At 29.0% G+C, this 144,179-nt stretch overlaps 2 protein-coding genes, 1 non-coding gene and 1 pseudogene across 5 annotated transcripts; 2 read left to right on the top strand and 2 right to left on the bottom strand.

Moving 5' to 3' along the window:
- Window positions 1-39,436: 39,436 nt before the first annotated feature.
- On the top strand, window positions 39,437-39,509 carry Trnam-cau. Its single transcript has one exon. It is a non-coding gene; the product is annotated as a tRNA-Met (tRNA).
- Window positions 39,510-60,798: 21,289 nt separating this feature from the next.
- On the top strand, window positions 60,799-137,523 carry LOC113384545 (uncharacterized protein DDB_G0284459-like). 3 transcript variants are annotated; one of them, XM_026622280.1, is made up of 15 exons: window positions 60,799-60,952; window positions 61,040-61,233; window positions 61,428-61,566; window positions 62,520-62,670; window positions 62,734-62,873; window positions 64,986-67,125; window positions 67,859-68,807; window positions 68,941-69,103; window positions 69,489-69,680; window positions 69,847-70,116; window positions 71,961-72,015; window positions 72,706-72,806; window positions 75,334-75,549; window positions 108,677-108,710; window positions 137,409-137,523. In XM_026622280.1, the coding sequence occupies exons 3-13, from the start codon at window positions 61,501-61,503 to the stop codon at window positions 75,496-75,498; spliced, it is 4,392 nt and encodes a 1,463-aa protein (XP_026478065.1). In that variant the 5' UTR covers window positions 60,799-60,952; window positions 61,040-61,233; window positions 61,428-61,500; the 3' UTR covers window positions 75,499-75,549; window positions 108,677-108,710; window positions 137,409-137,523. The 3 variants fall into 3 exon arrangements, with proteins under 3 accessions (XP_026478065.1, XP_026478064.1, XP_026478066.1); XM_026622279.1 differs by having other exon boundaries at window positions 71,952-72,015; XM_026622281.1 differs by lacking the exons at window positions 71,961-72,015; window positions 108,677-108,710; window positions 137,409-137,523 and having other exon boundaries at window positions 75,334-75,487.
- Window positions 84,232-90,402, bottom strand: LOC113384547 (annotated as a pseudogene).
- LOC113385706 (transmembrane channel-like protein 3) lies at window positions 126,525-142,933 on the bottom strand. Its single transcript, XM_026623544.1, has 17 exons — window positions 142,896-142,933; window positions 142,059-142,287; window positions 141,318-141,462; window positions 141,140-141,244; window positions 140,374-140,562; window positions 140,070-140,311; window positions 139,772-139,963; window positions 137,395-137,643; window positions 134,924-135,821; window positions 134,665-134,769; window positions 134,421-134,602; window positions 134,179-134,355; window positions 133,977-134,109; window positions 131,941-132,151; window positions 130,159-130,308; window positions 128,580-128,898; window positions 126,525-126,828 (listed from the first exon to the last, which is right to left on the bottom strand). The coding sequence occupies exons 1-17, from the start codon at window positions 142,921-142,923 to the stop codon at window positions 126,525-126,527; spliced, it is 3,858 nt and encodes a 1,285-aa protein (XP_026479329.1). The 5' UTR covers window positions 142,924-142,933.
- Between the last annotated feature and the right edge of the window lie 1,246 nt (window positions 142,934-144,179).

The raw sequence follows: 144,179 nt of genomic DNA, 5'->3' as shown, positions 1-144,179 counted from the left end.
ACTAGGGCCTATTTTTACCAGCGGTAACTAAGTAACAGGCGTTTTTAAATAAGATCTCCTCTATATGTAATTATGCTTTTATAATACAAAAAGTAAAACTTAGTAATCAAATATTTTTGAATTTTGAAAATTGAATCCTTAATTTTTATTTTTATTAATTTTTATCTGACCAGTGCAATTTACCTTGTGATTGACTCGCTATGAATTCAATTTGGACGACACAAAACTGCACACTGTTCGATTTGAGTGCCAAAATTAACTATTTAAATAATATTTAAATTTGTGGGGTGCATGGCATCGTGCCTTAAGGCAAATTGCTGGAACTTTCCGTACCATAATTGAAAATCTTGGTACGACGAAAATTTGTATCTGCACACACACACATACCTCCATATTTTCTAAGGTGTGCCAAAATGTTCAAAAATCTTTGAAACGTAAAGATATATATTTTCATTTTCGAAGCCTATATGAAACCAGCGTTATTACTAAATTCACAGAATATGCAAATATCTTTGTCAATTAATCATACTAGGTAATCTAACATAGGAACTCAAATATGGTTGGGGTTGCAAAGGACATCCCCAGCATATGTCCACCACTTCCATTTTGTTCTAATCTCTCCAGGATGTCTCGATATCCGAGACAGTATCTCGGTTTGTATTCATGAGGCCACTGTTGCGTTATTGCCCATCTTTGGGGTCGTTGTGTCCGGTCTTTGGTTACACGGGGATGACTGATTACTAAAACCGAAAAGGGTAATATTAAGGAGTAAGGAGATGTGCGTTAAACCACATTAGCCGACACTTCAGAACTCTTGACTCGTGCCAGGACGTAACAAGATTCTATTTGTGGAATTAGAATTTCTGGGACGGATTTAATAGAAATATTAAATAAATTTATTTTATATTTTAAAATTCGTCCTTTTAGTGGTATGCATCCGCAGCTTCAGGAGCACTAGTCTATCTTAATTTTTATCTTTGTTGTAAGCTTTATGCATAGAGGCAAATAGATCAATCCTAATTATGTGAATTTCATATAACCACTTGAATATAATACATCTGTTTTTTATATAATTAACATTAATATATTAACAATCTCATCAAAAATCATTGTCAATATCATTGTGTTTAACTTTTCTACCAAGTATAAGCAGAGTTTTAATTCATCAGAAGTGTGTAAGTCGTTTAATAAAATAGCAATATTATCATAAGTGCAACTTTTTGATGTCTCTTTAATAACACATACGTGAAGTTAGGTTTTACGTGTGATCGCACATTACACAGGTTTTTCACGGTTCGTGACGACCAACTCATGCGAATGTAGACCCGCAACATAGCATTATCATAACATTCCTATTTTATCAGGGAATTTGCCCCTAGAATCGTATAATATTAATTTCCTAATAACATTATTATATATGCTCATGCGCTTTTATTATTATTTTATATAATACATTTTTTAATTTTATAATTCATTTTTTATTTTGAGCTTTTTAGTGGTTTCGTGGTACAAAATGCAGCCACGGGTATCAATTAAACTGTTCATGTATCGGACAACTCGATATCAAGCAGTAAAGAATAGAGGTAACATTATATTATATTGAACATAATGCATCAACCTTTTGATTTTCTCCATAAGATGAGTTTTTACCAATGAGCCTTTATTATTATGAATTTATATAAAGCTTTTTTTATCGTATGTCTTTTACCTGCTGGTTAGAGATTTTTCGTGTCTTTATGGTAAGAGCTTTGATATTGCAGTTATTGTCTCCTTATTGGACAGATCGATATCAAGCGGTAGAGAATAGAGATATCATTCTATTCTATTGAATGTACTGCATGAACCTTATAATAATCTATGATTTTACGTATATAGTAGGGCGGGGCACAATAGTCCAATTAGAATTTCAGTAATATCTTAACCAAATGAACTATATCACAACACATAACTAATTTATCATTGTAAAAATGTGTTTTTTTGCTGTTTTTGAAAAAATAGTCACCTGATATTTTCGACCCATAGACGGGGTAAATTGGGACTGTCATGAGGAAAACAGGTCTGATTCAACAGAAACAATAGCTGCAATATTTAACCAATGCAAAATATAAAGTCCATAGCACTGTATATAACCTTGATCTAGTATTTTTTTTTTCAGAAAAAATCATCAGCAATAACTGTTTATTTATCACTACAGTATCTCTTGTAAAATTGCTTTTTTTAACTGAATTTACTTTTTTATTGGCTATTTTTTTTATTTACACCAGGGTGATTTGAGCATTGCTCCCAAGGCCTCAAATGGTTCCAAATTGATAAAAAAACAATTCTTTAAAGTTTTAACTCTTAATATTGTCTTTTAGATAGTGCGCGAATTAATCAAAGTTTTGTATATATATATATATATATATATATATATATATATATATATATATATATATATATATATATTAATAAGTTGGAAGACTTATTATTATTGTCAAAATAATCCTCATTTATTCCTGATTATTGTGTATCTTAGAGACCGACCCTGCCTATATCAACTACAACCGAACACACTCAAAGCAATGCCCTTTGTCTAAATTCTAAATGATATCAGCAAGGACAACGTCCAACTAATACATCAAATGAATTGTAAATTCTGTTAGCACCTTCTATCTGCCGCACACATTCCGTTTAATTGAAAATGAACCTCTCGTGTATTGACGGTGGTCTACTAAGATATGGGAAACCCTAACGAAAACTATGTCCGCGCTCACCGAAGGCTATGTGTTTGCTTATGCATGTGATAAGGATACACAAAGAATCAAATGTTTGAGTAGGAGATGTTTCATTTAGATGAAATATTTGTTGTTAGAAGAGCAGTCGTCTAGAACTGCTGGTTTCGGATTCGATGCCCACCTCGACCAGCTTTATGTCAAGACAGATTTTTACATGAGATTATTATATTTTTTCTATATATATATATTAATTTTCTATTGGCTCTCTAGTTCAAATAAAATAGTAGTCACCATAAACACACCCATGAAATTATTGTGCTAATTTTTTTTTAAGTCAATATTGTTGCCATTGCAATGAGTGCGATTCACCAATTCAGCTCTGGTCTCCAAAGTTATTTTGAAGTAAAACTTCTTTAGGCGAGAGTACTGTGTAAATTCGTACAAATGCAACGGAAGTGCGTTACGGCAGATAAGTTAAGATAAGAGTCGAGTGCCACTGATTCGTCATTCGCTCTCGATGTCATTTTCATCGCTTTCGATATCATTTCTATACGGGTCGATTGTGATTAGTCGTCGCGTATATGAATAGAAATCTGTCGTTGTATGCGTACCGGCGTTAACGTTATATGCGTACCGATATCAACAAGAACTAGCTGTAAGTGGAGTTCTGTCTTAAGGCAATTAGGGCATCGTGCCTTAAGGCAAATTGCTGGAACTTCCCGTACCAAATATTATTTTTTTTTAAAAAACGATTAACATTTTTGAAAAAATTTTACTTCGAAAAAGATTTTTGAGAAACTCTAAATTTGACAAAAAATTACTTTTTCTTCATTTTGACATATTTTGGAAATTCTGAACTTTTTTTTAAAGCAATCGCACTGCTTCAACTGCATAGAGACGACATGTCAAAGCTCGCAAGTGCCGCGCCGCCGTCTAACGCATAAGCATTGGTACGGAACCCATAGAAATATAAAAAAAAATTATACCTATTGTTAAAATCTCTATAAAATATCTGATAATTTGATGTGCATATGTCTAATGATTATTTTTAACCGCCGAATGGCTTTTTTTTTTACTTTTTTTATTAGATCTCCGAAACCGCTAGACCTGCCTTCATGAAAATTTGATCAATTCTACATCTTGTCAATACAAGTGAAATGTTTTTTGAATTATTCAAATCGGACGCTCCGTTCTCTTAAAAACTGAGTTACCGTTTTCGGCACTTTTTGCCCCGTATCTTTGGAATGGCTAGACCTGCCTTCGCCAAAAACTAATCAGCACGTCTCCTTATCAATACGAATCGAATTTTTTTTGAATTATTCAAATCGGTTGATCCGTGTTCCCAAAATCGTCGACGAAAATTTGTATCCGCACACACATACATACTACGCACACACACACACACACATACGTCCAATTTTTCTAAGGTATGCCAAAATATTCAGAAACCTCTGAAACGTAAAGATATATAAAAATTTTCATTTTTGATTTTTTTGCGATTACTATAACTTGCCCTACGGGAAGTTAAAAAGTTCAGAATTTCCAAAATATTTCAAAATAAATTTATCTTCAAAAAGTTTTTTTTTTTTTTAAATATAATTTTTTCAGATTAAATTTTTTTCAAAAATGTTATTCTTTTTAAAAAAGAATAATTTTTGATACGGGAAGTTCCAGCAATTTGCCTTAAGGCACGATGCCATACGCCCCACTAGTTAATTAACTTCCCGAAGGAGAAGTTTATGTTTTTATTTTGCAATCTGTTTTAAGGTTTAGTAAATTCAAATGCCATGAATGGTCTTTTGAGACCATTTTCTCGAACCTTCTAAAAACTGTTGTCTCAATAAGTTGAGCGTAAAAATAGTTTTTTAAGAGTAAATTTTAATTTTTGTAATTCATTTTTTCTGAGGTATGTTAAAATGTTCAGAAACCTTCAAAACGTCGAGAAATGTAAAAAATTTAAATTTCGATTTTTGGGCAATTACAATAACTTACCCTTAACTTATGGGAAATTAATTAATATAGAAAGTAACCCTGTATTCAATAAAAAAAACTTGATATTTATTACTATAAGACATTAACGCGATTGTTGTTAATTCTCTGACACTATCTTCTATCTTATGTTTTTATTCAAATTTTAACTTTTGTTTTGAATATTGAATTTTAATCAGAATTCGTTTCATGCAGCAATCAAAAATATTTTTTTTAAAGAAACCCCAACATAGAGCTCTATAAATTCCAAAAAACTATCAGTGAAAATCAATTTTAAAATTTCAAATATTTGTTATTCTTTTGTTAACATTTAATTAACCACTTGATAGTGATTTCAACCTTTTTGTAAATCCTCTTCAAGTTTTATAGAAATGGTTGCACCCTCCTTTATCTAACAATCTAATTTTATAAATACCCAACTTATATTAAAATTTATTTATCATCGGGCTATAAATTAATATGCATTATGCATGAAAATATTATTGAACAAAAAAATATTATTCATTCACTCACGTTTTATGTCCTTACAATATTATTTATGTTGTAATAACTTGCCATGCGAAATTTTGACCATTGGCTATTTAGATCGCGATTTTTGAAAAGAAAAACAAGACTTGATAAAAAATTAAAAGTTGTTAAGTGGCATTTCACTTGAAAAATAACATTTCAACCCCATGTTGAAGGCAAGTCTGAGGCAAGAAAACTGTGCGCAGTTCGATAAGAGCTCCACAGTTAACTGGTTTTAAAACACAGAATAAAAAAATATTTTGAATTATAATTACTTTATAGGTAACATACCCATTGTTTCATTTTATCATCTGATCGTCTGTTCCTCAACAAAGGTTTATTCAATATGGTTATAATGTTTTTGTACCTCCTATTTCAATATGTCATCAACAATGAACGTTATTAGGGTCGGAATAGGGTCTCTGTCTAGTTCGAGACAGTTGAGGTTTAGACATCCGAGGGGGTGATGCGTCTGGTAGATACTAATGATCAGTGGAAGTGAGTGCGACTTCAAAACGCGATGGACCGTGGTCCCGTTTCCTAAATTCGAGATAAGGGATGAAGATTCTCCACGATAGCGGAACGGATGAAAGATACATTAGATACACCAGTGATTGTCAATTACGATATGCAGAAATTTCAAATTTTTGTGTAACATCTTTTTCTACATTTTAATAGTCATAAAGTTGTCAGTATAGTTAATTAGAATCTAAACTAGAAGTTTCAATAAATCGTTTATTTTTTATTTTTTAAATTTAACTATTCAAGAACACATACAAGTAGATTTTTCGCAGTTCAAATTATTTTCGGAGATATACCTTTTTGACCATAATAATCCACTTGTGTATTTTCTTCTTCCGCAAAACTTTAGACGCGTTTTTCTCGAAACTGTCTTTTTTGACACGATACCCATGATTTTTCGAATACTTTAGTCGACATCTAGTAAATTTAAAGATAATATAATTAGATTGCATATGACAAATAATAAGACAATAGTAGAAGTAGCCAGTGTTACTTCTACCTTTAATACAAAATACATTTGCTTGAGTTACAAAGGAAAAGATAAAAATAGTAAATAAATATATATGAATAGGTTTGAATTTAAATTGCATCTCTATTCCAAAGTTCTAATGGATGAGTTCGCTTTAGTCTCCTTGGAATATTTACTGTCAGCAGGTTTTTTGCCAATTGGTTCGGATGGGACATCATTCTTTCTTTGTGTTTACTTGCGAACCGTGCTATTTCTTCCTGGACTGTGAACATATTAATATCTTGGTGCATTAACCAGTTCGAGACATATTTAGGCGCTGATAAGCAAATTTTCAAAACTTTATTTTGAAATTTTTGAATTATTTTGATGTTGGTTTTACTAGCGCAGCCCAAGAACTGGATGCCATATGTCCATGTCGGTTTTAAAATGGTTTCGTATATTAAAAGTTTATTGTACGCTGATAAGTTTGAACTTGGTCCTAGAAGGCAATATAGTTTTCGGAGATTATTTTCGAGTTGATTTTTCTTTTTCTTTATGTGGGTTTTCCGGTTCAACTTTTTGTGTAGATGTAGTCCCAAGTACTTGGCTGAGTCATGTATTCTCAACTTTTATTGAACCGATTTACTTGAAATTTTCACAGGGACCTCTCTATAGACTTTTCATCTGTATGAACTACGGTCATCCCCAAATTTTAGTTTTTACTATTTTTACTACAAGAATATAACAAACTGAGGTAAATATAAATCAAAGAATATAAGTAAGGTAGGTCAAGGCACAAAGGTCCAACTTGACTTTAAGCCATTATATTGTGCAAACTGGACTAATTATATTACAACAAATAACACATATGACACAAACAAATATCCATGTTCAGCAGAACTCCCAGCTATTTCATCATTGTACAATTTTTTTTTTCTTTAATTTGTAACCTAAACTTTTTTATCCTATAGACAGGAAAAATTGCGATGACCAAGGTCCAATGTTTTGTTTAATTTTAAAGGAGTTTTAAAAAGTAATAGCTACATCATTCAACTATAATGCAAAATATAAATTTTATAGAAGCATTTTTTACAGAGATAGCACTGTAAATAGCCTTGATTTCGACAAAAATTCTCATCAGCAGAGTTGGAATAAATATTTGATTTATGTCTTGTAAAATTTTTCTTATCTCATTTTTTTTTATTTACTATTTTTCATGTTTTACATCTTTGCCAGGATAAAGATTTTGTTGGCCCTTTTCATACCGCTCATGCCTAAGCTTTTGTAGAAGTAATATAAAAAAAACTGTTGAATCTATCTTACTTAACTTAACAATACATCTTATGAATTATAAAAACATTTAATAACGTATACTTAAAAGCTATATTCAGGCCTCATAAACTAACTGTGCTTTAACATTAACATCTAAAACAAATAACTACGTATGAAGAAAATACTTTTGTTAAGGATTTCCAAACATTGTTGTTTTTCTCTCGATAGAAATGTCGTAAGAATCAAGCTGATGGTTGGTTATCCTTCTTTTTCCCTCTACTTTCAAATATTGTTGTTCAAAAATTCATGACTTGTCACGAACTGATTTTATGGGTTTTTGTTCATAAAAAAAGAATATATATATTGTTTTGTCTCTAAATATAAGAAACAAGAACATTTGTTATCATGAATATAAATGAAATAGGTTTTTGGCTGAACGCAAGAAATAATGCATCATATTTTGCAAGAAATTATTTAAATTGCTGCTATTGGTGGTAGCTCTTTTTACCGGCGGACCTTCAATTTTCGCTCTACTTGATTGTAAAATAAATAATAAAAATTGTTTTTCCGAATTTTTGGAAGCGTTTGCCAACATATCATCGACTTGTCACCCTATACTGCCTTCCATATTAATTCGTACACATCCCGCTCGAAGGACTATCTCATCCAATTTAGTTTGTTATGTTAACATCCACGTGAATAATCTATATTGGCCACATTCACCTAATGATCTGAGTTGTCTCGGTAAATTATTAATTAAACTCAACAAGCGCACGGAAGGAGCTTCATACTGTGAAGAATTAGGACGATGAATGGTAAAAAGTATAATCAAATAATTGATCATGGTAAGATGAACGCAGGTGATCATAACGTAGACATGATGGTTATACATTTAAAATCTAATTCATTAATCTGCTCAATAATTTAAACAAATTGGTATATTTTTGCCGATCATAAATAAAATAGCAATCATTTTTGTATTGTTAACAATCACCTATAACGATTTGCACAGCTGCTATTACTATACATGGTGATTATACATTTAAAATATATTTCATTAATATGTTCAGTAAATTAAACAAATTGATATATATATATATATATATATATATATATATATATATATATATATATATATATTTGGCGATTATAAATAAATAAGCAATCTTTCTTACAAGTGTTCCAAAAATCATCTATAATGATTATTGATTTTGCACAGCTGCTATTACTAATATGATGATTACACATTTAAAATATATCTAATTAATTTATTCAATAATTTAAACAACTTGATATATATATATATATATATATATATATATTTGGCGATTATAAATAAATAAGTAATCATTCTTACAAGTGTTCTAAGAATCACCTAATACTATATATGATGATTGTACATCTAAAATATAATTCATTAATCTATTCAATAATTTAAACAAATTTTTATTTACATTTAAATTAGCAATAATTCTTACAAGTGTTCTAACAATCGCTTGTAACGATTGTTGATTTTGCACAACTGCTTTTATTATTATTATTATGAGTAGTTGTAGGCAAATATATAAAATTCTTTTATCAGTGATAAATGAAAGTGAATATATTTAATAAACATATTTAACTCAAATCAATTCAATTTTTTTAATTTTATCATGGAACGTTATTGGTATGTATATGTGATGTGTAAGGTGTAATAATAAATTGGTATGGATATTACCTAAATTAAGGTAGAGAGGGTCTTAAAGGTCTACCACAATTACTTCAGAAACCAGAGATGTATGGTATTTTTACGATACTATTTTAAAGTAGATGGCACAAAGACGTGTAACACTGGCAAAGTTGTTAAAGTTAAGAAAAAGTAAATTTTGTTAAAAAAGGCAATTTTGCAAGATTTAATTAAATTAATAGTTAAATTCCAATTCTGCTCATGAATATTTTTTATAAAATTCCAGATCAATGATATATACGGTGTAATTTTTGTAAAAAAATGTGCTAAATTTTACTTAGCGATGGTTCAATAACCTTGCTAGTATTTCGTTAAATTCCTTTGAAATTAAGGTGACCATATTTTTTAAGTCGAAACCAGGACCGCAATTTTTGTTATGCTCACCCGGAACGAGGGAGGGGGTATTAGCTTTAATAATAATAACAAATGATTTTTAAGGATACACTAAAAATCTTTTTTTTTTTTGTATGAATCAACTTTTTTTGTATGAATCAATTTTTTTTAATAGGAATTGCGGACTTTTAGTAAGAACTTTATTATTATTCAATTATAAGTAATATTTTTAACTTCCCGTAGGGTAAGTTATTGTAATCGTCCAAAAATCGAAATTGAAAATTTTTGCATTTCTCGAAGTTTTGAAGGTTTCGAACATTTTGGCATACCTCAGAAAAAATGGATGTGTGTATGTGTGTGTATGTATGTATGGATACAATTTTTCGGTCACGTTTTCGGACGCACGGATCAACCGATTTGAATGGTTCAGAAAACATTCGATTTCTATTGATAGGGAGATGTGCTGATTAGTTTTTGGCAAAGGCAGGCCCAGCAGTTATCCATTTTTTCTGAGGTATGCCAAAATGTTCAGAAACCTTCAAAACGTCGAGAAGTGTAAAAATTTTCATTTTCGATTTTCGGCCCATTACAATAACTTACCCTACGGGAAGTTAATTAAAAATAAAGCATTGTATATATTTCTTCAATAGCTGTCCCTTTTTACCCAGCCTGTGGGCTAAAAAGAAACAGATGACAAATTTTTGAAAAACAGTAAGAAAACACAATTTTATAATTATGAATTAACTGAAAATTTTATGGAATATAGTTCGATAGTTGCATGTTCGATAGCTGTTATGTGTTATGATGTAGTTTAGATAGGTTTATTTAGTTTAGAAAGTATAATTTCTTAAAGTCAAATTAGACAAGATATAAGATTACAAGTATATAAGATTATTAGAAGAAAATTATAAAAATTCAAAATCCTGTTTTGAAAAAAAATTATAAGCACTCCCAAGTATGTTCCAAACTGATTGGTTCATACATATCAGAAAATAGACACAGACAAGGAAGCAATTGATAGGCTCAGTTTAAGATACAAGTAAAAATACAGATTCATCCATACATCATGGCCAGAAATTTAGTGAAGTATCATGACATCGAACGGCTCTAGAAAAAACAGCCCTTATCTGAAATTCTTCACAAACATTTTTGGCACATATTATTCTATTATGTTCTGTGCACTAAATTACAATATTACATTTACTTTTGTAGGTTATTTTGAATTTCGCATCAGTATTACTATTAATTTACTTCTATAAGCTCCATACAATCAACAACAAAGTGAATTACAACTAGGTGACCTTTCGACCTTCTTCTCTTATATAATTTTCCACCAAATTATTGAATGCAATTTTTTCTTTATAACGACAGATTGTATTTTATAACAGTAAATATAAAAAAGTATATAAGTTCAACATATTTAGTATCTAGTTTTTCAAGCAAAGTTTTGGGATTCAATCTCGGTGGCTCTCGAAAATCGAGTATGTTGCCACTATGGCCAAGCCGCAACATAAAATATAATTAATTCACCTCTTTTAATTTATGAAACTATTATGTTGAATCACTTTATAATGAAGCATTTGATGTTCTAAATAATAAAGCATGATTCATTCGCATAAAATTTAATTAAGGTTTCTTTATTGACATGCACGACTGAACAAGATTTTTATTTTCTTTCCTGGACTTGATATAAAATTAATCACTTTGCATATTTCATAGTAAATATGCATATTCGTTACACGTCAAACTATCCAACTTGTACATGGCAGACCAAAATGTTTTTTCCTTTTTTTTTACTTTTGTTTAACTTTTTCCCTATGCATCAATTCCTTATCATGACTCAATTTGCAGTAATTGCTTTACATAATAAGCGGCTCCGAACTTTTCCCATCGTTTGTCGTGCTCTATGATATGATACGATATGATAATCTAAAGTGACAAAGTTCCATGCAATATTATGTGCAATTGGGTGGGGTTAAGAAATACTTGTTAGAAGTTTTGCATAAATAACTTATATACGAAGAAGTTGTGAAGATTTTGCATTAAATATTTAAGTTTATAGAGTTCTGTATAAATTAGGCTTAATTTTATAGTCTTGCGAAATTATTTTTTTCAAGTGCTGGACTTTAAAAAATGAAATTATATAGCAAAAATGATTATCTTAGACTGCCTTCATAACCTTTAAATCATTCAAAAATTATAATGATGTTAAATTAATATCAAGTTCGAATTTACGAACTTGATATTAATTTATTTAAAATATTAAAGAATTTACGAACATGTACGTGGCCCTGTATGAATATAGTGTATAGGTATAGTGTAGAGCGGGGCTTAAAAGTCGCGGGTAAAATATCCATCACCGATATCTCCAAAAGCAAGTAATGTTAAGAATTTTTTAACAACAATATTTGAAAGTAGAGGGAAAAATGTGCATAACCATCCATCACATTAATTCTAGAGGCGTAGCTATCGGAATATAAATTGCAATATTTGAAAATCCATAACAAAAGTATTTTTTTCATTGTTTGTTGGTTGTGAGCAGTGTTGTTAAGTTTACGAGACTTCAATATATTTTTAAGTATACGTTATTAAATTGTTTTATAAGACAAACTGAAGAGAATTAGTATCATACAGGATTGCTTAAGAATTTACAAAACGTAAAGATCATTTTTCCCATCAATGCACAAATACTTATAACAAGTAATGCTACAACTGTATAGATAAATGTAATGGTAAAATGATGTAAATCAGAAGCCAAAAACTAGCTGTAAGTGGAATTCTGTCTTAAGGCAATTAAGGCATCGTGCCTTAAGGCAAATTGCTGGAACTTCCCGTACCAAAAATTATTATTTTTTTAAAAACAATTAACATTTTTGAAAAAAAATTACTTTAAAAGAATAAGATTTTTGAGAAACTATAAATTGGACAAAAAATAACTTTTTTTTGAAAAAAAAATTTTTTTTTTAAAAAAACATTTTTTTTTTAATTTTTTTTTTTTGAAAAAAAAATTTTTAACTTCCCGTAGGGCAAGTTATAGTAATCGCAAAAAAATCGAAAATGAAAATTTTTATATATCTTTACGTTTCAGAGGTTTCTGAACATTTTGGCATACCTTAGAAAAAATGGATGTGTATGTATGTATGTATGTATGTGCGTGTGTGTATGTATGTGCGGATACAAATTTTCGTCGACGATTTCGGGAACACGGATCAACCGATTTGAATAATTCAAAAAACATTCGATTCGTATTGATAAGGAGACGTGCTGATTAGTTTTTGGCGAGGGCAGGTCTAGCCGTTCCGAAGATACGGGGCAAAAAATGCCGAAAACGGTAACTCAGTTTTTAAGAGAACGGAGCGTCCGATTTGAATAATTCAAAAAACATTTCACTTGTATTGACAAGATGAAGAATCGATAAAATTTTCATGAAGGTAGGTCTAGCGGTTCCGGAGATATGGAGGAAAAAGTAAAAAAATGAGCCATTTGGCGGTCAAAAATGATCATTAGACATATGCACATCAAATTATCAGATATTTTATAGAGATTTTAACAATAAGTATACATTCTGTTAACATTTCTATGGGTTCCGTACCAATGCTTATGCGTTAGACAGCGACGCGGCGCTTACGCGCTTTATATTTTGTCCCTATGCAGTTAAAGCAGTACGATTGCTTTGAAAAAAAGTTCAGATCTTCTACAATATGTCAAAATAAAGAAAAAAAAAATTTTTTTCCAAAAAAAAAATTAAAAAAAAAATGTTTTTTAAAAAAAAATTTTTTTTTTCAAAAAAAAGTTATTTTTTGTCCAATTTATAGTTTCTCAAAAATCTTATTCTTTCAAAGTAATTTTTTTTCAAAAATGTTAATTGTTTTTAAAAAAATAATAATTTTTGGTACGGGAAGTTCCAGCAATTTGCCTTAAGGCACGATGCCTTAATTGCCTTAAGACAGAATTCCGCTTACAGCTAGTTTTTTCTTTATTTTGACATATTGTAGAAGATCTGAACTTTTTTTCAAAGCAATCGTACTGCTTTAACTGCATAGGGACAAAATATAAAGCGCGTAAGCGCCGCGTCGCTGTCTAACGTATAAGCATTGGTACGGAACCCATAGAAATGTTAACAAAATGTATACTTATTGTTAAAATATCTGATAATTTGATGTGCATATGTCTAATGATCATTTTTGACCGCCAAATGGCTCATTTTTTTACTTTTTCCTCCATATCTCCGAAATCGCTAGACCTACCTTCATGAAAATTTTATCGATTCTTCATCTTGTCAATACAAGTGAAATGTTTTTTGAATTATTTAAATCGGACACTCCGTTTTCTTAAAAACTGAGTTACCGTTTTCGGCACTTTTTGCACCGTATCTTCGGAACGGCTAGACCTGCCTTCGCCAAAAACTAATCAGCACGTCTCCTTATCAATACAAATCGAATGTTTTTTGAATTATTCAAATCGGTTGATCCGTGTTCCCGAAATCGTCGACGAAAATTTGTATCCGCACATACATACACACACGCACATACATACATACATACACACACACACACACACACACACATACATCCATTTTTTCTAAGGTATGCCAAAATGTTCAGAAACCTTTGAAACGTAAAGATATATAAAAATTTTCATTTTCGATTTTTTTGCGATTACTATAACTTGCCCTACGGGAAGTTAATAAATATTTTTTTTTTTTTTTAAATAAATTGGTAATTTTAAGTATGATTCAAACTTTTTTCATATACGGCCTCTATAAGTCTTACACGTGGGTGGGGTAAAAAGGACCAACTGAGCTTTTACCTTGACAAAGATGTAAATAATAAAAAATATTAAATAAGAAAGCAAAATAAATAAAAAAAAAATATTTTACAAGAGATAAATAAAATAAATAGTTATACCAATTCTGCTGATGAATATTTCTGACAAAAAAACAGATCAAGATTATATACAATGTTATCTCTGTAAAAGACGTACCGATGAAATTTATATTTTGCATTGGTTGAATAAAGTAGCACTAAAAGTAGAATTAAAAATAAAACACTAGGGTTGTTTGCTTCCTGGTCATCTCATTTATTCCGCTTATGGGGTAAAAAAGATCAGGAGAAAAATGTTTGAAAAACTGCGATACTGTTAGGAGTATACTAAACATAGTCAGATGGTTGTTTGTTTGTTATGTGTTATTTGTTGTTCATTAATTCATTTAATTTATTTCTTGTAAAATTGCTTATGTTAATTTAATTTACTTTTTTGTTCACTATTTTTTATTATTTACTTCTTTTCCGGGGTAAAGGTACTGTTGTTTACCCTACCCAGATGTAAGTTTATATAAAGGTTATAACAAAAAATTCTTGACTTTGCTTGTTTTAGAGATATCGGTGGTGTATCTTTTTACCCACGGACCTTTAAACCTCACAGCCTCACTTACCCTGTGTTATTTACATGTCAATTTTAAAATGCAATATTTCAAATTATTTCATTTTCATAGTTATTTATTAATTAAAGACTTTATTGTTGCCAAACTTGTATTTGCTATATTGTTGTATTAAATTCGAATTCTTCAGAGTAATTGAATGAAACCACATGATATCTCCTAATTTATAAATTCCAACTCACATCCACATTGCAGTATAATTATATACAAATTAGTGATAAAAACAATTATTCGTTTTAATTATCTTGCTATTGTCCATACATGCTCATATACTGCATGAATGCTTCATTGTGCTTAAACTGTGAATGTGAATTTAACAACTCTGCGAATATAATAAAAATACTGAAATAATTACTCTGTGCAAACATGAAAACCGTGGTATTTATTATTTTTATAGTATTCAGTTTCTACGCTTGCGTAGCAAATAAAATAAAAACGCACCCCGTTCGTCGAAAATATGCAAATCCGATTGCAAAAATTCCGCATGTCCAAAAAGGTTATAATCGCTATCGCGCATAACACATAAAAATAATTAAAAACGCCATAGCAGCACTCTCGAATAATCCCGTGTTGCCCTCATGTGCAGCCAAATCTACCCTGATCTACCCTGATCTACCCCGTCTGTGCTGTGTACTATGTGTCCATACTCCATATAATATATATTTGCGCAATGTATGGTGCAGCGATTGAAAACCCAAGCTGCAAATGCTATTATATGATATATAATTCTGATACTCCAAAATTTTTTAAAGCCTTGAATAATAAATGATGATGAAGAATTCCTAACTTCACCAATAAAAGTAGAGAAGGGTAGGACACAGACGTCCAATTTAATTTCTGCAATTGTAAAAACCAATCAAATTATATCAAAACAAATAACACATATCAAACAAACAACTATCTGACTATGTTCAGTAAAGCAGCCTCTTCATTATTGTAGAAATGTGATTTTTTGCTGTTTTTCAAAAATTTGTCACCTGCTCCTCTATACCACATGAGAGGTGTAAAATGGGATGGCCAGGGAGCAAACAGGTGCAATGTCTCATTTTCAATTCTGAAGGAATTTTGCGAAATAGCTACATTATTTAACCAATATGGATACATTTTTACAGAGACAATGTATATAATCTTGATCTGGTATTTCGTCAGAAATAATCTTCAGCATAGTTGGAATAACTATTTATTTAGCTTCTCTTTCAAAATTGCTTTTTCAATTTATTTTACTTTATTAACTTCCCGTAGGATATATAGCAAAAAAATTGAAAATGAAATTTTCTTATATATCTTTACGTTTCAAAACCTTCTGAACATTTTGGCATACCTTAGAAAAAATGGATGTATGTGTATGTGTATGTGTATGTGTGTGAGCGTGTTCGTGTATGTGTGTGTGTTCGGATACAAATTTTCGTAGACGATTTCGGGAACACGAATGAAGCGATTTGAATAATTCAAAAAACATTCGATTCGTATTGATAAGGAGACGTGCTGATTAGTTTTTGGCAAAGGCCGTTCCAAAGATATGGGGCAAAAAGTGACAAAAACGGTAACTCAGTTTTTAAGAGAACGGAGCATCCGATTTGAATAATTCATAAAACATTTTATTTGTATTGACTAAATAAAGAACTGTTTAAATTTTTGGAAAGGAAGGTGCAACAACTTCGAAGATATGGAAGAAAAGTAGAACTAGTGGGGTGGGTGGCATCGTGCCTTAAGGCAAATTGCTGGAACTTCCCGTACCGTAACGAAATGTTCGAGGAATACTGAATGTTTTCAAATAGATTATTATAAATATTGTAACATTGCCTAATATTTATAAGAATTATATAAACTGAATTGCAAAGTTGAAATTATTTGTTTCAACAAAAAACTAAAAAAAAAAAAAAAAAAATGGAACAAAATTTTTTTTTCCAAAATCAATTATTTTGTTAAAACAAGCAGAAAGTTTTTTGAATCATTCAAATCGGACGCTTAGTTCTCTCAAAAACTGCCATTTTTTACATATTTAGCTCCGTATCTTCGAAATGGCTGGGCCTACCTTTGCCAAAAACTAATAAACACTTCTCCCAATCATTACTAATTGAATGTTTTTTAGATCATTCAAATCGGATACTCCGTTCTCTCAAAAATTCGATTTCTATTTTCCGCACTCTTTGCTCCGTATCTCCGAAACGGCTGGACCTGCCTTTGCCAAAAACTAATCAGCTCTTTTCCCTATCAATAGGAATCGAATGCTTTTTGAACCATTCAAATCGGTTGATCCGTGCGCCCTAAAACGTGACTGGAAATTTGTATCCACACATACATACACACACACACACACATACACACACACACACACACACACATCCATTTTTTCTGAGGTATGCCAAAATGTTCAGAAACCTTCAAAACGTCGAGAAATGTAAAAATTTTCAATTCCGATTTTCGGCCCATTACAATAACTTACCCTACGGGAAGTTAAAAATGAGCCATTTGGAGGTTAAAAATGAACATTAGACGCACATCAAATTATCAGATATTTCATAGAAATTTTAACAATAAGTATAAATTTTGTGTACATTCCTATGGGTTCCGTACCAATATTTATCCGTTAGCCGCCGACGCGGCCCTTATGCGCTTTGACATATCGTCTCTATGCAGTTAAAGCAGTACGATTGCTTTGAAAAAAAGTTCAGAATTTCCAAAATATTTCAAAATAAATTTTTCTTCAAAAAGTCTTTTTCTCAAAAAAAAAGTAAATTTTTGTCAAAAATTTATAGTTTTTCAAAAATCTATTTTTTCAGAGTAAATTTGTTGCAAAAATGTTAATCTTTTTAATAAAAAAAATAATTTTTGGTACGGGAAGTTCCAGCAATTTGCCTTAAGGCCCGATGCCATGCGCCCCACTAGTTATTATTAGTATTTATTAACATGTTTGCCAGCCTCCAGGTTCAGTTGACTTTTTTTACTCTACTCATGTGCAAGCTATTATAGAATTCATATAAAAAAGTTGATTCTAGCTCAAAACTAACATTGCATCTTATAAAACAAATCGATATTATATACTTAAAAATTATGTTATGGTCTTGTAGACTACAAAACACTGCTTACTATCAAAAAATCTAACGAAGAAATAAAATAGTCCAAAATTTCGCAACGAACTAAATAATTTATGCATATTTATGTGCACAAACGGAATCTTCATAAAATGTTACTCATATAGTATGAATAATTTTCTGTATGTTGCTTTCTTGGACTCATAATCAATATCATTTTAATTCTTATCAGAATTTATAAATTTATATTAAGCCTTCAAAGGCAATAATATCACAGGAAAGATTGAATGTTTCAAAGCCAAAAATACTTTCTACTTATGATTGAATTCATTAAAAATTATTTGGGAGTGGGCAAAAGTACTAATTGTCCATTAGAATGCAGATGATTGAAACTGTATAAGATTTAAAATATAAGTATAAAATTTCTTCATCATTTGTACGTACCAAATTTTGTGACTATACTGACAATTGTATGTTAAGGTACTAACTTTTTGATCACCGTTTTTTACTCCTGCATTTTACTCCTATATAGTCGTTTTGTAATATTTCATATGCTTTAAGAGCATTATTTTCATATGCTTTAAGAGCAGACAGAAATGATGCAAATTGTCCAAAAGCTCATAAAAATCGTTTACGTAGCATCAATTAGAATCATTTCAATAATTTTTAGTTTTTTAAAAGAAATACTAAAATTATTGAAGCAGTTTTTCTTCATTATTATTATTGACTTAGGGCTCTAAATTAAGTACGTCCAATTTAAATAAGACATATGATAAAATTTCTTTATAAATTAGTATTATAAGGACTATCGAATATTCTGATTATAATTTATAGATTGAACTTTAAGATCTTATTATCTAATAAGCAATATCCTATCTATCTAATGTACATTCTCTAAAATTAATACTATTTATTAACTCTCTTATTAATATGCAAATTCATAGTAAGCAAAATTTCATCTATCTAATGCACAATTTAGTACAATTTTAGTAAAATCAGAATTATTTAATGAATTATAAATAATTACAATTATCATTAATTATATTTTATTCATGGTAATTAGTTATAATTCAAATTTTTTAATGATTTAATTAAATGTAAAATATTACATAATTTTCTAAATTTCTATTTAAATTTATCATTAAAAATAAAATATTTGCATGTTTCCAATAGAACAGACTGAAATTTGCATATTACTTTCAAAATACATACACTGAATTAAAAATTATTTGAGAAACACTGTATTACATAGCCAAATACTAGCTATTATTTATAAATTTTATACATAATTCAAACATGCAACTAATAGTAATAATGTTAAACGTAATTTCAGTATTTATTTATTTTATAATTTCTAGGTTTTATATATGTTACTCAAGATGAATTAAGTTTCAGATTAAGAATAAAATCATTATTTTATTTAGAAGCATTTTCATCAATATACAGAAATTTATAGTCACAGAAATCAAACTTAATTATAACTTATTTCATGAACAATTTTGTTCACTACATTTTTTGTTAATATTCTAGTGCATTATAAAACATTTTTCCTATTGGTAATTAAAAATTAATATAGCATTTCACTCTGTTTTACGCAAAATTATGCAAAAATTTTTTATTAAGCATTCTTGTTTTAATAATTAAGTAATTTACGCAAATTTTATTATCTATTACACTCAGTTTTATCATAAAAAGTCTCTTATTAGACTGAAAAAAATTTGTGGATTGGTGAGGGGTACGGTTACAATTTATAGTCTACACTAAAAAAACATTAATTATACGAGACGTATGACGTACCCTCAGAAATCATGCTTAGGAATGAAAATGCACTGACCTTTGTTTAAAATCACCGATTCTTCTGGAACATCCCGATTACCAGTTTGTTGTCTGAAAAATAGAAAAGAAACATTAAGCAAATTTTCAATGTATTATGAAATATCGATTTGTGCTAACAAAATCAGTGTATTACCTCGTGATTTCCAGAAGAGAACTGACCAGGAACCAGGAACCAGGAATCGGGAACCGGGAACAAAACACTATCACTGCACTAAAACACTATGAAAGCCTTTATAAAGCACTACACAAATACTAAACTATATACAAACTCAGATTGAAAAATAGCTTAAAAATCGAGACAAACTATCACTACGAGTCGACACCAGACAAATTATTTGACCACAAGCGAATATTGCTTTTTTAAAAACACTGTTAATCACAAATAGAACGTGGATAGATTTTCATAATGATGTTTTTCTGATCAACAAAAACATCACCAAAGAAGATAAAATATATAGCAAATTGTTCTTTCTTTAGCATCTCCAGTTTTATGCCCTGTATATTTTGACTGGTTAAATGGACGAAGATGGATGAATAACAATTTAATGTCAACTAAGAGGTCTTTTTCAAGGCAAATTTTAATTTGAATCCATCCTTCTGATTTGTAATTCCAAACATCTAGTAAAATTAGAACTTTCTGTATGAAATTCTTGGTCTTTCTGGTCAAACATAGAGTTGCAAAATTTGGCACAACACTGTTAACACAAATAAAACACTTTTCAGTTCACAAAACCACCCAAAAGTTCAATTACATTTATACAATATCACTGCACTTTATTGTCCTTGCACTTATTTAATGGTTTTTATTCACATGTTCTGGATCATTACATCTATATCCTATGATTGTGTATTTTTCACGATTTGTTAAGTTGACTCTTTGTTATAATGAGTTCTTCACTTTATTTTTTAAATGTTTTTAAGGACCTCTGTTCTCAGAATAACATACATAAAAACGTATTTACATTCAAAATACTTTTATTTATAAAAATGTCTATATTAGGTTAATTATTGGCAATAATTTTATTACATAATTAGATTTAGCACTATATTCTTTTTATTTAAATGATTTATATATTTTTTCCATGATTTTATACACTAATACACTAATTTTCCTATTTTCTTACGAGCCGATTGAGAGGGTTGCGAAACACTTACAGATACATAAGACAAATGTCATTGGACGAATTAGAACAAGGTGGGCGATTCCATTATTTATGATAAGGGGAGGACACATAAATTTTTCATGTAAAAATGTAAGAATTTGACAATTTAATCGGAATTTTGTAACACACGAAAGAACGCACAAAGCGGATGGACGATACCAATATTTGCTTTTGAGGGGAGGCCATGTCAAAATATTTTAAATTTATATGAAGAAATTGCATGAATTTTGCAATTGTTAAGATTTTTGTAACTTGGAATTTGATAGAATTATTAGCAGGACGAAACCACTATTTGCACATGAGGGGTGGTCCTATCATAATAATTAAAATATACAACAAGGAATAAGTTGCTTTTTACATATATTTAATCTTGTATAACAAGTTCGATGGACCTGCCTTCGGGCAGACAACCATTTATTATTATTTTTATTAGAGTGTTTTTATTTTAAAAGACATCATTAAAGAGGCAAAATTACTTGAAATTTACAATTCATCATATATGTCCTGATTATCATTATAATTATAGTTACGTGTTTAATTTATCTTAACAGTAATTAGTTTTATATTATATATTAAATTATTAAAATAAACGCATAAGAGCTTATAAATTGTACTATGACGTTTATATTTGTTTATATAAAAAGTAAATATATAAAACTAATCGATCGGATTTAAAATGATTGATATTGTCTAATATTTATGGAAATTATATAAAGAATTGCAAAGTTAAATTATTTATTTGAAGTATATAAGTGAGTTTTAAGTCTTTAGCTAGCATCAAAATTAAAATCCGATTACAAAAAATTCAATCAATTAAAAAAAAATATTTTTTGGAAATGAAAAAAGAAAAAAATTAATTTAGAAATAAAAAAAATCTTTCCAAGAAAAACGATGGTTTTGTCAACAAGCACAAAGATTTTTGAATCATTCAAATCGGATGCTTAGTTCTCTCTACAACTGTCATTTTTGCATATTTATCTACGTATCTCCGAACCGGCAGGACCTGCCTTAGCTAAAAACTAATCACCACTTCGCCTCATCATTATGAATTCAATATTTTTCGGATCATTCAATGCCCCGTTTTCTCAAAAACTCGATTTCTATTTTCAGCACTCTTTGCTCCGTATCTCCAAAACAGCTTGACCTGTCTTTGTCAAAAAGTAATCAGCACATATTCTTATAGTAATCGAATATTTTTTGAATAATTCAAATTGGTTGATCCATGCACCCGAAAACGTGGACAGAAAATTGTCTCCATGCATACATACACACACACATAAATTTTTTCTAAGGTATGCTAAAATCGTCAACACAAGCACTAAGATTTTTGAATCTTTTAAATCGAATACTTTGCCGGATATGCATTTTGAGCTCCATATCTCCGAAACTGCTGAACCTGTCTTAGTCAAAAACTAATCAGAACATATTCTTAATAATGGGAATCGAATATTTTTTGAATACTTTAAATTGGTTGATCCATGCGCCCGAAAACGTTGACAAAAAATTGTATCCCTACATACATACACACACACATCAATTTTTTTTAGGGATGCTAAAATCGTCAACACTAGCACTAAGATTTTTGAATCATTTAAATCGGATACTTTGCCGGATAAGCATATTTAGCTGCGTACCTCCGAAACGGCTGGACCTGTCTTTGTCAAAAACTGATAAGCACATATCGCTTGATTCGTGAATTGTATCCATACATACAAACACACACTAACATCCATTTTTTCTAAGGCATGCCAAAATGTTCAGAAGCCTTCGAAACGTGATGATATGTAAAAAATTTCATTTTCGATTTTTGGACGATTACAATAGCTTACCTTACGGGAAGTTAATAATACATATATTTTTAGGCATAAAAATCAAACTCAATTGTTATTTATTTCATGAACGTTTTTACCCAATTTCTTGTTAGCATTCTCAGCAAAAACAATCTCTTCCATAAGTAATTTAAATAAAATTGATATAACATTTTTGAAAATTCTAATAAAGTGTTTTCAAATATTTCATGTTTAGTTCACATTCAAATTAAACTTTGCTATTGAAATATTCTACGTTAACCTAAGTCTTGTAGTAAAAAAAATAGTTTATATTATTTATATAAATTGGTTTTACATAAATATAATACATAGTTACATAAATTAGTAGGCATTAAAATCAAACTTCATTGTTGTAGCTACTAGCCCTCTGTAAAAATTTCGTACAAATTTTATTGCAGTTTTTAAATTGAAATTGCGAATGTCTGATGACCATTTCCATCCCTCGTCTAACTCGTTCATCCATTATGTATAATAAAAGTTAATTCGGAGTTGTTTTGTTTATTTATTTTTTTGGCTCACGGCAGGCTTATCGCATACGCATGAAATAACATTATCTGGAATTATATACATGGATGGGGTTGGAAAAAATAAAGCACAAACAGTTCACTTTATTTGGAAAAGAATAGAGAGGATTACACACTCCATAAAAATATACGGGTGGAAATTAAGCAAGTGCCTGTATAATGGTTGTAAACGTAGTAAACGCTTTTTAAACTGTTTATTATTATTACTAGAATAATATAATGCTTGTTGAATATATTGAAACTGCAATTTGCAACTTTTCATTTTAAACATATATAGTTCAAAAATATGTATTTCATTGTACATATAGTTTATTTAGGGATGAACTAGACTTTAAGAATGTTACATAGAGTTTTTTACTCATAGGTATTACGCTATTTTATTAATTGGATATACTGTTAAAAGTGATTTTATATACAATATCAATATCATGTATTATATCAGACATGTGGGGAAAAGGAATAGGTTTGACAATTCAAAATGGTTAAAGTTCCTATTACTGCCATTGATCCAGCAGGCTATGGTTTGGCAGAGCGTGTGTGCCGTACCAAACTATTAAGTACAATCAAGAAGTAGCAGTATTTTCGTTTAAAATTTTATTAATTTGATTTCAAAGGAAACCTTTCTACGAAATTTTGCTAATAGTTTTACCATTATACTTACACATAACTGGCTTTGCAATACTTACACTTAAGTCGATTTTTAAAGAAATTCAATTGGCTACTCATGATTGTATACTATAGCTGACAGTAGCATTTTGATCTCAAAAATGCTAGGTGCGCGTGTTTTTTAATTTTCCAATATTCGAGTAAATCACATGCCGTCCTATATTAGACATAATTAGTATGATACAATTATTTAAAAAGACATTTGAAACTGTAGTAGACATTACACTACTGAACAAAATATGAAGATTTATATCTTATATATTGCGTTCAATTTCAACCAAGGTGCGAAAAAATATTCTCACGCCACTCAGTTCATTAATTCTTATAATTAAACTACTTTTCAGAGGCCTATAACATTTTACATGGTTTGGTTTGACTATCAACTCTATCACCATACAAGTTTCATCAAAATCCCAGAAGAGTAAACCTGAGGGTTCCCTTGTCAGTCAATTATGTAAAACTTCAGAGAATTACAATTACGGAGAATTAGAGTGTAGTTGTTAAAAAACTTGAAATTTCTGAAAACATTTTACGAAAAAAATTGCTAATTATAAAGATATAGCAGTACTGATCAAGGCATAAAAGTAATCAACGCGATTCTGAATTTAAATTAAATCTCCGACTATTAATTAGGGTAGAGCGGGGCACAAAAATCCAATTTGATTTCGAGCAATTATATATCAAAACAAATAACAAATATCAAACAAACAATCATTTGGCCAACCGTAAAACTCCCAGTTAATTCATCATTGTAGATATGTGTTTTGCTATTTTTTATTTCATCTGGCCCTTTTTACCCCATAAGCGGGCAAACAGGTTCAATGTCTTATTTTTAATTTTAAAGGGATTTAATGAAATAATAGCTACACTTGTCAACCAATGCAAAATAAAGAACTCTTGAGAACATTTTTTACACTATATATAACCACGATCTGGTATTGTTTTAGAAATATTCATCAGTAGAGTTGGAATAACTATTTATTCAATGTATCTCTGGTAAAATTGCTTTGTTTTAACTTAATTTATTTTTTCATTTACGATTTTTTTATTGTTTACATATTTGTCAGTAAAAAAGACTCAGTAGGTCTTTTTTACCCCACCCACATAAGAGCTTTTATGAAGATAAAATAAAAGTAACTATTGAATTCAACTTCGAAATAACAATACATCCTATGAAACAATTAAATAACGTATGTTTAAAAAATGTTTAAAAAATGTACATTAACGTCACGTAAACTAAACAATAGTGCTCACAACTAAAAAAATAACAACGAAAGAAAATACTTTTGTTATGGGTTTTCAAACATACCCATTTATCTCCCGAAAGCGACATCGACAAGATGACTGGTAGTTATACGTATTTTGCCCTTTACTTTCAAATATTGTTGTTAAAAAAACTCTGAACTTTACGTTTTTGAGATTATTGGTGGTGGACCTTTAAGTTCGCTTTACACTATTACTAGTGTTATACACATCTGATATTATCATTCATATTATCACAATGGCCAGTTCAGATTTTGAGAATCGCCGTCGTGCATGTGCAGACAATATTTTATTTTTACGCACGGCTCGCCACATGGACGAAAGGCGGGAATTTTAAAATGCGAACGAACAAATATAGGGATGGGCGAGGGGTAGCGACTACGCTGACCGAATGCAAAATACCATTATATGAAATTACATACTTGTATGGGGTTGTATTAGGGTAGTAGAGAAATTTCTAGTGTTGCTGGTCACAATTTATTGACACATTTTCAAATAGAGTGAAAATAAATGTTGTGCAAAATGTTGTCCGAATTTATGTGATTCAATTTAGAAAACGAAAAATAGTTCGACTGATGTACGATACTACTGGTTACTATTTTATTATCATTTTTATTTTATCAAATTTATTTCTATATAATTACAATATGTCTGGTGAGACATTCAGTAATTTTGATGTAGATATAAGATTTTAAAATGCTACCCAGCGGTAGTCTACTAGTCAGTCGTAGATTACTACCCAGTCCTAGACTACTAGTCATTTGAAGTTTGATTGAATAAAATAAAGATACAGAAAATTAATAATAAGTCTATATTACATATTAATTTACTAAACTGAAGGGTTCATTTTTTTAGTCTTCTGGTGGTGTTTAGGGAAAGCTAGTCTTTTGCAAGTTGGTTTGGATGATAATCAAGTCTAATTTTATACTTAGTCTTGGTGGATTAGCCAATTTGGGACATACTTGGATGCTTATTTCATTATTATTTATTTTCAATTTTTTTTTGTTAATTATTTTTTACCTACGAATCAACTAGTTGTAAGTGTCATTTTGCCTTCAGACATTATCAACTTTTACTTAATAATAATAATTAAAATCAACTATTAGGTAAAAGTAGGTAAAATGTTAAACTGTTTTTTTTTTTGAAAATAAAATTTTTGCTTTATCTAAAAAACAATCAACACAATTGCGTGTTCTAAAAATCTATTTTATTTAAGCGTGGACGTCAACTATAATCAGTAGCTACGTACGAAGCACAGAACATATGCATGGCATAGAATCTGATTAGACTCGCTCAAGCGCAACTTCAAACTTTGATGATTTTTTATAATTAAACCGCTAATCGTAGACTTATTACAATTTAGTATATTATTTCAGACTACAAAATCTGTCGTTCTACAAAGCTTTATCAAAATCGTTTTTGCATTATTACGTTTCATATGTTTCATAGCTAAATATTTTTGAAGAATGCAATTCATAATTGCAAAGGCACAGAATTCATTCATACACAAATAAATAGTAATTTTTAATATAATTAGTTTTATAATAAATATGAAATATAATTCATATTTGATGCAAAAATAAACCATCGCTGTTCAAGTTATCATCTATATTGTTTATTTATTGAACATCACATTTATTGTGGAAATTATGGTCTATAAAGCAAATATAAAATTTCATGTAATTTATTTGATGGATTATGTAAATCAAATTGCAACTCTCTAAAGTACTTTATTGATATTTGGTGGATGATAATGCAGGTACATTACATTTACGCACATGTTTTTGCATATTTTATGTATTTTACATTTATTTTTAAATAGAAATGTAATTAAAAATATAAAATGCAAAGTGAATATTTATTTGAATTACATAATTGAATTTGTGAGCGCGTTTATGAAGAGCTTGATATAAATTTCGCAGATTCGTAAATGTTAATTATTTAACGTAAAATGTAATGTTAATTTAAGCAGAGTGCAAATAAATGATAGAAATTTAAATAATAATCAAAATTGTAACATTCGTTATTTACTGTCGATATTTTGATAAAGCATTAGCAGCATTTGAAATGTTTAAGTATTTCGATCATGTGATATCAAAACTTTCCACTATTTTTTTTTCAAAAATATAAGGCATTATTTTGCATTTTCAAATGCAAGTAAATCATTCAAGTAATTTACGTCCAATCTCATATTCAAGTTTCATTACCTTTATTGTCGTAGAGACAACTTTCAATCATAAAGAAAGTCTTAAGTTAAGTAGTAGAGAAAATTGGCATCTTATCACATACTTTAGTTACATGATCATTATTGTCGTAGGAACAACTTCCTGTCAAAAATTAAGTCTTATGTATTAAAACAGAGAAACAAAATTGCATATTAATTTTTTGAGAGCTAATTTTGATTTATACAATATTCATCATATTGTTTACTTCCACTACAAAAAATGTTCTTTAATCCTGAACAAATTGACTTAGTAGGATATTATTTGATAACTGTTAGAAGGACCAGCAGTTGTCCTTACAAGTTGTGACATATTTTTAATAGTCTTGATTAGTAATTTGTACTAGATATCATATTTTTAATTTGTAATCTCAAGTAAAAATCAGATACCAGACTGCTTGACATCAAGGTAGCTCAAGGTGGGTATCAAATCCGGAACTAGTGGTTGCTAAAACACATTCTTAACGCGAGGGCACGAACTGCTCAATGTGTAAATTGATTTTAAAATGTTCGGTTTTCTATTTTCAAAGTTTGGAAGAATAATTGAAAATAATATACAAATAGAATAATGATGTTTCAATTGTTTATTATCGTTTGAAGCAGTTTGCGGATAAAATAATTTCCATACTATCCAATTTGAGTTTAATTGTTTTAGTATAGTTAATAGATTTGTTGTTTTTCTCAATAAAAATATGAATTTCTCTTTCTTGTTTCTCTGTCTCCAACTTTCAAATATCTTGAATAACTTCATCAATGAGTACTCTGTTATTATCTAAATAATTATTCGTTCTTGGTAGTAGAAAATCATTTACACCAACCAAAAGCATTCACGTTAATGAGAACGATTGTAAAGATAGCGTTCGCATATAAATAAAATATTACGGCGGCCGTAAACCATTTAATTAAGAAGCATGTGAAAATGCGGAAATTAAAAGCGTGCGCATCGTTAATATTTGACATATTTCCAGTTTGAATTATTTACATATCTTGAATAGTGAGGGGGTTGGTACGATACGTTGATATGTTTAGGGATAAAGCACCTAAAGGGTTTAAAACGATGAAGTATAATTGTCACTTATTATTTATTATATATTATATCTAACAGTTTTTATCTAACATTTGTTAGAACTATCTGGGAATTGTTGATAACCAACAATCTATTCAAGCTTTGACAAATTTATTATAATTCATTAAGCCGAAAAGCTTTTGTCTTCCAGCTTCATTATGCGATGAAAAATTAACTTACGTTTAAATTAATACATATATGAACAAAAAATTCTGTAAATGTATTGTAATGTATTTTTTAATTTTAATAAATTTCAGCAGATCAGATCAAGGTGCAGCAAAAATTACATTAAAACGTTTTTCATTTGAACTGCAATTAGAAGTTATTTATTTTGAAATATGTTTCGATATAGAGCTTTTAACTAACTTTTTCCAGATAAAATTCAGTTATAATATTCTGAAAAAAATGTAGCTAACAAACTCATTAAAATGTAACGTTTATGTATGTTATTTTATTTTAAGGCAACCCAGTGGTTGTCATATTCCAATTTTTATTATAAGACAAGGTATTCTATTTTAGACCAACTCAATAACATTTTATACTACTCTATGTTTGATATTTTTATTAGAAGTTAAACTAAGTGCTGATCCATATTCTATCTTTTTTATTGGAAGATAATCTCATAGTCGCCTTTTTCTAATTGTGACAATATTGATAAATAAAAATTATCTATACTTTTACTATATAAGTGAAAATATATAGGTATATCTGTAATACCGGCAATACGGTTTTTGAACTCGAAACTTTGTTGTTGCAAGACCAAGGTTCAACCGCTTGCGTCATGAACTACACTAATTATTATATCTATAATAAATAAAATATACACATTTCTAATGGAAATGAAAATGTTAGCATACATGCTCTACATACCAAGTAATAATTGTAAATAAAGTGATCATATTATTCTTTTCAATATTTATATAACTTAAAGTAATATAATTGATATAAGTATCATCAACTAAACTAAATATGTATCTTAACTAGCTTATATTAAATTTTTATATTGGAATATGGATTAGAATATTATTAGAGTTGAAAGATATAGAGAATACAGCGGACCTGAAAGTTTCAACGATAATATTTTAAAGTAAAAGGCAAACGATGTACTTATAACCAAACAATTATCCTTAAGCCTTACGACGTCGCTATCAGGAATGAAAGCATTTTCTTTGTAGGTAGTTTTTTTATATAATTTTTAAGTACGCGTAATTTAATTGTTTCATAAGATGTATTGTTATTTCTAAATTAGATTGAACAATTTTTTGTATAACCTTTATAAAAGCTAATGGTGTAAAAAAAAAAACAATCAAACCTTCACACTGGCTATGGCGTGAGCAATATGAAATTTGTAATTAAAAGGTAAATTAAATTTGAAAGCATAATTTCACAAGATAAATTAATTAAATTAATAGTTATTCTGATTCTGCAGATACATATTTCTGACAAAGTACCAGATTAGGTATATATATAGAGTGTAATCTTTGTAAAAAAAGAGCCCATTGGTTGAATATGTAGCTAATATTTCGTACTTTCTTTAAAATTAAAAACTAAATATTGCCAAATGGCTGACAAATTATAATTATGTGTTGTGATGTAGACTATTTGCTTTGGGCTGTATAATTACTGGATCGGACAGTTAAATTACTGAAAGTGAAATTGGATCTTTGTGCCTCGCTCTGTACTACTGCTTGGGCAAACATTTTTTTAACATAAATGAATATATATAAAATATAAAAACTTTCTATCATGAAATTTTTCAAGCTCTCGTACTATGAGGCCGTAAATAAATAATAAAATATACCCCGCTAACCCTTTTCCCGTGGCTTCTGGACGATTTTATGACGAATATAAACGAAGTCGTATTGTTCTAATGACCCGCGTGCGGTTTTATTGCATAAACGAATGATATAGAATATAGAATTGTATTATATTATATAGATTTAGAGGGCGATGCAGTTGTAAAATATAATATATAACATCAAAGGCGTTCTAATGTAATCAAAGATGACGGCGAAATTAGTGGTTTACGATGTGGTGACATGAAGTTCCTAAATGGTTATAAGGAATATAGCAATTCCTTATATTCCAAAATAGTACACATAGCATTCCGTGAAAAGTTTTAAATAACCTAACTTGCAAAACTGAAGACTATATATATCTTACATTTATTTATGCTTTGTTTTGCACGTTCTAGATGAAGATTTAATCGACCCAAATAATATCATTAGAAAAATGTTAACCAGATAGTTAGCATATTAATTATTTCTAATAATACAGTTTCTAAATTGTGTACAATACGCATTGCATACTGCTTCATCCATATGTGATGAACAGCATTATACTACATCATTTTTATTTTTATTTTATTTAAACACATAACTCATAGAATAGTTCCAAGAAGATTTAAAGATAAAATATAACATAGTATAATGCATAATGTAACAATTTCATGAAATAACAAAAAAAAAATTAACAAGGAAGTTAAAATAATAAAACATATTTGAAAAAAAATATAAAAGTTGAGTTGAGCAGATAGATTTTATTTGATTTAGTGTAGTGTTGTGAATATCAATATCTTTGTAAATTAAGTTAAAGTTAGAAGACATACGTAGAATTATACAATTTGAGAAAAATATTAAATTAAAAAAACGGTTTAACTTAAAATTTAGAGGCGTCCTAGTCTATCAGTTACTTAATCAGTTACATAATCTTACTCCCCAACAATTTATTCTTAATATTATTTGCTAACAATGATCGTTATTATCTCCAATATTAAGCCTGCTAAGAATAATTATATTAAAATAAGTTTTCACTCTGTCTTCATTTAAATATTGAAGCTCGTAACTTTATGAAAATTGAACCATATATTTGAACATTATTTAGAACAAATGTCCCAATAAAACATTATTGGCTGATCTAGTCTTAATTATACTATTCTTGATCAAAAGCAGTATCATACTGCCAGTATATAATATAATATAATTTGGTAGCTTCCAAACTTTGGAAACAATTTGTTTAACAAAATTTATAAAAAAACGTCTTTTATATAACCCAAAAGGCTCAGATCATAAATAATTAAATACCACAGTATAATTACCAACTTTAAAACCTCATCTCATCAAATATTAATGATAAGCGTTCCTTCTTCTAATATCACACAAAGGAGTATTGAAGATTTGGAGCTTTTTGCAGCTATATTAGCTGCTATAAATTTTAATTTTTGTAATTAGTGTAATCGTTTATAAATAGGTAACGAGTTAATTCAAAATGTTCTACTGAACAGAATATAAATTCAGTATTGATCATTAGCAATAATTATAAGTAGCAATAATTCAATCAGCTATGAAAAGTCATGTATTAGGAAAATGGTTTCTACATTACGTTCACCAAACTTAAAATATTTATTTTGGGCATAATATATTTTGATCTCTGAGTTACATCTGATTCGTGATCAAGTGTTTCCTTCATATCAATATCTTATATTATACCAATAATTAATTGTCGATATTTACACGATTCATGGTAATAAATTGTGCTTTAACTTTAAATTGTTATGAATTGTAAATTCAATTCCTACGTTCACGCCTTCTTTCATGAAATTATTACAATATGCATATATTACTGCATTGAATGGATAGATGATAAACAATTTAGTTTTTTACACTGCGTTGTTTATGATGCAACGCACAATTCGTAAAAATGCATTTTTATAAATATATCAACATCTAATGCGTGCGAATATGGGTACATATTTCTAGTAGATAACAATTTTCAAATAAGCGAAAATACATATAGAAATATCAAGAAATTGAATGAAGGAATATGACTCGTCCATTCAATGAAACCAATGGCCATAATATATAGTAACTCGTAGACTATCATTTCTGAACACAAAGGCAGATACCGAACCATAGAACATGAAATAACTAGATTTTTTTAAGTATTTTTATACTAAATTGCCTTTTTTAGAAATAAAGTTAAATTTTATTCGAAATAAATTTTTATCATTTTCCTTTTATTTAAATTATCATTAAAATTTTAAGATCATTATCAATTGAATTTAGTTTTGCAGCCAAAGTTCGTATTAAAGATTCTGTTTAAAATCAAAATAAAAAATTTTAAATGTTAGGATGTATAATTGTACCATTATTGTATTTAAAATTCATATTTAAATTATATGCAATGTTATTAGAATGATCAAGTATAACCTAAATGGCTATACTTGTAATTTAAAACTTATTAATTTATTTGTTATAATTGTTAAGCTTAATAATGATTAATGATAAGGATTAAAAACACAAAAATTTGTATTTATGAAACTCGATTTCAAGTATAAGTCAAAGATCGTGATTTTAAAATATATTTATGACTTTAAAATTTAAATATACATATATTTTTATCGGAAAATAAAAGTTCTGTCCATCTTACTCTATTCCTGTAGGCCGGGGCACAAAGGACCAATTTGACTTCGAACAATGATATTGTAAAAATACCAATTCTATCATAACAAATAACACATATCAAACAAAAAACTATCTGACTATGTTCAGTAAAACTCACAGCGCATTCATCATTGTAAAAATGTGTTTTAGCTATTTTTTAAAAATAGGTCACCTGGTTCTTTTCACCCCATAGGCGAGGTAAAAGGGGACAGCCAGTGGTAAAATATTATATTTCCAAACTATTAATAAAATATTTTACAAACTTACAAAATTTTAATAATACATAAATATAAACTTTTGAAATATGAATTTATATATACATATATAATATTTCAATTCTCCAAGCTTTTATGGCCGAGGGTATGCGCTATATAATTTGCATTACAAAAGGAAACAATTTTCCAGTTACATGTCGACGACATTGCATTTGTGAATAGATGGAAAATATCCATAGTATTTGAAAGATAGAAAAATACATAGTAAAGGGGAGTATTTGCAAATACTCGTATATATAAAATGACAGCATTGAGAAAAAAATATCAAATGATTGGCCATATTGATCTTTCCGTAATAATAGACTCTTGTTCAATTTGTTACAAAAAGTTTTGAAATGACTGAATATTGAAATATACGTCTCTATGTTTATGCACGTCTGCACCATAAGTAATATAAAACTTTTATCACATATTCAAGAAAATGATCCCAAAGTCTTTATGCAAAAACGGGTACTATACATATAACAGGTGTATTATACGTGTATTATTGTTTTTTCTTTCCAATAATGGATCTTATAATAATTTTGGCCAATGCTTACACCTGAACCGCATAATCATTAGTATCTAAATATTTACTGACCAAAAAGTTAAGACTGCTGTTTTAAAATTTACATGTTGCAAAAATTGATTTTAATTGAAAATTGTCTGCAAGTCACAAAAATAATTTCCTATCTTTGTTAAAATGTATTATTTTATGAAAAACATTTATCTGTCTAACCTATTTTATATTTATTTATAATTTATTTATTTATGCCTTATTTATTAAATCATTTATAATCATTTAAATAAATAAATAAATTTACTTATTCAATCTATATTTAACATTCGCCTTGCAAGTTGTATATACAGAGTACAACTTATATTTGATTTTTAATACTTAAATCTCTTGTATTATTATTATTATTATTAAAATTAAATAAAATCGTTATAAAACAACTAGTTACAAAACCAAATTATTTTTCGTACAAAATGGGACATTATTGCATCACTCTTTCATGATTTACATGGAAAGGAAGAAAATAATTTAAGACTGAATTAAAATAAAATTGGCATAATGAATAAATAAAATAAAATTGATATGATGAATAAACTTGAAGAGAGTAGCTGATTTTGATTCTGAATTAAATAAAAATCCTAACTATTTTCGACATTTTTAAATAATTCTTTTTTGGAAATTAAAAAAAAATGTTTTTGGAATTTTGTAATAAAATATATTAGTGTATTTGTTTAATAAAGTAATTAAGATATATAAAGAGAAGATATAATTATCAAAAGCGAAGAGCTTAAACATATAAAAGCTCTTACGCCTTACATTTCACAGATAAATTTATTTGCCTTAAATAGTATTTTACGTCATTATTTTAAATTAAATGAAATTTAAGTTGGTTAGTGGCATCTACCTAAATAAATATCTATCTATAATATAAATTATAAAAACAGATTCTCTTCTAACTGGTTACTGAATGAATTAGCTTGTTATATGCGATTTTCGGGGAGTTACTATTTCATAATATTGCGCAATAATAGAGCACGGATGGGGCATTATTAATAGATGCATTTGAAATTATGTCTATTTCAATTTTAATACACTACAATTAAACTTAATAAAAATTAATATACACCCCTGGACAATATTAGAATATGATATCTTCCAGCTATTTTCGATCTACCCTTTGTCAATAACATAAAATGCATTACAAATAATAATATAAATTATATGAAAAGTTGACATACACTTACAGTCGAAAAAGTATTACCTAGTAATAAAAATGAGATTAAGAAAATTACGTTGTTTTTTTTCAACTTTTCAAATTGACTTAAATTTGTCTGCCCGTCTGATTAATATGCAACACAATGAATATATTAATTTACCGTTACTCGTTAAAATATGCAAAACGATGTCGTTTCAAGACAATATCAAATTTAAATAAAATCATCTTTATTAATTAGAAAAGTTACTTATCTCGTATTTTCAGTTGAAGCTCGTAAAATTATAATGATTATTATATTTGCTCGAAAAGACCATTGGGTTTGCTAAATTGTGCAAACAACTTTATTATCGTAGAAACTTTTAAAGAGTAAAATTTGTCATTAGTATCTTTTAAGAAAAATGTAAGATATGGAGAGAAAAATACAAATGACAGATTTTTCTTTTTAAATACTATATTATAATCAGTGCTGCATTTACAGTAAGGGCAATCGGGGCTAGTGCCAAGGCGGCAAATTTTTTGGGGCGGCAAAATTAGGAAAAAAATATAGAATATGTATGCAATAATAGAACAAGTATGTAGTAATCCATGATAAATTTTTTGCAAACAAATAGTTATTTTGACCCTTTCCACTTGTTAATTCCGAGATTTATATGAATTTTGCCGCCGGAGCGGTGAAATCCGAATGGAAAGAGTCAATTTTAGAAAAATGAGATAAAAAATGGCGCGGCATTTTTGTCAGTGCACCAGGGCGCCAAATTTCTAAATCCGGCCCTGATTATAATGTAAAATGCTAATAGTAATATTAAAATAACTTTAAAACAATTCTGACTCGATCTGATCAGTCATGCCTGAGGTTCATAGATTTTGCTCTTGAGATATCAATTAAAATATGATTTAACTACTTGTATGAATATATTAACCCCTGAATTTTTTAATTGATATATTTTTATCTATTTTGAATAGCAATTAGTACTTAGCTGTTCCGTGAGCTGTTGTGAGTAACATTCTCTTGGGATATATGTTTATTATTAGAATTTATTTAATATTGATATTTTTACTTTTATTTAAATGCATAAATGTTGAAGAAGAGTTAGTTTTATATGGAAAATATTATAAGCGGTATATTCAAAAAAAATCCACTTGGAAAATATTTTCACTGCCAAAAATATTGTTTATGAAACAAATCCTAACAGTAATTGACTTGCGGTTTAAGATCAAAAGTATGTGAAATTAGTGGAATATACACATCTGGAGCGTAAATATAGATTTTCTCATATATTTTCATCACATTAAGAATTAGTAATAAATTAATAAATAATAACAATAAATAAAAAACAAAAATAGGTATATTATCCACTATTCCAAGTATAGTTTTTGAACCAAACACTTTCAATTGTTGCAACAGGATAAAAGATCCAGAGAAATATAAATAAGAACACATTCTCCTAAATCAATTTAAGCTGTAATTGAAACTCAGTGAAAATTATAATCCCACAAAGAATGTTAACGCGTCATTGCCAACCCTGGTATAATAATTATATTTTATTATCTCCATGCAGGATAGCGACAATAAACCCTCATTCATCCCTTTCATTGTTACGCGTCCTGTCGCAAAATCAGTAATCCATTTTTCCTAGAATTTTTATCACCTGTCCCTGACTACATCATACAATCATCCTTATATTTCCAAGAAATTCGCACTACCTGTATCCAGTTTAAATTCTTCGTATCATGCAATTTATCAACCAATACCTGTTCGGTTGATAAATGTAATAACCACTGATTGGTTCCAAAATTGTAATGGGGTGTCCTTAACTCCACAAAATGGGCCAATCAGAAAAATATATAAAATTATAAAATCTACATAATTTAGTATCAACCTAAATCTCATATAGCTAACAATCAGTCGTAAATTAACACTCAAATCCATAACATGTAATTCAAACTTCAACTATCTAATCATCTATAAGTCTTAATATTCTTTAAATATACAATAATCAAACAGTTATTCAACATCTTTTATTCATATTATCTTTTCAAACGGTCTGATATAGCCAATAGCTAAGTATATCTGGTCCTTCGGCAAAGTGCAAGTGTTCAATAGAGTTCGGCAGCATCCAGATAGATCACGAACTTCTTAAACACTTTGAACCTATCTCAACAAATACTTTTCTGGCCATTTAAACCGAATGGTCATTTTACTAAACAAAGAATATTTTGAATTAATTTTTAAAATCACTTTTCTATCAAGACTATCAAAATATTGCATGCTATCAGACGTTAATAATATGCCTGGATTTGATATAGTGTACTAATTAATATATCAAACCAGTAATACCTTTTCTCTGAGAAACATTAAAGCAATGAAACTATACTTCACAACAATGGTCTCCCTTATTAGAGGTGCACAGGTCACGGCCGTACAGATCCCGTTGCGCTGGGGTGGTTTTATTGCGCAGCAAACATCCAGTCAGACAACAGATACTGAGGGCTTTAATAGACAGCACACTGATATAGATTTTGGAAAATAGTTTTGATAAGATTATACAAATATTTCCAAAAAGTTTAGACACAAAAATCATTTATGGGGCAACACAATCGCTTTCAATCAAATCAATCAATCGCATCGATCAAGAAAATTTGGAAATATTTTCTAAGAAGTTGAATGTTATGAATTCCTATACTTGTTAATATCAACATTTGAATTCTTATTGATCAAGTCGATTATTTACGCATTTCGGAATGTTGAGATAAATTGCCATTTGCAACTTACTAGTTGTAATTTTTTATTCAATTTCTCCTTGGCTGTATTAAACTTATTAATAGGTCTACTATATCTAGTAGGATTATTATTAGTCTATGGCATATACTTATGTTTTCAAATGTATTTCGTATAGATATTAAAAATTTGAGTCTATTTTTGTAAGTTTTTGGTTTGGCATTATTGTAGTTAACTTGCATAAGAATGAGAAAATCTATTCAAAATTCTTACTGGTATTATGCATTATTTGTTCAGGCAATGCTTACATTTTTGGATATTTTTTCAGATTTTAGCTTTACATAAAATTACTATGATATAATCGAAATAAATTGTATTGTAATTAAATTTGAATTGTAATTGGATACATAAATGCCTTAAGTGCAACATTTAAACTATTTTTGAAATATTTTTTTTTATATCAACCGTCGAACTACCATCAGATTCTAATTCGCATTGCTTCTGTGATGAAAACTCCCAAGGCCGGGGGTGAATTCGAGGTTGCGTCATCTCATAAGGGGTACTACACGTGCGACGTAGATGACATACTTGTATAGAGATCTGGTTAACAATTTTTAACCACCCCTTTTATTAAATCGCAATTATATTTTCATTTTAACATTCGGATGGACATTTTTTCGCCGGAAAATCGGACTCGTTAATTTTAAGTTTTCTCGACGTTTCTGGTCATTCAGAATCATTTGACAACAAAATTGGCGTGTCGTTGCGTGTGTGAGGAAATTATTAACATTCCATCGACGGTTTCTTAAAATTTTAATTATCAAAAGCTATCTTAAAAATCCCGATAAGGACTTGAAATGAATAGTTTTTAGCTAGGATCGGTCCAGACGTTTCTAATAATTACTAGAAAGGTGCCAACTTTTCAAACACGTCCAAAATCATGAACCGTGTTGAGAAATTAAAGAAATGTTCTAAAGATACTTTTTATAGCGCTGCAGTTCATGGTCTTAATGAACGTACTAAAACATGAAAAGCTTTCTAAAAGTAGCTTAATTATGTAAAATCGGTACAATTTTAAATAATGCTGCTTCACGTTTTTTTATTCTTATTTTGTAAATCTGTTATTTTGCAAAAAATAATCAGATACGGCTGGATATTAATATATGGATTTTATGTGTAAAACACCTGACTGCACAGCAATTACATAGCATTTTGACAGTTGTTAGTGCCATTTTATATTAAAATAGCTGCGTAACATAGCGTTGCCATAACATTGATCTATTTTTACGACAGAATTGGCCCATAAATTCAATGAAATATTATACATGTAAATGCAAAAAACTAAGAATAGTTTTTGATGTAAAGTGTTTTATGTAAATTCTGAAGCACCGTTGTAATTTTTCAAAATAAACGGTAGATAAAATTATTTAATGCGACCTTGACATTTCAGAATATATTTAAATTTTTTTTGAATTCAAATAGCAAATGATCCTAGTTTTATACGTATGATGAATATACTCGTCAGTACTCAAAATTCTGCCACTTCTCCGTGACAAGTATATTTGTCAAACACAGTTATCTTGTTAATGTTATAATCTGTTACATAAATTAGATATCGCTTAATGATATTAATAGTATCATGATTGATAACGCCAGAAAATATTATAAATTTTAAAGTTATTTATCAATTAAATTCGTTGATTTTCATTTATACGTATAGCAATTATTTCCATAGCCTCGGTAGCGCAGTAGGCAGCGCGTAAGTCTCATAATCTTAAGGTCGTGAGTTCGATCCTCACCCGGGGCAATAATTTTATACTTCTTACTTTTGTAAATTAAATTTCTATTAAATTTCATATAAAACATTTTTTTTCCTTTTTAATTTCCTAATAAAAAATGGGTGATATACAAATAAAAAATGTATTGTTCTTCCTATAACAAGTGAAATGCTACATATGCATAAAGTAACGTGAATGTATACTTTTATTTATTCCGTAATTAACACATTGCGTCCAGAATAGCGTGACGAATGAAACTCTTTTCTAGAATACAAATACACAATTTATAAACTGTATATTAAAATTTTATAATAAAATATTATAAATATTTTATTATAAAATTTTAATATATAAAATATTATAAAAAAATTTATAAATAAATATTTAACCAACTAGTTGCAAGTGGCATTTTGCCATGTGACAAGTTGCATGAACTTCCCGATAAGCGAAATTAATCGATTTAATCAATTGTTTTTTCATTTATACATGATCTACTTGCTTCCTTGCCTACCTGTCTATTTCCTCGCCAGCAGACCTATTTTACTACCTGTCTATCATTCTACTAGTTTATTTGTCTCCTTATTACTTGTATACGTTCTTAACTGTCTACCTGTCTAGCTTCCTACCTGCCTATCTGCATAACAGCCCACCTGCTTTTCTTCATTTCTATTTTTCTATTTGTTAACCTGTATAACCAGTACGTATCCATTTGCTTACTTGTCTACATGTCTACCTACTTATCAATAATTTTATTTGTATATAGACAACTTTATTGGATACGAGAGGATTTACACTAATATTAAAAAACATGTTATTCAGATGATCGATTGTGTGAGAAGAGTAAATTCAGGGAAATAAAAGCTAAGCCACAGAACACAAACTTTCATGCAAATGTCTCGTGCCTTGGCTGTCAATTCCCTGGAAATTGGACGTCGTAGAAGTAGGGAAACTATGGTATAAAAAGTATTAGCAAGAATTATGATTTTTTTAACATTTTGCAATTTAAAAATTCAGAATAGTAATTCAATTCTAGCACTATTAGCTGGTAGCATTCTTTTTACGATTTTGTAACAGCAACGATTCAATATTGAACATGTAGTACAATTTAGATTGCGACTGAAACAATATACTACAAATTGTTTTTATGTTACCATAAGTTTGACTCAAAATGATTTAGAAATGAAATTTTCTTGCACACCATATTCGTGCATCTGTCTCCAAAGAATATTGTATTGTTTTATTCATATGAAATAAGAATGCAAACGGCAATGTTATATAGCGCGAAATAAGGTACCACAACATCGGCTTTTACAATGTTTGATCAATGTACTCTCATATTTTATTTCTGCATATTCGCAATATTGCTTACTTAGAGATGGAAAAGTTTTATTCTCTTTCCATGGAAACTTTTGTTTCCCGAGATGGATTTGCATATAACTGTCTAGTCGTCTTTTATCATGGATCCAATATAAAGTTAGGATCTACTTATGCAAAATAACCTCGTATTCAGGTGGTTTTCTAAGTAGATGAACTGCACTCGGAAATAACTAGAATGGAATTCTCAAATAAAATATAATGTTGTTTAATATTTCACTATACCTGACGGGCTATATTTTTTTATTCTCTATGCGTAATATAAAATATTAATGGTTTTGTTAATTCTTATACGATCTATATTAATTAATAAAATTGTTATTGTATTTATGAATTGCTGATATATATTTATTGTTTTCATAAAATTTGCATGTATATTTATTTTCATGTATAGGGTAGAGCGGGACTTAAAGCTCCGCGGGTAAAAAGGTCCAACACTGGTTTCTTAAAAACAAGTAAAGTTAAGAATTTTCAACAACCATGTTTAAAAGTAGAGGGCAAAAAATGTATAACAGGCCATCACCTTGATTCACTGTTGAAAGAAAAATTTAAACTGATTTTTATGGAACTTTCTTGGCGATATATATCATGGCCTTTTAGAACTTACTGAAATATTATGGCCTTACAACAAGTAGTTTAATTTTTAAAATTCATCAGTTTTTTTTTATTTTATTTTCATTCTGCAATCTATAAAAATAATTACATTTAACAGAGAATGCTGACAAGTTGTTTACAATTTATTGTCTACAAATTAGTAGATATGCCCAGTGGCTAAAAAAAGCTAAAGACAAATAAGAAAAAAATATATATTACTGTATATATAGTATTTTCCTTTTGAGTCTGGCCGGCTGACCTTTCTGGCATAAATGGCATGCTAGTTGGTTAAGATGGGCGTCAATTCTATTCTTATAATTACAGGCAACCATAGATATAAATTCATCAAAGTGTGAGAAAATTAGTAGTTTTTTTGACGTTAGCTAAAATTAAAATTAGACGATTTACTTGGCATGACAATAGATTACTTGGTCGTAATAAACATACTAAACTATTAAAGTCCTAGGAAAACTGGTTCCATTATAAAGATTACTGCTTTGTGAAAATTTGCTTTTAGAAAATACTCCAAGTAACCGTGTTTGTTCGTTTTCAATTATGTGTAATAAATCCACTAGGAATACTTCTAAGCACTCATAAATTAATTTATTTTTTATTGAATAAGTCGATTATTTACGCATATCGGGAAGTTCATGTGACCTTCCTTACCGCAAAATACCAATACCAACTAGTTATATTTTGCATTCGTTGAATAATGTAGAAATTATTACGAAAAATTCCTTTAAAATTAGTCACAAGAAATTGGATTCTAGATGACAAATTTTTGAAAAACAGCGAAAAAACACATTTCGTCAATGATGAATTAAATTTTTTCCTTTAATAGGAATTCTTTTATGGTCGATATAATTTTATAATTCTAGGCTAGTCTTTCCCAAAAAAAACTTTTACTTATATTTATCTAGATTAATTATATTTTAGTAAACAAATGTATTTATTCAAAATTATTTCTAAATTTCAATTAACGTGATAATTTTAATTGTTTGTTTAATATTTTATAAAACGTATAGAAACAACATGTCCTTTTATAGGACATCACTCTTTTATGGTCAATATAATTTTGTAACATTTTTTATTTCTGTTTACTCACCAATATATTATTACGAAGAGAACAGTAGTTCGACTTTGTAATAGTTTTTCGGGCGGTTATAAAAATTGTTACCGTACTCAAATTCGTCTTCGACATCCTTTATTGCTGTTTTGCGGTTTTTATTATTCAGTTTCATTCGCTATTTTTTTGCTTTTTTATGTTTTTTATTCGTTTAGTTTAGCTGATGTGATAAAAAAGAAATATAAATTTATGTCACCACAATTTTATGACGTACTAGGGAGTGGTTAGTATAAGTTCAATTATTCGCAATGTATAAGGTTTATACTTAAGTATCCATATGTACTTTGAACATAACAATTTTATGGCACGAATAACGCTATAATTTATTATTCATTTCCAAGAATTACAGATAATGCCTAGGATACTGATCGATAACCGTAAATTCAATTACATTGCGGCATCTTTGCAAAATCATATAGTATAATATATATATATATATATAAATATATATATATATATATATATATATATATATATATATATATATATATATATATATATATACAGTGGCGGCGCTAGACCATTCGTAGGCGTCGGCGAAATTCGTTTGCGAGGCCCCCCTGTATTTCCAATTAAAGTAGACTAGTAATGCATGGCATCGTGCCTTAAGACAAATTGCTGAAACTTTCCGTGCCGTAATTTAAATTCTTTAAAAGTTTTAAAAAATTTGAAAACTGATTTTTTTTTTTTAAATATTTTTTTTTTTCAAAGCTATCACGCTGCGTTGGCTGCTTAGAGACGAAATATCGAACATTGGTACCGAACGCATAGTAATGTAAACAAAATTTGTACTTATTAATAAAAATATTTATAAAATAATCGATAATTTGATGTGCATATGTCTATGTCTAATGATCATTTTTGTCCACTAAATGTTGCTTTTACTTTTTTTTTATTAAATCTGCAAAACCGCTAGATCTGCCTTTCTAAGAATTTAACCAGTTTTTCATTTTGTTAATACAAATAATATGTTTTTTGAATCATTCAAATCGGACGCTCCATTTTTTTGAAGACTGAAATACCATTTTGGCACTTTTTGCTCCGTATCTTCGAAACAGCTCGTCCTGCCTTTGCCAAAAACTAATAACCACGTCTTCCCACCAATACAAATCAATTGTTTTCTGAACTTTTCAAATTGGTTAATCTGTGTTCACGCAATGGTCGACGAAAATTTGTATCCGCGCATATATACAAACACACACACATATATCCATTTTTCTTACGGTATGCCAAATTGTTTAAAAACCTTCGTAACAAAAAGATGTATGAAAATTATCATTCTCGATTTTTTGCGATTACTATAACTTACCCTACGGGAAGTTAAAAATTTCACGAGTTCTTCAGATATTAGAAAAACACTGAAATTAAATAATTATTCCGAAAAAGATTCTTTTTTGCCAAATCATTCGATTAGCTAATTTTATGAATTCTCGACCGTTCAAGTCATTCGGAATGAAAATGATTGGAAATCACCGACCTAATCAGTAACTAATAAGACAAAATTTTGCAATCTACAATTGATTAATTAAAAAAATGCACAAATCCGCACATAGAACGTACACATGACATTACCTGAAAGCTCGGCCCATTATTCAACAATTTAATGAATTTTCATAATTAATCACTTATCGTAGTTCCATAAAATTTATGTTCGTTTAGACTATAATTGTTATCTCTATACGAAATTTTTCTTTAAAAAAAGATTTTTACAAATCCCTTAACCCTAATGAAAGAAAAAACGGCGCGGCCGTTCCTCTCTACGAAATTTTGAATTTTCAAAATTGGTTTAGGAATGTCGAAATGTCGGATTTTTTAAGAAACTTTAATTCTTTGTCAACGATATCAGAGCGGATCAACCGATTTAAATGAATCAAAAAACATTCAATTCATGTTGATAAATTGGCAAAGGCAGATCCTGCGGTGTCGGAGATGCAAAAAAAGTGTAAAAGGTTGTCAATGCACTTTTGAAGGAACTGATCATCCAAATAAAATGATTGAAAAAATATATTGCTTGTGTTGGCGGTGTGAAACAATGATTAGTTTTAAATTAACAGTATTTTATAACATTTATTTCAAAATATAAAAGGATTGTTATATCTCATTGATCAATTCTTACTGATCATTGATTAATTTTATTCCTTGAATATTTAATTACTGTTTAAATACATCATGATACCTACTCATAAGAATTCCCAAAAGGAATAATGATCTACATCATGTTCGCATAAAAAACAACCAAACAAATATAAACAATCAGTGAATTAGCCTTCTCGCGCAAAGTTGTTTAGATTTAATAATCTATAGTGTTGACAGACGGTTTAGATAGTGTCCATTAGAGATAAGAGAGTAAAATTATAGTGCCCGTAAACCACTAATTATTTTCTTTACTTGCACATCAGTATGAAAAAAAAAAACTAAATAAAAATGAAAAAATTATTTTTAAATAATGAAATTTTTTCCGGGGCCTCTTGCGAGGCCCCCTGAAGCGCGAGCCCGTCGGCGGTCGCCGACACCGCCGACGCCTAGCGCCGCTACTGTATATATATATATATTAATTGTGCTTATCATATTTGAAGCCCGATCGGTTAGGATAGAGATGAAATACTACATCATGTTCGCATAAAAAAAACAACCAAAAAATATAAACAATCAGTGAATTAGCTTCTCGCGCAAAGTTGTTGTTTAGATTTAATAATCTATAGTGTTGACAGACGGTTTAGATAGTGTCCATTAGAGATAAGAGAGTAAAATTTAGTGCCCGTAAACCACTAATTTTTTCTTTACTTGCACATCAGTATGAAAAAAAAAAAAAAATAAATAAAAATGAAAAATTATTTTTAAATAATGAAATTTTTTCCGGGGCCTCTTGCGAGGCCCCCTGAAGCGCGAGCCCGTCGGCGGTCGCCGACACCGCCGACGCCTAGCGCCGCTACTGTATATATATATATATTAATTGTGCTTATCATATTTGAAGCCCGATCGGTTAGGATAGAGATGAAATACCAGGTCAAGGTTATATACAGTGTAATCTCTGTAAAATATGTTCCCATGAAATTTATATTTTGCATTGGTTTAATAATGTAGCTATTATTTGGTAAAATTCCTTTAAAATTAAAAATGAGACATTGCACCTGATTGCCCTCTGGCCAGGTTACAAATTTTGTATTTTACTAAACTTTTAGATAGTTATTTGTTTAATACAGTAAATGAAGAAATTCAGCAAAATTCAGAAAACTATAAAAGAAGAATTGACAAACACCCAAATTACTTGGCACAGAAAGTATTTTCAGAAGCGCGCCTAACCAGGCTAAAACGAAAAAGTCATAATGATCTCATAAATAGCCATTTGTAAACGCTAACATTGATATTATTATTATTATTATTATTATTATTATTATATTATTTATATCTTATTATTTCTAATCTTGTTATTTTGTTATATTTATTATTAACTTTCACTTATTGTTTTTATTCTACTTTTATTGTTTTTCTAGTATTATTTTTTCAGATTTCATTTATTTTACTTATTAATTTTATTATTATTATTATTAACTTCCCGTAGGGTAAGTTATTGTAATGGGCCGAAAATCGGAATTGAAAATTTTTACATTTCTCGACGTTTTGAAGGTTTCTGAACATTTTGGCATACCTCAGAAAAAATGGATGGTGTGTGTGTGTGTGTGTGTGTATGTGTGTGTGTGTGTGTATGTATGTGTGGATACAAATTTCCAGTCACGTTTTAGGGCGCACGGATCAACCGATTTGAATGGTTCAAAAAGCATTCGATTCCTATTGATAGGGAAAAGAGCTGATTAGTTTTTGGCAAAGGCAGGTCCAGCCGTTTCGGAGATACGGAGCAAAGAGTGCGGAAAATAGAAATCGAATTTTGAGAGAACGGAGTATCCGATTTGAATGATCTAAAAAACATTCAATTAGTAATGATTGGGAGAAGTGTTTATTAGTTTTTGGCAAAGGTAGTAGGCCAGCCATTTCGAAGATACGGAGCTAAATATGTAAAAAATGGCAGTTTTTGAGAGAACTAAGCGTCCGATTTGAATGATTCAAAAAACTTTCTGCTTGTTTTAACAAAATAATTGATTTTGGAAAAAAAAATTTTGTTCCATTTTTTTTTTTTTTTTTTTTAGTTTTTTGTTGAAACAAATAATTTCAACTTTGCAATTCAGTTTATATAATTCTTATAAATATTAGGCAATGTTACAATATTTATAATAATCTATTTGAAAACATTCAGTATTCCTCGAACATTTCGTTACGGTACGGGAAGTTCCAGCAATTTGCCTTAAGGCACGATGCCACCCACCCCACTAGTTTGCTTATATTTTATCAGCATGCTACGGATATCATTTTATTGAAAATTCTATCCTTTATTTTGTGCTCTTTTTATTAAATTTATATAATTGTTTATTACTGTTACTAGATGTTCATTATTTAGCAGTTGTAACAAATATAGTAATTGAAAAAAATAAAAAATAAATGTTTAAAATGTTTTGTTTGTTGTAACATAATTGGTTTGGTTGTAATATAATTGTTCAAAGTTAAATTGGACCTTTATACCTCTATCTTACTTTTAATAATACATCACATTTTCCTATGAAAACCAAACCAATTATATCACAACAAATAACACATATCAAACAAGCAACTATCTGACTATGTTCTGTAAAACTCCCAGCTAATTCATCATTGTAAAAATGTGTTTTTCAGCTGTTTTTTTTTTTTCAAAAAATTATCAATTTACAATTCAATAGAATTATATACAATTTGTTCGATATCAAACAAAGCTTGATAAATCGTCACACAAATGATTATTTGCTTTGAGATTTAACTTTATGGTTTTAATAAACCCAAATATAGATCTTATCCTGAAGGCACTCCAAATGCAATTTGTGGAATTAATGCATTTTTAATAAAGCTTCAGCAAACACCTCTTATATCTCGGATTTGTCACGGTTCGGCGGATCAGATCATGTCTTATATCTGACGAAGAGCTTAATAATACGACAAGGGTAATATTTGTTTTGAGATCTCAAACAGTTCTTATCAAACGTCACCAGTTATAACAAGGGCGGCATTAAAACAAGCAATGTTTATTTTCTTGCTACTTACTTTAAAAACATATATTACGCATTCTTAAATGTTATACGGGTTTTAACCAGTGATTGACGAATATACTCGTCATGGCGAAGTCATGGCAGGATTTTGTGTATTGACGAGTATTTGTCATGTTTGTAAAAGTTTTGAAAAATAACAAAAGTGCTGAAATATGAAGTTGTATACTGCATAGAATACCTTGAAGCTATATGCTGACAATCATATAGTTCGCAAACCTAATAATTACTGCACTTTTGAATAGAGGAGCTAGGGGCTTTATATAATTATATAATATTTAATACTATTATAATAGACGCTTTCCAATAGGATCTTAAATAGTACTGAAATATTTTTTTGTCTTGATTGCCATAGCTATTGACCGGCAGGCCAACGTAATCTACAGAACTGTGCAGGTCCGTCATTTTTGTTATGTGATATACAATTATACAATCATGAAATTTCTGTTTGAGTTATTATTGTCGACTAATTTTAAATTTTATGTATCCTAATTTGCTTCAAATTTAATAATCTTTGATCATGTGTAACAATTTTTGTGATTGCTACATTGTTTAAATAGTTATCTTGAATTATGTAAAAAACGCGATCGGGGTTAGTTGAAACTTACAAGAATTATTTACAGATTCAAGTAAAGATGATCGGGTAGAATGCATAGTTTGTAGGCTATGGACTCATGTAAATTGTGTTACAGGAGACACTATAATTTTTATTTGTTATAATTGCCGTATACTTTGATTTGTGATATGACACACCATATTTATTATGTGTAACTAGCAAACCCGACGAACTCCGTTTCGCCACCAGATGGTTTAGTGAGAAAGATGAAGAAATTTTTTGTTTGTTTTATATTTGAAAAGGAAAAATTTGATTTTATTATACAACAGTAATGAATTTATTTCGATTACAAAAATGAAGTGTTTTTTAGTTGAACTTCTCTAAGTAAAAGAAAGTGAATCCGCAAATTATCCGTTTCATTGAAGTGCTCTTTGGTAAACCACATTTTTTGTTTTTGGTCTGACGTTAACACAAACAAAGCGGATGGTTTTCCAACTCGTGAACAAGCAACGTATAACTGCCCATGTGAAAAACAATGATTTTCTAAATAATCTATTTGAAATTTATTCCGCAAACACTAAGCGATTGGCCTTGCGACTTGTTATTGCGAACGCAAGGCAAACTGGAAATTGCAATCGTTTGAAGTCAAACGGAAGACCAGTCGGAATCATTGGTATGTCACCAAATCGTCAGCAATTTTTGATTGAATGGTGAAGTTCAGGGCGTGTACATCATTATTCTTTGCGGCAAGAATTGCTCGTTGACTTAACCAAGCATAATTCAGATAATTCTCACTAATGTCATTACTCGAATTTTTAATTACGGTGCGTGAAGTTCCAGCAGCTTGCATTAAGGCACGATGCCATGCACAACTAATTTTCTTAGCTATAAACCTTGCGGAGCCCGAGGCCTTTCCAACGAATGCAAAATTGTCGAAATTGGTTCGTGGGTTCTGGAGTTATTTCGTCAGGGAGGAAATCCCGACTTATTTTTATATATATAGAAGATATAGTTTTCGTTGATTAATGAAAAGAATTATTTAGCAACATGTAAATTATTTCAAAGAATAAATTATCAAAGGTATTATTGTCGTTGTTATTTGCCCCGATAGATATTACAACTAGCACCAAACACGTAGCAACTTGTAACATCAGACTTGTTTTTAGAAAATAATTAATTGTGAAATAATGAACAATAGTTATGGAATTATTTGTAATGGATTTGGTAGAAGAATAATTGTAGCATTTATTCATTTTTATTTCATAGATATTTAATCATTGGATCTCAAAACCTATTAATTAAAAAAAACTATTACAACAAGCCCCTAGATCTCCTACATATCGGCATCCTGCAGAAGCATTACTTCAGTGATATGAATTTTGTTCATTGTTTTATTGTTTATATTTAATCGGCTATCATAAGAGATAATATAAGCCAATCATTATGAAATAGATATTTTAGTTTATTTATTACTAAGTATTTACAAAAATCGTAGGAACCTAAACTATTACAAGTAAAATAACTTGTTTTATAGATCTAGATTTGTCCTGAATGAGGATAATAAAAAGTTAATATTATTTGTTTTCAATATCATTGTGTAAGGAGGCGTCCATTAATCACGTGATACTCAAAGGGGGGGAGAGGGTTGAACAAAAAAAAATCACAACATATCACATGGGGGAGGAGAGGGTCTAGTAAGATATCACGTGCATTTATTTTTAACATGGATTTGAAAAAATTCAAGTTTAAAAAGCATATTCCATAAATTTAACGTTTTTTCTAGGTACATAGATACTAAAAATACACGTGATGTAGCTTGGAGAAGGGGGTGTTTTTAAATATCGCCAAGTATCACTAAGTAGGGAGGAGAGGTTCAAAAATCTTTAAAATACGATTTTGTAATTAATGGACGCCCCCTAATATGTTTCTATCAGTATATACAAGTGTTATTAATTTAAAGACAATGAGGTCTTATTTTAAATATTCGAATTCACTATTGCACAAGCAATTAATATATATTAAAAGAATAGACCTCCATTGTTTATAAATACGCGAATCTCAAACTTAAAAGTAAAGAGTATAATTTTATTAAAACACAACGAGTTCTAATTCTCGAGAAGTTTAAAACCCATTACTTCAAATTAAATGTCTGTGTATAACTTTATGGATTTTTACAGACTGAACACTCGCATTGTACCTGTCGCTTACTCGATGCCATGTACCTAAGTGCTTTTACATGAGTGCAAAGTTTAATTATTTTGGGCTCACCTGTCACAACCCACTGTCCCATAAAATATTTATGCGAAATTGCACCACCCACGCGCACCCGACCGGTCGAACACGGCTACGGCTTTACTAATATCCCCAGGTAAGACGCGTAGACACTATGTAGTTAGTTAATTAAAATATGACAATAGGGTTAACGAAACATGATTTGTTTGATTTTTCTAGTTTTTCTAACATATTATATATTTGATAAATTATACTTATGTATCTGGGTAAGGCGGGGCACAGAGGTCCAATTTGACTTTTAATAATTACTTATACAATCTAAACCAAATGAAATACATCAAAAAGTATCAAACAAACAAAAATCGAACAATATTCAGTAAAACTCAGTAAAATGATTATAGGGTTAACGAAACTTGATTCGTTCAATTTGATTTAATTAGCTTATATTACCACACAATGATATTGGGCAGGCCGGGACACAGAGGCGCAATTTGACTTTTCAATAATTATACAATCTCTAAACCAAATGCAATACATTACAAGGCATAAGACATATCAAACAAACAAGTAAACTAGTGAGATGCATCGCATCGTGCCTTAAGGCAAATTGCTGGAACTACCCATACCGTAACGAAATGTTCGAGAATTATTAAATGTTTTCAGACAGATTATTATAAACACTGTAACATTGTCTAATATTTATAACAATTATATGAACAGAATCACATAGTCAAAAATATTCATTTAAAGTATATAAGAGAACTTTAACTTTAGCCAGAATTAAAATTGAAAACTGAATTATTTTCAATATACAAAAAAAAAAAAAAATAATTAAAAAAAAATTGAACTAATTTTTTTTTCCGAAAAGCAATTGTTTTGTCAACACTAGCAGAAAGTTTTTGAATCATTCAATTCGGATGCTTATTTCTCTCAAAAACTGCCACTGTTTGTATATTTAGCTCTGTATCTTCCAAATGGCTGGGCCTGCATCTGCCAAAAACTAATAATCCCTTCTACCAATCATTACTAATTGAATGTTTTTTAGATCATTCAAATCCGATGCTCCGTTCTCTCAAAACCTCGATTTCTATTTTCTGCACTCTTTACCCTTCATCTCTGTACCCTTCATCTCTGTTCACGGCTGTACCTGCTTTTGCCAAAAACTAATCAGCACATCTCCCTATCAATAGGAATCGAATGCTTTTTGAACCATTCAAATCGTTTGATTCGTGTGCCCGAAAACGTAAACGAAAAAATGCGGACACACAAAACACACACACACACATCCATTTTTTTTGAGGTATGCCAAAAAAGTTCAGAAACCTTCAAAACGTCGAGAAATGCAAAAATTTTCATTTTCGATTTTCGGCCCATTACTATAACTACCCTACGGGAAGTTAACATTATCGAACTATGTTCAGTAAACTTTCCATTAATTCCTAATTTTTCTAAAATTTGTCATATGTTCTTTTTTATCCTGGGTAAAAAGAGACAGCCATCGGGCAAGCAGATACCATGCCTTACTTTCAATTTTAAAGGAATTTTACCAAGTAATTTTAAAGAAATTTTACCAAGCTAAATTATTTAACAATGCAAAATAAAACTTTCATGGGAGCATTGTAAATAGATCACACCGTATTTAATATTGATCTGGTTTTTAGTCAGAAATATTTATTAGCAGATTTGGATTAACGATTAATTTTAATTATCTCTTGTAAAATTGCTTTATTGAACTTAATTTACTTTTTTATTTTTTACATCTTGACCAGGGTAAAGGTTAAGATTGCCCTTCTTACTCTATGCACATATGAGATCTTACAAAGGTTATATAAAAACATCTGCTGAATCAAACCTAAATTTAACAATTAAATAAGTAGATAAACGTATACTTAACAATTGTATTTAGGTGTCACAAACTAAATAACAGTGATCACTCACGACTGAAAGAACTAACAACGAAAGAAAATACTTTCGTTATGGATTTTCACACATTGTCGTTTAACACCTTAGGGACGTCGTAAGATTGAATGCGATGACTGGTTATAAATTTTTTACTCCCTATTTCGAATATTGTTGCTAAAAATCCTAACTTTACTTGTTTTTAAGATTTTGGTGAGCCTGTTTACCCGCGGATCTTTAAGCCCCACTCTACCCTATACAATATACCAATGAGCAAAATCCGTATCAGTAGTAATAATCCTTCTATTTGCCCAGGATGCCGATATGTACTCAACACTGCAATAGTTATTAGATTTGTGAACCATATATTTGCTGAATTGTCACGTTTTCTCTAATCCTGAAATCTTAGCGAGATAACAACGATCTTTCTGTGTGTGAGTTTAAGTGGTCATTAGGAATAATTTACTGATGCGTAATCACCTCTTCCACACTGATCCCTTAAGGTCTATTCTGAATTAAGCTTTCCAAAGGTAAGGAGCTAAAGAGGAGAGAAACTGGAGAGATCCGGGGTAATTAAGATCGGAATCCGCACCCCCAATGAATCGTTTCATGAAATGAAAAATTGATGTCTTTATATAAATTTTGTTGTTTTTGTTAATGTTCGTGGAAAATGTTGAAGATTCTGCAAACTTATAAATAATCTTATTAGAGCTATATTACTCATGAATAGAAATGAAGACTTGAATCAATGTATTTTAAAATTGCTGGAACTTCCCGTTTCAAAAATCATTATTTTTTTAAAAACGATTACCATTTTTGAAAAAAAATTACTTCGAAAAAATTAGATTTTTGAGAAACTATAAATTTGATAAAAAATACTTATTTTTGAAAAAAAATTTATTGAAAAAAAAATTCTTTATTTTGACATATTTTGGAAATTCTGAACTTTTTTTCAAAGCAATCGTACCTACTGCTTTAACTGCATAGAGACAAAATGTAAAAGCGCTTAAGCGCCGCGTCGGCTTCTGACGGATAAACATTGGTACGGAACCCATAGGAATGTAAACAGAATTTATACTTATTGTTAAAATCTCTATGAAATATCTGGTAATTTGATGTGCATATGTCTAATGATCATTTTTGACCGCCAAATGTCATTTTTTTTACTTTTTTTATTGGATCTCCGAAACCGCTAGACCTGCCTTCATAAAAATTTGATCAGTTCTTCATCTTGTCAATATAAGTAAAATGTTTTTTGAATTAATAAAATTGGACGCTCCGTTCTCTCAAAAAATGAGTTACCATTTTTGGCACTTTTTGTCCCGTATCTTGGGAACGGCTAGACCTGCCTTCGCCAAAAACTAATCAGCACGTCTCCTTATCAATACGAATCGAATGTTTTGTATCGAAAATTTGTATCCGCACACACACACACGCACACGCACACATACACACACACACAAGCATACATCCATTTTTTCTAAGGTATGCCAAAATATTCAGAAACCTTTGAAACGTAAAGATGTATAAAAATTTTCATTTTCGATTTTTTTTTTCAATTACTATAACTTGCCCTACGGGAAGTTAAATATATTAAAATCGAATTGCAGCAAAATGTGTAAAAACCTGATATATATATATATATATATATATATATATATATATATAATATATATATATATATATAATTTAAAAAAAAACAATAGGTGTATAAACGCCAAAATAACGTTTATTTTCAGAAACGACATTTACTGGTAAAAATATGTAACACAACACAACATAATCATTTAAACAAAGCATTTTTGAACAAAATTTAAATGAATATAACGAAGCATAATTTTTTAAACAAAGTTAATAAGAAATCTTTGTAATTTTTTTTTTTGAAAAAGACAGGAAATAATAATCCTTCTCAATACATGCTACAACCGTATTCACAAAATTTGTCACAACCGTACCCAAAGCACTTTTGGAGACAAATCATCGTTATGATCGTCTAAATTATCTACGCAAAAACTAATTAACTACTAATGTTCAACTTATAGCAAAATAACCAACAAAATAATCTATCTGTATACGAGTAATGGTAAGAAATCGAACGGAAAAACTCACTTTTGGCTCTTTAAAAGCAATGCTACAGATCATGTAGGGCGCCAACTGAAAGCAATAATGGAAACTTGTTCAAGCAAACATACTACACCTTTCTCACCTTGGACTCTATCTCAAAATCAGTATTGTTTAGCTGTTATGACGACTATCACTACCCTACCTTGGCAAAACCGTATCCAGTTTCTCCATACATCAAAAGAAAAAGATTTTATAAAACCTCAATTTCGCCATATAAATATATCAGTGGATATGGACAAATTAGAGTATATGCATAAAAAATATATTAATAACAATAAATATATCAATAAATATATCAATATATGTAATGCGTATACGAGTATATGCACAAGATTCTTATAAGATTCTTATAAGCATTATAATGCGTAAAACGATTTTACTTAAAATAATGCAGTAATTTGCAGTACATGCAAATTATATTTGCACCACAGAACTAAATTAGGAAAGTCCACCCCAATATTTATTTCTTCTCATCTTCTCAGGGATTAGTATTTATTAGCGATTTCGTATTTCGTGAGCTTCGTAGCGTTTGGCTGTCTCGGGGGATTAGTCAGTTAGAAAAGGCAAAAGGCCCTTCAAATAGGATTTGCGCCCGTGTTACTAATGATCCGTTTACATATGCTTACATAAATGAATTATAAGCTAATTTATCTATATAAGAGACCATATAAAAAAATAAACTGATGGGGTACAGCGGGGCTTAAAGATCCACGGGTAAAAAAATCCACCACTATTATATAAAAAACAATTGAAGTATGGTGTTTTTTAACAAAACTATTTTAAAGTAGAAATCAAACGATGTGTAAACAGGCATCCTTTTAATATATTAATTCTTTCGACGTAGCGCCTAGAGAATAATAGTAATACTCATTACAACAGTTTTTTTTGTTTGTAGTTATTTTTATTTTTAGATCTTTTACTTCAGTTATGATACTTGAAGATATTTTTAGCTATACTTTATTTAATCATTTTATAAAATGTGTTATTTTCAAGTTAACTTCAACAGCTTATTTATATAACCTCTAGAAGCTTAAGTGTGGTTGGGGCAAAAAGAACCAACTAAACCTTTACAGTGGCAAAGGTATAAACAATAAAAAATAATAAATAAAAAAGTAAATTAAGTTGAAAAAACAGGTTTACAAGATATAAATTGAATTAATATTTATTCCAATTCTGTAGTGTAGATGAATATTTCTGACGAAATAACAGATCAAAGCTATATACAGAGTGATTTTTGTAAAAAAATATGGTCATAAAAGATGTATATCAGATTGGTTGATCAATTAGCTATTATTTCTAATTTTCAAAATTAAAAATAATACATTGGATCTGATTACATCAAAGGGGCAGTGTAGATGAATATTTCTGACGAAATAACAGATCAAAGCTATATACAGTGTGATTTTTGTAAAAAAATATGGTCATAAAAGATGTAATATCAGATTGGTTGATCAATTAGCTATCATTTCTAATTTTCAAAATTAAAAATAATACATTGGATCTGATTACATCAAAGGGGCAGTATCAAATTTCAGAAAAACTAGTTGAAAGTGGCATTTAGCCTTAAGGCAAGTTGCATGAACTTCCCGAAATGTGTAAGAATTGACTTAATCAATCGAAATTAAAATTTAGATATTTAGAAAAAAATTTGAACTGTTAATTTCAAAAATAAATAGAATAAAATTTTCTCAAACACATTTAAATTATCTCTAATTATATTAATTATATTGCACAGACACGTGCTTGTATGTCCAAAAATTGTACCTTATTATTTTAAATTTTGATTAATTGTTAACGCTTAACTCATCACATTACAAAGGCAAATTTTGACACAAACTTTGACAATAATATTTTCTCAAACTTTAATGAATTTTTAACAATGAACTATTTGTCGTAGGACCGTAACATTTTAGTATGTTTTATAAGACCATGATATCTTTTGCCAAAAAAAGGTTTCTTAAAAATCGGCAATTTTTTTTTAACAGTTAATTTCAACAAGTAGATTAGTTACCTAAAAACTAATCAGTATCATTTCCAACTAATATTTTTCGAAAAGTTTTTGATTTTTTAAATCGATTCAAAATTGAGAGCTAAAACGTGGACGAAAAATTTTTCAATTTTATGCTATGTACAAAAAAAACGGCTCAGCCAATCGTCGCACAAAACTGAGAAAAAATAATCTACATTGATATACATCAATATATTGATTTTTGAGAAAACGTCTATTTACGGCAAAAAACCTGTTCACATACACACGCACATACTTTCTCCAAGTTTGGTCTCATTCGATTCAGAATGGCTTGAAACGTCGAAAAAAATAAAATTAGCGAATCGGATTTTTTGATGAAAACATAAACTTCTCCTTCGGAAAGTTAATAATAGAAAACATTTTTCTATAAGTAGTTAGGAATTACCTGGTTACTGAACAAAGTTAAATAGTTTTTTGTTTGATTTAAGTCATGTGTTGTAATGTATAGTTCATTTGGTTTAGACAGTATAATTACTGAAACTCAAATTGGACCTTTGTGCCATATAATTTTATTTTTGTGAATTCTCTATGTATGATTTAAATTTATTAATTTTTTAAATATGTGTTATTATTATATGACAAAATCATATCACTGCGTCACAACTTCGATGCTTTTGGTTAGAGCAATTATGCAAGCAATCAGCTATTGACTTCAAACACTGTACTAGAATATATGTATAAGATGTTCCTACGTGTTCAAAAAGAAATATGTTTGTTTGCAAATATATCACAAACATCCATAGCACTCATACAAAAAGGTATCATTCAATAACGACTTCGTCACGTCTGCATATATGTTTTCCGAAATTCAATATTCATGATTGAATTTAAAATCCATCTAGCGCGTCTGGAGTAAGTATTATGTACACTGTTTGGCTTTTTTTGGCAAATTTATTCTGAAAATAGTATCAATTTTTGTTTGTAGCACTCCTATATTGTGAGCTACTGCAGAACGTGCGTGAATAACATAATCTGTCTATGATATTCGTATAAATACAACTTAGAATTGCAATACAATTTAGAATATGAAGACATAATTTGTCTTTAGATATGTAATTTTTCAAAACCAAAATAATTGCAATTTTCCTTTATAGAATTTTGTTGCATATCAATTATATTTACATAATTTTATGATTAATTTAGATTAATCATGATATATTATGACCATTAAATTAATTTAGGTATAATTATTAGAATTTATGAGAACTTCTAACTAGATAAAGTACTGTAATTTGATCGTTATTAATTGACCATGTCCACTGTAATATGCCAAATCAAAATCATCTGCTATAATTTACAGTAATCCTATAAGAATTAATATGGAATACTATATAGTAAATGCGTTGACTAGTGCTTATAAAATTAAGCAGAGTCATTACCTCATTACATTGTCAATTTCAACTATGGCAAATATTTTCATTATTTTGAAACAATTCAAATGGATCATATAAATAAAATGTTTAATCTGCAAAAAACAGGTTTTGAACCAAGACAACCTATAAAAAGCAAGTTCTAAAAATCTATGCCGGAGGAGCAATATGTGTAATAAGGTACTTCAAGGTACAAGAGAGGAAGTTCTAGAAGCAGAACTTGATGTTTGAACTAAAATAATTCCAGGATTACAAAGTCATATGTGGCTGTTACAGGCCATTACGTTACAGAACACTATAAACTGAAAAATATTCTTTTCAGATGTTGCCAATTTGAAAGGACGCATACATCTGAGAATACTGCAGAAGAAATGCCAAGACTACTCTTCTAATAGAAATTACATCCAAAAGTTAATTAATTCAAGCGGTAATGCAAGCAATATGAGAAAAACAATTAAAAACATTTTGCTAATAAAGCATTATAGATGTTATGCTCATACAATAAACTTAATAGTGAATGATGGACTAAAATATTCAAAGATGAGTTACATTAGAAGGAGTGTCACTGCTTACAAAGAACCTAGACATAGGCAACCAAAAAATTAATTCAGGATGTTGATCCAAGATGGAATTCCACTTTTTATAAGGTTCAACATTTTGTAAAATTCGAAGAGGCAATAAGGATGACTATGAGTATCCTAGATACAAATTTAGCACCAATAACACCGAAAACATAAAAAATGTTAAAACAATTATGTTTGATTTTAAAGCCCTTTAAAAACATAAAAAACTCAATAAGTGGTGAAATACTATTTAACAGGCAGTTTAAAGATAGTACTAATAAGGTGCTTAAATTAGTCTTGCTCAAAAATATTACTTCAAAATGATTTATTGACAATCATTAGAAGAATATAAATGCCGAGAGGAATGAGACATTTCGAATATGTACATTAATGGATCCAAGATTTAAGATACAGGGATTTTCTAATATATACGATGCAAACTCGTTAAGGAGCACCTAAAGCAAAAAGTGGCGGCTATAATTGAAGAAACAAGAACTTTTTAGTGTGATGTTTTACCAGCACCATCCTTTGATGACACGGATGAACACAACCCATGGAATATATTAAACAGTTCAGTGGGAACATCATCACAACAGTTGACTCCTCTGTGTGCAATCAAAAAGATAGATATGTATCCTTCTGATGATGTATTGCTCATGAGATCAGCAGATTGCCCAATGAAATGGTGGAGCAAGCATCAACACGAGTATCCAAATTTGGCAAAAGTATTTAAAAGATGCAAAATTGTAGCCACATCCGTTTTATGCAAACAGATGTTTGGAAAGACAGGCTTCATATTAAATGAAAGAAGATTGAGACTAAAAAGCACAAAAGTGGAATAATTATTATTTTTTAATGTTAATTAAAACCCGAAGCAATTTTATCAGAGTTAACTTTGTTTTTGTTATATATCTAATGTAAAATATACTTGAAATGTTTACATAATGTTTATACTTTATAACTTGAAAAACTGTTATGTATAATTTAATACTTATTAAAATATATGTATAAAAATAATTTTCATACATCAATCGACTCCTCTGTGTGCGATCAAAGAGTATCTTGCTGATGATGTATTGCCGATGAGATCAACAGATGGCACATTCAATTGCCCAATGGAATGGTAAAGCGAGCATCAACACTTGTATCCAAATTTGGCAAACGTATTTAGAAGATGCAAAATTGTAGCCACGTCTGTTCTATGGCGCCATTCAAGTATTTTATTTTTTTACATTAATTGCAAAATATTTACATAAGCATGGGGGTAGGGGGTAAGAGCTTTGCTTACTTTTGCTGACAAGGGGGATGGGGAGGTAAATAATTGTAATAAATCTGCTTACGTAATACTTGAACGATCCCTATGTGAACAAATGTTTTCTAAGACAGGCATCATATTAAATGGAAGAAGATCGAGACTAAAAGCACAAGCGATTTTATCAGAGTTAACTTTGTATTTATTATATATCTAATGTAAAATATATTTGAAACGTTTATACTTTATGAATTGAAAAACTGTTAATTATAATTAATACTGATTTAAATATATGTATGAAAATAATTTAATTTGCAAGATTTCACTAAAACTGCCATTTACATTAATTTTGATTTAAACTTTCAGATTTTATACAATGTGATGCATAATATAATATTATTAGTTAACAACATAACTAGCTCACATAAATAGATAACTACTTGTTTTTAAGGTTTCTAATGATTAATATTTTTATCACAACATTTGTTATAATTTTTTTAAACCTAACCTGAAAACTATTTTTTCATTTTTCATAAGATTCCTATTTTGATAACATGTAAACTTGATGTTTTATTATATTTGTGGCTTTGCTTTAACGATAAAAACTTAAATTAATTATAAATGTCATGTCAATTTGCATTTAATTCTTTTTATTCATTTAATCAGTTGACATTTGGTGAGAACAAACTTCACATTTTCAACCTTCAACAGTTATTTGAACTACCTATTAAAGTTGCCAGCGTTGAATCGTTAAAATTAATTTGAAAATCGTTGAAAATTAACTAGTAACTAGTTTTACTAGTTAAATAACAATAACACTTTAACCGTTTTCTGTCGTTGACGGCAAAAACGTAAAGGTTTAGTTTTAAAACAAATTGCAAATGAAAATGATGAAATGAAAATTGCAATGAGTACCACAATCAATGAGTAACAAGTTTATAAACTTCCAGACCGCTAAAATGAGCTTTAATCATTAACGCGAAATATATTCTTCGCTGGCAACACTAATATTGCGAGAAAATTTTGACAATTTCCAGAAAGACAAAATGTCGCCCTATTTATATGAACATGTAGCGGCCGTGAAGTATTCTGATTAAATACATTGAATTGATATTGATTTTAAATGAACTAAACAAGTGCTCTCTATAATTCTACAGAGAAACATTCTGAAATTCTATTTATTTTTCTATTAATATATTATTCCATTTACATATATTGACGAAAGTGAGAGCTTCTATATCTTATATTATAACCTTATACCATTTCTTTATACCTTATTATATATGTTTTTTTTTTTTTGATAATTTGAAGGATGCTTATTTTACACGCTGACGAAGTAAAGTAAAATTTGTACGGATAGGTTTCCGTAATATTTAAGTTATATCTGAAATAGAATAATATAAACATGTCCTGGCCAAGCTGGAATCAAATGTCGATGCCCATGGGCACAGGAACGATGCAGCAGACTCAGATGACTCAAATGCAACAACAGTATATGGAACAAGGTATTTAAATCATAAGGAAGAATATCTTTCATGAATACATAATGAACTTTGTATAGTTTTTGTTTGGACATAAATCACTTTCATAATAGGTAGTTGTAACTGATATAAGTCTAATAGTAATGAATTTTAGAAATCTTCAATGCTGTCGGCACACTATATATTTTAAAAAATTATCTAATATCACTTTTGTCTAGCAAATATGATGCAAAATTATATGAATCCTGCCATGCAAACTCAATACAACATGCAAGGATACACTCCGCAACAATGGGCTGCATTCAACAATGGCAACAGTGGCAGCAGATGAGTGCTGATGCAAATGCAACTTCTAAGGTATTTATATTTGATTTTTATTATTATTATTATTTTTTGTCTAACTACATCATATTTATACTTTTTCACTTTCATTATTTTTATGCGATGGATTTTAAATTAATGATGTACGACAAGTTTTTATTTAGTTTTCATTTTTATGTAGAAGTGCAAAGTCCACAAAACCATAGACGTATTTATCATATTATTCTAATTAAACCTTCAACGTTTAAAATTTCTAGTAAAATGATTTCAAACTAATTGGTATTTTTTAAACTAAAATGCCTTTGGATATGTAAAGCATTTTAAAATTTGAAGCCACATTTATTTTAAACTACATAATTACAAACACAATATAGTTTACTTCAGTATAAATATATTTTTATTATGAACTGTATGTATGTTTCTACATATGCGTTACATGACAACAAATACACACATTGATTTGGGCAATAGCACCAAGTAAAAAAAAACTAAAGCAGTTAGGAAATGAGCTTTATTTATCCATATGTTTCAGTCTACATTGGGACCAACTGGTCGAGACAAGTAAAACTAGAAAGTTTTTATAAATGCTTTAAAAAAAAGTAAATGTAAAGATGTAAAACTTTGAGATGAATACTTACAGACAAAAATTAACACTACGCTACAATTATTAACACAACTGTAACACCAAGCTATCGATGGTTCAAGTATCAATATTTAAAAATTATGTAATCGTTATTATACTAATGTAAATAGTTGTGTGAAAACTGAAAATTGAATGAGTTGTATTTACAAGGATTTTTTTCTCAATGTATAATCTGGTTTCGAAAGTACTTTTGTGATATTATAAATATTTTGGCTTTTTTATTTCACCAAATAATTTTCTAATCTAAATATGATAAAGCTACTAATTTAGGCAAAGTAACTTGGGACTCAGTTAATTTAAATTTATAAATATCTTAATAGGTAGTTATTTTTTTTATCCTGTGCAGGTAACAGCACCTCCTTTGCCAGTTCAGCCTCCGTTGCCTGTAGAACCACCACCCCCTGATGCTTTAGCAACGCCTGCAAATGCCACTTCACAAGCCAGTGCTGCTATCACATCTGCATACTCAGCTATGGTCGGCTCTGCTTCAAACTATGGTATGAGATATGGTTCTAGAATAATGACTAGTCATGGATTAAACAACATGATAAATTTTACAGGTGTTCCACCACCACAGATGGCAGGAAGTACTGCACAAAACATGTACAACTATCACACAGGATATGGGTATGATCAATCTCAAACCCAAGCCTCCGTTCCAACTCCAACGGCCTACACTCAACCTAATCTTTTAGGGAATGTAAGTTTATTTAAATTTTTTTATTTTTTATATTTCAACTATCTGCTTCAAAGACTGTTTATACCATTTATATTATAAGTAGCTTTTGTTTGGATTGAGCTTTGGATAATTTTTTTTTTTTTTTTTTTTGATATCAATTCATGTATATGTAATATATAAATAGGGTTGTCACAGCTTTGAGTGTTGTTAAAAGAAAGTTGCTAGATTTCAAATGGTTTATTTTAAATTAGAATTAAGCATGTTGTGAATGGCATTTTACCTTAAGAGATTTTGCACAAACTTTTGGATACAATATAAAAATTATTTAGCTAATCATCAAAAATAATAAAATTTGTTATATTCAATGTTTATTGCAAAACTGGTTGTGCATTTTGCATTTTATGAATTGGTTACAAAAATCAAATTTGTTTAATTAAAATCAGTTACAGCATATTTATAATTCCACAAGGTGAAGGAGTAGAAATATCTATTGGAAAATAACAAAATTTATAAAATAATATAATGGTAGTAATTATGAATAATAGTTTGAAATGTGCTTTGCAGAACTATTTGATTTATTTGTAACAAACATTTTGCAGTAACTGCACAGACTTCTTTTGCAATAATTATTATCTTAACCTTATTGTTCCTTATTTAACTTATTTTGTTTTCTTTACTTACTAATATTCCTTCAATAATGCATTATAAATATATTTGGAATTCAAGCAGAATTTAAATACAAAATCCATTATGGGTTGATTATTATATTGTAATTTTTTAAATTTCTTATGAATCATCCATATATGATAAACCACACATATATGATAAATCATCCATGGTGGACATTAGTTTTCAACACTTGATTTATTTTGTGAATGAATGATTTTTTTAATGGATAATTTTTTATTACCACAGCATGCATGGTCTGTGAATCCACAAGACTTTGCTTATTCTCCTCTTCCCTAATCCATCCATTCACTCTTCGCAGCTGTGTTGATGATAATTTACAAATATTTGAAAACGTAAGCAATACTATAGTAAACTGTAGCAGTAAATTTTATTCACTGTGTTGTTGTAATACTGTAGTAGTGAATCTTATTTATTTTGTAGTAGTAATACTGTAGTAGTAAATTTTATTTATTTTGTAGTTATAATACTGTAGTAGTAAATTTAATTTTTTTCATACTTTTATCAATCATATTTTTTATATTATTCATTAATTATTTGCAATATGTAGTGATTATCTAAAGTAGGAAGACATAGAGCAGTTATCTGAATGGAATGAACTTTTTTTTTTATCATTTTCTGACTTGGGGCATATTTGCTTTATGTTGGTGTTTTATAATTTGTTTAGATGATTTTTTGAACTTGTTTTCTTGCTAATATGGTATATATATAAGATTAGCATTCACAATAAAATTTTTTTATTATGCATTTGATTTGAGTTTTAAATTATAGTATGTTTATTTAATATGCATACTTCTAATTCATAACACATTTTTTGGGAAAGGTTCTATCATTCACTAAACTAATGAAAACGAAGTAACTAAACAGTATTTAAAAACATTTGCGATTTGATAATCCTAATTCTAAATAATAAAATACTTAGGTATACACTATTAGGTTATTAACTATCATACTAAATATGTACTTATTAGTTTTATTAATTATTCTAGTTAAAATTGCAGGTACTTTCTATGGACCTTATTAAAAATATTTTTAAGGAATAAGCTATTATGGAATAATTTAACATTATTGTTAGTTCACACAATACTACTATATTGTTACAAGCAAACGAAAAATGTGGAAATATTAAAGAAAATGACAATTAGTTAGTGCCGTGTTTTAGGTCATGGCTTTCACATAATGTATGCTCTCATACAAAGACTTTATTTTTTTAATATGTTTTGTGTTGTTACGAAATATAAATTTAATATTATTATTTTCTATTATATTTTTGAATGAGCTTACATGAACATGAACAGCTTGGGTTATATCAAGTCCTTTTTAAATTGATCTCTTTCATAGTTTGCAATATTGTTTTCAAAACTGTGAATCAAATTCAAATATTTTCTATTGTACAAACAGTTCACATGTAATTATATTCACTATAATAATGCATTTATACTTTAGAGTTCATGGACTCCTGGAACACAAGTGAAAGATGCATCTAACACCAATTATTCAATTCCCAATGTGAGTGTGCCACCTCCCATGGCTGGAAATACTATTGCTTCCAAGCCAGGTTTAAAAAGAACTGCTGCTCCTGTTGATGAAAGTATTGAGAGCAAAAAGGCCAAGTCTGAAGCACTACACCAACAGCAACTAGATGAAGAAAATGAATTTGATATTCAGTTTCAAAAGTGGGAATCAGATTTTAATACTTGGCGTGAACAAAATGCAAACCATCCAGATAAGAAAGCATATCGTGAATATGAATTGAAGTTTTTAGCATGTAGAAATAAATTACTGGAAAGGCGAGAACAAATGAGAGCAAAGCGCCAGCAAGCAGAAAAGATGATGCTTCAAGCTCAAGCAGCTGAGATGGCTGAACTTGCAAACAACCAATCTTTATTGGCAGAATCAGGCCAAATAAATAATAAAAATGAGTTACAACAGGTTGGAAATCAACCAAATGTAGATCCTTCTCGAACCATTCCAACGGGTTATGTGCCATATATAACTAGTTATCATCAAGATGGGCAAGATCCAACAAACCAAGGCAATAACAGTTCACAAATATCCTTTTTATCCAATAATTCCAACTCCGCAGGTTTTCTAAGTAGTGGGGATAAAAAGGGTATACCTGGTTTAGATTTAGTTCCTGAAGAAGAATCCACTTCTAATGCACTTAATTCATTGAATAAAAGTAAAACTAATGAAGTAATTGAAATAAATGATGATCCAGAGCCTGTGAACACAGAACAATCAGAATTACAACAGAAAAAAGATGATTATAATGATGCTATTTCTAGTGGTATTAATGCTATATTAGCTGATCAAAAATTGCTTTCCATGCTTTCAATTGTTACTAAATGTCAGAATAAATCGGAGATTGGTCAACTGATAGCTTCTAATAAAACTTTATATGATGAATTGAGTAAAAATATCCAGGAAACAAATCAAGAAACAAATGCTAAACAAGGCGATCTCAATATCAATACATACCAGCAATCTAATAATGCTAGTTCAAATCAGCAATCTATTGATTCAAATACATTACAAGATGAATATTCAAATCAGAGTCAAAATGATTGGAGAAGTGATAGATCAGATAACTATGCAGATCCCTATGCAAGTACGGAACAACAATATGAGTCACAACAAATTCAACAACCTGTATCAGAAGGATCAAGAAATGACTGTATTCAAGATGCACCATTAAATCCATATGGTCGACCAAGTTCAGATAACTCTGATCCTTCATCATTATTCGGCGGGCAGTCAAATTATATTCCAAAGCAAAAGTTTATCAGAGATATGTTCAATATTAACACAAAAGCACAATCAGTTGGTGAAGATAAAAAATCTACAGATAAAGATAATTCTTCAAGTTTCTTGAATAAGTTTAATAATAGATTGTTTGGTAAACAAAATTTAAATAATGACAGATCTCAGTATGGTGACTTGAATGAAAGACAGCCATTTGGATCTCTGAATCCAAATGATCGATTAGGCAATACTGGTTTGGGGAGTATTCGACCTCTGCTTGGTGATAGATCACAATTTGGCAGCGGCAGATCTCAAGTCAATTTAATGAATGTAGATAATGAAAGATTGCCATTTGATTCGATTAAACTTGACAAAGAAAGATCAGATTTTAATACAACAAATTTAGATGACGATAGAACCCAATTAGGTTCAATCAATTCTCAAAATGAGAGAATGCAGTACGGTTCCATGAATCCAAACAATGAAAGATTCTCTGGATCAAACCCTGGAAGATCTATATTTGATTCTACAAATCTTCCTAACAAACCATCAGAATTTGCTTTACAAAAGGATTTGAATGAAAGATCAGAGATCGGTTTAGTAAACCAAAAACCTTTACCATCACTGATGGATCAACAAGTTTTTAAACCAGATGATATGATTTCTGTAACTGATATTCCAAATTTGATGGATTTAACTCCACGACAAATATATGAAATAATCAGCGGAAACATGCCTAATCCTAAACGTTTCTTGAATTGGAATCCAAACCCAGATCCAGAAAGCGATTTTGTTGTGCCACTGAATGTTGTTGACCATAGGCACAAACCATCAGAAATTGGTGAGTTATAACTTTATTCATAAATTTTTTATTCACATTTTTACTATATTATAATTAACATAATTATTAACTGACAACAGTAGTAGACTACTGGACTTTCACTAACAAAACTTTTGAAGAATTAGATTTATTTACGTGTGTAATACCTCACTTATAGTTTAATTTGAATAATTCAGTTAACTTATTATCTTTTTAGGCTCATAATTTTTTTAATATTTATATTATTTAACCACAAATTTCTATGTTTTAAATATAGAAATAATGAATAGGAATCACAGAGTTAATAGATTCGATTGAGAATTGTATTTGTATTTGAGAACTATTGAATCCATTATTTTGCATATAACAGTTAAATGATTTTTTGTCAAATATTCTTTAACCGATTTTGAGTAACCCATATCTATTACAAAGCATTTCTTTATTGTTTACATGCATTGGGTTATTTGAAAAAATCTACTGAATTACAAATATAAATCTTTAACTTATTAATGTTTAACTAATCTTTACGGATGCATTTTTAATACTATTATAAATTAATAATAATATATTGAAACCTAACATAGCACAAATATATTTTATTGTTAAAAATAAAACAAACATTTTCTATCATATGCATTTGCTGCCTTCTAAGATATATATATATATATATATATATATATATATATATATATATATGTACACATATGTGTGTGTGCGTGTGTTTCTATATGCATTTACTTTTTATTTCATGCAGAGCTTTCATCATTTAATGATGTACTTCAAACATATGATTACAATCACAAGCCAGCCAGCAATATTACACCTCAAACAGAATCTGTTTGTAACAAGGAGTCTGATGAAATTCAGAAAACACATTCTGAAAATCCTATGATCGATCATGCTGCATCTAACAGATTTGAAAATTTACGAAATCGACCAAGTAGGTTTAGTGATATAGATGATAGATCAAAGCATATTGAACCAAGATTATCTCGATTTTCAAATGAAAACAGACCATCTGATCAGAATAGATCACCTTTTAAACCCGAGGAAAAAAATATATTGGATGACGATGTTAGAAAAAGCGAAGTTGATAGAAGGGATAGAAATAGATCGGATAGATTTTATCGAAACGATAAATCAAGAGAGGCAGACAGGTCACGCGATTCTGATAGATTTCGGGATAGCGACAGGCATCGAGATCTTGATAGATCTCGTGATATCGATAGATTTCGTGATGGTGACAGGTCACGAGATGGTGATAGGCCACGAGATGGCGACAGATCCCGAGATGCATTTAGATCTCGCGATTCAGATAGATTTCGGGATCAGGATAGATCTCGCGATCAAGATAGATCTCGCGATCAGGATAGATCTCGCGACCAGGATAGATCCCGCGATCAGGACAGATTTCGAGATCAGGATAAATCTCGCGATCAGAATAGATCTCGCGAACAAAATAGGGCCGCAGAACAAGACAAACCTTGTGATTCTCGTGGCTCGGACAAAACCATTTCAGATCAAAATAAAATTGGTAAAGACCAATTTGGTAGAGATATAAGTGCAAGGTATAACAATAAAAATGATGACGACAAAATGGTTGTTTCAAATACCGAACCTGCACATACAAATAAATCCGATCCCATCGTAATTCTAATAGATGACATATTACTCAAACCTGGAAGAGAACATAGGCCTTTATCGTAAGTTATTGATTTTTTTGCTGTTTTGTCAGCACATTTTTTGTTGGTTTATTATCCTAATGAGTATACAGCTGAAATTTCATTATGGAAAAATTGAAAATTTAAATGTTTGTACAAATTCAATTTTTTTTAGCATTGTTATTATTTTGCGTGGATTGCCAGGCTCAGGAAAAACTCATTTAGCAAAAATGATTAAAGAAACAGAACAGCAACAAGGAGGACCTGCACCAAGAATTTTAAGTTTGGATGATTATTTTACTGTGGAGAAAGAATTCCCTGTTGAAGGAGCTAGAAAGGTTTGTAAAATATACATTAATAGTTTGTGTTTTTTAAAAATGCCTGATCATATTTTGTCTGTAATTAATTTTTGTTTATTTATTCAAAATAAGTTTCAGTAATTTTATACCCCTTTGCTGTTTAATTTCATTCAATTTTTGCTCTTATAATCTAATTAATTGACTAAATTTGTCTTGATAGTTAGATGTTTTTTATGTGCAATAAAAAACCATATATATTATGTTTTATTTATCATTAGGCAAAGCTAAAGCATAATTGAAACTACTTCCTTTCTAGAATAATGTGTTTGAATATATAACAGGTCATGGCAGGAAAAGAGCACATCAATATTTATTTTGTAATTTTATTTTAATTAAAATAATAAATTTATTTAAATTTTAACAGGGAACTGCGAAAATAGAAATGAAATACGAGTATGATGCTACAATGGAAAAATCATATAGAGATTCATTGATCAAATCATTCAAGAAGACTATTATTGATGGTTTCTTCAATTTTGTTATTGTAGATTGTATAAATAACGAATTAAAACATTACGAAGAAATGTGGTTATTTGCAAAGCAAAAGAACTGGCAGGTACTTGAATTAATATTAACATATATTTTTGATGAGAAACACGGTGAAAATAGTTGTAGTGAAAAAATTAAGAAATAAGAAATTTTACTAGTAATAAAACGTTACATACATTAACTGAAATTAATAAAAGTTTTATTAATTGACAATCATTGTCATTTATTTCTAGGTTTATATTTGCCAATTAGAATTGGATTTGCAATATGCTCTGAAACACAATATTCATGAACGTTCTGAGGAAGACATCTCTAATATGATTAAAAATTGGGAGCCTACACCAAAGGAGCAAACTCAACTTGATGCTACTTCCATGTTACAAAGAGCTTCTATAAATGAAGTTGAAATGGAAGATGCTTTTGAGGAACTAAGTGATAACGATGATATTTTGCATGACGATGGTAACAATGGCGATGAAGGCAATGACGATGAAGATGATGAGGTTAGATTAATCTCTATTTGATTTTGGTAACATATTTGTGATTTATTTATGTCTGATATTTATGATGTGAAGAGTAGTCAAAATTATGCAAATTCAAATGCATATATATATATATATATATATATATATATATAACTCAAAATTAGTTATTAACCATTCTATGAAGTTAAACATTTATTCTTTAACTGTGAATATTATAACTGGTGTAAGTTATGATACTTCTCTGTGTTGAAAATATTAGTTTCATTATTAGAGAAATCTAGTTTTAATTTCAAAATCATCCCTAATATATGTTAACCACAGCACCTTTTTATACTTTTTATAGTTAATCTACATATTAATTTAATTAAAAAGCATGATAGGGAGTGATAGTATTGATTGTAAATATCAGGACATAAATTAGAAAAAGAAATCTCTAGTAGTTTGAAAATTCTGAGCTTTTAAGTGCAACCCAAAGCTTTCATCAAATTGAGACAATTTCTTTAGTTATTGTGGTTTATTTTTATTATTTTTATTTAAACTTTGAATCTGTAACTAAAAATAACACTTCTAGGACCACAAATAATGATATGGCTTTTGTTTTAAAAAATTAAGACTTTTTGTTTTGTTAAAATATGAATTTTGTTGAACTATGATTTCTTAAAAAAAATATACATAATTAATCAGGATTGTGAACTGGTCAAATTCTTGAAAGTTTCATAATAAAAAAAGAAAAAATTTAAAAACGTAATTATAACACAAAATTTGCTGATGCATTTTGTACACATTTGTCATTATTTTTGAATGTGGTCCTATAAATGTTATTTACTGTTTCGGTTTCAAAGTTTAAATGAACAAAATGATAATATTTAACTACAATAAACAAAAAATATGCACAGTTTGACCAAAGTTCTGAGTTGCACTTATTAATCGTTCATAATTTTTGAACTATTTGAGATGTTATTTTTTCACAATAGTTCTAATCGATACTAAAACCCTGTTGGGGCTTAATGTTGAGTTCTAGGACATGTTTATATATATGTATATAATATATATATATATATATATATATATATATATTTATATATATCGATTTCGATTTATATCGATTTATATGCATTTCGAATATATTGATTTATATGGGTCAAAAAAAGTTGCTTAGGCACATCTCATTTCCGGATACTAGGGATAAAAATAAGATACTTTGCAGAAGAAACCTCTAAAATGAATTTTGATGTCCTGTGTATTGGGACCCCCCCTTATGTCAATGCACGGGACATCAGAATTCGTTTTAGAGGTATGGTTTCTTCATCAAAGTATCTTATTTTGATCACTAGCATCCGAAAATCATCTGTGTCTAAGTGACCCTAAAATCGACCCGCCCTAATATATATATATATATATATATATATATATATATATATATATATAAGCGTGCTTTTTAATAACGTTAATTAATGATTTTTATTTAATTTTAATTCATAAATGCGAAACATAGTTTATAATTGAAAGTATAATTGAACTTTAGCAGTTCCAAAATTAATGTTTTCTATAAGCGAAGTAATAGTTGATAAAACATTATTTCATGCTTGCGTAATTTAGACTACCTTCATGTTATAATATTGATTATTATTTCAAAGGGGTATATAATGTTTGCAATTATTTTTTAAAATAATTATGAAATGTATGTATGTATGTACGTAATTACTACTAATTTTTTTTGTGGCAAATTCAACTTAATATGAATCGCGAGCATCTATTGGATGGTCATTTTATGTGGCTTCAAACAGTGTTTCAAGTTACTTATTACTTTATATAATGCGAATTTTTTCCAAGATATATCTTAAACATTTAAGATTTCTCAGGATAACATCTTTAGGAGCAAATGGGATAACACTGATCAGAATGATGACCATTTAGGTTAGTATCAATTTTATTTTATCATTTGTATTAATAGCAAGCATAAGCAATACTGTGATTACTTATGTAATTTTGTCATCTCAAATTATCGGTTCAGTTTATAATATAAGGTTCAATATATATTTAGTTTAGCCATATTTTTAGTGTATAAAAATTCATATTATAATTTATTATTTTATATTTAATTTAGATATAACTGAAAATTTACAACATAATTCATAAAAAACAGTGAAGAATCCGATTTATTGATAATTTTATTTTATTTGAATTGTTTTACCTTTTTTTAAATATTTGCGGTCACAACAATGAACGCAAATTGTTCAGTTTTCAAACTGAATATTTAAAATAAAATTTTTGTTGGATTGAATAAAGAAATTTTCTATACCAATATTTAGACCATTTTTTCGAAAATTATAGATATATTAATTTGAATTTGACCAAACCGCAATGCATGGAACAGTTCAACTCTAAAATACTTTTTTAATATATAGAAGCTCTTTTCAAGTGAACATTTTACATTCTTTGCAGAATTGCGCGATGGTACGAATTTATAATTTTTAGGTGATAATGTTTTTTCACTCGTTTCATTTATATTTGAAGAGCGCTTTTTTAAAATTCATGTCATAACTTTAACTTTAAGAATATGTTTTGCTATTACCTTAATTTAATTTTGTCTTGATTCCGTTCCAGCCCGCCTCGACGGAACCAGTAAACCGCTTCGTCACCAAACCATGGAAGAATACCTCGCAGCTGATTGGGAACCAAACACAAGCACTTCCGGGAAAAAGAGAGTGAGCATATTTTGCTTTAAATGATGATTAGGTTGACAGTCGAAACAAACCCGTTTTACTCTTATTGAAAAGAATTATTTTTGAGCAATATTATGAATATAATTAAAAAAAGCTAAATTTAAAGATAGTTGTATGATAGTTCGAAATACAGTAGAACCTCGATTAACCTAACTAAAGGACTAATTGTTGTCCATAGGCATCCGTATAATCAAAAAACCGTATAGTCGAATGTATGAAGAATAATGTTGTGTATCAACGAAAATAATGTTTATTAAGAAATTGAAACTTCTTTATGCATGTACACAGGGCCGGTCCTGGGGTCCTTTGCGCCCGCATGCAACTTTTTTTCTAGCGGCCCCCCCCCCCCCCTATTAATTTTAACTGTTTTAACAGTTTATCATTAAAATTATATAAATATTTACAATTTTTTTTAAAGTAATTTTTAATTTGATTAGATTTAGTACACGAAAAATAAGATATAATCTAAAAGAGTATAAAATACATTAATTTTAAATGTATGTAGAAAATCGAGGTAATTTGCGGGTTGATTATAATCAAATATATTTAAAATTTCAATTATTTTTAACGTATGTGCAATATTAATATTTGGGATTTGAAACATTTTACTTATTTATTGTGCGATTTATTCTATTGAGCAAATCATGCCAAGACAACTAAAGAAAACTAGCTTGTCGTTTTCAATCATAACACTCGTATTTCATATTGGATTTTTTAATTTTTAATTTAATTTTATTTTTCACAATATCCAAAATTGCGTCGTAAACTTCTCCTTATTGATATCATAGGAGCCGAATTGTATTCATCCTTGCTTTCTCGTTATATTCAGATTATCAGATTGTTGTTTTAAAGTTAAATTTTATTATTATTTTTTTATTTTAGAAGTATTGTCCAAAAATGAGTAAAAAATGCAAAGAAATTACTCATTTCTTTAACTATATTGACAAAAAACTAATCATATTTGATATGTTTTATTTCTGCAGAGTTAATAATTATTAAGTTTAGAGTATGGACACCACAAGGTATAAAAAAAGCCTTAAGATTTTCGTTCCAAAGTAAATTTTGCTTTCATTTTTCATATTTGTTTCATTTCCATAACTCTAACCACGCATGTCTTTAATATTCAAAGTTCATCAGATGCGAAACATTTGCAACAAAAACAAAAGTTACAATTCAATTTTTCGGAATAAACATGCCATTTTTTAAGAAATGACTCCCCATTTTTCATTTTCCCGATTATAATTTATTTATATTTTTTACCAAGTTCTGTTTCAACAAAATCAGCTCGTAATTTTTCGTCAATAATGCCCAATAATTAATTTAATTTTTCGCAGCTTTGCGCTTATGGGCAAACTAGATAATTCCTTTTTCGATTCCACGGTAACTTCAAACAAAGAAAAAATTGAATAAGTAGATTAAGCAATAAACAGAGTTGTTATTTACTCATTTGCAGAGTAATTAATAGGTTAATTGTTTCTACTAATATCACATTGCAGTCTCCGTATCTATAATTCATTTAGAGTGCTCATTATAATTTATCAAGTATTCTAGATTTTATATAAATAATAAAAAATATAAATAATATGAATTTAATTTCCGAAACTCGTTTTGGCGCCCCCTAAGGCGTGCGCCCGCATTTTTTGCATGCATCGCATGCAAGGCAGGACCGGCCCTGCATGTACATATATATTTTCTTAGATTACATTACGTACATTTACTAAACTGCAGCATTAACCGTGCAAAAATTCGAATTGTAGGTATGTACATAATAGTATGTATTATAAATTAGTCGCGGTTGGTAGTTCGGGTAATCGCGTATAATTGCAAATCCGTATAAAGTCCGGATAAACGAGGTTCTACTGTACTAATATCACTTTTTAGTTAGAATTCCATATGAAAATTATAATTTAAGCTATAGTTTTCTATGCAGTGTTCTACATTACGGACTACCTGGTATCAAGCAGTTATGTCCATTTTCACTTGGAATTATAGATTAAAAATATGTTTGCAAGGCATTTATTCATAAAATAAAATACAATATATTGTAATCACTCACAATAAATTCTATTAATAAAAATCTATCAAATATAAATTGGTAAAAGGATAAGTTCGATCGCAACTGGTTAAAGGACGGAAATTCTGATAGCTGTAAATATGAGAATATATAAAAAAAACAGTATTATCAATTAGTGAAAAAAATAATAAAAACCAATAAATTCGTTAACACAGGTTTTATTTTTACTCTTATAATTAGTAAATCTAATAAGTTTTTGATGTGAATCTTTCAAGTAAGACGTTGTCTAGTTTATTGGCAGAGTAATTAAAAAATGTATACATATTATGGAAATCTATTGTAAAACCGAGATTTTGATCATTATGTATCAGTAGTTTTTTTTCTCAATTATTAAGACACGTTCATGGGGCTGAATTTATTTTGATATAATAAGATAAAAAAAAAATTAAATTTGTCAATTTGACTGAATGAAATGATAACACTTTTTTTTTATAGGTGCGTTGGGCCGACATAGAGGAGAAACGTGCTCAAGAGAAAATGCGTGATCGTGGTTTTGTAGTTGGCCAGACAGACTGGAATAGAATGATGGATCCTACAAGCGGTCAGTCTGCTCTAACTCAGACCAAATATATTGAACGCGTCAATAAATCTATTTTCTAAAGATCACATGCCATGTCTCATTCAACCATGCACGAGATCTATCAAGATACTGTAAGTCGCTATAATGTATAATAATATATGAAATGAATTTTATGTATGATTTTGTTTTTTGATTGAATGATATGATTTATAAATTTAAAACTATTGATGAGTGTTTTGTCATTTGTTATTACAAACTATTTTTCGGATAATATATTTGTTTTCTTCATGCGTTCATGAAGAGCACATGGAACATCGTTCAAAGTATTCGTTGCTTTGCGTATTATCAACATATCAAACAGTATTTTTATGTGTTTCATTTTATAATTCACATGAATCGAGAATAGTCTTGATATTAAAAATTGGTGTTTGGAAATTTGGAATATTTCATCATTTATGAAGTCGTCATGAAACATTAATCAATTGGAATTAGTAGTATATAAAACAGCTTGTATGATATACCATGCAGTCACGTTTGAATATGCAGACAACTTTTTTTTTAATGATTGACAATTGATTTGTCAATTGTTTATATATTGACGAGCAGCTACATATCAACAAATCCGATGTCTTGTAATAGTTATTGTTCAGTAATGAAACAAGTCGTGGGCGGTAAATGATAACCATTATTTATTTTGATGCATCATTTTAATTTACCTAAATAGAATAATATTTCATAGTACATACAATGTGTTTCTTCAATTAAGATTTGAGTTATCCGCGACAATATTTAAAATCATATTCTCTTAATATAATAATAAACGCTATATTTTTAAAATATAAACTGATCGATATTCCTACTGATTAATGTTATTAGACTTCAATTTTTGGCTAGTTTTCAGTTGAGGCCTTAATAAGTCTCCCACATGTGTTTTTTATGAAAAGCACGAGGAAATAATTTTTTCACAAAAATATCTTTTTTATTGCACTTATTACTTACTAATTTCGAATGAAATTATAATGTAATATGAGTAAGTAAAGGTGTTTTTCCGACTTGATTATAACTTTTCACGTTTTGCAAATCACGAGATATTTAGGTATTTAGATACGTAATGATTCTCTTTTATTGACTTTTATATATGTTAATGTTATGAATTTTTTGCTACTTCAAGAAGGATTTTTCACACATGTACCAGCTATCATATGTACATATTATTTAAACCTATATCATGCGTGTTAGTCATACTGGAGACGAATATACAATTTCGTTCAAAATGTGCTGTTCTCATATATTATAATGTGAACACATAAAACTACTAATCAGCCAATAGCAATTTGTTTTTCATGATGTATAAATATATTGGCGTTTTATTATATGAAAATTTATTTTTATTTTCATTTAATGAAACATAATTGAGTTTACATTTAGAAAACAAATTGTATAATTAGGATCCTGCTCATAAAAGTATTGGGATTATGTATTAATATTTTTTATTATTTTTCTAAGAGTGACATTTATTTTTGTAATATTACAAAGTTCGACTAACTCTCGCGAAATATTATTTTATTCTCCTCATTAATTTTTGTAAGCATTTGAGAAACTACTCAAATTAGAGGTTTGTTTGTTTAGACATTTTCGTCAATTTTAAAATGCATATTTGGATTGCATTTTTGAAGTTTTTGCATTATTCAAACATCTATTGAATGAATATTATATAGAAGAATTATTTAGTTTTTTGTTGGTGGAAAAAGTTATTTCTTTCTTCAAAAATTTATTTGTTGGAAATATGAAATCGTATTGAATAATAGTGGAATAATTTAGGTAATATGAATTTAAAACTATCACATGCACTTTGTACAAAAATGTCAGCAGTTAATGTTCTTATGTTTATTAATATTTTTATATGTGTAAGTAATAAATTCATTGTAAAGCATCCTATTTACATGTGTATTTTGTTATATTCCTTTAGGTTTGAAATTTTCTTCACAAAACGGGCAACATATTTAAAACATTTTATTAATTACATTTATTAATTATAAAAGCGTAGAGTAAAATAATTTCTATATAAATTGGAAATTAATTATTTTTGTTCTATTGGTGGCGATATTAAACCTGCATGTGTCAAACGTATATAATTTATAAATAGATTTCACATTCTTTCATAAATAATTTTTTAATGAAATTTCGCTACTATGTATCGAATTATCTAGTTTAATACAAATTATGGGCTAACATAGACAATATTCGGCATACAGATTTTAGCAAAATTTTCTGAAATCTTTAATATTTATTTACAAATTGATAAATATGTATTTGACTTAAAAATCATCATGATAATGGAAAGCAAAATATTAATATGGTTATAAAACAACAGTGATTGATTTTTTTTCACCTATCTCTAGTATTTTTCAATGAGTTTATTTTTGCTTATCTCGTTTTTTGGAAACCTGCATCGATTCATCGATTAATCTTTCTTCGAGTTTTTGTGGTTGTTTCCCTCTGTGGATTTTGGTAATAGTAAAGGAATTTTCATGATCAGTGGAACTTTCACTCTTAAATCTGTCATTTGCGGTTTGAGTAGGCACTTCGTTCTTTAGAGCGACTTCGTTTTGAAGTTCTATTGCTTTCTTTTGTGCCGTCATGACTGTGACCTGCAGTAACAAAAATAATTTATGATATAAGTCGATTTGTTATAACAATATAAGTTAACCAGAGGCACAATATTATGCGTATCCATAAAAATAAAATTACAAATTTCATATCTTCATAGAACTATTTTTTTAAATATATGTACCTACTACATTATTCTATGAAATATACTCGTAACATATATACTCGATCATTAATCCTAAAATATAAATGCATGGTTTTTATAATTGTACACTACTACAAAGTGCATCGTTTTCGTTGTAGTCAAGACTGGTTACCGTTGTACCACTTTTTATCAGCAATACTTTTGTTAATTTACCAGTTAGCTGGGAGAAAAGTAAATTAAATGGTAATTTGAACATTTGTATACTAGGAAATACTGTAATGCTGTCCTTAAATACGATGGATTAGTCTAAAATCAAATCATACGGAAAAGGGGCGAGTGTCACAACCGACCACACCCGAGGAACGGTTGTGACAGGCATAAAATTAGGTTAAAAAATAATAGCTATAAACACAACAATGGTTTATAACGACTTTTATTGTCAAAAATATGTAAAACAACAAAACATAATTATTTAAACAAAGCTTATGAATATAACAATATATAACAAAACATAATTTTTTAAACAAGAAATCTTTATGAAATCATTTATTTTCTTCTACTGAATTTTATTTCTCATTCTTTTTCGTATTTAGTCTTAGATAAGTTAGATTTTTCTTTATTCGTTTAAATGCCACCCAAAAAGGACAAGAAATACATCTCACTTCATATACATGTCACATAAAGCAAAACTGTTTGCTGTTAATTATCTACTAATATTCAACTTGCAGCAAAATAACAAAGTGATCTACAAGTATACAAGTAACAGTTTAATATTGTAAGAAATCTAACAAAGAAAACGTATTTGGCTCTTTAAAAGCTATTTGGTTTATAGATCATGTTGATGTACTTGTTCGAACAAATATACTTCATCTTTCTCCCTTTGGACCCTATCTCAAAATCAGTATAGTTTAGCTGTGACGACTGTCACTCCGTAACTTGTCATAACCGTACCCAGTCTCCCATATTTTACATTCTGCACGTTTTTCTCAATTTGTACGAATATGAACTTAGTTTTAATGTTATTTACCTCTGGTCCCATAGAATTCATGTGATCTCTCAGGCATTGTTGTAGAATATTCAGGAAAAACATAAATGCAAGGAGAGTGAGCGCTGATAGTGCTGCTCCACTTTTGCCTCCGCCGCTATGATGTTTATAGCTGGAAAGACAATTTGTCAAATTCTGCACAACATGCAAATTTTAATGGCATATTCATTGTAAATAATTTTATTTTTGCAATTTAAATCTATTGTTTAATGACTATCATTCACAAATTATTTCAAAATTTAACTCAAATGAATGAAAACTTACACTAGCTTTCATAACTAACTTCATTTTACATAACTAAAGCTTTGGAAAACCGTGCTTTCCGTCAAATATTGATATGTAAAAGAATATTCTGCCTGATTTATCAATTGTTTGGAATTTTTATCTAAAATAACAGCTTATCACAAATTATTTTCTTTTACCTGTGGCCTCCTTTTTGTGTTGCATACTGATGTACTGGAATTCCTGCATATGCATGCCCTTGGTGTGGTGGCTGTTGATATGCCTGATACGCGTGGGCTGGATATGTTTCTGCGTATCCAGATCCGGCGTGGCCACTGTATTGCATACGGTCGTTCATAGGCTGTAAATTGATTATTTTGGTACTTTTGTTAACTATTTTGTTGATTGAAAATTATGTACTATTTTTTTAAAATCTGTCTGAAGTGGTTTGTAGAGAAATTGTTGAAGTAAATTAATTTTGCTTTATTTTACACATGAAGGCATGTTATATATATCTACTAATACTCCGTTACGTTAGACACAACTATAACTATTTTGACAATGTTCATCGTTACGCTTATTTAAATCGCAAAAATCGAAAATAGTATTTAACTTCCTGAAGGAGTAGTTTGTTTATATCAGAAAATCCGATATGTTAATTTTGTGCATTTTCGTCGTTTCAAGTAATTCTGAATAGGTTGGCACCAAAATTAGGAAATATTTGACCATTCATAGAACTTAGCCATTTGATGAAATTATTCTATAAGGACTCGCATTGATTAGTTTTGCAAGATAATCCGTTTCTTTAGGATTAGCAGTAATATTTTTTGTCAACGTTTTTACATTAAATCCGGAACCAATTGACAATTAGTTTTGTATAATTTGTGTTTAGTTTTCTTTTTTTTTTTGTAAAGATCGGCTTAAACGTTTTCTTCGAATTCGTTAAATTTTTGTGTTATATTATAGAGATCATGGTCTGTTAAGGCAAAGATGTTAACAAAGTTTCATGAATTTTACAATTACTTAATGAATTAATTAATACTAAATTCAAGGAATTTATATAGTTTTTGTAAGTCTAATATTTTAAGACCAGACTTTAGAAAAATGGTTCAACTATGAAATTTTTAGAGTTTCAAAATTATATCGTTCTTATTAAGTTCTTACTAAGTTTTCTTATTTAAATTCTTACTAAGTTTTATGGAAATGAAATATAAGTGGTAAATATAATAGGTAAAATAAAGTAAATATTTCTCACGCCATCGGGTGTCGGGCCTTGTCCCATAATTTTGGATAACGTCATATTTTGCACTTCAAATCCTTCGTATAGATTATAACAATATTTCACTGTATACCAAATTAGGAAACGCTTTACATTTGAAAATTATAGTAAACAGTTCTATTAAATATATTTTTTTATACTTTGTGAAGTTTTTTTCTAGGTGTTATTCAAATGATTGCATAACAGGAACTAAATAAATTTTCAGTTATGACTCGTTTTCAAGTGCGACATTTTTCACGGTATATGATTTGTGCCAAAGCGTAAATTTTCATCTTGTACTATGCCAATGTTCGCCTCGCTCTATGAGTATGAGAGAGCATTATAGTAAGTGGTGCTAAAGAGGCAGAGTCTTTTTCATATCCACGTAGTCATGATTATTCTTTCTAGGCTTTTTCAAACGATTTGCTTTTCAGTGTATTTATATTATTCAACATTAGACTATGCTATCCCATTTGAATTCTGGTTCTGCAGAATAAATTGAATCGGACATAATTCAAAATTAGCGCTCGAAAACTAAATCTTGATTTATAAAAAGATAATAATTCTATCCGGTCATACGGGCATAGAGCTTTGGGGTTGTCTCTAGTAAATCTAATGTGGCATTGGTTAAGCGGACCTAATCAAAACTACTTAGAATGATGACGGGTGCACTTTGGTACGTGAACAATAAAACTTTGTATGATGATCGGAAGATGCTATACAAACTTTATAAAAACAAGATCCGCTAATTATCACAAATTAGAAAATAACCGCAATTCATTCGTTGCTCCACTGCTTCTTACACCAGAATTAAGAAGACATAAAAAATTGTGGCTAATTAATTTAATCTAATAAAGAGTATCAAATTGTAATTACTTACTTGGGTAACTACTAGCTATAATATTATTTAATAAATGTAAATTAAAATAACTCATAGAATGTAATAAAAAAAATCGATTCAGCTGGTAGTGACGAACGGTCGGCAACGTTTACTACGTATCACATTTTTGTTTAGAATGTTACAATAATATTCATTGTAATTATATTTACCTGTATTTCATTAAGACTAAATTTATTCTTTAACTTTAATACTTGCGATCACACAGATAATTCAAACAGAAATTGTAGTGCCGGCCCTCAGGGCCGACGCCAGCCAAACGGATAGTTGCCTGGGCTCTAACGTGTTAATCATATTTTTTCTTCTGTTTCTCCCTTTCGCGCCTATAAATTCGATCGCGAAGATACTTTTATCGTACCGGTTGTCATTATCCCAATAGAATTTAATACAAACCTATTATTTCCGAAATGAATTATTTAATGTTCTTCATTACAACTCCTATTGCTTGTCTTCGAAAAATGTGTTCATAGTTTGAATCGTAGGTGATAATCAGAGCGAACATTTGTCAAGGTGCCATAGGTGATAAAGAGAACGTGCCACATTATTATAATTTATACCTTTTCTTGACACAAATAGTTACACAATTTTAGTTATAATGCTATATTAATGATTAATCCATAAATAGTATTTAAATTATTTTCATAGGCATTTTTAAAAATTAAATTCTTGTTCAATTTAAACTTTCATATCTTTTTAATATATTTAATTAGATTAGATCATTGTTTGTGTTAATTAGGTCTAAATCTGAACAAAATTTGCTAACTGAGTTAAAACATTTTTTTCACTCTATTTCTTCATATGTTTCAAGTACCGTTTTTAATTCAAATTGAAGTAAATCATAGAGATGTAAAATATTATAGTGCATTAGAATGATGAAAAATTGCAAGTTGTATTTTGGTATTTTTTATTTTATTTTTATTATCTTATTTATTTATATTTTATGTACATATTTATAGCTTATATTAATATTTTTCAATTTTTTTTGCATTAAACTGCGCAAAATGCTGTTCTTCTATATTTGTTGCAAGTTTTAATATTTCTTTAGGCAACCTTAATGAAACTGCTAAAAGATAGTATATTACAAAAAAGCAGATGACGTGTTATTGGAATTGATCGGAATATTAACTAACTCGTATATTGTGCATTGGAAAAAACTTTGTGCAATGTGATGTGACTCGATTTATTCAAGAACAACTTGCAACTTCAATAAAAATATCATATCATAGTTGATTCTTCGCTATCTTTTAATGACTTTATTTTTTTACATAAAAATTTGGGTTTAGTAAATAAAATATTATTGACATCGAAACTGTTCTCGAAGCATTCAATATATATGTATATGTTGAGATTTGAAAACACGAGAAGTAGTTGCAATAAACATTGTCTCGATTTTATAAATTATCAAAACTATTAAGTGGATTACACATTTGAACAGTTATAGTTGCATGTAAGCAATCATACGCCTTTGCTTCTTGTATTAGTCATTTTCGTTTAGTAATTTCTCAAAAAAATTTGGAAAGATTGAAAAAAATCGATTTATATAATTTCAAATTATTCTCGACCGATTTGAACTTGCTTTCAAAGCACCATTGCTAAAAAATCTAATATTTAAGACAACAAAATCTTCAATAAAAATCAAATTTGTAGACGATCAAATTCTTAAAAACAAATGTCTATTTTTTGTCTATATAACGAAAAGTTCTAGTGAATTCAATTAATGCACAATACAATACATCAATTACACAGAAATATATTTTTTCAGTGTACAGTGTAAAAAAAATCTAAATGTTTACACTAGAATAATTCTAAATTTTAATGTGATTACTTTTTAATATCAATCATTCAATATCAATTTCAATAGAATGTTATTGAATATGAACATAATATTTTTTCAATAAATTATGCTATAATGAAGAATAAAATGTGGTATATTCAATTAAAACAAATTGTTACAGTTTTCATTAACATATATTTTAAAATATATTGAATATAAAATACTGTTTATACAAAATTTCCTTAAATATACCTATCGATCACATTCATTCATGATCCATTCATCACTTTCATTCATCTTTCAAAATAATATTTAGTGTGCAACAAATGCTATAATTAATTTTAATTATTTATAGTATTACGCGTCCAAATATTTCTCTAATAAAATTTCAGTCGTGCCATTTAATAATAATTCTATCATTTCTTTCTTTTGAATTTCAGGCATAATCATTGAAAATGTTTCTAAATATTCAATAGAATTTATATTAAACATTCATTCTACGTTCGCTTAAAATTAACTATATTTATATGTAATAAATAAATAAATAAATATATTTCTAATTATAGTATAACCAGCCAACGCTTATTGTCTGTCAAAATTTTCAAGAATTTTTCATGATGAAAAATCTGATGGTAGTGCAATAATAGAGTACTTTCGGTTTAGTGCGGTGACATTTTTAATTATTTCATATTTTTAAACAATAAATAAAAATAGGAAATAATTGATTATTTATTATTTCAAAAATCATTGTAATATTGAGTAAATCACGGTCAATATAGCTATTGCGATTCTTGAAATTCCAAATTATAAGTAGGTTATTCTGATGGTGTTTTTTTAGTATTTTCATATATTGTTTATTATTCAGACTTCGTTGCATGTCAAGTATAGTTGACGACAATCTTCTCCTGAGCGTCCACGTCTGCCTGCCTCGTAGAAGGCTTCGAATGTAGTACCGCTAGATCTTTCCAAGGCGAAGCTGGTTGCATATCTGGATTATAATAAAATATTTTAAAATAAATTAATAATTTTTTGTGAAATATATATAGCGGGTGTCTCTGAACTCAAAGTCAAGCCAAAACTTGGCGATAGAATTGATCGCAACTATTATAACAAAAATTTAAGAAAAAAATATTTCATATAGTTTGAAAATTATGAGCTTTTAAGTAGCTTTTGTGAAGTGTGATCATCTTGTTCTTATGGTTACTTTTTATTAACTTTGTCCCTTTAAGCTTTAGATCCGTAATCCTAAATAACATTTCTAGGGCCCCAGTCAAAAAGAATGACACAATTGCTCTAAGATTTCAAGAATTACGACTATTTGTTGAACTATGAATTTGAAATTTTCAAAATCAATCGACTTTGAGAGGCCCTTCTTTACAAAAAGTGCACTATTGGGGGCGTTCATTGTTTTTTTTTTTAGGAATTTAGGTAAAAATTAATTACACGTGATTTCTTACTATACTGCTCCCTCACGTGATATTTCATGATTTTTTGTCAAACGCCCATCCTAAAAACTTGGACGTCCTTTAAAGTGTTTTGGCAATTTCCTTGAAAAGTTTGCGAATTCAATTAGGATTGTAAAATGGTATAATACTTGTTAGTGTATAAAAATCGGGAAATGAAGTCTAAAAATAACACAATTAACAATCTGAACTGAATGTGATTAATATGCACTACAAAAATTATGTGATTTGTAGATTTTTATTTTTGAACTCGATTTTATTTATTGTGAAATTTTATTATCAAGTATTATACCATTATACCAATCCTGACTGAACGCCCAAACTTTTGAAGGAACTTATCAACCAATTTTGAACAATTTTAATTTGTAGTTTAACAAATAGTCTTAATTGTAGAAAACTTACGATAATTGTATTATTATATTTTTGACTTTGGTCTTAGAAATGTTACTTAACGATTACGGTTCCAAAGTGTAAATTAACGAAAATAATAAAATCAACCACAATAACTGAGAAGTTGTCATAGTTTGACCAATGCTCTAGAAAGGCATTTCAAATAATTTTCAAATGTACATGGAATATTTTTTTGTTTCTATTTTTTTTTCATCATAGTTAGATTCAATACTATAACCCCGTTTCGACTTGACGTTAAGTTCTGATACACCCTTTATATGTATCAAAAAGTTAGGTTCTAATATGATTTGAAATAAATATTTTTTTGGATATAAGCTATTTTGTCATACATTTGAATTGTATGCGTGTTTGAATGTTAGGAATTGAAACTGAAATTTTTATTAGATGCCTGTCGACAATATCTCAGCATTAACAGTTATACTGTGCTGATTTTAATTTAGGGTTCAAAGGAGAAAGATGTATTATGTTTGTTTGAATAAGTTCCCATTATTGCATTCAGTCTGCGCTCTACATTAACATATTCTGTAGACCGCATTGCTTTTGAGAGTACAACAGTGCCTCTTTTTTGTTCGATTTTTTTTAATAAGAAAGATCAGTTTGTTTGTTATTTTGCTATCAGTTGAACATTAGTAGTTAATTATCAGCATTAGTTTTTGCGTGTACGTTGGGTATAGTTGTGACATTTGTGGGTCTTGTCCTTTTCGGAAGAAGATTAAACATTTAAAGTAAAATTTAATTTAACTAAGACAAAATTAGTAGAAGAAAGGAAGCAAAATTCAATGCACAACAAAATAGATTTCTTAATAACTTTGTTTGACAAAAATTGTTTTATGTTAAATTATATTCATAAGCTTTGTTTAGATGATTATGTTGTGATGCGTTACATATTTCTGACAACAAAAGTCGTTTATAAAACCATTTCGGTGTTTAACTTATTGTTTTTTTAATCTATTCTAACCGTTCACACCCCAAGGACGGTTGTGACACTCGCCCTTTTCTTGTATGATTTGATTTTATGACTATCAGTCATGGATTAAATTCATTTAAGGACAGTATTTCTATGTAGACAAATGTTCAAATTACCATTTAATTTACTTTTCTCCAAGCTATCTAGTAAATTAACAAAATTATGGCTGATACCCATATCTACCAAGTCCCCTAATAAACTTTTTTATATTAAGAGTATTTTCTTTGAGATATATATGGGTATATTTAGACATTGTGTTTAGTAAAAGTAATTCAAAAAAAAGAATATGATTTCCACTTACGCTCCAAGTTGGCAGAATATGCTTCCGCCTCCAATGGCCGCAATACATTCTGCACTAGCCTCGCATACTCGGCGTTGCATGCATGGTTCGACTGTTTCCACTTCGTTGGCCCTTGCGCTTTCACCGACGGATCTCATGTACCCTTTGAACATGGAAAGACCAGCTACGGCGGCGTCGCTTAATGAATCTTTTTTACCCGAAGAACGTGCTTGTAGGGAACGGTGAGAGAAAGAGGTCTTGAGGGCGTCCAGAAGGTTGACCACGATGTTGATGAACTGTATCCAAAAATCGATATATTTTTACTACAGAATTTCTAAATTTAAATTTGATAAATGTAACATGGATATTTTTTTTATGTTGTTTGGTTTTTTGATGTTTTGGCTTTTCGAGATTTTTTGGACGACATTCTGTGACATAATATCTGTGTATACGGGTGACGTCCATAGACAACATCCACATCACGTGTTGTGTGAATGACTGCCATCCATGGACGACATATTGCACGTCGGACTTTGCTTCAAAATTAATGACTATGGGTTAAACTATTAGTAATTCTAATTTGTATTGTAATTTTTAGTTTCGTATTTTTTAATTATTCAACACACTTTTATTGATAACGATAATATATTGTTGTGTCTGTCCCTTCAGTAAAGGGTTAACAATAGGTTTACGGGCTTATCTATACTTAACTCTACGGAAAACTCGTTAAATTGACGTAATTCGTATTTTCTTTAAAAAATAAATATTAAATAAATTATCTCAGTGTAATAAAAACCTCACATATAAACAATATGGAAAAATTATCACGAAAAAATAGCAAACATATGAAATCTAGACGGTAACCATGTTTGACGAACGTGATTCTTTTAACATATTATTTGGATGTCTTTTATACATTTTTCCGAATGCAGTTTTAATACAACACATTTTCTACTTTTATTACACATTTCAGTAAGTTTTTTCGAAATCCTGATGTTGACATTTTGTGATATGAAACTTCGAGTGACGCGATTATCTTTTTTTGTTTGATTGTATAAAAAATAATATAACATAATCAAGTTTAGTCCATTTTAACTCCTTGTTAATATCATATTTACTGTTTTAAGGCATAATATTACAGTTAAAGCAAATTTATTAATTTTTTTTAATGAAACCAACTACCTCGTCAATTTGACGATTTCCGTCGAAGTAATACCGCACATTAATTTCAAAATTTAGAAAGTATATCGAAATTATAATTATATATAATATCTATTAATAAAACCACGAATTTAGGACTCAAATTAGTTAAGATTGGTGCTGTGTTTTTTTTATAATTTCATCTCAAACGTCGAAATTGATCGCACATTTATACTTTAAGATACCACAAATTTATACTTTAAGTTTATAGAAAAAATAAATTATTCATACAATTCTTGAAGTTGAGTGCTTGTAGTTTTTTTTCTGTCGCTTATAATGATTATTTTGGAACGAGTGATTTATCTTAAATTTCTGCATTCTTTGTCATTCATTTCTTATTTTGAATAATACATACTTCCATATACATAATAGTATATGGCAATATGTCAAGTAGCAAAGTAAGTGATAAATATGTACATTTTATTTATTTGAATGTTCAACTTTATATTTCCTGATATTACTTTTGATTGGATAAATCTACTGCTGACGCTAAATGTGGGAATTCAATACATTCAAATATTGTCATGTCAGTTGGTTTGTCTATATGGGATAAAAATATGCCAAAAACTTTGTATTATGTACATTACCACAACCACTACTTCTATTACAATCATAAACATTTATTACTGATCAACATAATAATCAGTTATCCTGATGAACTTTTGCATTTATAAATTTATGAAATAAGTTGGTCAATTCATATTAATGGAGGTTACTCCTTGATTGAGCTTACAGTTTTGAATGCTGATAGTACTGTATTTGTACTTCTTTTAAATTTAATATTATACTTGAATTTTACTGATGAAAGGAGAAAAATAATCTACATTAAAAAGTTATTCGATTTTTTTATTTTTCGTAAAAATCGCCATTTTCAATGTACTTACCTCTCCTGCTTGTTGGCCATGGTTGACACTTGCTCAGGATCTTTGCTACCGAGAACCGCGCCTAACACCGCCGCCAAAATACCTGCGGCAAGCAAGATAACATAGCGGATAGGATAGGTAGGCTAATACTACTCAAACAGTTTAGTTCAATTCAAAGGATTGTGATCATTAGTGATGTTCAACATTTCGTCAATGTAACATTTTAGCATCTTTTCTTCACATTTCAGAATGGATTTTCCATCTTACATTGACGAAGTTTAGTGAGCAATGTTAGTAATGGACCGTGATTATTTGAAATAGTGAATCATTATGGACATCATTATTACTTATTATTTATTATCTCCATATATTTGTTCTGATGATATATGAAGTTAATGATTTAATTTGAAATTGAGTAGTAATTTTTGAATAATGAAAATTGGTGTGTGAAGCAATTAGGCTATCTACGTGAAATTGAATTACATTGTTATACTTTCTTATCTAATGGTAAGAAACATTCTTCATACACGAATATTCAAATGATTTTAAAACAAAATTCCATACTTATATACAGTTCCAACGTTGCAAAACTTTATACATATTTCTGCTATTTGAATTTCCAAATTGAAATATAAATATTTGATTATTATTTCATTGTTTCAAAATTGTTTTGGTTTCTATAAACTATGGTGAGTATAAGCTATGTTATGTGAATTCTAAGTGAAATATTATAAATAAATTTTGAATAATCTGTATGAATATTAAATATTTGTTGATATTTGTGCATGTTGTGCATATATTATTGTAATGACTAAGCTAATATTTATATTTTTTGTTCTATGATTTGTATATACTTATTATTTTGAGCGTAAACACGTGACCCACTTCAATCAGTACAAGATTTCTAAAAGCGTGCCGTATGAAGAATATTTTCGATGTGCTTATTGCATGTGGTCAGAAGTAAAAAAATCAATGTGATTAATATGTGTGAAGTACCTGCATTGGTGAGTTGCCATTATCAACTTTGTCAATACCATCATTGGATACTCCACCGCCCAAGATTGCGGTCAGGATTTGAGTCCTACAGAAAGCATATTTGCCCAGGGTGATGGGGCAATGGAATCAGTTTCTAAGCTATCGCTCTTGGAAGGCGCGCTGTGACCACCCAAACACCATTGAAGATCATTTGCATCACCATTCCTGAAAAATATAGATGAAAATGATTGAAAGAAACTTAAAATTGAAATTATCGAATCCTACTTAATATTATATCACCAATATTTAAAGTAATAGTCTATTGTAATTGAATACCTATCGAATTGATTTAACTATTTTCTATAAATTGATCCAAATACTGGGATAACTTTTTATTTTGCTGAAGTCTTTATCTTGCCATAAAATTAAATTAAATGACTTACCAAGCATGTTAGACCAAGAAAATCCTCCATCGTGTATTTGGTTCGTTTGGATGTCGTCTATATCATCCAGGGCAACTTTTTTCATCGCATTTGGTTTTTCGGCAAACTTGCGATCATCATCCTGTCTTGCCTGATACTGAGGATATGGCCTGTATTGTGGGTATAATTGCTGGTGGTCCTGGTCAAGTTGTTGCTCGGATGCCTGTGGTAAACTACGAGCTACTTGTGGCAGGCTGCGAGCTACTTGTGGCGGGTTTGGATATCCGAGTGTTGTCGTAATTGTTGAACAAATGATCATTGTCACCAGGGCCCATCCTATGCTTTGTTGATGATGCATCTTTATTGTTTCTGGAAATAAAGAAGAAGGATATGAGTTAAATCCAATAGCGAAATATTTATTTGTTGATTCTGAAGGATGAAAGAAGACTAAAAACGGAGCGATACTCTATTTATATATTTGTAAGGATCACATGTATGCACAGTTAATATCAAGAACACAGTATGAGTTAAATGAATTTTATTCATTTTTTTTTTCAAGATAAATTTTTGGTAGATAGTATTTATGGGAAAAATAAAATTGTTAGGTCTTAGTTTTATAATTACAAATTTATATATGCATTATTAGATGTATTTTGAACATATATTTGTCATACGATGAAGTAGAAAAATAATTATCAATGAATGATTTATATATTGATATAGTCAAAAATGTTATTCTGCATAATAACATGTTATGTACTAATTCCAAAAAGTGCTTATTTATGTAATTTATAATAAAACAATGTTCATAAATATTGTTTTACTTCTTTCAGATGCGGACTGTTATATATAATTACTTGACTATTTTATATAATTATTTTTAATTGGATCAAGAACATTTTTGAAGAAGAAAATTATCACGAGAAACTTAAAGCAATTATGGCTTAGAACGAACAAATAAACTTACTTCATAATTAATGTAATTAAGTTTTATCAACTGTAATTATAGCAGTTAAAGTTGCGATTCGAGGATTTTTAAACAAAGTGAATTCGCACGACGTGAGCGGTTATATACAAGTGTTTTAAATTTAGTCACCGTAACGTATCCCAAATTCAATGTTTTTAATGAGTTTTAGATTTAACATATAGCAGAGGTTGTTATGATTTTTTTTTAAATACTATGCTCGTCAACAAATTGCTGTTTTAGTTCATCTTGAATTAATGAATTCAATTAAATTGCATCAATTGATAAATGACGATTTGCAACTTAAAAACAAGAACATTACAAAGCATATAAATAGTTAGTATAATTTTAAACGACGGTTTTTTGTGAATTGCGGTCGTAAATGAAAACGTTGCGTTTATTAGTCCGTGCAAATGGTTTCACTGCGTGGAATATATTTCTATAAACTGCATTTCAGGTTTCTCCATGCAAATAAAACATTTGCAAGAAGATTAGTTCTATTTCTCACTCTTTCATCAAGAGTATTCAAGTGAAAATCATGCGAGGTGAAAAATTTGTTCAATGTGTGCCAAGATTTTCTTCAGTTTATGTCTTCGATATTTGAAGCAAAGCTCATAAATTGTACCGCGGTATAATTAAAATGAAGTTCATGATTTATGGTTGGCTTGAAAATCGTGTACATTTTTGAGGCCGTTCATTTTAAGAAAGTTTTGTTTAAACTCGAAGTATTTAAAATGCTTTGTTGCTGAACGCCCTGCACTTGCAACCTACTTTGGTCGTTGTGTATTGTTTTGAGAACAAGATTTTCTTTTTCGGTTTGACACAAAAGCGGCTAATTTATAAAAGTATATTAAGACGGTTATTTTTTGAATCCAACAATAGTAAAAGAATTTACTGCGTTTATTTTATCAGTGAAAAGTTTTTTTTCGCAAATTATTACTAATTTGACACAGTGATTAAAGTGCAATTAAAATATTTTGTACTATAGATAAAATTGCCTCAACCGATTTTTCTAAAGCAATCGGATGGAAATGTGACTATAATTTTGTAAATATTACAATTTGAATCATTCTAATTGAAAAAAAAACATGATCAACTTTTTGATCCAAAATTATGCGCGATTTTTAAGTGAAGACTGTGAAGGGCTATAAATGCAAGGTATGTATAAATATATTAATTAATTTTGATTAGTATCTCTACTATTTGAATTCTCAAATTTGATGAAATACTAGAAATTTCACTTATTGAAACATGTTAATAAATAAAGTACATAGAAAAATTATGTGGTACGACAGTTGTGCTTTCACGAACTTACCGAAGACTAAATGGTTAGTAAGTTTAGAAATGAAATATTGGATTTTTTTTTTCTTCAAATAGATTCTAAAGATCATAAATACCAAATACAAATAAAAAATGCCACTGGGCAGTGCGATATTTCAGTGAAGAAAATTTTTATAAATTATTTAATATGATGTTTTATAGAAAATATTTCTATTTATGTTCAAATATAAGGACATAAGAAAAACCTTACGAGATATTGGTATTTTTTTTTATACTTTATATATGCAATAAATATATTTTAACATGTAATCGATTTTTTCCTTGAAAGACCCATTTTTCCGAAACATTTCTTTCGTGCCTTATCCACGTTACTCACACGCGACTTCGAATGACCCACATTCTTTGCAACAACAATGAGCAAAAAAATTCTTCTGCATAACTTAACATTAATGAGACATCCAATCTGCAGCATCTCTCATCATATATGCACGTTTTATTTAACTAGTTCAAGAGTATTGATGTAATAACAGTACATCTACGACAGTTTTCTATTATTTCTTAGAGTCCCGTTGATTCGCCTTTTATGTGTGTGCTTGTCACTTTCTTATAATAAATTTGCTTTGATGATTATAATTGTTTTGTGTGCGCATCAATGCTTTTAATCAACGCGAAAGATCGAGGTCGATAATCAGTTACAGGTGAGAAATTTGATGGAGTTCAAATGAGTCATTTGGATTTGTGTTTATAAATTGATTGGAGATTTCCGTTAAATTATAAACAACGCGTAATCTACTTTTCTGTAGGTTTTGAATCAATTGAAATATATCCAAAATCAAATCATTATTATTTTTACAAATTGTTACAAATTATTACAAATTATTTGCATAAAATGCAGTTGTGAGTACACCATCGAAATGTGCAATTTTATTTTGACTTCTGCAATTCTGCAATTGCAATGTGTGTCCAAGAGTGTTTTTTTTTATCACACTTTCGAGTTAAAAGTGTGAATATTCCTAATAACAGGAGAACTTAAAAAAAACTGTGACATAAGAATAATTCTTGTCACAAAACGAACATTATGTGAGAAAACCAGCATATGCCGCAAATTTGCAATTTTTTGCCTTTTCGTTGCTCGTCTAGGATTTTAATAAAACTTGACTTGATGATGGATTTGCTCAAAATGGCCAATATAAAATATTCGAGGCCTATGAAAAGCGATTAAATTATAAATATTAAAGTTGAGAAAAGTAGGCTGCGTGCTATTCAAGGATACAAATATATAAAAAGGACGCTGAAGATAATTGGTACATGCGAAATTGAGGAGTTCGTAGCCTTAACGCAGAATCATCATTACGTTCCTAGATACGTACGCAAAGCACACAGTGCATTTTTCTAAACTTTAATTAAATTTTATAATTGAACCACTTTTCATGAGCTTCTAATATTTTATGATGAGTCAAATTCAATTTTTTTTCAAGTGTTATCAAAGTTCAAGACGTGTAATGGAAAGCTCTTCTAGTCAGATGTTTCAGAAAAAGAACATGACGATTACTAGTGAATGATACATATTCTAAAATTAGTTCAACGAATAAATATTGTATTATTCTTCTAATCTTGTAACGAAATCTTAATATGTATTTTAAATATTATTTTGATAAAAGTTAGTTTTAATAAAAGATGAAATCTTTTGGAAATTTTTAATGTTTTTCTTCTGATCCCCCATGATTTAATAATTAATTGTAATTTGATCTTGCTTTCTACATCAATTTTAACCTAGAGCCTTACTATCGTATTTAACAATAAAATTCATATTATTTATTAAATATGGAGGAGTTTTGTACTTTCATCAACACGTTTGCGGACGATGCAGAAATGCTATAGCAGTCAAATTTTAAAGTCAATTATTTGAAATTTATTTTTTTATAATCATACGTTTTCATCATTATTATACTTTTCAAGGTAATGAATGGCTAACTGATTCTTTAGGTATTCTCGTATTATCTTATCTTTATTCGTAGTCACTAATTAGCTTGGTTAAGCACATTCGGTAAAAGAGAAGCGAAATACTTGACGTGGATGCTATAGTATTCATCGTACATAACGATCAAAATATGATAATCTGACTACACTTACAAACAGTGTATAATCAATTTTCGGAAATCATCACAACCAATTTAAAAGTAAAATGACCGTTATTTGTATCTTGCTGAAACTTTTAAAGCCCCCGAACGTGTCAATACTTTTTATCTATGATAGTAATAAAATATTCTGTGTCAACTCCATAAGAAATCTGAGAAACTGTACTGCTATTGTAATTTACTACAAAGATTTAGAAAAGATAAGTTTTTGTCATATGTGCCACAACCCTTATGTAATATTTGCGTTCTAGCGGATTTTCAGCTAACTTAATTTTATAACTGATATATGAACATCATAATGATACTTATTCTGATCTTCAATTGATCATCGAAAATAGACAATGGTGACTTCCAAACTAGCGGTCTCATTATTGATTCGAGGAGAAGAGTTGTGATTGACCTTGAGGTGTTCGTGTTGGCTTTGAACAACGGTACAGACTTCCCGAAAAATATTTTCATGTTGTGACTCTGTATGGTATGTGGGTCGACCGGGAATATCACACATTCCGAACTTGAGTATCGCTCAAGTGCGCCGCGCTACAAACCTGTATTTTTTCTCTCGATGACCATAACAATAAAACGTCGTTGTTTTTACGTACATGCTGCGCCGAACATATGATGATTGACTTTTGGAAAAAAACATTGAGGCATAAAAAATACCTATAGTCTATAAAATCTATAAAAGTTTATAATGCCTACATTTCATTTTTTATTTTATGCTTTATTAATGTGTTTAGTTGTTCTATTATGTGACTGATAAAGATACTAGCAATTAATGATAAAACTAGCTGTAAGTGGAATTCTGTCTTAAGGCAATTAAGGCATCGTGCCTTAAGGCAAATTGCTGGAACTTCCCGTACCAAAAATTATTTTTTTAAAAACGATTAACATTTTTGAAAAAATTTTACTTCGAAAAAATTAGAGAGAAACTATAAATTTGACAAAAAATTACTTTTTTTGAAAAAAAAAATTTTTTTGAAAACAAAATTTTTTTGAAAAAAAAAAATGTTTTTTTCATTTTGACATACTTTGGAAATTCTGAACTGTTTTTCAAAGCAATCGTACTGCTTTATCTGCATAGAGACAAAATGTCAAAGCGCGCAACTGCCGCGCCGCCGTCTAACGGATAAGCATTGGTACGGAACCCATAAAAATATAAAAAAAATTATACTTATTGTTAAAATCTTTATAAAATATCCGATAATTTGATATGTCTAATGATCATTTTTGACCGCCAAATGGCATTTTTTTTTACTTTTATCATTAGATCTCCGAAACCGCTAGACCTGCCTTCATGAAAATTTGACCAATTCTTCATCTTGTCAATACAAGTATAATGTTTTTTGAATTATTAAAATAGGACGCTCCGTTCTCTTAACAACTGAGTTACCGTTTTCGGCACTTTTTGCCCCGTATCTTTGGAACGGCTGGACCTGCCTTCGCCAAAAACTAATCAGCACGTCTCCTTATCAATACGAATCGAATGCTCTTTGAATTATTCAAATCGGTTGATCCGTGTTCCCGAAATCGTCGACGAAAATTTGTATCCGCACATACATACACACACATACATACATACATACACACACACACACACACATACATCCATTTTTTCTAAGGTATTCCAAAATGTTCAGAAACCTCTGAAACGTAAAGATATATAAAAATTTTCATTTTTGATTTTTTTGCGATTACTATAACTTGCCCTACGGGAAGTTAACTAGTTGGTTTGGTATTTAGTCTTGAGGCTCCCGATATGTTTAAATAATCGACTTAATCAATAAAAAATAAACTAATTTATGAGCCATTAAAAGTATTCCGAGTGGATTTATTACACATAATTGAAAACGAACGAACACCTTGACTTGGAGTATTTTCTAAAAGCAAATTTTCAAAAATCAATAATTTTTAACTTCCCGAAGGAGAAGTTTGTTTTCATCAAAAAATCCGATTCGCTAATTTTGTTTTCTCGACGTTTCAAGCCATTCTGAATCGAATGAGACCAAATTTGGAAAAAGTACGTGTGTGTGCGTGTGTGTGTGAACAGATTTTTGCCGTAAATCGACGTTTTCTCTAAAACGGCCGGACCGATTTCAAAAATTTAAAAGCCATTCGATGTATCTCGATGAGGACTATCGTTTCTGAGTTTTGTGCGGCGATCGGCCGGGCAGTTTCTTTGTAAATTGCAGAAAGGTGCAATTTACAAAATTTTCGTCCACGTTTTAGCCCGCAATTCTGAATCGATTCTAAAATTTCAAAAACCATTCGATAGATATTGGTTGGGAATCGTGCTGATTAGTTTGGTAAAGATCGGCCGGGCCGTTTTCTTGTAATAGTTTGAAAAAAAAAAATTCGACGATTTTTGTTTTTTTTTGACGGTAGATACCATAGTTTTCTGGGTCATACTAAAATATTACGGCCCTACGACAACTCGTTTAGCTTTAAAAATTCGTCAAAATTTGCAAAAATTGGTATCGTTTTTTTGACATTTGTCAAAATTAGACCTTTGATCGATGTTTTCTAAAAAACGCCTGAACCGATTTCAGAAATTTAAAAGCCATTTGTTGCATTTCGGTGAGGACTATCGTTTGTCAGTTTTGTTCGACGATCTGCCAAGCCGTTTCTTTGTAATTTGAAAAAAAGTGTTAAACTTTTCGTCCACATTTAAGCTCATCCTACCGAACCGATTTAAAAGTTTGATTCGTTTTAGGTGAAAATCTACCGAGCCGTTTTCTTGTAATTAACTGTTGAAAAAAAAAAATTTAAGCCGGTTTTTAAGAAACTGTTTATGGCAGTATATATCATGGTCTTATAGAACTTATTGATATATGACGGTCTCACGACAAGTCGTTTAATTTTAAAAATTCATCAAAGTTTGAGAAAATGAGTAGTTTTTTTGACGTTCGTTAAAATTAAAATTGGTCGATTTACTTGGTATAACGATAGAGTACTTGGTTTCAATGCACATACTAAACCATTAAAATCCCACGGAAAATGGTTCAATTATAATTTTTTTTTTTGAAAATTTGCTTTTATAAAATACTCGAGTTAAGGTGTTCGTTTGTTTTCAGTTATGTGTAATAAATCCACTCGGAATACTTTTAATTACTCATAAATTAATTTATATTTTATTGATTAAGTCAATTATTTACACATGTCGGGAAGTTCATGTAACTTGCCTCAAGGCAAAATACCAATACCAACTAGTTAATACTTGCGTCTACCACAAATATTGCATCAGACTGTAATTGCATATAAAATATTCCACAAAATACTTAAAACAGGCTGGATCACCGTACACGAGCTTTGGCCGTAATATTTACTTCTGGCCCGATTATCATAGGCAGGCTATGCCCGTTATATTTAATTTTGGCCTATTTTAGGTTAAAGGGTTAATATTTAGTTTCTGAAGTATTTATAAGTCAATTTTTAGTTCCATTATTATATAAGTTGGATCGGACCAATAATTAACAAAAGTTTGTAAAGCAGCATTAGTAACTAATAGTAGAATTTATTTAAAACATATCTCTAAATATTTATATATACTATTGGTGAGAGCCAAAATGCAAATTCTTTGTGAAACGATAACAACGTATAATGGTGACAAAAAAGCTTCGTGATACTACGACTACAATTGAACATAGTTTACTTTTCTTGTTTTTTGCCACATCGTCAATCCAATATATATCGTAAGAATTAATATTTTCAAGTTCATCACTCTTTTGTTTTCTAATGAAAATAAAAGTCATGCATATATTTAATCCGTCGGTCATGTGTAAAGTTTGATCCGGTCTTTAATGTATTATATAATGGCAACAAGTAAAGAGAAAATATCGGATGTAGCAAAGAAAGTTGTCGAACATACCAGTCACTAGAACCGGCAATTTTGCTTTTGAAACTAGAATTCCTAAATTCGATATCCGATGAATGAACAAAAGTGAAGTTGTTCGGTTCGCTTTCACATACAAGATTTTCTAAGTAACCATTTTCTTTTTCCACTCAATAAAACAATGCAAATTCATTTTTAATTTAATGAATCAATATAATTGTAAAGGAATATTTCATTCTTTAAGAGGTCATATTTAATTCTGAAATAACTTTAAATGAATAATATGCCGACATCGTTTTGACAATCTTTTTGTACGAGATTCGCCTATAGACGACATCCAGTGTGTTGACTTTTGCTTCAATAATACTCTGGATTAAATTATTGAGAAATATGTTATTGTGTTAATTTTTAATTAACACAGGTCCACAAAAAAGTTGTCTCTATTGGGTGTGCGGCATATGCTTTCCAATGTAGTTTTTATCCTGAACATAGATGTAAAATCAAAATTGGAGGTCTAATGGCAAATAACCGAAAAAAAATAATAAAAAACGAAAACGTCTCCGATCTAGTAAATCTTCTGCCTGATAATCAAAATCTTCTAGTTTGTGCCGTTTCTTAGTCTTTTTTACATAAAATGACTATTGAGTATTTACTTAAATGATCCATCAAGTTATTTTTGTAGATTTCAGCAGTAATTTGCAAACATATTTTCGGATATTCATTTGCAAGTATGTTTTCAGATTACCCAGGGACAATGAAGAGTATGTATGTATGTTGGCAAATTACTGCTGCATTATACAAAAAAAAAACTCAGCAAATCATTTAATTGAAACTCAATAGTCATTTAAGATGAAAAGGACCAGGAAATGACAGAAATTATAAGATTTTAATTATAATGGAAAAGTATGATTAGATCTGAGATTTTGTCGTTATTTTTTTTCATTTTTGACCCTTAATTTTAACTCGAGGTTCGTGTTCAGCGGTAAAAACTACATAAACGAAACCATATGCCGCACAACCCAATACAGACAATTTATTGCGGCATATGATTTGTGTAATTATTTGCGCGGCTTACAATGTTGAACAACTTACAATGTTTTGTGTAATTATTTGTGCGGCTTGCTGGCTCGTACAGCAGCGCCAAGATATCAATGATCATAGCTATTCTGATCTTCAATTGATCATCAGAAACCAACAATTGTGACTTTAAAATGGCGGACACGGACGAGAAGAGTTATGATTAACCTTGAGGAGTCCGCTTTGAACAACAGTACAAACATCCCGAAATATTGGGTTAAAAAATACACCACTCGCAAATTTACCATTGAGAATCAAATCTATCAGCAGTGTAATTCTATTATAGCCTTTTTGCTTTCTTATCGTTAGTATACAGATATATAAATGACAGATAAACGACCAGCAATGTAAATATTTTATTATTCCTCTAAAACTAAACCATAAAATTTGTCTCCGTAGCAAAATAGTCAATTCAAATTGTTCATTTATTTAGGTCACAAAGATACCAACACTAATGTCTACATTTGTCACATTAGTTTCGAATGTAACGGCTTTTGCTATCGCAGAGCAAAGCTCGCTAACTGCACTAACTGTACATCCGGCTGTCTGTACTCTAGTAGGATGCTAATTGGAATTGAGTAGCAACTTGCACGCAGTTGATCAAACAGCGATGATCTAGATTATTGCACAAACACTTCGTATATCCACCGTTATCAGTTATAATAGATGCTCCAGTTCAAAATTAACTTAAACGCAAACTTCTGGCATAGATTCAGTACGCTTGGTTTAAGAAATTTCCATCGATTTCCATGTAGACAAAAATGACTTAGGTAAATAGTTCGTATCCGTTAAATAAATGACAAATTTAAAATTTCGCATTCATGGCGCCTCAACAAATGTTTTTGTTTTTTTTTAAATTTTTTATTCGTTTACTTGTCTATTTGTTGCATAACGAATACACCTATCTCACGTTTTTTACAGAAGATAGGTTCCTTAAAAAAACCGTGCTAAACGACAATCACTATAAAAAGCTCTTTTTCTCAGTTCTTAATGTGATGAATAACAATCATATTGAACGAAATATTATTAATAATAATATATTTAATATCAAACACATTTAATAATTTCAATATTATTTCAACGATGAAACAAATATAAAAATCTATTTTACGCTATCGGTTTTATATAAACACTAATTAAAAACAATGAAGATTTTTGTGCTATACGTGCTAAATGAAAATTACTATAAAAAGCCTTTTTTGAAAATTTTTAATATGATGTATAACAACTAATACATTGAACGAAAAATAAATATTAATATCTTTAATATCAAATATATTCAATAAATTATAAGAAAATATATTTCAATAATAGAATAAATACAAAAAAAACTATATTAAATATTGCATTTTCTTTATAGATCAAAATTGAAAATGGCTTATATAACCTTTTTTACTTTTTTTTGTACTCTCTAGGTTAATTATTTTCTCTTCAATTTTTCTCTTCTTCTTTATCTTTTGCCATTGTTGAACAATATTTTTTTCATGAATTAAAGATTTTGTAAAAAGTGATTCTGATATTTGTTCACCGTGAATGAATTTTCGATATCGATTATAATAAAATACTACTTAAAAACTATGATGCTCAGAGCATCATGCTCTTTGTTTTAATATTTCAAACAATCTAGCTTATACGCACATAAAATTTAGTTTTGATCATAAAACGTGGAGATTCCATCTTATCTACATATTTCTCTCATAGACATAGACTACTAAGAATTCGTAACTGTAACATACATTTTGTGGTGTTGCATTTTGACTGTAAAACATTTTGAGAAAAGAACAATGAAAATGTTATTGCAGTTATAAGCAAATTATAGTTTAGTGTTTATAGTTTCGTGTAAATGCAAAATTAATAAATTTCGTTAAAAAATTATTTTCACAAACCGTGTAAAACGTGTCCCATATAAAAGAGGGATAGGTGTATCACAGATTTATATAAAATTTTCCCTTTTTTTAAACTGATTATAATATTATATTTACATTATGCCAAACTCCAGTCATTTTCACAAAGTTTGATAAATGTTATAATATCAAAATTAATCAATATTGTGAAATTTCTGTTTTAAATAATCCCGGCAGAACAACGTTTCAAAATTTATTTAATTTACATTACAGAATACTAATGATTTTTAGATAGAGATTGTGAATTACTTTTTAAATTTTTAGAATTAAGAATTTTTTTAGACTTTGATAATTGTTTAGACGGGTCGTGAACTCGAAGTTGTATATAGTGTTATAGATAACTCTTATTAATGAGAAGAAATTTTGATGTTGATTTTTTGTCATTAGAGCGATAAGCATTACGTATTTCCATAGCGATATTATCAATGAATCTCCATATCATAAGTATTAAATATTTAATATGTACAGAGTTTATGGTGGTATCTATATATCTATCAGTCATTATTGTTTCCTATGAACATTGCGGTCTTTTAAATGACTATTTTCCTGACCCACTATTTTATTAAAAAAAAATTTAATTTATATAAACGCAAAGCCAAATACCATTAATGACTGTAATTTAATGCGTGAAAAAAATTAATGCATTGGTTCTTAATTATAAATACATTAAAAGCTTCTTTTTTTCGAAAACATTTAATTTTTCATTTATAATTATTTTTATATTTCAGAATATATATGTATACCTTACTCTTAATATTTTCGCTTCGTACAATATATTTATAAATAAAAAAATAAACTAGCTGTAAGTGGAATTCTGTCTTAAGGCAATTAAGGCATCGTGCCTTAAGGCAAATTGCTGGAACTTCCCGTACCAAAAATTATTTTTTTTTAAAAAAACGATTAACAATTTTAAAAAAAATTTACTTCGAAAAAATAAGATTTTTGAAAAACTATAAATTGGACAAAAAATTACTTTTTTTTTGAAAAAAAATTTTTTTTTCGAAAAAAAATTTTTTTTTATTTTTTTTTTTTTTGAAAAAAAAAAATATTTTCCTTATTGTGACATATTTTGAAAGATCTAAACTTTTTTTCAAAGCAATCGTACTGCTTTAACTGCATAAAGACGAATTATCAAAGAGCGTAAAGCGCCACGTCGCCGCCTAACGCGTAAACACTGGTACGGAACCCATAGGACTGTAAACCAAATTCATACTTATTGTTAAAATCTCTATAAAATATCTGATAATTTGATGTGCATATGTCTAATGATCATTTTTGGCCGCCAAATGGCATTTTTTTTTACTTTTTTCATTTGATCTCCGAAACCGTTAGACCTGCCTTCATGAAAATTTAATCAATTCTTCATCTTGTCAATACAAGTAAAATGTTTTTTGAATTATTCAAATCGGACGCTCCGTTCTCTTAAAAACTGAGTTACCGTTTTCGGCACTTTTTGCCCCGTATCTTTGGAACGGCTAGACCTGCCTTCGCCAAAAACTAATCAGCACGTCTCCTTATCAATACGAATCGAATGTTTTTTGAATTATTCAAATCGGTTTATCCGTGTTCCCGAAATCGTCGACGAAAATTTGTATCCGCACATACATACACACACGTACATACATACACACACACATACACACACACATACACACACACACACACACACACACATACATCCATTTTTTCTAAGGTATGCCAAAATGTTCAGAAACCTCTGAAACGTAAAGATATATAAAAATTTTCATTTTCGATTTTTTTGCGATTACTATAACTTACCCTACGGGAAGTTAAAAATATTTTTTTGAAAAATAAAATATTTCAAAAAATGTTTGTTTAGTTTTTCATTTAAAATTATTTCTACGTTTCTGAAATACTGAGAGGATAAGATTCCATATCTCTGAAATGCCATAATAATTATAAATGAAAAACTAAATATTTTTTTGAAAAAAAATGGAGGGTTATGGTTCATTTATAATCAAGTGACAATGTATTAATTTTTCCATACATTATTGAACTACATTATTGAATGTGTTACTGGAATTTCTCGTTGTATAGAGATTCTTAGATGCAAATATAAGATGAATAAAATTATTGAGGCAAATGAAGAAAAAATATGAAAATTATAAAAAATATAAATTAAGGATTTTCAGAAAATACAATAAATCTCATAACCAGTCAAAACGTTTACTAAGAGATCAGACCAAAAATGCTTTTTATGCTAAAGAGCGTATTATGCGGATTGATACTATATATTTTAACCATAGAATGGTATCTGTACGCCTCTGAGGCGTACATGCAGACAAGAATGAATAATTGAATAGTGATGGTATTTTTGTAATGAGAGTTTTGTAAAAATAAAAAGACTATTTGGTACTAATAGCTAAGACTAGAGTTTTATATTTTCTGAAATAACCTTTGATGATGTCACAAAGTATAAAATAACTAGGGTTGAAGTGCAGAAACTGTCGAATTATGTGGTAAATTGTAGAACTGCCCGAGCCGTAATTAAAAATCTTGCTATGAAACCCAAAAACATTTGTGCACATTATTAAAATCTCTATAAAATATCTGTACATATGCCCAATAAACATTTTTGACCGCCAAATGACATTTTTTTAACTTATTTTTTATTGAGATTCCATAACCGCTGGACCCGCCATCCCAAAAATTTAATCAGTTCTTCATCTTATCAATACAAGTAAAATGTTTTTTGAATTATTAAAATCGGACGCTCCGTTCTCTTAAAAACTGAGTTACCATTTTAGGTACTTTTTGCCCCGTATCTTTAAAACGGCTAGACCTGCCTATGCCAAAAACTAATCAGCACGTCTCCTTATAATAGGAATCGAATGTTTTTTTGAATAATTGAAATCGGTTGATCCTTGTTCCCGAAATTGTCGACAAAAATTTGTATCCGCACACACACACACATCCATTTTTTCTAAGGTATGCCAAAATATTCAGAAAACTTTGAAACGTAAAGATATATAAAAATTTTCATTTTTTATTTTTTTGGGATTACTATAACTTACCCTACGAGAAGTTAATAAATAAAAAGGAAAATTATAAAAAAATTTAATTTATGGATTCTTGGAAAATATTGTCAATCTCAGTCAAGACGTTTTCTAAGGGATCAGATAAAAAATGCATCTTATGCTAAATAGCTCATTATGCGGGTTGGTACAATATATCTTAAAGTGCAGAAACTGTCGGACTATGTGGAAAATCGTACTAAGGATGATCATATAACCTCAAACATCAAAGAACCTCGATAGGATTAAATTTTTTTACCTATTATTTTGATAAGTAGATCTTTTTGTATTTTTTTATTTTTTTTAAGATGATAAAATAATTGCACTTTTTAAAGAAATTAAATTTAAATGAATTATATTCTTGCACTTTCTAAAAAAATGATGTTTTAAATATTATTGATTTATATTCTGCTAAAATATTCACTAATAATTATGTCTAAAGATATAATATAATATTAGGAATTGTTCAGCGACAATTTTATGTTGTTTTAACATCACATACGAAGATTTCTATTTAATCACATAATGCTTTCAATTACTCACTTTATTAATCTGTAAACTGTGAATCAATTGATTTAAGCAAATCATTATTTAGCTATTCGCGAACATCCTGTATCATTTTCCAATGACAAAGAAACATCCGCATTCTTTTCGTAGAAGAGCGCGTCGCGATTGTAAATTCACCGTGATCTCGCGGTTGTTGCAACATCCGGCGGAGAAAGCACGCGAGAATGCTGTATTTTACCAAACTGTGTCGTGATTCAGGACAACAGACACTATAATATTAAATAGTTGGATATCTCGACATTATTTTATTCAATATATGTATTAATTATTATACACGGCAGAGGTTCTTAAGACTCAATATTTCTGGAATATAAATTAGAGTATATTGAATGCAATTAGTATTTCAATTTTTGTGTAACTGAATTGTTTCCCAAGAAGTATTTGGCTCCAATAAATGGGAGTATAAATCTGCCATCTCAGTGAATAAGTGGTTAAGTCGAATTTTGGTAAAAATGTTTTGAATCGCGATATTAACTATTTCTCTGCAAATATTTATTAAATTGAAAAATTATTGATTAGGAACAAAAGTTAATTCAAACCCAAGATTTCAAATACCCGATATTATATGAGTGATAGAACTTCGAAATCAAGCTTTGCAAAATAGTGAAAATTGACTTAACAACTTATGTTCCTTAACTGAGATGACACATATAAACATTGCAATTTTGAACTTACGTCTGGCTATTTGGCTATTGCGTAAAAAGTCTAAGCTCTCTGTTGAAAATAAGTTGCTGCTATACAAATCAATCATTAAACCAATCTGGACCTACGGAATTGAGATCTGGGGATGTGTTTACAAATCAAATATAGCTATAATGCAGAGAACTCAGTCAAAAATTTCACGTACAATACTTAATTCTCCGTGGTAAGTTACAAATGAAACCTTTCACAGCGATCTCAACATGAAAACGGTACAATTAACGTTCAAAGAATTCAAGGAAAAATACAAAGATAAACTGGAATCACATTCAAACCCATCAATAGGCGACATTTTACAACCATTTGGCGTAAGAAGGTTAAAACGTCAACGGCCTCTAGATTTAGTTTTAGATTAGCTTCAATATATCATTATCTTTTTAATTGTTAAACTAAGAAGATCTCATTGGAGTTCTTCTTAGACATCGCTCTCAACTATTGTCAATTTAGCTTATAGGAATTCTTATGTATTTCTGATTGTTGAATAAAACAGAGTAAAAATAATAATAATAAAAATAGCAAATGTCATGTAACAAATAGTTTTGTAATAATTTTTATTGTTGTTTATTTGAACAGTGATCAGACAGATCAGATACATTTAGGATTATGTGATAAGAAGGCAACCACATTTGGCCTATCTCTCTTTACCAAATTTTTATACTAGAATTTCTTTATTAGTGATTGTTTTTAATTTGAAGGCGGGTTAGGGCTATGTTTAGTTGGAAACGTATTGCTATCTATATTTGAAGTGAAATTTCACTATTATGCTTTCAGACGGATTTCTAAACTTGCTTCTAACCTTCTGGTTGGAAGTTCTCGATATCACAATTTTTTATATATATGTGGAGGCGAGAATATAGTTATATTAAATAAAAAGGTTTATTAGAAATAAATATTTATCTTTCAGTAGGGCAAGTTATATTAATCGTCCACAAATCGAAAATGAAAACTTTTGCATCTCTTTACCTTTCAGAGATTTCTGAAATTTTGACATAACTCAGAAAAATGGATTTGTGTGTGTATGTGTATGGATACAATTTTCCGTCGACGTTCTCGGTAGCACTGATTAACCGATTTGAATTATTCAAAAAACATTCGATTCCTATTCGTAGCGAAGATGTGCTGATTAGTTTTTGCTAGTCGATTTGTGAGAGAACTGAGCATTCGATTGAAACGATATAAAAACCATTCCACTTTTATTGACGTAATGAACAATAGATTAAGTGTTTGCAAAGGCAGGTCCAGCGGTTTCAGAGATTCAGAAAAAAAAGTTAAAAAAAATGCCATTTCGCGGACGGAAATCAGATATTTTCGACGGTTTGGATTAAACGACATGAATGGATATCAAATCTTTTAAAAAATTATCAAAATTTCGAAAAAAAGATACAATTTTAATATCCTATTTTTTTGATAATATTTTTTTCACATGTTTTCAAAATTTTCTATAAAGTAGAAACAAATTCAAAATTCTCAAAAGAAATATAATTTTTTATTTCTGAGCTTATTAAAGATTTAAAATTTTAAAGTAATGTAAAGTAAAACTTACAAAAGTTCTAGCAATTTACCTTAGGGAACAATTTTCAATAAATTCTAAATTTTATATTTTTGCAAAACGTTTTTATATTCAAATACATTAGAATCACATGGAAATTTTACAAGTGATTGATTATTATTTTGAGTAACAAGACAATTAGCTTCATGTCTATTACCATTGTGCGATAAAAGTACAACACAAACGCAGCGTTTCATGTTTATTGAGTACAAGAACTTTCTACTATTGTGGTCTTCTATAAGTGGTAAATCTATTAGCAGCTATAATAAACGGCGGTTAGGTATATAGTCTGTTGGGCACGATTTATTATTTTTTACCGCGTTTTTTTTATTAATAATTAGAAATATTTATGACAATTTATCTTCAAATTTTATGATATTTGGTTAAGAAATTATATCGACTATATTACTACAATTTTTTTGATGACTGCATTTATAAATCTCCTATAAATATGTATGAAATTATGTTGATACTATAAGAATATGGATATGCTACCTTGAATATAGATGCAAATTTTTCATTTTTATTTCGATTTCTTAGATGTGCTTAATATAAAATACTTTATAATCAGACTAATTAATAAATTTACTTTGATTAGATAGGTATCACTGACATACACCTTTCTAAAACATATTATTTTCAATGTTTATTTAAATAATGAATAAATTCTTCATTATTCCGTCTTTTTTCCTTCTGGCTTCCTCTCCTTCAAATGATGGATTAATTTATAAATTATAAATATATTAGTGCATTTGCATTAATTTATTTGATTTGAAATAATTATTAAACAAATAATTTAAATTAATTCAATTATTATAGTAAATCATTGACCGTGATACATTGACCGCGAAAGAGAATCCAATCGTACTAATAAGGAATTTCGACTACGTACAAAGTTGAAGTAAATTTTTCGGAAGTAACAATAATTAGCAAGATTTAAAATAAGATATTTGTGAAAAAAATCTGCACATACACAGCAAATGCTGTAAGTGATTTAAGGAAATTATTCGTATATTATCCTTTCTGAAATTATGAATTTTCTGAATTTGAATTGATTATTCAACGTCTTGTTCCATGTACAATTTTAGTCGATTAAATTTATTTATAGGGTGTCCCAGACTTTGACGTCAAGCCGAAACGCGGTGATAATATTGACCTTAACTATCTAAAAAAAAATTGAAAAACAATACCTCACATTGTTTAGAAATTATTAGCTTGCAACCTAGGTTTGAGAGCTTTGGTGTAATTATGGCCATTACGTGGTAATGAGATTCCATATACATACGTGTGTATAAGAATCCAGTTTTAATTCAATTTTTCATTCATTATTGTTTTTTAGTTTTTTTAATTTTTAAATTATTTATGAAATTGGAACATTTGTTAAACTCTATAATAACTAAAAATTATTCTCAAATGTAACATGTTCAATTTATGTATAACTTTTGAAGCTATTTAACATGAGTTTCAAATTCCTAAATAATAAATAAGTTTATATATGTATATAATCTTGAAATCGACTTTAAAACATATAGGTTTTTCAGCCACGAGTCGTTTTTCTTTCTTTTTTTTCGACTTGTGGCTGAAAAACCTTAACAATATGTATATAAGTATATAACATATATTTATATTCATGTATGTTACTATTATATTATTAAATTTACTTTTATTATTATCTATTTCAGATTGGCTGATATTCGAGTTGTTGAGTCATAGGAGGTATGTTTTTTATTCAGATTTCTATTTGTTTAACTGAAGCTATATATATATATATATATATATATATTTAAGTGAATATAATATATTTTTTATGCTTCTATTTTTTTAAAAAGATTATAAGACAATCATTAAAGAATCACAAAACCGAGAACAAGTACAATATTTTTTCAGGAGAGTCGTGATACTCTGATTTTATCAGTTATTGGTTCAAATATAACAGTAACAGTAATCTTTGGCTTCAGAATTAGGAATATTGTAAGAAATTTCTTACTACGTGATATCAATATTACAAAAAATCACTCTTATTAAATATTGAGCACTGTATAATGTATAAAAGTTTTACGGTCGATCATTTTATGCACAAAACATACCAGTATGAAATAATCCTATACTATGGACAATTTTTCACTCGTTTATCTAGAACCTTCTGCCGCACTTTTTGATAAACACTGAACAATATTTCTCTAAATTAATTTTATAAGTACCCTAAAATTGTTGCGAAACCGTTCAAACAATGGTGTTATTAGATGAGGCTAAAGGGTATTGTTTAGATTTGTGTGCAACATTACTATTGTGTTATTATTGTAACTCGTCATGGAAATAGTAAGAGAAAGTATCCACTATATGCGATCTAAATTATAGTTATATAGAAATTTGTTAATGACAAACGTAATCGGTTCATGCCCATTATATATGAAAAACGATGTAAACAACAATGCCTCACAGATTTTGTGACCGATAAGGAAAATATTATGAAACACTAATATCACATAATAGTTTAATGATAGATAGATGGGCTATGCATGATTTTAAAGTAACGAACTTTTCGATTTCCACTCACATTATTTGAGGAGAGTTAGTAGTAATTTATAATTAGTAATATGAGTGAAAATCGGCAAGTCTATTTGGAAAAATTTGATTGAAAGAAAATTTTAGGAAAATGTATTTGACTAATATATTTACTTATAATCATATCAAAATAGCTTGCCATCAGTGTCTAGTTGCAATTTTCTATTTTTGATGAATCTGTTTGAAGAAAAAATAGCAACTAATGAAAATATCTTAATTAGTTTCGACTCTGGAGGCAAATTGAGTTATTTTTACAAATTTTTGGTATAAATGTATGTTTATTCATAAATAAATAATTAAAAATGATAATATTCATATTATTAATAAATATGGTTTACATTTAAATTATACAGGTCCAAAAAAATAATGTTTATTTGAGATGTGCGGCATAAGTTTCCAATGTAGTTTTCACGACTGAACAATAATTTGAAGTCAAATTTAAGGGTTAAATGGCAGAAAATTAAAAAAAAATACAAAATCTCCGATCTAGTAATTCAACATGATAATTAAAATCTTACAATTTCTGTTATTTTCTGACCTTTTTCGCCTTAAATGACTATTAATTACTGACTTAGATGATCTATTAAAGTTTTTTTTGTAGAATACAGCAGAAATTTGCAAATATATTTTCTGATATTCAATTGAAAACATGTTGCAGATTACGTAGAGGAAAGGAGTGTAAATATGTTACCAACACAAATTAATAGATCATTTAATTGAAACTCAATTGTCTTTAAAGATAAAAAAGTCCAGGAAACGACAAAAATTATGAGATTTTAATTACAGGGCTGAAGAATTACTAGATCGGAGGTTTTGTCGGTTTTTAATTTTTTTTGTCTTTTTACCCTCAAATTTGACTTTAGATTCGTATTCATTTTTAGGCTTAATTGTTAGATCCAAAAATTCATTTCAAAATCAAAATACGGAACCCATTTTTTCCTTTTAACGATTCATTTTAAAAGCAAAATACGAAATCCATTTTTTTTGGTCTTTGAACAATTTTATCAAAGTACCGAAAGCCTTACGTTTTACAGCACGTTTTATAATAATAATTTTTTACATTTTCATTTGTCGAGATGATGTATCTGATTCGGTTCTGATTATGTAATAGAATTTTACTTGTACAGTTACTTATATTCATTTAGAATTATTTCCAGTTTTAATAATAATTGAATTAAACATTCATTTTAATTTCCGCTAACGGTTTTGCGAGAGCAATATTTAATAACTGTTCGAAGAGTCAATGGTTCTTATTAAATTTATTACTTCACTTTCAGTAGTATAAACGTATAGTATATAAATGAGATTTTAATTAATGGTTTGATAATTTGCTAGAGTAATTGAAATTTTAGTATTTATAATAATGGCATATTAAATTAAAATTAAGTTTTTTACTGAAGAATATAGTTTATAATCATTCGTAATAACACAACCTATAATAGTTTAAACGTATTTTTGCAATAATTAATATAAATTTACCATTTGAGAGTCAGAGTATTTTTACTATCACTAAATTGACATACAAACTGATATTGCATACAAACACACAATCATAATAGTGATTGGCTTGTGGCATCATGAATCATTAAACATATCCATATCCAAAATCATGATATTAAAATTACCGTATATAGTGTCATTGTGCGTGTCAGTACTTAGGTATCCATTAATTATTATTGTAAAACTAAATTCGAATGAATCACATTTCACATCTCGTCAAATGTATATTTTCTTATCCGGGTCAGTGTGTGAATGTGAAGCAAATTCCATGTTTGTTCGGCGCGCACGTCTTTAAGTTGAGCTTCTTTTAAATTTCTTATTGAACGATGGCATTTCTTTCTGAAGAATGCTAGTACCGCTACATTTTAGTATCTTTTTCATGTTTTTGATGTTTTGATACTTAAATTTATAGCTGAGATTGGTTTTATCGTATTATTCAATTAACGACCACATTGGCTTTGACGATAAATTGCATTTGATTTGACCCAGAAATACCGGCGTGTTAAACTATTCGACTTTCTTCGAAAGAAAATGTTTGATGAGAGAAATGAGTTTGTGGCTTGTTAGTGAAATTGAGATAGATATTCTGGGAAAAGATAAATTAGAAGAGGTTCATTCTTAATAAAAAATGTAGTACACCAATTTCTAAAAATTGATCCATAAATTGTGGATAAATATTCCAAAACCTTTAATCTTAAGCCATTCAAGTTTTCATATTTTTGATCCTCTATTATCAAAATAAATTAAATCTTCTATGTCTATAGTCAGTTTGTGAATAGTATAAGCAAACACCTATTTGCAAGACAAGTGTTACATTGTTGATATAGCTTTCGCCTAAATTAATTTCTCTTTTTACACTTCTGATACATTTGGTTTCATTCATAAAAATTGAAGCACGTGCATGAAACATTTCTTTTAAAGCTCGAGGCAAAATTCATTCATTGCATTAAGTTTTTTTTGGATATCGAATTCGAGTTCAACTTTCACGGTATTCTAATAATGTAGCAAAAGTTTCGCTATAACGCATTCTGAACCAATAATAATCCATCATTAATATCGGATTCTTAACAGATTAAAATCGATTAATAAATAATTAGTTGAAAGTATACTTTTACTATAATTATTGAATTATCTTTGAGGAGAGATATATTTTTCTGCTAATATATCGACAGTAGAAAAAATGAATTTAAAGAATTTTACTTATTTGTTACCATTGTTATTGGGTACCTTTGATTATTAAATTAGGCTTCTTAGCTTTTCCGAACCTTGAGTGTTTTATTATTCAATAACTTTGGAATTATAAATTATGTAATAGGATAGAATATGTGAAGAAAAGCATAGCTTCTTAGCTTTTCCGAACCTTGAGTGTTTTATTATTTAATAACTTTGAAATTATAAATTATGTGATAGGATAGAATATGCGAAGAAAATTAAATTACGACGTGCAAATAGCTAATTATATATCATTACTATTTAAAATGACGACCACTGGGTAGTATTTACACATTAGTCACCGAAATGATTGAATGCCTTTCCAAGCAATTGTAATCATAACTGAATGAAAAAAAAACAAATATTATTACCCTTTTTACGCAAATATTACTGCAAATTTTACTTGTTTAGGTTATTATTCGTTTATTGACATATTTATTGAATACTCTCCCGCATTTGGTTAGGGTATTACTATCAAATACTTCATATATTTCATTTCTTACCTTTTAAAATATTTCTCGAATTTATCGAAATCCACACGTTCGCACTAGTTTTTCGGAAAATTCAACCAAAACTTCAATGAAATCCAACTGTTATGCCTAACACTCAACAAGTTACTAAAATGTTAGTCACCCCGTACTACGGTGTATTTCAAATGCTACCTCTTCTCGTAATAAACTTGTTCTCACCATGAACTTGACTATTTATACGTTGACCTACATTATGGTCAGTGTGCCGCAAGTCGACCGCGATGGCACTCCACGAAGACATCGCCAGCAGAAGAGGAAGAAGGAAGGTAGTAGAGAAATGTATTCGAGGAAGAAGCTCGAGGAAGATTTCTGGTAGAAGATTTCTTGGAGTTTTTAAGAATTGAATGCGCAAATGATTGCTGGTCAAAAGATTGTCAATGGATTGGGTATGTTTATGGTAGTAATGACTTATCGATTAGTCACGAATTGTTTCGAAATCGATATTATAAAATTCGTATGATCATTTAGTTTATTCTTCTCGGCTTTCAGTAGAGTGTAGTTCTGCTATATGGGCTTAAGATTTACTGAATACTTGAAATGATTGAAACGAATAGTGGTGATTTCGACGGAGTAGTTGTGACTTCAACAGATGATTATGTAGTTACTTAACGTAGATAATGAAGATTCCCATGTAATAGTGGTTATTCCAACTGATAGTTTTGTACTTACTCACTTAAACGTATTTGCCATAACTTATTATTTGAAGTATATTGATTATATTTTTTGACACTACATTGTGAGATGAAGTGATCAGTCTTTTTATTTGTATTGGTATATAACTCACAATCAGTTACGAATTCGAGTGCAGCACCTCACATTTATTCAAAGTTTATTCGATTTTTGATTCTATTACTTTGATACTTATTATAGCCTAAATGATTGCAAGTAATTTTCAAAATTATAAATCCGTAAAAAACAAAATTTTAGGAAAATTTGTGTATGGAATAAAGTGATATTCTTGGGTAAATTTACTTTTTTAAAAAAAAAAATTATGAATGTTTGAATATATGTATGTTACATATCAAATAACTATTATTATTATTGTTATTTGATATTATGGATATAATCAGAGTTTTTAAAACAAATATATTATTATACGGAAATGATCACATAATTTGAAGAAAATTGACTATTATCCTCTTCTATGAAGGAAGACGAAAATATATTATTACGTCGAATAGATCACTTAATAGATTAAAGTATTGAGATTCTAGATTTTTGGGCCAATTCTGCCATAAAACAGACTAATATTATAATAATTTCCTTATCTATGGTTATAATATTATCATGTATCTAAAACGCCTGATTCCACAGCAAATACATAGCATTTTGCCTACTTTAGTACCATTTTATAGGGAAAAAAGCAAGGTAACATTCCGTTGGTTTATTTTACGACAGAATTGGCCCATAAATGTTTGAAACTATTTTTTTTATATTTTAGGACCTTACGTCCTATAAGTTGTTGAACTTCTCCTTACATTGCAGATGGTAACCCAACAGTTCCATACATATTTGATTATTTTACTATTAGAATTGATCTAATAAGGCTGACTTATTTGGTGCAGCAATGCTCTGGAAGGGCTATTCTCACTTGAAAACATATTTAAAGTCTATATTCCCAAGTAAAAATTGATATCGCTACTGCTCGATATTGGGGTTGTTCGTGGCAGGGAATGAACCCTCGATCCGCCATGTAGGTCTTCGTTTAAAATAATGGATTGAATAAAAGCCAATTTTTAACAGATGATTTTCCTGTTAAGTTGTTCTTTGTGATGGTAAATAACGGATTGTGACTTATTATAAGCAATAATTACAATTTATTTCTGTTATTTCTGTATCTCTAATAAAGCAAATAATGAATTATCCAGTAGTGAGATGGTTTATAAAATAGACAATTACTTGTTTTCTATGTTGTATAATATTCTTATACAACAAAATATTTTTTTCCGATTAATGATATCAACCTGAAAACTTCACTTTTATTATTTAATAGTTAATAAAAAAAACAATCATTTAAATTTTTTATCTGTGGAAAATACTTGGAAATTATACAAATACATATATATTTGTATTAGCCCTTCGTCTAGAAGTAGGAGCAACTCAAGAATGCTTGTCGAAGAGAAGGAATTATTTTACTTACTTAGCAGACATTACTGGCTGTTAAGATTATAGGAATATTTCGTTGAAACACATATTAAAGACCTTTCGCTATTGATTCATCGTATCACAATATAACTACATATTTCAAAATTTTATTGATTTTGCTACTGGATTTTAAGTAGCAATTATTGTTCCATAATTTATAATATTTTTATACATTTTAATTTTCATTACGCTCGTCAGCTATTAACTATTAAATATAATTTTTTTAACTTAGTATCGGTATTGATTAATTAACAATTTGAAAATGAACCTTTATTACACTGCATTTTTATTCAATTTTTAATTTGTTGTAGAACAGAAATAGAAACAAGGTTTTATGATTTTATAATTTTGTGTTAAACATTTTTCTTAATAGGTAATCAAATTATGCTGTATAATCTTCTTTAAAAATAATAAAAGTATTCTAATACAGAATGAAATAAATTTTTTTTAGATAAATGCATACTATGCTACAATTTAAACTACAAGCGGTTAAGAGCGGTGGGACTTGATCTCGGGTTTGATACTCGCTTCGAGCAACCTGATGTCGAGCAGTAGTGACAATGGTTCTTATTTGTAATTATAGATAGCAATATGAAATAAACTCCTGCTCGGAATTGCTGCAATATCGTAATTAGAATGACGACTGTAGGGTTGTATTTTAATAGCATTCAGTATAAAAAATAAAATTATATTTCAGATAGAGTAATGACGATCGAGGTATCGTCTTAACAACGTCGTTAGTAGACGACTCAGTGCTCAGTAATTGTACTAATTAAATTTCATCTAATTGATATTCGTCAGTGAGTTCGCTTTTTTACTACGATATATCGTTCCATTCTGGAAAATTTATTTTAATGTATAAAAACTGAAAAGCCTTTCAAAATATCGTTAATAATAATTAATATAACGTATTGATGGAGTTTTTGTTTTATTATGGGAGATTGCTTTTCATATTGGCATCAAGAAGGTTTCGTAGCGTTGGGATGAGCGCTTGGCTTTTTAAGCTCGCTTTGCCTATTTAAACTTGCACTTCGATTATAATAGAGAATACCATTACAAAATATTCTTTTTCTCAAAATAATAATTCGGAAATCTCATCGTTCACAGCAGCTTATAGAGCATCTAGTTCTGTTTGCTGCTTATAAAAATGATGATTGCCTATCACATATCCAGGAAATGCATTCACATATTCATTATTTTTTATCGTATATATTTTACAATGGTCTTTAGCCATATTATATTTGTACTAAATAATTTTAGACCAACGTAAGGGTTTTAATCTTGTAATATATATATATATATATATATATATATATATATATATATATTATCACAGATTTGATCAAGACAACGTTAGTGCGACTTCAAAGATATCGAACTTCTTTAATTAGTACACATAACTGCTAACAATTACGTCTCAAAAGTAAATTGTTATTCGTACAAAACTGGCACATTGTTCAATTCTATATAAAGAACAATGATTTAAAATGATTTTGTTTTTTTTTATTCTATTGTTCACATTACTTTTGTTCAATCTATATAAGAAAAGTAAGAGTATTGCGATATGATTAAGCTTATGATTTTATACATTTAAAATATAGTTTTCATAAAGTATATAAAATTCTATTGGATTTTTGAAAACGCACACTATTATTATTGGCCTGTTTTCTTATATATTTATTGCAATATAAGCAGTCCTGAAAAGTATCTAAAATAATTATCTTGAATCACTTACACTTTCTTAAATGGAGGTTTCATATCAATAAAAATGCAAAAAATGAACCATGTTAAAATTGATTAAAGTTTTCATCGATAAGTTTTAATCAATAAGTTTCCAGTTAGAATTGAGTTTTTTAATTCATTTTGTATATACCATTCATTTAAAAATCGGCAAGTTCAGCAACTTATTTTTAGACCCCCTAATTCACATTCTAATCATTAATCTAAAATATTTACATATATACTATGCACATCAAAATTAAAATTTTCATAGCATCTGCTTTATAGACTCCTTTCTGGTATGTACTTGGTTCATCCCCAAATTTCAATGTTTACTATATTTAAAAATTTAAGAAACTCAAAAAGTTGTTGAAAAACGTTTTTTTTTTCAAATCGTCGCCATTTTGTAAAAAAAATTGACTTGTTCGTAGTATATATCATATATCGACAACATTATAGATTAGTCATCTTTTTTTTATTACTAGGAGGGTAATAAAAACTATGCAATAGTGGGCATAGGACCGTGACATTTTTTTAAAAGTAAAATTGATGAATAAATTATTGAAAAAGTGATAGTAAAAAGCTTAGTTTCCTTTTTTATAATGGTTTAAAAATGACTTAAAATGATGCCTCTACATTACCCCCTTAATATAGTAGAATAATAGTGTACACTGTACAGTATTATTGGAATATTGGCTTCGTCTAAGCTCGACTAATTTTTTAAGCTAAATTATAAAATAAGTAAAGACCGAACATGTTTATTTACATAAGTACATATCGTGTTCAAGTAGTTCCTAAATGCTCTACTTTTCACTGGCATGTTTATTTATAAATCTCGTCACGGCTTCGTACTTCCATAATTTGATAAAATATTACCATCTTTCTATTTCTTCAAGAACAATGACTTTTGGAATCTTGAAAGTTTTTAAATAAATATAATTTGTTAAATAATTGTGATTATGACAATGCAAGCAGTAGACGTATATCTATCTACATATGATTTTGATTATTGTAAATTAAATAGTTTGTTTTACCACGTATTATACAATATGTACTTTTTATTGTGAAAATTTGTCAATTAAAAGAATATGATTAAAATAAAGAACTTAGTCGTGCTCTTAAAATGTGGTATAAACTTTCTAAGTTGGTAAAAGCTCAGTTGTAAAATGCACTACTGTAGTACATTTTTCAACTGAGCTTTTTCCAACTTAGAAAGTTACGCTGTATAGTTCGAAACATATTCCTTTCTGCTTTGGGAGCGTCCATTAATCACATGGGCGAGTTTTTAAGGATTTTTGAACCGCCCCTTCCCCTTGGTGACATATGGTGATATTCAAAATTATACCTCTCCCCTCCCGCACCAAACATTACGTGTATTTTTAGATACGTGATAAAACTGTAAAATTTTTGAATTTTTTTCTTGAAAATGCTTGATTTAAAAAAAAACAGTTAAAAAATAAATACACGTGATATCTTACTATACCCCTCCCTACCCCTCGTGATATTTCGTGATATTTTGTCAAACAAACCCCCCCCCTCCCTAAAAACCTTACATGATTACTGGACGCCCCCTGTATTGTTTTTCAAAGACATTGTTTTTTTTTCAATTAAATAATAATTTAAGAAATTGAATATGAACCTTGCATACCGTACTATTTATAATAAATTAGATTATACAGTAGCTGTTTATAAGATATTTTTATTACTGTTTATGTAGTACTATTACTATATATAGAATATAGAATATATTTATACATATATATGTATATATGAATATGAATATATGTATATATTTTTGCATATGCGACTGTTATTCGCTATATTAATGTAGAAATATATAATTATTATTGCAAATAACTGGAGTAATATTAACAATATTTAAAAAATTTGTGACAAAACTGATGCTTTATGTTGGCGCAGTGGTAAACTCTTATACACTTGTAAAAATATCTCATAAACAGCTACTTATTAATGCAATTTATTATAAACAGTACAATATGTAATGTGTATATTCGATTTCTTAAATTATTATATAGTTGAAAAAAAAATACGGCTGTGAAAAACAAGAAAGTATAGAAAGGAATATGTTTCCAACTATACAGCGCAATACATAATTATCTTTGGTATACGGTATTATCCGTATATCCACTATTATCCACAATTAATGAAGAATTACACATTTGTTCATCGACAGTTACATAAATGTGTTACTGAATGCATATATTACGACTGCAAAGAAATGCAACGGTAGTTTCGTTACATCATAACTAGTTTGACACAAAAATGAGGTTTATGCAGCTTTTTATATAGAGTTTATCTTAATAAAATTGATGACTATATATTAGACGATTAGTTTTTTTTTATTTTTGTATGGAATTTCCCGTGGCTTGTGGTAACAGCTTTGGCCCTTGCAAACCAGGGTTTCAGGTTAGATGATTCATTCCGCAAATATCTCGATATCAAGCAATAGTGATATCGGTTTGTACTAGACAATATAGATCTAAATCATGTTCACAAGTAAAAATATCGCTTCATCCGTATCCATCTTCTCATCAATTAAAATCCAATGTTTCTTGAACTATTCAAATTGCTTGATCTAAAACCAAACTAATGCTGGGGTTACGTCGTTTCTTAAGGAATAATAATAATTCTATTTCACAGTAACCTTTTCAAACCTCCTCTTGATAATACCAGTGAAACGCATTTAAGTCTGTAGAATTGTTGTTTTAGATTTTGGATTTATGTTGATTAATTATTTTTTGTTTGTTCATGCTTTAAACATTTTATGTTTATCATGTATTTACTATATAATAATGTCTAAAAATAGATCTTCCACATGAAGAGACTCAGTACTAAAATAGACGTTGGAAGACTGATGTCAAAATAATGAAAATATACCATACTTTACAAAATTTACAAAATATACCATACTAACAATACATCTTTGAATTTTGAAACATAGGTTGTTATATGAATTTAATTGATTTTCTTGTTTTCTCTATATCTGGCCGATTTCAATTCTGGCAATCATTATAGTATATCCTGAAGTAGATCAAAACTTATACACTTTGAAATCTTTATAACATTATAAAATTTTTATTGCAAGCATTATAAAATTTTTATTGTTTTGAATAGATATTAAATAATACTGTTTTTTTCCATAATTTACTCGATAAATTTATGACTTCTTCATACTGCGCCAAAGTAAACCGAATGAATGATGTTTCATGTATTCAAATTTACTCACAGTCCAGTCATTCAAGCTTAAATTAGGTAAGAATCTCGGAATTCAAGATACCCAGCTGTAAGTCTGTAAATACTTGTATATTGACGCCCTAAAGTTGTCTCAAAACCTACATATTGTAAGGTGTCAACACCATGAGACAACTTTAGGGTTTCAATATACAAGTATTTACAGACTTACAGCTGGGTATATCGAATTCCGAGGTGAACTTACTATAATGACTGGACTATCAGAATTTCCCTCTTAAAGCGACAGATAAATTCTCAAACTTGCATATATTCCTGTAACAAACCAAAATTTCGCAAGAGTTGTTAGAGCTTACGTTGCCATTCATTTAATAAATATATAATTATTATCAATTGTTCTTAATGAGTCACTATTACGTTGGAAACAATTGCTTTTTCTACTTATTAGCTTCGAAATTATCACCACGTAAAAAGTTGTGCTTTCTAATTCCAATCATAGAAATAACTGAACTATAATCATCTCATTGTTATCAGTCATATATAAAAAATGAAACGCATCATTCTATGAAGATTCGAGTAGGTTTATAAATTGTCACCTCGCCAATAATTACTGCAAATTTACACTATATTTTTTAATAACAACTTTCATGTTTTGATTAAATAGTTTGTAATTGGACTCTTAAATATGTATTAACAGCAATTCCAAACATGCTCTAGTTATTGAATGAAATTAATTAAACAGGCGTTAACCAGTTTCAAAATTATTCCCGTGAATATCGCCGTTATTCGTAGCGGTTCAAAAGTCGTTTAGTTGTTCAGAACCAATGTATTCAAATTAATATTTATTAACACTTAAGAGTTTATTTTGTCCAACTGCTTCAAGTGTAGGAGTAGGTGTGTTGTGTTTTTATAATATATAGGTCAAATCTTGGCTAAGAATTTTTATGTTGCCTTTTAGGGTATGATGATAATTATTCAATTATCATTGGTCATATTTAAAACATTAATATTCTTTCAGTCGTAAAAATCTTAAATACTGTTTTTGTCTTTGGGATTTACACCAAAGACTTTCAGTAAGTATACTGTCTAAAATTCTAAATCAAATGATGTGCTTCACATCCTTTTTACCCCATCCTTTTTACCCCATCCACATTTGAGGTTTTATAGAGGTTAACTTAAACATAATAAAACATTTTAAAAAACTTTTTTCGAATCAATAAAAGAACATAAAGCCAAAAAACTGGCTACGAAATAAAACAAACTTTTGTTATGTATATTGGTTATGTACATGGTTGTTTGTATACTGTCAGCAACGTCTTAAGTAGGAAAGAGGTGCTGGTTACATGTCTTCTGCCTTCTACCTTCTACTTTGAATAGTAACGTTAAAAAATTCTATACTTAACTTGTTTTTAATATTAGTGGACCTTTTTACCCCAGGACCATTAAGCCTCGCTCTATCCCGTATAATTGATCAACTAATCATCGATATCGCACCTATTTAATAAAGTGGAATGTCTCTATTTTTCTCATTTAAAAAAAAATATCTTATTCACTCCAATATATTTTAATATTTTTAACAACTGACCGATTTTGAATTTTATTGCTTATGTTCTGAAGAAATGGTACTAAAGTCTGTTTAAAAATAACTTGCAATTATGCAAAAAATAAGTAATTTATTAATACTTATTAGATGATTATACAGAGTAGATGGCGTGCTGATATAGTATGGTTTTGATTCAGAAATCTGTTATTGAAGTTTATCTTCACACTGATACATACAATATGTTATATAATAATATATGTCTGACAACATGAACGATTTTTTCAAATTTTACTTTAATTACGAGGTCTTCATATTATGAAAGCATTTAATAATTGTTTTGCTATCTTGAGCATATGGTTTGTTTAGAAAGCAACCTTCTAGTTATCCTTCTCTAGTTTGGCATATTTTTTACTACACTACTATATTTTAGACTTTTTTTATTAATATACAGCGAAGCTATCAAAAGATTATTTTCACTTGAGATTAGATTTGTGATCTATAATCTTCTGTGAAAAATAATATCATACTACTTGACATCAAGCTGGTCGGCTTGGGGGAATTACTGTGTAAATTTCGTAATGATTTCAAGCAAACAAAAGCATTTACTGGTTTTGGTTTTGGTTTTTAATTTTGTTAATAAATGAACTATCTCACTCAACTATTTCCTTATCTATGAACTATCTGTTGTTACTTATCACTATTATTTGAGAGAATGTCGACTAACTTTTTAAAATAATTTTTTAAAATTATCTCATGTAATGTAAGTTCCACGTATTTTTTAACTTCCCGTAGGGTAAGTTATTGTAATGGACCGAAAATCGAAATTGAAAATTTTTACATTTCTCGACGTTTTGAAGGTTTCTGAACATTTTGGCATACTTCAGAAAAAATTGATGTGTGTGTGTATTTGTGTGTGTGTGTATGTATGTACGGATACAAATTACCAGTCACGTTTTCGGGCGCACGGATCAACCTATTTGAATGGTTCAAAAAACATTCGATTCTTATTGATAGGGAGATGAGCTGATTAGTTTTTGGCAAAGGCAGGTCCAGCAGTTACGGAGATAAAGAGCAAAGAGTGCAGAAAAAAGAAATCGAGTTTTTGAGAGAACGGAGCATCCGATTTGAATGATCTAAAAACATTCAATTAGTAATGATTAGGAGAAGTGTTTATTAGTTTTTGGCAAAGGCAGGACCAGCCATTTCGAAGATACGGAGCTAAATGTGTAAAAAATGGCAGTTTTTGAGAGAACTAAGCGTCCGATTTAAATAAAATTTTGTTTCAACAATTCTTATAAATGTTAGACAATGTTACAATATTTATAATAATCTATTTGAAAACATTTAATATTGCGCGAACATTTCGTTACGGTACGGGAAGTTCCAGCAATTTGCCTTAAGGCACGATGCCATACACCCCACAGGTTATATTTTTAATGTTATATAATTTATAATTAATGAAGTATAATTAAAGCAAGCTAACGGGAAAGTGATAAATTAAGATAACGCTAATGAGAGAGTATTTTTCCATTTTTTTAATTCAAATCAAGCAACATTAATTTTTTTCAAGATTAATAACTTGCATTGGTGTTCATATTATATACACATTTAGTCTAGTATCTCAATATTATTTTTATAATTCATTTATGAAAAAAAAAACATATTCAACGGGAGAAAAATTTATTAGTTTTTTTTTGTTAATTTAAATTTAAGTATATGTATTTATAATCTTGTGCAAATATTCGATCGGATGTTCAGTGGAATGCTGTGTTAACAGTTAATATGGAATTTTGTTTATTTATCTCGAGTTATTGAGAGCGATCAATTACAAGTCAAGTATCACGTTAATGCTAAATTTCCTTCATGTATATTTACAAATTTTTATGGATTATAATTAAAATCAGTTACTTTGTATCAATGATAGTTTATAAAGCTTATACAAGTCTCAAAGAATACGATGTGATAATTTTTTGCTTTCTCGACGTTTTAAGTCATTGTGAATCGCCTGAAACAAAATTAAAAAAATTAATTTGTGTGTGCATATGTATGTAATCTAAAATTTGAATTTTGTTGACGTACTCAAAAATGGCTACACCGATTTAAAATAAATGAAATCCATTAGTTGAAACTTGTCATCAGTTGGGCGCGAAGATCGGCCAAGCCGTTTCTTTCTGTAAACAAGTGAACTAAACAAACCGTATTCTTTAATCCTGAAAAAGATTAAAGTATATACAACACAATGCACTTACAAATGCCGTCCGCTGATCTTCCACATTACTTTGAAATATAGGTAAACTAAATTACACGTTATTATAAGCATAATAGAATAATAATAGTAATTTGTTTGTTTACGTTTATGATATTCTACTGCTAAAGAGTCCCATTATTTACCGTACGTTTTGAATTCAAGGTAACTTTCACATCATCAACATTTTTCTGCAGAGTAATGTACCTACTAAGAGTGAATCAGTCACATCACTTCGAAGAAATTAAGTTCAAAGTACGAAAATCGGAATCCATGTGCGGTCTGTTTCGTAATGGGGCCCGGATATGCCCTAGTTATTTTTCATAAATTAGTTATGATTCAACTAATAGCTAGTGAAAATATCTTTTTAAATGTACATTTAATTGAAAGTTGTGCGAAGTTTTTTTTAATAAAATCAATTTTATTAAGAGCAATGGGATTTGAATCAGAGGTCCGATACCACTTGGAGCTACCTGATGTAACAGCAGATGCAGTTGTGACATCGGTTTCCACTTGGAAATTTAGATAGCAATAAGTTTTCAAGTGAAAATTGCTCTCATCCGGCATTGCTGCATCAATAAAATATCATCACTTTAGAAATTACGTAGAGAAGGGACAAATGTTTGGTATGCTACCTATAAAAAGTGACATAGTCAGTTAAGTAATATCATCAAACCATCAGCTCATAGAACCCTCAAGTTCAACAACATCAAATGTACTAGTGGTGCATGGCATCGTGCCTTAAGGCAAATTGCTGGAACTTTCCGTACCGTACCGTAATGATCGAGGAATATTAAATGTTTTCAAATAGATTGTTATAAATAAATACTGTAACATTGTCTAATATTTATAAGAATTATATAAACTGAATTGCAAAGTTAAAATTATTTGTTTGAAGTATATAAGTGAGCTCTAGAATTTTAGCAAGAATTAAAATTAAAATCTGAATTAGTTTCGATATATAAAAAAAAAATTAAAAAAAAAAATTCAAAAGCAATTGTTTCGCCAACACCAGCAAAAAGTTTTTTGAATCATTCAAATCAGATGCTTAGTTCTCTCAAAAAATGCCATTTTTTGTACATTTTGCTCCGTATCTTCGAAACGGCTGGACCTGCCTTTGCCAAAAACTAATCACCACTTCTCCCCATCATTACGAATATTTTTTAGATCATTCAAATCGGATGCTCCGTTCTCTCAAAATCTCGATTTCTATTTTCTGCACTCTTTGCTCTGTATCGCTGTAACGGTTGAACCTGCCGTTGCCAAAAACTAATCAACACATATCCTATCAATAGGAATCGAATGTTTTTTGAATCATTCAAATCGGTTGATCCGTGCGCCCAAAAACGTGGACGAAAAAATGCGGACATACAAAACACACACACACATACATCATACATCATACATCATTTTTTCTGAAGTATGCCAAAATGTTCAGAAACTTTCAAAACGTGAAGAAATGTAAAAATTTTCAATTTCGATTTTTGGACGATTACAATGACTTACCTTACGGGAAGTTAAAAAACTATAAAGAAAATGCTGTAATTATTTAACATTGAGAAAGCCATATAGTAACATTTTATTTCCATTTTTTATTATAATCTAATTATCTTACCTAAAATTTGGTTATATTATATTTCATTTCCACAAATATTTTATTTATATCGGATTTAATTTTATATTATCATAATATCATCGTGAGCATTTTTCTTCGAATATTGCCAAATTACATAATTGTTTATTAAGGCTAATCTACGATTACAATATGTGCGTTTATTACTATTTAACCAGTTAATTGTGATTGACGAATATACTCGTCATAGAGAATTGGCAGAATTTCGTGACGAGTATACTCGTGGATACTAATAACGTATTTTCTGCTACCATGTGAACAGTTAAGGGGGTGTCCATTAATCACGTGATCGATTTTTTAAGGATTTTTGGACCTCCCTCCCCCTTGGTGATCTTTAAAATCAACCCCCCTCCCCCACTGAACGTTACGTGTATTTTTAGTTACGAGAAACAATTGTATTTTTTTTATTTTTTCTGAAAATGTTTGGTTTTTCTTTAATTCAGTCAAAAAATAAATACACGTGATATCTTACCATTCCCCTCCCTCCCCCACGTGATATTTCGTGATTTTTTGTCAATCCCCCTCTCCCTAAAAACCTCACATGATTATTGGACGCCCCCATATAATACCAATGAAAATTGTATGTTTTATAAACAACCAACAATTAATATTTCTAATTACAATACCTATGAAGCTTTCGTTATTCATCATAACCGTATATATATATATATATATATATATATATATATATATATAGATTTTTCTATGAAATAACAAGGAGTTGATTATGAATTAACATTAAAGTAGAAAGTATGCTCAAGTTTTTTCTCCGTGATTTTTTTGAGCTTTGTGAATCAACAGTGATGATTCCGTTCTATTTACATATTTATACAATAGCCATGTACTATAGAAATTATAGTTCTTATATTAAATTGATAGTACTAAATAGAAATATATCAACATTGCAAGAAAGTTCGTTTCTGCAGATTATAGAGTGATTCTTATAAAGTTACAAGAGCTGATAGAGTTGTGTCTGTAAGCAATTCGCTTATTAATAGTCTAATCATATACAAACAAGTATAAATGTCTAATTAATAAAATTAGTGATGAATATAAATTTGAAATTTACATAAAAAAAAGAATATAATACCTTCTATTTTGAATTGATCTCGATTTTAACTGATATTGAAACAACTCTACAGACATTCAAATAGACATTCATGGATTATTCATAATAAGTTGACAATACTACTAATGCAAACCTTATTATTTACTTCGATATTAGATATTATTCGAATGATGAATCTTGATAACCTTCAGTAGATTCCGTTGAGCATTTACTTTCATTTTCATTAGGATTAGGTGCAATAGTTTCAGAATCTTCACATTTCTTCGTATATTTCTCAACGACCTCTTCTGGTTGATCTGCACTGGTTTGTTTTTGCCATCTTCTACATTCTTTTAGTAATTTTCGGCCTAATCTCACCGATGATTTTTCTGCAGGTGCCATCAATGATTTTCCGTCACTGGAATTTGTTGGGTCTAGTATGTTTTCTTCCGAATTGTTTAAAGATTTTAATAATTCTACGGATCTGCAAATACCAATGGTATTTAAAGGCGTTTGTTATGTACGAGTTAATTTAGGGCTAATTTGAAAACTATTTTAATCAGATGAGAGATGTGGATAAGCTAAGGTTTCAAGATATATAAGATGATTTGTGCTTTGTATAAGTTGAGATCATCTTGAACCGAAAACTTCTGAAATCACAATAGCTCATTAGTCCAGTCATTTAGTAGTTTTTACAAAAAATCAGTTTTCAAATGAATTGTAGGAAATTTTATCTAGTTTAATTCGTACATAGCTTCTTTTATTAGCCGGAAAGGAAATATTAAACTAGTGGGGCGCATGGCATCCAGTCTTAAGGCAAATTGCTGGAACTTTCGACAAAAATTTGTATCCGCACACACATACACACACGCACACATACACACACACATACATCCATTTTTTCTAAGGTATGCCAAAATGTTCAAAAGGTTTTGAAACGTAAAGATATATAAAAATTTCCATTTTCGATTTTTTTGAGATTACTATAACTTGCCCTACGGAAAGTTAATTAAAAACTGTTTTATGATGCCGAAAATTGGCGGCGACTTGCCGTAAAAATTTGAGGTAGCAAAGTTGAAGTTCGTAAAGAGCACCTCGAAATCTATAAGATTACCAATATTTAGAATTCTCGGAGTACTGTACAGGCAACAGCCTTTTTTTTGCCCCAAATGACTGGACTATATATTTACTGGACTATTTATTTTACTTTATTTATAAATATACATATATAATTTTACAAAGAAATGAAATTCTTTAAATGTTAAATAACTTTGTTCATTTTCGAACATTTTAATAATACCGATATTCAATATTTCAGATAAAAAATTGAATAACTAAATTTTTTTAGATATTTGAAGGATTTTGAAAAATTTGAGAAATTTTTAAATTTCTTGGAAACTGAACAATTTGTTACTCTTTCCAAAAATTAACCGAGTGTAAAACCATCAGTTGGCAACCATAACAAAAATTCTATTTTAATCAGTTTATGACGAAGATTCCATTTTCAGAATTACCTAAATTGTGGAAGAAATTATAAAGGGATTTTGTGGACCCATCATAATTAATCAAATGTTAGAAAAATAAACTTCACCTTGCTCTCAATGACTTCAATAACCAGCAATTGCAAAAGCTACATAAATGAGGAGTTGATAAGAGTAGCAGATTTTTTGCAGTCATTTAACGATAGATATAAATATTATTTTATTCCAGTTCGGCAACATTATTTAGTAAAAAAGAAAAACACACGATATCCTCTATTACTATGGTTACCAACTCCTCAAATATCGTGCATTTGATCGAAATAGAATGAACAGAAACTGTTAATGCAAATCCTGCATAAAAACTTGTGATATATGAATAAAAAGTTGATATTTTGTCAAACTGAGGCCGGGGCGATCGTTTCCCATGCGAATATTCATTCGTGCACGGTCCCTATAATTATTTTTGTCAGATCTGTACGAACGTGCCGTGAGAAATAGTAAAATAATTACAGTATTTTAATATACTGAAAATGGTTTATATTTTTATACTGATATTTTGTAATGTGTTAAATTAATTATCCATACGAGCTTAATAGCATAACAATCACGAAAACGCCTTTGGCTAGAATTTATCTTCATAGATAAAATATGCATGTGCCATATTATTTCGGAGACAAATATATATATATATATATATATATATATATATATCTTAAGTGTATAATCAAATATAATATGAAATTAAGTTACGTACTCGTCAATAATTTTCATGGATTTCTCAATTTGTTCTTGTTTTTCGTCCTTGTCAGCAGTGTCTTTTTCATTATCTGACTTGCTGATTGTAATAATAGGATAGCTATCAAATGAAAATTGCTTCTCTTTTTCGTGCTCTTCTTGGCTTTTGTCTTCATTAATTATGATTTCATCCAAAGATTCGTCAATTTTGGTGTATTTTTCATTTTCAGCATCCGCAATTTCGGTTGAAGTCCGACTCATTCTTAAAGCTTTGTGAATTGGAATTCTCATAATAAACTTTTTAAGCGCTGGAACTTTTTTAGCTTTTGAATCATTATCTGAAATGACAGAATAATAAAAATTATAATCAATATAATCATAAAAGCATTTTAAAAATTCAATGAAGTTGTAAGTTCAAGCTTGGTTTATTTTAGCATTACCGTATGAAGTTTGTTTTACACTACATGCGATATACGATTTCCATTTCAATGTACTGAACTGATAATTTGCTGATTATTTCTTTAGCCTTCTTTAAATTTAATTTTTGATATTTTAACAAATTAGAATAAAACTTATATGGGAAACTGATACAATCAGTGGCGTCGGAAGCAAATTTTTGATGGGTGGCCTATTTTTTTTTTTGGTAGGCAGCCAGTGGGTTAGTTTTTCATCTTCAAGACCACCCAGCCCACACGGTTCCGACGCCACTAGATACAATTATTTTGGATATTCGAGGCTAAATATTGTTATTATTGAAACTGTCTCTTATTGATTCTTGTCTAAATCCCTATTTCATTGACAAATGTAGTAGTAGTATTGAGATATTTTAGATTAACTATTTAGAAATTGCACGTGTAAGTAAGGCACAAATCGAATAAGAGCATTGTCTGGAAGCACCTGATTTTATTGGAATTTCGTTGAGGTTTTATAGTTAATGTTTTTGCAAAGTGTATTGCATTTTCTTGAAATATTATAACTGAGGATAATGATTAATTTTTTTGAGAATGTTATTTGTACTGAAATCTATTTATTGTTGGTTTATTCGTGTAAATTCTCAAGCAGATGTTATTTAAATTTTATATAAATAGTTTAATGCAATTTTGAATTGATGAAAATAACTTAACGAATTATAAACACTATTTTAACATTGATAATTTAAATATAAAATATCAATTCAAAAATTATATGAGTTTACTTATTTTCGTACGAGAATGATATTTATCCTAAAATCCATTTATTGTTGGTTCATTTATTCAAATTCTCAAGCAGAAAAAAATGGCCATACGATCTTAAATAAAATGTCAAAAAATAAATGAAAGAGAGATATCTCATAGGAGATAATCTTTTAAATGCATCAACACCAATAGCATATTGTCTTAAAAAATGTATATTATTTTGATTGACAATAAAACTTTGCAAATAAAAAAAGATGTTACTTAAATTTCATATAAATAATTTAATGTAATTTTGTAATAATGAAAATAACTTTACGTATTCTAAACACTATTTTAATATTGATAATTTAAATATAACAATTATATAATTAGAGACTTATTAAAATTAGATTTAGAATAAAATTGTTCGGTCTTTTATTTTACCTTTATCGGCAGATCCATTTTTGTTTGGACTTTCTTGCGATTTCTGCAACTGCACTGCATCAAATTTTTTTCTATAATGTGGAGAACTAGCTTCTTCGGAACTGCCGAAACTTTTTTGAAAAGCTTGCTTCATTATTCTTGCCAAAAATTCTATAAAACGACAATTATGATAACCCCTTTTAATTAAGTATGACTTTATAAAATATAGTAGATTTTTTATCAAATTTTATCAATCTGTTAAAATATATCAAATTGTTTTTTTTACTAAAGTTAACTTATTACTTGCAATTAAATATGTTGTAAATAAAATTTGATAATACAAGTTAACTCACTCACATAATAATAGAAATTCAAAAAAATATATATGCAAGCTACTATTGCAAATTTAATTATGTTTAATTTAATTCAACTAATTTATGCAAAAGCACCTAGGACTTATTTTATCAAACCTAAATTGATATAGATAATTAATTTATCACAAATATCTTACTACACATTTATAGTTTAACTGATTTAAGAATTACGATGAATTATTATACGTTCATTCGTACAATTATTTTGCATCGCGTTTAATCTGCATTAGAATTACGCATATTACTCATAGTAATATTCCAATCATTCATAATATTTTGTTTATTCCACTATTTTGTACACATTTGCATTAGCCAACTATTTTATCCAAATATCTTTCGAATTTTATAAATATTTATTATGAATTTAATTATATATTTCTGTTCTATATACTCTAGAAAAATTATTATAGATATTATGTAGGATTAATATTTTATAAAATATTTGTATCAATGAATTGCTTTTCTAAATAGGATTATATTTATCTCAGATTGTGTTTTCATATTTTTATTACTTACTTTTGTGATCTATACTCAAAAATAAAGTCATAATTTTTGCCAGTTAATTTTGATTTTGAAATGTATGAATAAAGTCTTGTAGCGATGTACTATAATATTATATATGATATATAGCATCAAAATTCGCGTTGTTTAGAACGGTAACTTCTGCGTTTCCAAAGAAAAAGTCGTTACTGCGAATTTTAGTTATATATTAGTTAAATGTAAGTTACATATTTAACATTTTTGATCTGTTCATGTAGATTATATTTGTTCTCTAAAAAATCATATTCATTCATGATGACATAAAATTTTCGGTGGATATTGACAACAAATGCTATGCTATAAAATATAACATTTTTAACTTCCCGTAGGGTTAGTTATAGTAATCACAAAAAAATGGAAAATGAACATTTTTGCATATCTTCACGTTTTGAAGGTTTCTGAACATTTTGGCAAACTTTATAAAAAATGGATGTATGTGTGTATGTGTGTGTGTATGTATGTTTGGATACAATTTTTCGTCCACGATTTCGGGCGCACGAATCAACCGACTTCAAATATGAATTTTAAATTCACATTTCAGTTTGAAAATGTATATATTTTAAATGCGTTATTCTAATCGTATGAAATATATCCTCAGATGGATTCATTTGGCATATCTTGCTAATGTAAACTTTCTCAAGTGTTTTGAGCGATAAGATCGTCACTGTATATTTTATGAACGTTAAAATATATAGTGATTATAATTATCTATTTAAAAACGTTTAAAACAATTTTTATTAATCGTTGATCAATATTTATTGATTACTAATTTTTTCCCTCGAATATTTAATTCTGGTACGGGAAGTATTAGCAATTTGCCTTAAGGCACGATGCCATACACCACTAGTTGCTTAATAAATCATTTTATTTTCATGGTAGTAGTACATACCACTTCGCTCATCCTCAGTCTTCTGCAAACCACCAACTCCTGAACCTGCCATTTGTGACCGTAAGGCTAGTGCTTTCCGCCATTGGTCCGCCTGTGTGCCACCACCTCCAGCACCACCGTTATTTTCTTTACCATCATCAAAGGAATCTTCTGATCGAGTCAAACGGAACATCTTCCTTCGTTCTTCAGTTCTTTCTCGACGTAATTGGAGCTAATCATCATATAAAAACCATGAATTATTTTAACAAGTTCATAAAAATGGTATATGCAAAGTAATAATTCTTCGTTTTGTATCAACATTTATCCTTTTAGTTAGATTCTGAGTCTAGATTAAAATGAAGGAGAAACATTGCAAAAATCATTCCAATAACCAGTTAGATCGCAGTATAATCGTAATTCGTACAATATTTTTAAGAAACAAAATATATTCTGAAATGTCGAATTGTTTGAGGCTGTGACTGAGTAAATTAAGTAGTTGGCAGTTGCATGAACTTTTCGAAATGTGGAAATAATATTTAAAATTTAATAAATAAAAATTAAGATTTAGCTATTTAAGTAGCATTTTCTACTAATTATTTTGAAAATGATTTTTCTTTTTTAACAAAAACTTTTCTGATTTTCATACAATTAAATTTTTATATTTAATTTAATTTAATTTGTTCTACTTTATTTCGTATGTAATATATACTTATATTAACAAAGACGTAAAATGTAGAAATAGCATGTTTCAATCTTGCAAAACCAATATTACAACTGGTTAAAATATGTGCTTAACCAAAAAATATCAACAATGAGTTTTGAGTAAAATTTTAGCTGTAAATTATATCCCTGCGTAGTGTTCATACTAGCAACTTTAGCAAATCTGAATACAACGTTTTATATAAACTATTAAATTAAATAATTTAATATTGCAAATGTTTTGAGAATATGATTTATCTCTATAAATTTTAATAAAATATTTTAGTTAAATATGTCAATGAAATCCTCAAATAGTGTCTTGTATAGATAATGTGGTGATGACGCTTTCATTTTTACCACCATATACTTTTTCATAACTAAAGCGAAAGCATAGAAAATCGAACTATTTGTAATGATCTCTAGAGATCTAAAGATCTACATATATGCGAGCATTTGTACTCACACACACATATGAGTATATATTATTTATAGAAAATAATAGCAACAAATTTATTTTCTATTGCGTTAAATAATGTATTATTCGGTAATTTATAATGTATTTTGCCCTATAAATTTATTGAATCATATTATAATTTATTTAGTTATTGAGTATAAAAACGCAACCTCGATCAGCTCGTATCAAGAAGTATGATATTGTTGGGACATATTTTCGTCTTATTATATTGGCCATGAAAGTGACAATCTTCATGGCATTGAGTTTTACACGGGTTGGTTGCCCGGCAGAGGGGGTAGCGGATAATTTGATAGGACTAATTGTTCACTTCTAAAAGTAAAGTCCGCGAAACAACATGTATAATAAATAATACATAAATATATCTTCTTTCATTATAACTTAGTGACAAATCAGTGATTGTAATGAGAACTGCAACAAATACATAATATACAAACAAATTAGAGTTTAATACAGTCCACAGCTACAAGGGTGAAATTATAACCCAACAACCTGAGTTATCGAAGGAGAGTTTTAATAAATTATATAACTACGTAACATAAATACAGATATAAAATTTTTACTTGAGATCTCAAATAGGCATTGCTGCAACATTATGTAAATGCGGCGGGCATAGCTACATTGGCAATATGCATCTTACTAGTAAAACGCATTCGAATTTTCTTCCGGTACTGTGTGCAGAAAAAAGTACTATAACTTTGTCCATTGATGATTGAATTGCAGTTTAACACAATACACGGACCTGCCTTCGGAAGAAGTATCCATCAAGGAAAATAAAATATGTAATATTAATCGTAAATATGTAATAGGTAAGGAGAAGTGGAATGTATATAATGTGAAATGAAAATTAACTATAAAAATGTATTAGAGCTTAAAAAAGTTATACCTTCAGATCTTGATTGGCTTCTCTCAATGAAGCCGTCAATGATATTAAGTAATAAATTATCAATACTAAAAGTACCAGCAGTGGTATTATGGTCCCTGGTGATGCTATGTAGTCCAAAGATCGATGTAAGGACCTGAAAATACAAATATGTGTAAATAAAATTATATGAACAGCAAATTTTAAGATTTTTATATTGATATACTTTGGAAGTGCATTATGAAGTGTTTCGGTAAACAGATGGTATATCCTTTTATAATTGGAGAATGGTCCACAATGCCAGGATGGTTCCACCCATACAATTGCGTATCCCACTGGTAAAACGCACAGGAATAGCATGGTCAACAAGAGCATCAGATAAAAGTTGTTTGATCGAGAAGCTCTTAAAAAGATTAAAAATTAAGTTAATAGTTTTTGCTATCAATCAATTTTAATATGCAAAAATACCTAAAAACTACTTCATGAGGCACATTGCAAGTCATGACGGTCCATGAGCGAAGATACATCAATAAAATTAATTTGACCAGATTCAATATAGCCAGCCCCGGAGAAAAAAACATTCCCATCCACACCATACCTTGGTTATTTACTAGATGCAAAATATTTTCTGCTATTTTAAAATCGCCATACTGAAATAATAATTAAAATTCATACATCACTATGAATTTTCAAAATAAAAACATTTTTTTACCTGGGGAAATTGTTTTTCTAAATCCCAACACCAAAAGTTATTCATATATCGAACAGCCAAAGCTCGCAAAAAATCAACCATCAATGTAGTGAATGTTGTCAGCACCTGCCATAAATTTAATGATTTACTATATGAGATGGAACTAGAGCTACTTTTAAATTTAAAAAGTTTCCGAGAATTTTAAATGAAATTAGTGTTCATTATGGGCTAGAAATATATTAATAGAATTAGATGCTTCATGTATAAAACGAAGTATTACCAAATCCATGACTGTAAGTTTAACCAGTTCTTGTCCAAAATTAGTTTCCCAGCACAATTTTCGAAGTTTTCTTCTCGTTTCCATATTTAATTCCGGTCTCCTATTAACTATTTTAGAATTTGTTTGCGCAACAGTTTCAGGAGTTGTTATATCTAATTGTAAATCATCTGATCTTAAAAAAGAGGCTCGAGATAAATCAAGATTTAATCCTGATGTTATGTTGTTGCAAACCAAAATAAAACATGTTTTTAATTGGTCTGTATCATTGTTAGCAGTATTATCAAATTCGGTGGTAGTTTCTCCGAGAGACTTGGTAAATTTTGATATGTAATCATGATATAAAGATGGTAGCAATGTGCTAATATTATAACCATCAAAATCTGTGTTAGTGTTGTTGTGATCAGTAACCTCATAATCTTCATAATCAAAGGTGTAATTGAATGAATCAACATTTTCATTATAAAAATTATACCAGAGGGATAAATTAGACTTAGGTTTACTATTTGTTAAATTTTGCAAATTAGTTGTAGAGTTTTCTTCTGAAGATGATACTGCATCATCGTAATCATATGGCATTTTCAATTGAGCCACATGATGATGAGATGTATTGCAGACTACTGGCACTTCATAACAATTTGTGTTATTTATGTTTTCTGGAAGAGCAGAATGATGATTTTCAGTCGTAGTTTCGGTGGTTGTCATAAATTTTTTGTCTTCGTTTGTGCTTATGTAAGTCATTTCTGTAGCGAATATAATTGTTGAAATCGCACTTGTTTCTGTTACTTGATTCCATGGCATGTTAGGTCTCAGTTGTTCTAAAGAAATTGTCATGTTTTCGATTTTGTCGAACTGCGCAAAGATCAGCGAATACAAATTAAGAAGATTGAGCACCATGATCCTGTGAAAATGATCAAAATATTTTAAATAGAATAACTAATTTTTTATTAAATTCCTGGATAAAAATGAAATTAACTAAACATAATACCAAATCAAGACAACAATCAACTATTATCAAGCAACACAAAAGTAACTGGTTCGACGTTTGCTCGACGCCTTTTAAAGCTTAAAACTAGATTTTTATATATTTATGCTTCGACTTGAATTTAAGTAAATTGAAGAGAAAAAAAAGTGGCACTTTCTCTAGTCTGATAAAATCATATCAGGAGAATATTTTTTATTCTGTTTTTTTACCTGCATTGGTCGCAGGGATGAAAAAACTTTACAGATTATCTCTATTTTAATTGCATTGTGGAATGTTTATAGATATGCTTATTGGAACCAAATATTAAACCTCTTCAAAATATGATGAACTTGGAATGAAAATATGCTATTGGAATTGTCCAGATTATTTATTTTACCAAATTTAATATTAGTTTTGAAATATATATTTGTATTAAATAGATCCATTTCAAAGCAAAGTGTATTTATGAATAATATTACTAAAAGAATTTGAACACTATATTTACTAACTATACATTTGTACATAGACTAAATTGAAATCAATGTGAAAATAAACATTCGTATAAAAATTATTAAATTGTCTTCGTTAGACAAAAAAGATTTGTTAAGATGCAATAGTGATCGAATTCAAGAAAATATTAGAATATCTATAATTAATGAAAATATATCTAAATAATAATCTTTCGGGTAAATAATTGAGTATGTATATAAGAAAATAGAAGACAGAGATGCTTATCAGCTGTTTTATAAACTAAAATAATCTTTTTAAGATTTCATATGTTAAATTATTATAATGACATTTAAAAGTTTTAAACATTTTATATCTTATTATTACAAAAAATAACGCGGAAACTATAACAAAATTAATGAAATTAATATATTAGCTACTGTTATTGATCGTACATATTAACAATCAAGATTATATGATTTCATAGAATTCACAGGATGATTATTATAAGTACATAGTATTTTCTTAAATATATTTTAAATTTGATTGTTCTTAACATTTAAAGATATTTGATGATCAAAAACTTTATTTGCATTACCAAAACAAAAAAAAATCAATCAAAGGATATTTATTTATAAAAATAGACTAATACTTTATTACATTTTAATGACCTAATTAATATAGATCGTGATATTTAAATATTTTTTGATAATACGAACGTTTCATAGCGAAAATCAATAGGACATTTTTCAATTAAAAGAAATTAGATACATATTACTTTTTCTTTCGCAACGTGTCTTAGCCCCATATAAAACTTTATAGGATGGGTAAAGATTTTTTATTAATTAAAAATAAATATAAGATTAGAATCAAAATTTACATCCTCCTTGCAGTTTTTTTGGCCATCTTATTTATAGCTAATGATGGCTTTAGCTTGAAGCTTATGTGTCTATGGGATATTTGGGATGCTTTAATTGATTTTTGCTCATGCGCGTTAATTTATACGCCAGATGCAGTTGTACAATTATATTAGAAATATTGAATTTATGAATAAATACTTTACCTTGCCAATTGCAGCCTCAGTTGCTGCCGAGGATGAAACCGTTCCAAGAATCCCAGAAGTTCAAAAAGGACAGGAAATATGATCGAGATCAAAGACATAACGACAGTGATTTCGTTTCTTCTCCACCAACTAGCGTTTGGTTTAACAGTTGATGATCGTTCGACTACCACGACGACAGCATATGCAGAGGCACCAAGTAGGACTACTACCATCAAGTTCACCGCTACTCTCACCAGCAGTACTCGCCAGCTGAGGGATAGTAATATTTTTCTAGTTTTGTGGTAAATTATATTCAAAGGCAGAAGGCTTTTTCTGCTAAGATGCTCTTATGAGTCATCTTAAATTATCTAGTCATGCTATAAGCTTATAAATATGATCTCATCAGACGTTTTGTTTCTGATATATGATCAGAACATTATCAACAGTTTGAAAAGGGAATACGAACTATACGACTATTTAAAATTCTACGAAAAAAATTGCAGTATTTTGTATTTATTAATTGTAAAGTATGTACAGTTTTAGAGTTAAAATAGATCAAATGAAATCGTGCTGGTGTTGTTTTAACTTTTTCTTGTGTCTTGATTGGAAAATTCACAGGGAAATTATATACAGACACCTAGCAATTTATATATCGTTAAATTGGACGTGGAGGAGCACAGTTTTTTTTTTGATATCTATCTATTTCCACCTGCTTGTTGGACACAGTACATTACAAATCACCTTTTGTACATAAATAGTTTTTTTACATTATTTTCTATTATAGAGAGAAATCTCGAGAAAATCGTAAAAAGATATTTTATTAACTTACCGAAGGAGAAGTTTATGTTTTCATCAAAATATCCGATTCGCTAATTTTATGTTTTCTCGACATTTCAAGCCATTCTGAATCGAATGAGACCAGATTTGGAAAAAGTATGTGTGTGTGTGCGTGTGCACCAACAGATTTTTTGCCGTAGATCGCCGTTTTCTCAAAAACGGCTGGATCGGTTTCAAAAATTTAAAAGAACTATCGTTTGTCAGTTTTGTGTGACGATCGGCCGAGACGTTTCTTTATAAATAGCAGAAAAGTGAAAAAAATTTTGTCCACGTTTTAGCCCGCAATTCTGAATCGATTATGAAAATTCAAAAACCGTTTGAAAGATATTGGTTGGGAATCGCGCTGATTAGTTTTTGGTAAAGATCGGCCGGGCCGTTTTCTTGTAATAAAGTGTTAAAAAATGTTTTTTCGACGATTTTTATTTTTTTTTTTGACGGTAGATACCCTAGTCTTCTAGATCACACTAAAACATTACGGCCCTACGACAATTGGTTTAACTTTAAAAATTTGTCAAAGTTTGCAAAAATTGGTATCATTTTTTTGGCATTTGTTAAAATTAGACCTTTCATCGAAGTTCTCTCAAAAATGCCTGAACCGATTTCAGAAAATTAAAAGCCATATGATGTATCTCGATGAGGACTGTCGTTTGTCAGTTTTGTGCGGCGCTCTGCCAAGCCGTTTCTTTGTAATTTGGAAAAAAGTGTCAATCAAAAACTGTTCGAACGACATTAGTTGGGAATGACACAGATTAGTTTTGAATGAAAATCTACCGAGCTGTTTTCTTGTAATTAACTGTTAAAAAAAATTAAGCCGATTTTTATGGAACTTGATTGGCGATATATTCTATGGTCTTATAGAACTTACTAAATTATTACGGCCTTACGACAAGTAATTTAATTTTAAAAATACATCAAAGTTTGAGAAAAAGGGAAGTTTTTTTGACGTTTGACAAAATTAAAATTAGACGATTTACTTGGTATGATGATAGAGTACCTGGTCTTATTAAACATACTGAACTATTAAAGTCCTACGGATACTGGTATAATTATAAAAATGGTTGATTCTTGAAAATTTGCTTTCAGAAAATACTCCGAGTTAACGTGTTCGTTCGTTTTCAATTATGTATAATAAATTCACGGAATACTTTTAATCACTCATAAATTAATTTATTTTTTATTGATTAAGTCGATTATTTGCACATTGCGGGAAGTTCACTTAACTTGCCTCAAGGCAAAATACCAATACCAACTAGTTCTGATTTCGATGCTAGAAATTTTGTACATTATACTAGTATGTACTAGTACATTATCAATTAACTAAAGTGACAAATTGACAATTTTATCAAACTCTCTATAAACTACATTAAAATTATGCTGACTTTGAACTCATAATGAGCTAATGACGACATTCATCGATAAGACTATTAAATTTCAAGAAGTCAATATTAATTACAAAGACTTTTCCTTTCAAATGTATGCGTGATCAGAAAGAATTATCGTCTAATATTTGGATATTATTAAATGAATATAGAATTTTGAAAGTTGAGAATTTCCTTCTTACTTTCTTGGTTCTCGATTTCTTTCTGCTTCTTCCAATAAGGCTTCTTTAAAACCAAGTACTATAGAGGCAACTCGATTGTGTGCAGTTTCCGCATTCCCTATCATATAATCCCATCCGGTAAACAATTTCCAAGAGAAAATGCATTCATCATCTTTACTGGATAACTTTGACATCCTAGAGTTTTCGGCCATTCTAAAAAGGGAAGAAATTTTTATTGGATAGATCATATGTTACGCAACCCAAACTCATAGCATCACATTTTTTTCAGATTATTCAATAAAGAAGATTTTCTACTTACTTTCTTAATGTTGCAACAAAGCTATAAATATAGACAGCAAGTCCAGTAGCTAAATAAGCCAGAGGTAGTCGATATCCATGAGCTGTACCAGGTTCTCGATTTGTGTAGTAGCCATAAAATAACGGTGAATATTTGAGAGGACCTTCGAAATCCCAAAGAGTAACGAGATCTCCTGAAGAAGCTTCTTCCTCAGGAATCATTGTTTTACGTTCGCCAGATGTTTGAGGATCGGCGGTTAATATCTAGTGAATAAATAATGTAGTTAATTATATTTATATCTAATAGGTTTAGTGGCCTGCCGTACCTCAGGTACAACGACAAAAACGGTTAAAACCGTTGCTATAACTATATTGACCCAAAACAACCAACGCAGGAATGTAAAATATGATGCGACTACTGATCCAAAATGGGATTCGATTTCTTTGATCCTTCTTTCCCATGGCACAAGCCAGTTTCCTAGATTAGCTGCTTCACGCTTCCAATGACTCCATTTCTGAAAAAAGTTATGCAAAGAATTAAATGTCTGAGGAACCAAATGTGCAATATGGTAATATTATTTTTTTAATTGCGAGTATGAACCAGTATGAATATTCGATTTATTTATTAAAACTTGGTACATGTTTTATCGTCTAACTTGACTTTAAATTATTTAATTAACACTTGGTGTATATTACTTCAGATATAAGGAGATTTGTCGGTGAAATGTATTGTTATTCTTCCTTGATTCAATTTCAAACATTTGCATGATCGCGGAATTTATTTATTCTCTTCAGATTTAGACTTGTTAAGCACCAATAGTGGATTAATGTGGATTAAATTGTTTTTGATAGACGTTAAACTTTTTAAGTATTTTGTTAAACGTTAAACATATTAAGCACCAATTAAGTGTTATAGATTCTTTTGTTTTTGATAGACGTTTAAATTAAGATTATCATTTTTCTTGAATTTTGTCAGTTAATGAATTTACAGGACGTAAAAGGTGGTACAAAAAATGTTGAATTTTAGTTTTAGCAAGCTTAGTTGTAATTATTTATTAGATTAGATATTATTATTTGAAAACTGTTACTTACCGCCGCTAGAAAAATGTTAATTCTAGCCATCATATCCCTGGTACTTCTTGATAAAGCCAATCTTTCCTGCAAAACATCTTCATGCCGGGCGACATAACTTTTTGCCTGATATAAAAGCAAATTTATATTGTGCTAAATTTGGAAAAGTTTATAATGATAAAATAATTTTAGTACGTACTTGATGTGCTAGTCTTCGTTTTCTTCTCATTGGCCATGGTTGCATTTTAACAGAACTTAAGACTTCTTTGTGTAATCGAATATTTTCGAAAATTTGTTCTTCTGTTACTTGTTGGGGGACTTCCTCTTCCATGGACACTACGGTTCTGATAGATATAAATGAAATCATTATCAGTTTATTTTATTGTGAAAAATAAAATTGTATTGCAGAAGTATGCTGCTTTTTCATATTTTATATTTACCTATGATTTTCTCTAAAAATATATTATGTCAAATGCAATGTGTACCTATTACAAAGCAGAATATAATTTTTTTATTTTGCATCGGTTGATACTATAAAATGAGTTGTTTTTCTTTCATTTAGCTTTGGAAATCGGTTTATATTTAATTTGCATTAAATACTTCATTTTGTAAATTGAAGTTTATGTAACCTCTCTATTTTCAGATATGTTTTAAATATCACTCACTTAGATGAAATATTTGACACACTAATTTCAAGAGCTATTATCATCAACTTGGCTGTAATTTATATATATTTGTCATTTACTTTGGCTGTAAATTGGTTTTCGAATCAGAGATTATTTTACTGTACTTATTCTATTGCATAGTCAAACGAGCCTTGATTGCTAATTTTGATTATAATATTTTTAAGAATCCTAACTTTCCTTTTAATAATTGTAAAGTTTAACCAATTTTTTTCACTATTTCTATTAAATATTAAATAATATTGGATACGACTTACTCTGCTGAACTTGCCGCACTTATTGAACTTTCTCTCCTGCCACCATTTTTCACTCCACTGGCCGGACTGCTGGCCATGCTACTTTTAAAAGACTTCCTCCTCTTGCCCTTTGACCTGGAACTTACTCGTCTTTCCAAAATAGCTGTGACACTGGCCGAATAATCTTCTTCTTCCGAATAGCATCGTGCGGAAGATTCTTCTTCAAAAGGTGGCGGTGCCACCAACGCATCTTGGGAAGAAATTGGATAGTCATTTTTTTACTATTTGATAGATATATGACAGATTTTTATTGCCTAGCTGTGGTATCTGTGGATAATCAATTATAATTACAAGGTGGTACTTATGTTATTTCAGAATTAGTTCAAAAGTGTAGCTGAAGACCTCATTCTCGGTAAAGGAAATGCTTATCCCTGTTTTTGAGTATTTGTAAGTTTTTAAATTTATATAACTTTTTCTCGTCGTTTATGATTTTTATGCATCATCGTAAAAATTTGACAAAAATATCTTCATATCAGTCAATATTTAGTCACAATCAACTGATATAAAGAAAAAGTTATTTGAAGATGCAACTGTAAAAAAATGAAACTACTAATGGGTTTAAACATTCAGAGAAACAGAATGAACTTGATATCGATTTAGACTATCTAGTTCAATTGATAGTACAATTTTTTCAGGTAAATAAATTTTATATGAATAAATGTTCTGAAAGAATATTTTGCACAATTTTTAAGCACTTCTTCTAACTATTCGTATGCCGAAGATTCCGAACAGAAACGAATTCTAATGTCAAAAATAAATGATGCAGCTAAATCTCTAGCCTTATTAGCTATTACTTACCTTCGCTGCCGTCGATTTTGCTAATCATGCTTGAAAACTCTGGTACTTATATCTTCAATTCCTCTCTGGTGTAAATATCAGAACACAACGAGATTATCTTAAAATAAAATATAAACTAGTTGGTATTGGTATTTTGCCTTGAGGCAAGTTACATGAACTTCCTGATATGGGTAAATTATCGACTTAATCAATAAAGAAGAAATTAATTTATGAGTGATTATAAGTATTCCGAGTGGATTTATTACGCATAGTTGAAAACGAAAAAACACGTCAAATCGGAGTATTTTCTAAAAGCAAATTTTCAAAAATCAATAATTTTTATAATTGAACCAGTTTCCGTAGAACTTCGATAGTTTAGTATGTTCATTATACCAAGTAAATCGTCTAATTTTAATTTTAACAAACGTCAAAAAAACTACTCATTTTCTCAAACTGTGATGAATTTTTAAAATTAAACAACTTGTCGTAAGGCCGTAATATTTCAGTAAGTTCTATAAGACCATGATATATATCGCCAAAAAAAGTTTCATAAAAATCGGCATAATTTTTTTTCAACAGTTAATTACAAGAAAACGGCTCGGTAGATTTTTACCTAAAACTAATCAGAATCATTCTCAACTAAGAGTTTTCGAACTATTTTTGATTTTTTTAAATCAATTCGGTAGTAGGAGCTTAAATGTCAACGAAAACATTAACACTTTTTTTCAAATTACAAAGAAACGGCTCGGCAGATCGTCGCACAAAACTGACAAACGATATATTTATAAACTTTGACGAAGTTAAACGAGTTGTCGTAGGGCCGTAATATTTTACTATGATCTATAAGACTATGGTATCTACCGTCAAAAAAATAATCATAAAAATCGTCGAAAATTTTTTTTAACACTTTATTTCATTTATCTTTATTTTTTCACTTTTCTGCGATTTACAAAGAAACGGCTTGGTTGATCCTAGCGCAAAACTGACAAACGGTAGCCTTCATCGAGATACATCGAATGGCTTTTACATTTTTGAAATCGGTCCAGCCATTTTTGAGAAAACGTTGATTTACGGCAAAAAATCTGTTCACATACATATACACACTCACACACACATACATACTTTTTCCAAATTTGGGCTCATTCGATTCAGAGTGGCTTGAAACGTCGAGAAAACATAAAATTAGCGAATCGGATTTTTTGATAAAAACATAAACTTCTCTTTCGGGAAGTTAATTATAAAACGTATATAGTATAATGCAGCATTATACAATGAACTTATGATGGATTTGAAAACATTTATCTT

Source organism: Ctenocephalides felis, unplaced genomic scaffold, assembly GCF_003426905.1.
Source record: "Ctenocephalides felis isolate EL2017-DRISC unplaced genomic scaffold, ASM342690v1 CF-g0.4_SCAFFOLD_03571, whole genome shotgun sequence".
NCBI lineage: Eukaryota > Metazoa > Arthropoda > Insecta > Siphonaptera > Pulicidae > Ctenocephalides > Ctenocephalides felis.
This window is presented reverse-complemented; position numbering and strand designations above follow the sequence as displayed.

What these genes read in the sequence shown, in the direction of transcription:
- LOC113384545 (XM_026622279.1), top strand. Translation starts at nt 61,501, where the DNA reads ATGGGCTGCATTCAACAATGGCAACAGTGGCAGCAGATGAGTGCTGAT. An exon ending in AGAGAACATAGGCCTTTATC is followed by an intron (nt 68,808 to 68,940) that starts GTAAGTTATTGA and finishes AATTTTTTTTAG; the next exon opens with CATTGTTATTATTTTGCGTG. An exon ending in TCAGAATGATGACCATTTAG is followed by an intron (nt 72,016 to 72,705) that starts GTTAGTATCAAT and finishes ATTCCGTTCCAG; the next exon opens with CCCGCCTCGACGGAACCAGT.
- LOC113385706 (XM_026623544.1), bottom strand. Translation starts at nt 142,923, where the DNA reads ATGATTAGCAAAATCGACGGCAGCGAAG. An exon ending in AACGAAGACTAGCACATCAA is followed by an intron (nt 141,245 to 141,317) that starts GTACGTACTAAA and finishes CTTTTATATCAG; the next exon opens with GCAAAAAGTTATGTCGCCCG. An exon ending in CTGAGGCTGCAATTGGCAAG is followed by an intron (nt 135,822 to 137,394) that starts GTAAAGTATTTA and finishes TCATTTTCACAG; the next exon opens with GATCATGGTGCTCAATCTTC.